General features: G+C 41.7%; 2 protein-coding genes across 4 annotated transcripts; both read right to left on the bottom strand.

Annotated features, from left to right (window-relative positions):
- Positions 1-5,882: 5,882 nt before the first annotated feature.
- Positions 5,883-30,630, bottom strand: PDK1 (pyruvate dehydrogenase kinase 1). 2 transcript variants are annotated; one of them, XM_087819772.1, is made up of 12 exons: positions 30,429-30,630; positions 28,579-28,720; positions 26,564-26,635; positions 24,374-24,558; positions 23,973-24,068; positions 22,857-22,934; positions 21,547-21,623; positions 19,676-19,774; positions 12,866-12,976; positions 8,994-9,110; positions 7,109-7,219; positions 5,883-6,948 (listed from the first exon to the last, which is right to left on the bottom strand). In XM_087819772.1, exons 1-12 carry the CDS (start codon positions 30,628-30,630, stop codon positions 6,790-6,792), a joined length of 1,449 nt encoding a protein of 482 aa, XP_087675898.1. In that variant the 3' UTR covers positions 5,883-6,789. The 2 variants fall into 2 exon arrangements, with proteins under 2 accessions (XP_087675898.1, XP_087675897.1); XM_087819771.1 differs by lacking the exon at positions 7,109-7,219 and having other exon boundaries at positions 5,883-6,930; positions 8,997-9,110.
- Positions 30,631-47,984: 17,354 nt separating this feature from the next.
- Positions 47,985-114,880, bottom strand: ITGA6 (integrin subunit alpha 6). 2 transcript variants are annotated; one of them, XM_087819773.1, is made up of 26 exons: positions 114,640-114,880; positions 85,278-85,402; positions 83,764-83,843; positions 82,434-82,689; positions 80,690-80,821; positions 78,905-79,021; positions 77,578-77,788; positions 76,715-76,908; positions 76,486-76,574; positions 75,647-75,765; positions 73,378-73,476; positions 73,063-73,124; positions 68,477-68,637; positions 68,150-68,293; positions 67,042-67,157; positions 66,736-66,925; positions 66,565-66,648; positions 66,388-66,467; positions 66,159-66,236; positions 65,969-66,071; positions 64,134-64,307; positions 62,283-62,381; positions 62,076-62,186; positions 61,886-61,984; positions 55,639-55,764; positions 47,985-50,244 (listed from the first exon to the last, which is right to left on the bottom strand). In XM_087819773.1, the coding sequence occupies exons 1-26, from the start codon at positions 114,819-114,821 to the stop codon at positions 50,083-50,085; spliced, it is 3,393 nt and encodes a 1,130-aa protein (XP_087675899.1). In that variant the 5' UTR covers positions 114,822-114,880; the 3' UTR covers positions 47,985-50,082. The 2 variants fall into 2 exon arrangements, with proteins under 2 accessions (XP_087675899.1, XP_087675900.1); XM_087819774.1 differs by lacking the exon at positions 78,905-79,021.
- Between the last annotated feature and the right edge of the window lie 29,299 nt (positions 114,881-144,179).

Genomic DNA, 144,179 nt, shown 5'->3' on the forward strand with positions numbered 1-144,179 from the left:
TTCTGTTAAAATCTGGCTCCTTCACAAAATTAGATATGAAAAGCATTGTTGTTATATAGGGGAGGGTCAAGGATGGGAAAAGTTACCTGAGACTGGAGTCAACACTATCAGATCCCAAAGTAGGGACAGACCCCTGGCTATTTTAAATGGGGCTGGATTTTGTCAAATGTTTTTCCTGTGCCAACTGACACTGTCGTAGGATTTTTCATTAGCCTGTTTATATGGTGGATTATATTGATTGATATCTGAATGTTCAACCAGCCTTGCTTAAATTCCACTTGATCATGGTATACACTTCTTTTTATACATTGTCAGATTAAGTTTCTTAATATTTTTTTGAGATTTTGCATCTAAATTCTTGAGAGATATAGGTCTTTTGTTTTGTTTTTGTACTATTTTTGTCTGGTTTTGATATCAGAGTAACACTGGTCTTATAAACTGAACTGGGAAGTGCTTCCTTTACTCATATTCTGGAAGAGATTATGTAAAACTGACATTAATTTCCCAGACATTCCAGGGAAATCCTCTGGGCCTGGATATTCTTTTTTTTTTTTTTTTGGAAAGTTTTAAACTACAAATTTGATTTCTTTGAAGGGCTTATCAGATTATCTAGTTCATTCTGGTTGAGTTTGGCTGTTTTATGGTTTTCTTCCTGTTTTGAAGGAAAAGAGGAAAACATTCAATGAGAGGGTCACATGTAATATGAATATCTTATTAGTAATTTGAGAAGTTTATAGAGTATAAAGTATTTTATACTCAGGATTTAACTATGGACTTGTTCATCAGGAATCTAAACCTTTGCTAAATGCAGTGTTGAGGGGTTTGTTTTTTCCTTTTTTCACCCCAAATCTCTGATTTTGTTGGTTCAATATTCAGATTAAAAGTAAATGATTCACTTTTTATGGTACCAAAACGTCAAGAGCCTAACAAGTGTTTTACTTGAAATCATACGTGGAGTTAAGAAAGTAAAAACCTTCCTCAAAAAAGTACTGAAATAATACTTCAGATATGTGTTTTTTATGTTTATAGCTGTATTGCTCAGGGTTAACACGGAAGACACAAATTAAGTATTTCAAATAGGAGATTTAGTGCAGGGAATTGATTATACAAATAGTAGAAAACTAAATGAGCAAAAATGCAATTGTAAAGTAACCTAAAGGTTAATAATTGCAAGAAAATAATTTCTCAGTTCCATCCAGGGCTGCAGAACAAAAGGGAAACATGTTACAAAAACCTAGGTGTGACAAGGAGCATGTGTGGCTGGCTGGTGTTCAGGGTTTTGAGGCGCATCTGGGGCTGGGGCTGGGAAGCCCAAACACACAGGACACCAATCTGTCAAATGACAACTACAGAACAAGAGGGACAACTAACCAGTGACATAGTAACCCATCTCAGAGAAGACATCAAGAGCCACTTTTGAATAGACATAAACCTGAAATAATATATTACAGAATTTACAACAAAGATATAGATGGACAAGAGGCAATTCAGCTGGAAAGTTACAGATTGAAAGTAAAGCCCATGGCCACTCTCACTCATCATCAGGAGTCTAGGATCCAGCACAGGGCCTAGTCCACTTGTGGGACGGGAAATTTAGGTTACTTTTGGAACAATATTGCAAATAGAAACAGCAGGATAAATCATGCCTTCTGATGATGAGTGTTTAAAAAAATGTGTATACCCATTTGACATACCTAGTATCCAGGAATGTTTCCTTTTATGTCTTTGGGTTGTTGGGAAGAATTTTTGTGTGTGGTCTTTATTTTATAGAGTCCAGTGGATAGCATAGTGCCTGCAGCAATAACACTACAAATTGCACCGAATCAAATTCACTTCACTTAGAATGCTTCTGAGAAAAGTTAGAGAAAAACATAAAATCTTATTTCCTTTATAATAAAATTTCAGATTGTGTTTAATATGATACTTACCAGGAGAAAGGCCAGTTGTTCACACTGAGAAGTAGAATCTTGTTCTTGACCAAAGTACTACAATGTTCCCCCTTCTAAGAAAAACCAGAGACTCTTCCTTTTGACTGTGTTCAGTTTTCACTTGAGAATCATTTTCTGGAAGCTCTGGGTGTACTTGTCATAGCATTACACAGAACACTTCTGTAACCTGCTCTTTGATTTGAAATCAAGCACTGCTCTCTGCTTATTGGAATTAAAAGTGCATTTAGTGTGCTCTCTCAAAAACACCCATTACTAACTTTAGCCCTTTAGAAAACACAGGTCTGAAGCAAAAATTTTTTTAGTTTTGCCTATTGTAATTAAGTCACAATAAACTTCCTTTATTTGGGACTGATGTGTTTTTCATTATAGAAATTCAAAATGTTATCGTTCAATGTGGTTTATGAAAATGTCAACTATCTATGCACTTCCAAATTTTCTAACTAAAAATGGAATCCAATCAACTGAGTGACTCGTAAATGATACGGGGAAAGAAATTTAATTCTATGACCTAGAAAAGCCATCTGAGTATGCTGTTTATCTTTTTGTTTTTTGTCCTGTGGCAAAAATACTGTGGCTTTTAATATTTGAGCTAAACTTAAAAATGCCCTGGCCTCATAAACTGTTTCCTAAAGGAATTTTTCACCATTTTTAATTTATTATAAATAGATACCAACATTTCAACTCAAACTACAAAATTTCTGACAATAATTAATGTAACGACTATGGGAATTATACTTCTAAACTTTAAGAAAGTAACTCCTGAATGAAGACAACACTCATATGGAAGTTTCCCTGGTTTATCTTACTAGAATAAAAATTGTATATTTTTGCTCAAAAATCTCTAACTTAACCATGTAAAAAATAGCTGTCCTATTATGCAACATAAATAACTTTTCTAAGACAAGAAAAAAAAGACTGAAGTCTTGCAGCAAAAACTGGCAATCTTGTCTTTTGCTGTTAAAAGCCCATGGTTAGTGATGGCTAAAGAAATGTGAAGACACTAGACACAGGGGGCAGTATCATGTGTAATTTTTTCCAAACATGTAAGTGGAACAAAAGGTGCAGTTTAAAAATGCCAGAAATAAGCAAACCAGTGGTGTGTTCTTTGTTGACACACATAAAATCCTTCACATCGTATTAAAGTAATTTTTCAAGTGCACTGGGCTACAAGGTAAGAAAGCTAATTATTACGGCCAGAAGTTAATCATCTATGATAAAAAGTTCCTCCAACAAAAGCCATGTTTGCAAATGAGCTATCTCAATCCTGATTACTCATCTGTTAAAACGTCACATTCATGTCACAGTAATTGAAGACATAAACTGAAATTGGGTGACTGATTTCTGGCTTCCTCTCTGATTAGCTTGTCACAAGGCCACAGAGGGGCCATAACACTAAGAGTTTGTGTCACCAGTTCTTTATCTGTAATGTTCTGTTAAGGAACTTGTTGGCTTTAACAAGGAAGGGATGTTGTGGTCTCCTACCCTATCAATCAGAAATAGGATAGGAATCTATTTTTGACTAGAGGAGCTGAGATCTCACTTTCAAATGATACAAGCAGAGGGGGCAATGCTCATTAAATTAAAAACTTTTCTATATTACTTGTATCATGAAAAGTTATTCAAAAAGCACTTAAATATAACCTTTCGAAAATCACACAACAGATCTTCATTCATGCAATAAATCAGACATCTGTGGATGTTGGATAATGAAAATCTAGGATAACTCAGGTCACACCAACTCTCCCTCTGGCTTGCTCCATTAGGATAATACACATTGGAAATCTAGTTCCAAATACTTCCTCTACTGAAGATAGTGAGATTTAGCGCGACCCACCTAGCTACAACTTTTTGAATGTCTACAGAATGTTGATGCTTGATGATGCAAAACTTTTATTTAAAAGACATATTTTCAAAACCTAAATTGTCCCAATTTAATTTTCAAAATGAGAGTTAATCCATGTTTTCAGTTTATTGCCATTCACAAAACATTTTATAAAATAACATGGTAGACTTCCACTTCAACATCTTCACAGTGCAAGAAAATGAATGTTACTGAGTATGAAGACATCCAAAGCTAGCCCATATTTTAAGTATAGGGCAGAATACTTTTGCGATTCTTCCTAAAAAATGTTGGCACATTCGTCAAACGCCCAGGTTATAAAAATCACTTAGTATCAAGTCTTATCCTTCAGTGTATTTTTATATCTACATAGCATCACATTAAATGTTGGTGGGCAAAGGAGTGTAGAAAAATCTAAAAACATTTCAGGTTTTAATGATTTAAAACCAACTAGCAAAAATCTTCCCTCCAAATATTTTGTATGTGATTTTCTGTCCATTACAATAACAAAGTGAACAGCTATTATACTTTACAAAGAAGCTAAAGGAGAAGATTTCACTTTTCCTTTCAAACACGATTTCTTAGATAAAGAAGCAAAACTTTACATTTGGGTTTAAATTGGGGGTTGGGGGTAGAAGCGTCCTAAGTAAGAACATCAAGTTTATGTCAGTTGTACAAATGTCTCATTTAGGAAAGAAAGTAGATCCTTTGATTCAAAGATTCTAAAATAGTTTATCACCACAAGAAAAGAATCATCTTTCTCCTGGGGCCCTGGGGGCGACGCTGGGTCGGTGGCTGGGGCTGCCGAACTACTCTCTCGCGCCCCCAAACAAGGCTCTGGTGGAGGCAGCCGCGGGAGGGCGCCGCCTGGCGGAGGGATCCCGGGGCAGGAGCCAAAAAAGTGGGGGTGGGGGGAGGGGGGCAGCGCGCCGCCGCTGGACGCGGTTCCCACGGCACGGAACCGCGCGCGCCCTGCGATTGCCGCCCCCCCCCCCCCCCCCCCCCGCTAGAGCCCCCAGCGCCCTGCCACAGCCAAGGCCACCTCCCGCGTTAAAGCTAAAAAACTGTAACGTTTTGAACCAGTAAAATCATCTATTAGCATGTCCTATTGTTCTGCACAAAACCCATAATAAAGGAACAATAGGCGAGGCAAAAGAGCTCTTTCCAGCAAAGGGGCCCCAGGCACCCCCCCCACCCCCAGGATCCTCCTCTCTCCAACCAGGGTTCTAGACTAATACCCTTCAACACCCCCCCCCCCCCCGCCAGTTTACAGATTTATACAGAATTGTTAAGCTTATGTAATGCTCTTGAGAATGAGGCGTTTCAACTCCACGTATTTTCCAGATAAGGTGCCCCCACTTAAGTAGTAAAGCTGTTCTTTAAACATTTAAAATCCTACTTTAAAATTTATTTTCAGTGTATTTCCCTGCCACCTTAAAAGAAGATGAGGTACAACGGACTAAACACAGTCTCCCAACTTGCCGGGCGTGCAGACACAGCCGGGCCCTGGCCCCAACTCGGTGCCACTCAGCCTCGCTGTCTCCACTCCCGGTGACACCCGGCTCTGAGTCTGTTTGAAAGCCCAACAGCTACCACCATACACCGAAGTATCCTGTAGAGTACACATTCCCATATAAATGCAAAGGACTGCTGCGGTCAGCCCAAACTGCCTTTTTTCTGATAACAAAGTCTAGGTATTTCTTATAAAATATATGTTCTTTGTCAAGACGTGCATTCATGGTTCTGATCCTTCTGCTACCTACTATTCTGCAGTAGTCATTTTGTCTCCTGCTTCAAATCATGCTTCTAACTGGGAGGTTCAGTTTGTCTGGCCTAGAGATGAAAAATCTGACCTTTGGGTAGGGGAAAACGAAAACCTAAAGATCTGTCACTTCAGTACATGTGGTATCCTCATTACTCACTTTAAAAGAACAGCTGCGCCCTGGCCAGTGGCTCAGTGGTTAGAGCCTCGGCCGGCGCACCAGAGGGTTGCGGGTTCAATCCCGACTGCATCAGGTGCATACCGATCGACCTCTCTCACATCCATGTCACTCTCTCTCCCTCCACTCACCCCATCCCTTCCACTCTCTCTTAAAAAAAAAAGGTAAAAATATCCTCAGGTGAGGATTAACAACAAAAAAGCACGGTTTCCTAAGCAGGTGAAGCATCACTCAGCATTTTAAGGGAGCCTGATCCAGCATGTCTGGAGCAGGACCCAGAGCTCTTTCTCAGAAGCTCCCCCATGTCATCTCAACAATCCATAGTTCAGGTTTTGGGACTCACTGCTTTGCCCACAATTTATTCTCCAGAACGTTAGCAGCTGCTCGTTTGTTTCTGGTATAATCACAAGCACATTCAAAGTAGACTACCAATGATCTAGGCTTACACCCACACAGAACTAATCATTATAATCCTTTGTAATAAAAATTTTAAATGGTAAGTTAACTTCAGAGCTAAGACAATGCGTGTAGAAGCTTTAAGGTAGCTGGTTCTATACTAACAGGACAACTGTTTCTGCTTTAGTTGTAGTTAATCACTGGTAAACATGAAGACCATCGTACTACAGTTTCCACCAAGTAAAGGATGGCAGAACTCCTCCAAATAACAGAAAAATGGTTAACTAGCTAATCAGTATTATTAAGAAAATGTTTCCCACAGACACAAATGAAAAATGAAAAGTATTTGACAAAACCACTCAGCTTCCTGTAGAAACCCAAAGATTTATACTCTTCTGAAGTCTACCATAAAGGGGAAAGTTGATCAAAACTATGATTGTTTAAAAATACGTTCAATTAACTGTGAAAATATAAGTGTCAAACAGGTACAACTTCATCCTTTTAGCAGGTTTAACAGGCATAAACGGAATTTGGTTTCCATTTATTCTACCCAAATAGTTGTGAAAAGGACGTGAAGTATTTGGTATAATGTAGTTCTGCACACCATCCCTTCCAAATTTAATACAAAAGCCACATTTGGATGTTCTAGGGGTCCCAAGTGTATCTAGGCACTGCGGAACGTTGTCATGTCTTTTGGTTCTCTGCTGGGGACACACCAGTCATCAGCCTCATGGTTGCCTTTGTAATGCTTCCAGGCAGCTTTGTTATACACTGGGAGTCTTTCTATTGATTCTGTTGACAGAGCCTGAAAGAAAAGCAGGACCTAAGTTGGGCATGTTTTAGAATCCATATTTAAGAAAACATACAGTGGCAAAAAGGTTACTACAAATTAAACAATACTTTATTGGCTTTGTATTCTATTAATCATAACACTGTCCCCATACATTTTTACATAGTATATGTAATTGAAACGTTCTACTGACTAAGTCTATGGCACTGCCTGGTGTACATGTTGACTGAATTTGTTGTTTAGAGTAACTCCACCAGCCTGAAAGCCACTGGATTGAAATTTGACACAAGTGTAATAGATGCCTCTTATAAAACATGACCCATTAAAGAACAGAAGTTCCTTAATGAAAAAAGTCATATAAGTATAAAAGCACAAAAGTTGACATATGTATCTTAATATATATAATGTTATAATCATTTAATGAACTCTATTTTAATTATTAGAATACTATATTTTTCAGTATAGTCACTGTACTTTTAAAAATTCAACATAATATTCTTATCAGTCAATATAAAACTATGTCTAAGGCATCCTGGCCTTTGCATGAACCATTCTTGGCCCTCAGTTTGATCCTGTCTTTTCCTCCTGCCATTAGAGCCACCAATTTCAGTTACAGCACATGTGTTTCTGCATCATGCATAATTTCATGTTTCCAATATCATTACCGTTAATTCACTATTCTATTGAACTTGAAATAAACTATGTTCCTCATCATCTTCAAGTTGGGATATTTTAGTAGAACTTAAGCCACAGGCATTTCCCAAGATGCAGAAAATATTGAACTATAAATTTCACTCTGATAATGCTAAGGAAGGTACTTGACGTTGATGATTTTAATGATTCTATAAGACTTCCTGTCATCTATTTTTTCCAAAATGGAACTAAAAATCTTTTACCTATATATTCTCTTTAAATATGCCAGAACTGCCCTAGCCAGCTTAGCTCAGTGGTTAGAGCATTGTCCCATGGACTGAAGGGTCCCCGGTTCGATTCTGGCCAAGAGTACATACATGGGTTGGGTCAGGGGGCATATGGGAGGCAACCGACCAATGAGTCTCTCTCACATCAGTGTTTCTCTCTCTCTTTCTCTTCCACTCTCTCTGAAAAGCAATGGGAAAAATATCCTTGGATGAGGGTAAAAATAAATAAGCCAGATAAATTTATTTTTTCCAATACAAAGTTTTCAGCATTTCCTGTAAAATAGGTGCCATCTAGTGGCCAGAACAAGAAACTAGCGTCACTAAATAACTAGGTACCAACAGCTTAACCAATCCAGTGGGTTGCTGGGGTTCAGTGCTCTCCACCCCTGTAAAATATACTGATCTCCGCCTAAACACATGGAACATCCAATGCGAGGAGGCTCAGTGCTTCTGCCCACACCAGGTGAGCTATAGGCTTACCAAGGAGTCACCTATATTTGTTCCCAAATCTGTTTATGCAATTACATCTGTCACTGTAAATATATAATTTAATCAAATGTTACTTAAACAAAGTGCGAAAAAAGATGGGAGGGTTCTTTGAAAACTAAGATGAATACTTTGGGAAAACTCATGAAGGAAAGTCACATAAAAATTGCTGTCAAATCAGAGTCAGAGACATTTGTAAAGGACTGCATACAAGTAAAAAAGGATTGTGTATTTGGTTGTTTCTTTGTTTAAAGAATTCCCCCTCTCCCCCCAAGAAATGTAAGTACAGCTTCTGCAGAGAAGATAACTGAAACTTCAATCTGTAGAACCAAAGAAAAGGCCTGAGCAGAACATCAAAAGATTGGTGGATCAATGTCCATTCATGTGCTTTGTGTTAAAATCAAATTTGTAAGACATAAAACTTTTTATGATTCCCTACTTTAACCCAACTTTTTTTCCATTAACAACCACAGTCCTGATCATTACAGATAAGAGTACTTCTTTCCCAGAGTCAAAAAGGTCAGCTGTCAAAAAAGACAAGGTCCTATGTGAAAAACCATAATACTTCTATTTTACTAGCATGAGGCAGAGGAAAATTTCATTACAGTTAAATATTGGCATCTTTTCTTCTTATCAAGAGACATCTCATTCACTCAAGAAAACTATAATTACTACCTTAATGTAGATCACTGCATCTGTCCCATAGCCCTCGAGGGAATACAGCTTCAGGTCTCCTTGGAAGTACTGTGCATAAAGACGGGAGATGGGCAATCCATAGCCAAAACCAGCCTGTTGTGTGAGGAAAATGGAATTTTATTCAGAAAGCCACACACTGAAATACTTATCTAATAAAAACAAACACTACTGAGTACCCCAGGGCCATGAGAGCCTGTATCTAAGAGACCAACTAATACCTAAGAATTTCTAATGATCAAGCTGTAGCCTAGCTGAGTACTATATTAGATGACTCCCCTCTGGTCATTTAGAAGTCTTCATTCCTTCTACTATAAAACGACTTGGGGGTTCTGAAAAAGCATGTTGCTTTTCTTCATTGGCCTGCTCTAGAGTATCCCAATACTGCTTTGGGCAATATCATACAAAACATGTTCGTTCATTCATTCATTCATTCATTCATTCATTCATTCATTCATTTATTTATTTATAATCTTCACCCAAGGATATTTTTTCCATTGCTTTTCAGAGAGAATGGAGGTGAGGGGAGAGAGAGAAACATCGATGTGAGAGAGATACACTGGTTGCCTCCCACATGAGCCCTGATCGGGCCTGCAACCAAGGTACTTGCCCTTGGCCGAAATCGAACCTGGGACTCTTCAGTCCTAGTGCCAAAGTTCTAACCAGTTAGCCAAACCGGCTAGGACACATGTTCTCTCTTTTAGGAGCAAGAAAAGAAAAAGCCTTTTTGCAACCTAACAGATACAGCTCATGACTTCATACCATGAACTTCTAGCCTGTGTTCTGAACCTGGAGGGATCCATAAAAGCTCTGCTTTCTTAATTCTCACTTACAGGTCACTTCCCTGCTTAAAAATCTTCAAAGCACATCCCCTCACCCACTGGCTTGAAATAAAAATCCAAACTTCTAAAAGAGCTTTCAAGACCCCATAAGATCAAGTCTCTGCCTCCCACTTTCCAGTCCAGCTGAACGAAATCTTCTGCTCTCAAGTTCTTCAAACATATGCAATTTTTTTCTTCTGTGTCTTTGTTCATCCTGTTCCCAATATCTGGAATGACCTTCTTTACCTGAATAAATCTACCAATTATTTAATACAAAGCAAAACATTTAGATAAATGTAAAATCGGTTTTTATCACCAAAAGAGACGTTCAATGACATTTCATACAACACTTTAGTTAAGAGCTTATGTGGATTCAGGAATGAGAGTGCTATTAACAAATCCAGGCTCCAGGTTTATCTATCTCCACCACTTATTACTTGATTTTTCTAGGCAGAGTGTGTGTTCACCCCTCCAAGTCAACTACCTATTCTTCATGTCTCCTCACCCCGGGAGTCTGACCTGAATGGATGATGTCAGTGGATTCCTATGCCCTCTGCCTCCAGTGGGTCCGGCCAATGAGGAACCCAGTAGGAGTTCAGAGGTAGTCAAGTCAGGGTATTCACTCCGTGCTTCCTTCTGCCTGAGCTTGCTTTCCTTGGGCAGATTGGGCCCTTTGTTACTAAGCAGCTACTATGCAACCTTCCCCTTTTCTAGGTTCTGCTAACTTCTCTGCCCTCTTCCTTTGATTCTGGGTGGTGACAGCCCTGGATGTCTACACTATCCCTACTCATAGCTCTGTAATTAGTCTCTTTGTAAATAAGCCTTCCTTAATTATCATTTGAATGAGCTCTCTTTTCTGTTGGGACCATGACTGATACATTAATTAGTTCCAGAAATGGCCCCAAGGAAATTTCACAGGTGGCTCAGGATGCCATGACCTGATCTGCTTCATCACTGCCTCTCCCTCAACCACACCCATGAACTCCTGGGGCTTCCCCTAGAGAAGAAAACCAGCATAGGCCTGGCCCACTGATGGATCTCCACCAGATGCCAGCACCAGCCAGGAGTGGACTGCGCTTGCACTACAACCTCTCCGGGCAGGGGCAAATCCTGCCCGTGGGCAGAACTTGAGGTGCAGCACCTACATGGACTCACGGGTGGCAAACAGGTTGGCTGACTGGCTGGTCAGGGGCTTGGGGAAAATGAAACTGCATAGATGATGAGAAGGAGGTCTGGAAGAGGAAACGCAGATGGTCCTGTCTAAGCAGGCTTCCAGTGTGAGGATATTCTGCCCATGTAGACGTCCGCCAGAAGGCACCCACATGGAGGAAGCTCTCAGTAGTCAAGAACACAGGATGACCACTCCTGAGGCTGGTAGGCAGTCTTCCTCCAGCTGCCCCAGTGCTTGCTTACTGGGTCCGCTTACAAAGTGGTCATAACATTAGGAGGGAGGCTCCAAAAATAGTTTAACAGGCTTCCCCTTGGTAAGGCTGCGTAGACACACTGGGGAGCCTGTGCTATGTCAAACCTCCTGTTTTCTTAAAAATTTGCATAAATTCTGCATCCTGAACAACAAACACTTACATGGCACTGACTTTGTGCCAAGCACTATAAAAGGTATTTTTACATATATAAATGTCAGCCTTTACAATAACTTGATTTTTAAAGATGGAGAAACTGGGATATTAAGGGGTCCACAGTTTTCCCAAAGCTACACAGCTAAAATGTAGTGATGTCAGGAGCAGAATATCAGACAGTGCTGATCCAAAGTCTGGACCAGTATGCTATGCTGCTCTCCACAAAAATTCTACAATATTTGTTTACTACAAAAGCAGCCTATCCCTTCTCTCCTCTTACTTCTAGAGTAAAATCAGACTTTAAGAAGATGCTTGTGTTTATTATTTGACCTCACCTGCCCCTTGGCACATGATTGCCTACCCCGGGCACCATATATCTCCATTTGAGAAGCTCATTACTGTATTAATCATTGTAAAATTTTGTAAGACATGAACCATATCACAGTTGTAGCTACAGAATTTGTGCTGTGTGAAAGGTAAAAATATTATAATGAAGTCCTTCTGGTAACTTCCTAGTGTTACCAGATCCACTTATACTGTGTTTCATCACGTCACAGCATAACTCCAGTGTATATGCCAAAGAAGATTCCAAGCCTAGAACAACAGTTCTTCCAGAATTACAGGTTAGAGAACTGGCAAAGGGCTTTTCTGGGGGTTGGAGAACAATGATGGAGTCAATTCAAAAGCTAATCTTGCCCAACCAGTGTGGCTAAGGGTTGAGTGTTGACCTATGAACCAAGAGGTCCCTGGTTTGATTCCCGGTCAGGGCACATGCCCGGATTGCAGGCTCGATCCCCAGTATGGGGCGTGCAAGTGGCAGCTGATCAGTGACTCCCTCTCATCATTGATGTTTCTATCTCTATATCCCTCTCCCTTCCTCTCCCTCTAAAATCAATAAAAACATTTTTTTTAAAAGCTAATCTTATTAAACCTGAAAACAGATGACTATTAAGATGAATAAAAAATACCAGCAAAACAATTATAATTTGAGCCATTTCCAGGTTGGTGATTAAACTGATCAGATCTCTAGTCTTATTTCTGAGTCTAGAATATGAGATCTTTCTACTGTAAGTACTTGAGGAAAAAAATCAACAATGAAGATCAAATCAGTATTGACCAAATACCAGTAAAACTGCTAATTTAGTCTTCCCATTAGAAACAGTATGTCAAAATGCGGTTTACCACATGAAAACAACTAACATATCACTATCAAGCTTGGCAATGAGACCTCTAAAACAATACTCTGTCTTGTGCTGTCAATCAAAAGAAAAAAATAACCCAAATTTAACGCTGTTTAAATTTAGAGAAAAGTGGGGGTTTTTCCTAATAGCTTCCCTTCCTCCTTGGGATGTACCCTACAGAATGGCTCAGCTGATTTATTTGGTAACCAATTTGTTTGGGTTTCTTTTTGGCAATTCACAGAAACACACTTCATTATTTCTTGATCACATACCAGAGGCACTGCTCGGGACGTCTCGACACGAGGCCGGGGTGCAGTTGAGTACATGTAGTTGAAGAGTCTGTCAATTTTCCTCAAAGGAACACCACCTCCTCGGTCACTCATCTAAGATGAGAAAGGATCATGCACTATGACCAAGTCCCATACACAGCAAAATACAGACACATACTCAGCGTCATAGTTTAACTGCTGGCTGCACAGTACAGCTTTTCAAAATGAGTATCATGCGATCCAAACTGCAAATGTAAACAATTTCCTTACTGCTGGACTTAACACAACTCACCCAACACAAGAAATTCTAATACATAATAAACTCCATCATGATACAAGTTCAATGAGGCGGCTTTGTGTATTACTAAAGTCTCACTAACACTTCAGTATAGCACAAAATGCTGCATAAACTAGGCCTATCTCGGATGTAAACATAAATGTATTATTCCTTTATGGTGGGCAGTCTGACAACCAGATGAAAAATGCATAAACCCTCTGACCCAACAAGGCTTATCCTAAAAAAAAAAATCAGAAAAGTATGCAAAGAACGTGTAAGACTATCCATTACAGCACTATGGAGAAAAGCTAGAACTGGATTACATCCTAAATAGGGGACTATTTGAATAAACTAATGTACATTCTAAAACAGAATATTTAAATGTACAGAATGGTATGTATTGGCATAAGAGATATTCACAAAACCTTGTTAAATAGCAAAAAGTTATGAAGATGCATTTATAATATTCTAATTTTGTAAAAATTAAATTATAAAAAAGGTCTGTAATGATATACTTTTGTCTATGGAATAATGAGTGATCTCCTTTTGGGTTTTTAGTTTCTGAATTTTTTTCACAATTATTTCTATTATGGAAAGCAACAGTATAATTTTCATTTTCAGGAAGGAAAAAGCAGATTCACTTCAATGTGCTGCAGAATCTCATCTACCAACCATTTCACAGCATACACTCTCAGACAACTTTCTGGTGAGTTTATAAGGTGCATAGGTTTTTATATTGTACTTATGTCATTTTCCAACTCAAATCATATGGTAGACTGGGTTTAATAATTTATTACAAATTGTCAGTTTCTTTTCCTTCACAGCTAACATGGACTTACTTCTCTAGTTGTTGTACACCTTCCATTCTAATCTACTAGAACAGCCATTTTCCTTTGTTACAAAATCTAAATTGAGTCTACTATCTATAGTATAACATAGCTGTCACAAACAAATCTGCTTTTAACAGAGGCATATAGATATGCATAGATATAAAAATAGTTCTGAATGCTATGTATGAAGTCAATAAGGTCAGATGGCTTCTAGTTAAGTTTTTCTATAGTCTTTTAAAATTTTTACAGTATGTTTATACATTAAGTCCTCACTTCACATCATCAATAGGTTCTCGAAACTCTGGTGGAATGATATACAAGGAAAACAATTTTACTGCAGGTTAATTGATATAAAAAAGAGATACGTTCCTATGACATCTTATCGATGTTATAACTAAACAATGTTAAATAAATGATGTTATTCGAGGACCTGCTATATATTTCTTTCCCAAAGAAAATCACATAGCTATTTTAATTTTTAAAATAAAAATTCACTTTGAAATACCATTTGAAGACTTGCCTCTGATATATCTACAATTAGATAATTGCAGTATAAAAATATACAAGGACTTTATTAAGAACTTGTCTGTGGCATTATGCTTGAAATTGTTCTTGGCCATGAATTCAAAGCCCTGTGAAAAGATTTATTTTAGTAATATGAATAAAGATGTCTGGGTATTTTCTGAGATCCATCAATTCATTAATTACTCAGTCTTTAATGCTCTCCTGCACATATGCTGGTAACAGAAGTGTGAGGGTTCTATAAATATTAATTTAAGGGAACAACATATTAGAATAGATATTAAGATAAAAAGATAGAATTCCATAAATATTTTCTTGTTTTCCTTAACCTTCTGGCATCCAGCAAGCATAAAACATGAAGTGACTTCTAGCCACTGGCGAGTATGAGAAAAGCAGAAAGCAGAGCAGAAAGGACAGAAGTGACTGAGAAGTATCTTCTTATTAGAGGTGAAGGGGGTAAGCTAAGTCATAGGAATATAGTTAAAAACTGATAAAGGTAAATAAAGGTAACCTCCTGGGAAGTGTCCGGCTATCTAGGTCGGTAGAGCACGAGACTCTTAAAAGTAACCTCCTTTGCTTTGTAGCCAAAAACACAATAAACTGGAACCAATAGATCTTTATTTTTTTATTTCATTTATTTATTTTTTTAAATGTATCTTTACTGATTTCAGAAAGAGGAAAGGAGAGGAGGAGAGAGAGATAGAAACGTCAATGATGAGAGAGTCACTGATCGGCTGCCTCCTGCATGCCCCCAACTGGGGATCGAGTCCGCAACCTGGGCACGTGCCCTGACCAGCAATCGAACCCCAATTGCCTGGATCCTAGGTCAATGCTCAACCACTGAGCCACGCCCGGCTGGGCAGGAACCAGTAGATTTTTAAAGTGGTCAAAAGAGTTTCCAAGAGAGTTGTAAGAGATGATATTATACCAGAAGGTCTGAGTTCTTTGGGAAAAAGGAGGGAGGAAATAATGGGAGAGAGACAGATGTTTGGTCTGTATATATTTAAGACAAGAAGAATGGCACTCTGATAACAAATATACTGAGAAAGAGATGTGAAAATTAAACCAAAAAAAATCTCTGATTAAGATAATTTGGAAAAAAAATCTACACTCACAGATACATAAGCCTATGCTAAGGGAAAGAAAAGAGATTATGAAAGAAATAGGTGGTGGGGAGTAATGTCAACAGGAAGCTGAGGAAGAGGAGTTTGCCAATTATTTGTCAAGCTTTCTCTTCAGTGCATGAAATCATCACTTTTCAATGTTCTCCAACCAAAGAGGTGTCATCCCTAACTTCCTGTTGCCCATAACACTTGGCTCTCTGGGCTAGTTCATGTGAATTTCTGGTCCTAGGGAAATGAACCACAGCTAACTTGATGACAGCTTTGAAGGCAGGAAATTTACTAACCCTGAACTCTCACCCAGAGCTCCTGAAGTCTCTTACTCAACATCTTTTTCAATGTCAAGTTTATAAAGTCACCAACAGTGAATGAACCCAGACATTTACTTTTTTTTTTCTTTTTTTTCTTCAGACATTTACATTTTAATTGAAAAGATATGTGGCTGCAACACTTGCATTACTTAATGAATAGAGATCAAACACAAAATCTGAAGGAGCAGCAAGTGATCTAAAAGAGAAAAACAACTCACAGGATTTTCAGCAGAGGTGAAGAATGTCAAGAATTTGAACAAACTAAAAGAATGGGGGGAAGCCCAGACCTTGATCCTAAAAGCCTAGGGTAAGTGATGGGGATGAATCACTACTGAAGCAAATTAAAATACGCATTTAACAAAAAGATATACCAAGAGTAGATGCAGTCATGTGACCCTGGATGTGAGGAGGCAGAGCCCAATATACAGGTAGGGCTTTTATAAGGGGCTTCTAGAACAGTCTGTTCAAGACCCTTACGAACATTTTTTAACAGCTTTATTGAAATATAATTCACAGACTATATAATTCAACCATTTAAAGTACACAACTCAATGATTTTAAATATAGTCACAGAACTGTGCAACCATCAACAGTCAATTTTAAAATATTTTCATTACCTCAAAAAGAAACCCTGGACACTTTACTGATTACATTCCTAAACGACCACTAGTCCACTTCTTGCCCTTTTATATTTGTCTATTCTGAATATTTCATATGAATAGAATCATATGATACGTGACCTTCTGTGATTGGTTTCTTTCACTTAGCATGTTTTCAGTGTTCCAGGAGCCATGTTGCAGTATGTATCAATGCTTCATTCTTTTTATGGCCAAATAATATTCCATTAGATGGATATATATTACATTTTGTTGATCCATTTACCAGCTGATGGACATTTGGGCTGCTTCTATTTTTCGGCTATTGTGAATAATGCTGCTATAAACATCCATGTGTAAGTTTTTGCTTGAACATCTGTATTTAAACCTTCAGAGTATAGACATACTTAGAAGTCGAAATGCTAGGTCATTGTGAACTTTTCTTTATACCAAACAGACAGGTTCCCTAAGCATGGTCTGTCTGTCCACCAACACAGAATCAGTCTCTGGCTGAGTGCCTAGGAGCTCAGTGAACCTTGATCCGTGTGGTGATAGATAACCACAATAATGGAAAGCATCTGCAGACCAATAGGCTAAAGCACAAAAACAGAAGCAGAGAAAGCTACAAGAATCATGCTGTAGCATAACTGAAGCCCCAAAGCAGAAGTCATATAGGACTTATTTTGAATCAAGTAAACCTTAGTGGGCAAGTAGCTGACACATAACTAACCAAAAAACAGATACACATTAGCATCTGGGCTGGAGAAAACGTGATACATTACTTTTTCAGCAAACAGATGGTACAGCTATGTATTTATTTGTGTCTCACTCTTAAATGAATAGCCCAGAAAGATAAACAGAAAAAAGAAATTCAGAGATAACAGTGCAGACAGCAGAGACAAATTAATTTTTGAAAAAACAGCTATCATTAATATCCTCAGAGTGATAAAAGAAGGTAAAATTAAAAAGTGTATAATAATACAGTGAAACTAAAAAATCAATAGAAGGGCTGGGAATTTAAAGTCAAGGAAATCTCACAGAGTAGAACAAAAAGTTAAACAGATTAAAAAAGAGGAGAAAAAAGATACGAAAAAAGGGGATCATTTCTCGAAGCCCAACATCCTCCAAATATGACTATCAGAAAGCACAACAGTAGGAAAGAAAGTATCAAGGAACCAGGAGAAGTTCTAAATTCTAAAGGGCCCAGCCCAATGAGTAAGGGAAAGGGCCACGCCAACTCACATCATTATGAAATTTTAGAACAGAGATGAAAAATTTTTAAAGCTTCAGTTAAACAAATAATCTTAAAAGCTCAGTGAAACAAAACCTCAAACTAAAACTGGTCACGTACAAAGGAATGGGAATTGGAATAAGCATAAGTCTTCTCAAAAGGAATAGCAAGGATGATGTCAGCAAAAATAGTGGAGAAAGGAGCTCCACTATTTTCTATGACAATAGAAAAGAACTCTTATAACTCAACAATAAAAAGACAAACCGCTTAAAAACTGAGCAAAGGATCTTAATTGATATTTCTTTATAGAAGATAAACAAATGGCCATGAAAAGACGCATCATCAATCGTTAGGGAAATGCAAATGAAAACCACAATGAGATACCACTCACACCCATTAGAATGGCTATCATCAAAAAGAATGACAATAGCGAGTGTCATCAAGGATGTGGAAAATGGGAACCTTCATACATTGTTGGTGGGAATGTAAAATGAGTTACTTTGGAAAACAGTTTGCCAGTTCCTCAAAAGTTAAACACAGAGTTACCTAAAAGCAATTCAATTCCTAGGTTTAAAAAAAGAGAATTGAAAACCCATGTTCACATCAAAATTTCTATATGAATGGCAGCATTATTCATAATAACCAAAAAATGAAAACAACCCAGATATCAATCAACTTGATGATTAGACAAATAAAATGTGTTATACCCACACAGCAGAGTATTATTCATCCATAAAAAGAAATAAAGTACAATACATGCTGTAACATTATCGTAAGCGGAAGAAGTCAGTCACAAACGACCACATACTGTATGACTGCATTTTTATTAAATGTCCTGAATAGGGAAATACATACATGAAAGTCAATTAGTGATTTTCAAGGACTGAGAAGAGGGGAAAACAGGGAGTGACTGCATTGGGTTTTTCTTGGAAGTGATGAAAAAAAGTTCTGAAATTAGACAGTATATGGTTGCACAACCTTGTGAATATACTAAAAACCACTGAATTATATACTTAAAAAAAAAGAGAAACTAGATGCCTTCAAAAGTCTTCAAGATTATTATTTTCAATCCATAATTCCACGTATGACCTTAAATACTGAGAAAATTGCAACTGAAGCTGGGTAAGGGAGAGGAGGTACTAATTCCTCAGCTACCATAACAGAAAGCTAGTATTTGCCATTTAAAATTTTTTAATTTCAGAAACAGCAAAATTGAAATACTACTTAAAAACGTAGCAATAATTCCCAGAAGAAATAACTGAAAGACTGTCTCTGAGTAGTAACTCACAAATGACCAGGAACTGACATATTTGAGTTTTATACTCTCTGTATTTATTACTTTAAGAGATATTTTTAAATGTTTATTTAAAAAAAGAGAAACATCACCATACTCTAAGAAACTGGGCTATCTCAACAATGTAGTGGAAAAAGCCTGGCACTGTGTCATTTTTTCACTGTGTAGGCACAACCTAATCACTGTCATAGTCTGTTATCTGTAAAACTAAGAATAAAATTGCCTGTGCTCCTAACTTAAGAGTCACTATGAGATTCAAATGGAATAATTAAAATGAAAGTAGAATGAAAAGCATTGTTTAAAAATGAAAAATTATGTACTATCTACATAACACTGCAAATACCCAAATATTTTATATTTTATTTATCAAAGTGGGTATCAAAGTATATATTCATGATCACTGCTAAACTCTCTGTCTCAGGATTTACTTTAACTTGAATAACCTGATTTAGGGATCAGAATAGAAATAGACTCAAGGGATAATTCCATAATCTGCCAGATAAATGAAGCAATGAGCTTATTAGCTATTAGGGACAGGATTTCTTTCTCCTAAGAAAAATTATGCCTTCTAGAAATTATGTGCATGCCTGTACATCAATTTTTTTTAAAAAAAACAACAAAAAGCATTTACCCTCACAGTCAAATCCTCATTACCCAGTGTGACGTGGACTTGAATAGGTGGATAAACACCTTTGACAGCATGGTGTTCCATGGTTGCTCTCATTGCATTCTGAAACACATTAGGTTTACATTAAAAATACAACTTTAAAAAAAGAAACTAATTATAATTTTCAACTACATAGGCATCGCTTTAAATTTTAAGTTTTAATTTGATAGAATTAAATATGCCAAAGAATCATAATTCTTATAATCATATTTAAAGAATTACTTTCTTAAAAATATTACTAAGTCAGTTTTGGAGGACTTGTGAGATACTTTGATTTAAAAATTTCAACCAAATTCTGCATATTTTGCAAAACCAGCTGTCTCAACACTTTTAATTAGTTTACATTAAAGCAGACAATTCTATCCAAATGCTTTTATAATTTAATAGATAAGAAACAAATCTTATTTTTGAAAACAGTTTCATTTCTTTTTTTAAGAACCATTTTGTCATACATTGCTTTAAAAAAAATTTTTTTTTCATATACTATTAACAGCAATGGTCTTATTATGATGTAGAAATTAATCCAATTTACCACTTGTTGGAAACTAAGGATATCTACATTGTAAAACTGTTTTGATTCATTTCTAAAGGATACAGGGTACACATGGCCAACATGTCATAAGCACTAAATGATAACATGGCATGTCACATTGGAATAGAAATTGGTAAGACCAGATAAGGTAAAAAGGGCAAAAGATGGACTGAATTTGGAAAAAAGTGTGACCCTGGCACTCCAATCAGGACTGAGTCTATCATCTCTACCAAAGGCCACTTGAGATTAGGTTCCAGATGGAAGCCATTATTACTGACATTACATAAAATCCCTTACATGATAGTATTTCTTTTATTAAGCATCATGGGGAACAAGATCTTTATGTGACTGAAATTTCAAGGAAAAAATTAGTTTTAATCCTTTAAGTGCCAATCAGTTATTTAATCACTCTGATTGAACGATCTGGGGAAGGATTAGGTATTTTCTTGCTGTCTTAGAACAAAAGAGCATTCTTGAACCCTTGCTGTTCTAAGACATTATCGTCAGTTTTTCTCTGTTTAGTATATTTTTCTTTTGCATTATCAGGCTGAAAGCCACTTCTCTCTTCTAGTTTGCTGCTGGCTGAAGACAAGGTAACTAAACTAAGAGAGACTACAGGCTTGGCTTAGAGTGTCATTTTCAGCCACAGGGACCTGCACTACTTATCACCCACTTTCCTGTTTACCAGCAAATGTTATTGTGGGCAAAAATGTATTCTCAACACTACTAGCATAATTTTATTTAGTTTTCAAAATTTGTTGTAAAAAGCAAATATAACAGCAGAAACCCTATTAGTCAATATAAATGACTTTCACACAAAAAAACACAAAAACCACACATCAGGACTCTGGTCATTTCAGGGTAACAGTTAAGAATCATTCTTCTAAATATTTTGTTTTGTAAAATATAACTTTATTGAGCACATATAATGTGCTGACATTGTATTGCATATTTGATACGCTCTCTCCAGTCTTCATCGTAATATGGATAGTATTACCCTTGTTTTCCAGAACGGGAAACTGAGTCTCAGGAAGCTTGAGCAACGTGGCTGACATCACACACATAATTAAGTGGCAGAACTGGAACTCAAGCCCAGGTCTTTCTCACTCCCCAGTCGGAGCTTACCACCACACTGAGAGGCCCGTCAGTGCTGACAAAAGGCTGATCTCCAGGAATGTGACACAACGCTGAACGTGAAATGACACCTTTTAATGAAACTGGGGAAAACCGGGCATTTAACTTTCCGCGCAGACGCCTCGCCCCAGGGAACGGCTGGGAGAGGTATGTAAACTAGTTTACAAACCTTGAAAAGCTCAAACACCATGTGATAGAGGTGGGACGGCACATACACCACTTGTATTGGCTGTCCTGACGACTTTGCTACAGAGCAGAAGAGAGAGATATCAAGTACAGGGAGATGTGCTGAAAGCAGTTTAAAGAATATATTGTGTAGTGATGAAAAGGAAACATTTACTGCGGAGGACAGTATCATCTAGGGGAGGAGTGCCACACCAGTTCTTCACCATATCAGTGTTTGAACCCCACGCTCACCTAGATTTACCTGTCAGTGACGAGTCCTGCATAATTTAACCAACCCACCTTCCTACTCTTCTCTATGATGATGAGTCTTTGTAAAGGACTCTCAACCTTAAAGTCAACCATTTAATAGGCACCCAGGTGGGCCTGGTGGGCAGAAAGTGTGTAAAACAGAACCTTGGAACAAAACATATCCTAGGATTCTAATACAGACAACAAATTGGATTCCCCTCTGAATAAAATACCCCTGGGAAACACGGGTGGGACATCTGGAAACTGCCCACAGTAGTTCAGGTTCCCAGGCTATCGCTTGTGTATTGTGATTCTTATTTACTGAATGTACCGTTATGGACCAAAAGCATTAATATGGCTTTAGAAAAACACCCAGCAATTCTATTTTCAATTGGATAACTTCTACTGCTGTCCAGAATACAACCTAGTAAAAGCCTGTTTAATTTTATTCTCCTTAAAGGAACATGTTAACTTAGGAAATGTTTTTCCCCTTTCTAACTACTCTCCCTCTAGAAAAAACAGCAAGACTCACAAATCCCCTTCCAAGGCACCTAAACCTTTTTTTGTCCCAAAGACACTAAGTCAAGGTGAAAAACAGACCATCAGAGTTAAAAGATTCTCAAACAAATGAGCATCTTTCTTTCCTTTTACACCTCCAGTGTTTTTACTTCCTCAACAGTAAAAATGATTTACAACTCAGGAAGTAAAAATCTTCAAGGGTAAACCTTACATTATTGAAGTGCATATAAAAGTCAAACAGAATTTTCTTGGTTTCATTTTTTTTCTAACCAGAAGACCAAAGATAAGCAAAGAATCAACATTATCAATTTAAAAAAATTTTTTAAATGGGAAAAAGACCAAAATGTCTTTCAGAAAGAATCCAACTACATTAACTATACACACACACATTTTTTCTTAACATGATTGCTCTCTCGAAGCTTTCACAGCCAATGAATAAGTTGATGAAAAGTCCTTTTATATTAAAACAAATCTAAATTATTCTTATCATTCATTTTCAGGTAATCGTAACACTGATCACTGAGGAAAAGACAACGTCAGGCTTACCATTTAGTTCTTCAAGCTGTAGTTCAGGTGAGTTAATATAATACAAATCACATAGACGCCTAGCATTTTCATAGCCATCTAGTGTGAATCAAAACAAACAAAAAAAGCATTAAATAAATTTACATCTGTTTCATGCATTAAGGAGGCAACAATACTGACAAATGAAATTTTAAAAATTTTTATAGAAGAAAACATACATTAATAATCTTACTTTGGGGAAGGTCTTTTTAAATATGACATGACAAAGCCTAATAGCCATAAAGGAAAAATGACAGATACAATGCCAAAACAAAACAAAACACACATCTGTATAGAAAAAGACACCATAAACAAAGTAAAGGAAAACAGCAGGCTGAGGAAATTATTTACAATACATATAACAAACATTTAGAGCTGGTGAGGGTTTAGGAAAGACACTCTCATTCATTGTTTGTTACCTTGGGGGGGGGGGGGGGAGTATCAAAATTTTAAATGCACTTTAAATGTTTTTAATTCTAGGAATCTTCCTTTCTAAAATACTAGCAAAACTCAGCATATATCTAAAGATGTTCACTGCAGTATTGTGGTAATAGAAAAAATGAGAACAAACTGTGCATCAAAAGGAGGATGTCCTAATCTATTCTGCTACATCCATACAGTCATTCAAAAACCTGGGGTGTATCATATGTACTGAACATGGTACAATGTCTGTAAACTTGTAGAAAAATATACATAGACTACCCCATTTTCTAAAAACAACGTAAGACTAGCAATCATGTATGTGTATGAGCATATGCGGTATAAACAGAAAAAAGTATGGGAAGATGTAAACCAAACTATTATAAATTATGGCTCCTAGTACAGGGAGTTAGAAAGGGGGGAAAGGGGCTTAAATTTTCTGAAGTGAAACTGATGCCCTCATAGTATCACCATACTTTGCCTAACAAAGCAATGTATCAGCGAATATTCATCTGTTACATGAGGCACAATTAACATTATAAAGTTATTTGCAAACCCATATATTCATTCCTAACATTTTAATCTCATGATATAAATAGTTGTTTTAATAGCAAGAACTAACACTCAACAATGTTGACTTCTGCATCCTTTCTGAAGTGAGAAATTATTAGTATTTACCTTGAATAACGTCAACTACATTGCAGTTTGGGTTTATGCTTCCGATGTGTTTCCGATGAGATGGGCTTCCTTTGTCTTTCCCACCAAACAATAAAGCTATTAAGAAATAAAATATCAAAGACAAACAAAATAAGCTAAAATATCCAATGCCCTTTCCAGATTTGAAAACTGTTTCTCTAAATGGTGCCAAACAATAGAACAAATATTTTTCTTAAACATAAACACAGTATTTTACATTCATAAAAACACCTCCTTTGTATAGCAGTCTATTTACTTTTAATACACACACACACACACAAAAGTAAAATTAAACATTCTCCTTAAAGGGAAGTTTTCTAAATAAATTTAAAATATACCAACACACTTTACTTAGCTTCTTTTCTTGACTTCCAGACACTTACAGTGCTGATTGAGTAACATTCTAATTGAAATTCGACTCATGAAGAAGCGATCCAAAAAGTACTGAACATTCTGGCTGGTGACAGGGTCCACCCCAAAGCTCTCCTTGTATTCAATCACACCCTGAGCCATGGTAGGAATAACATCATTGTGTCGGTTCCTGATCCGTATCACGGTATCTGTAAAGCTAAACAAACCTGTCTTTCAAAACAGCCAAGTATTTTGACAAGTGAATTTAATGCTAAAATCTAAGTTTAACCAACTACACTAGGCAAGGGATCCCCAATTCAGCAAAAGGAGCCTTGGTGCATGTTTTCCTACACTTGTGTAAATATATTTCAGATCATAAAATATACTGAGTCTGAAGGTGTAAGAACCTCCAAAATAAAACTTCTGAAATTTAATTATTCTCTTGGAAGTCTTAAAAGTAAGGCTGCCACAAAATATGATCCTAAATATGCTGTGGTCTTCTTTAACCACTGTCAACTACGATCATCTCAGCACTCACTATGAGGACGGTTTTCCAGGGACATTCAGCGTAAGACAGAGCACTTGCTTCTAGGGAACACATGCTCTGGAAGGAATGAAGACGAATAAGCCAATAAAGCCTGTCTGCTCTGAAACTATTCCCTGCGGTTCAAAGAAAGAAAGAACCACTTAGAACAGAAAAGTAGGAAAGAATTCTAATTTCACTCATCCTATAAGTTTAAAAATGGGAGAGGAAACGTCAACTGTTGTGTGAAAAGAAAAATTTTCAAATCATCTGGCCTTCCCATTTCTGTCATTTAGAAGACATTCTTGCATGGGTAATTTAAAGAACTAAATAAAACAGAAAAGAGGTCTTAATTATGGAGTAACAAAATCCATTTTGTAACATACCCATCAGAATTTACACTTTCAAAAGAGTGCTTTCCTATTCAAAGTCATCATCTTGAGTACTATTAACTTATTCCAATGATGCTCTCATAGCTCAAATCATTTCTGAAATGTCTAGTTTGTAATTAGCTTCAAAACCAAACTATTAATCCAAAATACAAACAATAAAACTCCTCAAAATAACGAACATCTCATGATTTCTAGTCACCCCTTTATTAGTTTATTTCACCTTTCTTCTTTTAAAACACTAAACAGTATTATTCTGCTTAACTGCTCTGAATGATTGTTTCCAGAAGGTTCAGATAACATAACCCACGTAACATAAAAGTAACATAATGTTTACTTTTAAGATTACTTGTGTCTAAATTCTGGTCCTACCATTTGCTAGCTCTATGACCTTTAAGCTACCTTAAATTACTTAACCCCTTTGTGCACATGTATTCTCTCAACTGAATTGTTCTAAAGATTAAATGACATCATTCATGTACAATGTGCTCCATAAGTAGGCATAGAATAAATCTTGATGTTATTTTCAGACCAAAATCGTGTTTAAAAAATGAAGTGCTATCATCTTTACAGTCAAAAAATGTATAAACGATTGAGGACAACAAAAGAGGTGGTCTCCAACTTTTCAGCAACAGTCATTGGAATAAGTAGGTAACTGCCTGAGGGGACTACTTGGGTTTATCATTTCTGACATGTTAGTTATTAAAGTAGTCATATTACTTACATTATCTTACAGACCACAGATCATACACTAGAGACTCATAGACATGTTTTTGTAGACCTTTAGTATTTTTTTAAATTTTTAATTACTTGCCTATCATTTAGAATTGGGAGATTCTTGTATTAAAAATCTAGACTTGTGGCTTTTTTCTAAACACACCAAAAACTTAGACAATCTGGGCAGCATTTCGGTATGGCCATGATCGGCTGGAGCTGAGGCTGGCTGTCCTTTAGACGCAGGCACTCTCCAGGTTAAAAGTCTTCACTTTCCATCAAGTGGCACTGAGGCCACATCTAGATATCTGTTGTTCATCACATCTGAACTGTGTCTTTTCTTATACTGGAGTTCAGAGGAACATGAAGCATTTCTTGTTCCCAGCACAATTACTAATTTATGTTACTTGCCTTGCCTGTATGGGCTACTTTAGACAAATGCACTGCCACATGTTCTAGAGTAGTGGGAAACTAAAAGTTCATCAATTTCCCTAGTAACCCAACAGCAGATTTAAACACAATACATTTATATGTTTATATGATGTTTAAAGGGTACAAAAATTATGTTCAAAATAAGGTCAAAATAGTGTACTTACTCATAAATAGTTTTAGCATCTTCAGCACTTTTGTCCTTAAAATCAAGAAGCTCCTGAAGACTCTGGATATACCTAAAATACAGTCAACAGGGTAAATTTGTTCTCTCACATTCTGGGAGTTCAATATTGTGAAAATGCTCAAAAGGTATTTTAACATTTCTTAATTTTTAATTTAGAATAGTGCTATAAAATTCTGGTTGAAGTAGGATTTTTATACCCAATCACATGTGAGCAAAGTTCCTGGCACAAACTAGTAGAAAGTGCACATTTTCTCCTAAAAGCATACGTTAATCTTGACTGAAGAACTGCAAGATTTCCTACCTCCTTAATTTTTTTAAACTTTTATACTCTAAAATAGCTTTTAAATTTCCTAAATTTACCACTGTAAATTACAGTATAAATAATGACTGTCATGAGAACTGGATCTATAACCAAAAACTATGTGACCATGGGCAAACTTGTCTTAGTCTCAGGAAAATGGAGAGCCCAGCCTACCTTGGCCCAAGAGTCTAACTTAAAGGTCTATGCTTTAAGCTTTAATTTCAGATGTTTATGTCCAACCAACAAATATTTGTTGAAAGCCTATGATCTACACCAAACTAGTTCTTTTAAACAGAACTGAACAAAAACACAAAAGTCATGAGAATGTAGGTTTTAATTTATCTAACAATTCAAGATAGCAAATCACCTGTTAAGGAAGCAGCCAAATAAAGCAAGCCAAATTACTTTCTCAAGGTCATGGCACCAAGCACAGTGGCAGTGCAAGGCCAGAGCTAAAAACACCTTGCTATCATTCAAGGACCTTCAAGAGTGTAAGGTCTGCTTAACTGCCCTAACTCAGCAGACGTCTGGGGGGCAATAAAAGTGTTTAGAAAATCTGCAAATCCATATGTTGGTTTGGAAAGCTGTTGCTGACAAGCAATTTGCCTCTCTACATTCCAAAGTTAAGTGATTCTGATATATACAGTTTCCCTTTAACCATTAACTTTCTCTTCATTGGCAAGAAAAACTGTGCTCTTTATTCAAGAGAGAGCTGAATACCTACAACATGTTAGCCACAGATCGGATTTTAAAATGCAGCATATGCCATTTTTTAATGAAGAATTAAAAAGAAACAGGAATAAGCTTCCAGAGAAAATTATCTGTTCTTTCGCTTATTATTTAAAATTGATGTTAGATCAGCTTCTTGCACAAACTATAATGCCTACAAAAGGAAAGTGAGGGTCTCAATGAATCATTACTGAGCAATGTCTTGCAGCTAATTTTTTTTCATTTACGACTAAACTCTTAAAGACTCTTTTGTTTGAAATGTTTAGTGATTAAGAGAATAACACTATTAACAACATTAATAAGAAAGGATGTATACAGGTGGCCACATATGATGCACACCCTTCATAACTCTACTGTGATTTTTTGGAAGAGAGATCACAGTTTCTACATGATTCCAATAACTTCTAATTGTTTTAAAATGGTAACAATTTTAACTTATGTGACTTATAAATATATACTTCAATAAAATAAATTCATTTTATATAAAAATATGCACCCTTTAATACACTTCATCTTTCTGACTGCATCATAACATAGTAGAAACAAAAAAATCTGGGTTTGAATCCCAGCTCCAGTACTAGGCAAAAGACTAAGCCTGTTGGAGCCTGTTTCCACATCTGTAAAATGGAGATAATAATGCCTACTGAGCAGAATTAAAGGTACTGTATATAAATCCCTCACTTCAACAAAAGGTAGAAATTATTATAACATAACATCCCTGCACATTTAATAACACAAATCTTAAGTTTAGTGTCTGCATTTCTGTGTAGTTCTGATTGTTCTTCTTAAGACCAAGGAGTGACAGAATCCAGGATTCAGGGGATAAGCCCAGATGCACCCCAAAAAAGGAGGACTGGAATGCTGCTGCTACCTTAAGATTCCACTAAAAAGTAAAAAAAGATTTATTTGCTTTAACTTGAGTTTAGTCCACAACTCCAACGAAATTACAAACACAGGAATCTTACCAGCTTTGTACCAATTGAACTGACGGCGTCCTGAGAAGATTATCTGGAAGAAGACTTATTTCTTTCATTATATTTGCCAATCTAACAGGCAACTCTTGCCGCAGAAACATAAAGGAGGTCTTTTCACAAGCATTCACAGATCCTGAAACCAGACACGGTGGGAACAGTAGTAAGTGAAAGCCAGAGGCAGCAGAAGCCAAGAGGCAGGGAGAAAAACAAAGGGGTAGCATCACCATAATGACAGGGTAAGGAAGGAAGAGAAGGCCGGGATGAGATAACCCAGTCTCTAGGGCATCCTGAATAACCTTCCAATTTCAGACATTCCGATTGCTGTGCAATGAAGCAACTTTCCTGCCTCCATTACTTGCATCCTTACTGGGATCCCCTGTCTCAGATCTAAGGCAACCTGAGCAAGTCTGAGCAAGGTGAGGAGTCTAATTAACAGGACCTGCACAGCCTACCCTATATAAACTGTTGCTGCCATCATTAGAACACGTTTCCTAAGTCTTGGTTTATAAGAAGTGAATACCTGTCTAACAAACAGAGAAATTTTGTCACGTGCATGGGAACCACTATACTAATTACCATAACCAAAGAGTAAACGTAGAGAAGGGCTTTCAGGCAATAAAAAGCACAAAATAACAAAGCCTGTTGAGCAACCATCATGCAGCGTCTCCCCCAGCAGGTCCTATCCAATTGCCTAAGTCCTGGAAAGCAGCCTGCTCATTCCTCCACTTCTATACAGGATGCTAAGCAGAACAGTTATAGAACGTCCTCTGGCAAGTGGTTCTGTGTAAAGTTAAGCTAAAAAGTTAGAGATCATTTCGGCAATGCGTTTTAAAGTCGCTAATTTAATCTCGCTATTTCAGCAAGAGACCACCTTAGCAAAAATTAGACTGTCAACAGCAGGAACTATGGTATTAAAGGAAAACATTTTCTTGTGAAAGTTGAAAGACATACTTGTAAACAAGGCTAAATTCACCCTTTAATCACACCAGAGTCATTTTAAAGTAAAAACAAAAGCCGAGGGCTTGAGCCAAAAAAAAAAATTGCCACTGTAAACCACAATTTTAAGATAAAGTTACCAGCCATGCTGGTATCTTTCAAGCCCACTAGGGATCCGTTCGTGACCTAACAACACTAACAATGCAGAAGATAACTGTTTCTATTTAAGTTTTATGACTTCATTAGAGTGTATTAGAGTTTTCCCTTTTCCTCTCAACACCTCCTATGAGAAGTCAGAGCCTAACTCTGTGATTCCTCTGTTAATTTGTTGCATACTTCCTAGAAAAAAACAACACAGCAGCCATCAGAGGAAGAGGAAAATGGGCAGTCGCTTTTAGGGGGTGAAATGTGGTAAACCTCAGCATCTTGTACTCATGCACTTTACACGTGCTCAACACTTACTTGCTGCTGACGAAATGAATGTGCTATTGGCGGAAACACTCAAGCCCGTGGCAAGAAAAACATTCTATGAAACACTGGGCCGGTTATAACCTGCTTCCCCCACCGTCACGCCAGTTCTACGCAGTCATCACATAGAGCCGGCACCTACCAGCACTTTCCGGGATCCGCGCGCGACCCCCGAGGCCCCGGGCAGCCTCTCCCGCAGCGCGGCCCTCGGGAACGGCCCGCACGCGTGCGCTGCGGGGCGGCCGGAGGTTCCGCCGCGGCCCCTCTGGGATCTCAGCTACACGCAGAGAAAGGCACACGCCCCGCTACGGATCCGACCCGCGGGCGGCGGCCCCGCGCGGACGGCGGCACCTAAGGCGCTGGGGCGGGGCGGCGGGGCGAGGGGGCTCCGAGGCGACCGGGCCGCGCACAAAGGCCGAGGCCCGCGCGGCACTCACCGAAGTCCAGGAACTGCTTCATGGAGAGCGGCGACGGCGAGAAGCGCGCGTAGAAGTCCACTTGGCCCGGAACGCCGCGTTCGGGCGCCGGGCCGGAGGCCGAGGCCGACGTGAGGCTGCGGCCGGCGCTGGAGCGGCGGGCGCGCGGCCCGGGGCCCGGGCGGCCCGAGGCGGCGCCGCGCAGCAGCCGCGCCAGCCTCATGCCGAGCGCCGCCGGAGCAGCCGCAGCCCCGCGCGCCAGGTGCCGCCGCGCTCCGCGCCCGAGCCGTACGTGAGGGACGTGGCGAGCCGCGGGGGCGGGGAATCTGTCAGCAACTGTCACCGCCGCGGCCGCCCGCCCCGCGGGGCTGGGTCAGGGCGAGGGGGGGAGGGAGGGAGGGAGAAGGGGAGGCGAGGAGGGGGAAGGAGGCGGGAGCGCGCGGGGCCGCCCGGGAGCGGAGGTCGGGGCCCGCGCCGCGGGGCGGGACCGGCGAGCGCAGGTCGGGCGGCGGGAGGCCGCGGGGCGAGGGTGGAGGCCAGGCCGCGGGGGCGCCTCCCCGGCTCGGGCGGTCCCGGCCTCCTCCCGGAAAGCCTGCCAGGGCCCGGGCGGCTGAGTCGCGCTGCCGGGGTGGTGCACCCCCTTCCCGCCCCCTTTTGGGACAAAGCCCACCTTCCTGCTGCCTCGGCCAGAAGCCTCGAAACGCCGCGGTGCTGCTGCGAGCGCGGTAGAAACTCTCCTCCGTGATGCCAGCCCCATCTACAGGTGAAGAAACTGAGGCCCCGAGAGCTTCAGGAGCCGCCCCTTGCCCGGCGTGGTACATGAGTAGGAATGGTGAGCGCCGGGAGTGTGGCCCTAGACGATATCGGTGACAGCCGTCCCGAGGGAAGGTCGCTGGCGGGCAACGCGAAGCATTGCCTGCAGGCGCGCTTGGCATAGTCAGCAAATGTGTTTAAGGGGCCCTGCACTCCCGCTGCCTGTCTCTGTACCTGTCGTCTTAGGGTCACAGTTCGGCTGCCCCACCCTTTCCAGATTTCTAAATAGTGAATAGAAGGCTAGACAATTTCTAACATTGGTTTAATCGCATAGACAGAGCGGCAAAGGATACAGTCTACAGTGAAAAAAACTGCTGTTCCTTCTCCCCACTGCTGCTTCCCGGCGTATCCACCCCCAGTGCTTTATAGTATGTCTTAGATGCAACAAATTACTTTTCCGTGGGTATGAAGTTTATCAATTTATATGTCCTTTTTTTTTTTTAACCTTGAAATAAGCCACAGTGAGAGGCAACAAGCGTTTATTTGAGATCACACAAAAAATAAACACTGATTTTATTCCGGAAGCACTGATTCTGACAGCAGCCCAATCAGTGTTTTGATTATGGGGTGAAAGCAAGAGGTTTTTATGAGAAAAAGAAGGGGAAATACATAAATAGAAGGAATTTCTGTTGGTACTAATAAGCTAAGTCATTCTTCAGCATACCCGGCTGTTTACTGATTCTAAAGAGTGTCTTTAATTATCAGTCCTCATAGTCAGGACGCCTGCTTTCCTGTTAGCTTTACAATCAGTTGTTTGGAAAACAGTGCTGCTCTGGCCTAGTTTAAAAGTTGTTTTGCCAGTTCAAACATTCCAAAAATTCGCGGAGTAAGACAAACAATGCAGTTGCTCTGGAATGGCTGCTGTGACATATATATAGTATATATTTATGGTGTAGAATGACAACTCATCTCCATGGTGGTCAGATCTTCGGTTCTATAAAAATGTATGTCTAAAGAATGAGATGAGTCTCTTTTTAGGGTGTATTAGTCCCCCAAGTTTAGCTGAAAGAACATTGACCACCTGGAAACAAGGGTAGGTGGTTGGGGGATGGGAAAGAAGCAGAACTTAACATATTTTCTGAAAGTGGTGCCTCTAACTAGTTTTTCAGGTATCTGTTAACATGGTGGTTAAGACTTTGATAAAAATATCTTAGAGGAAGCAATATGAACATAAGACCATGATATGTAGAGAAAGTAATGGGGGAAGGGGTATCTCATTTATGTTTGCTGCCCCACCAACCATACTCTACCGCCCCAGTCTGGCTGGCTTTCATCCATTCTATGAATATTTGTTGAATGCCTGCTAATGTACTAAGCAATTTCAAAGTAATGTTCTATAGAGTTGAGAATAAAGCTGCATGCAATTCAGATAAGATCCCTTTTGGATATGCCTGCTCTTACAAAGCATATACTGTAGGGTCCAACATGATAGAATTTTATACCATATCTTCCAATATTAGAGAGCCTGCTCTGTGAAAGAGTGGTTAGGCTTGTTCTTAGTGGCTCACAGACAGCAGATGGAGGACTTGTGGGTGGAAACTATGGAGACAGATCTGACTCAGGCGTGAAAAAACTTTCAATGATTATAGCCTTTGGACTGTGAAATGGGTAGGCTTAGAGGAGGGGGCTGTTCTTGTCAATGACCATTAGAGTCTAGACAACAGCTTTCTAAGGACAGTGCGGAGAGGATTATGGGGAAGCAGTAAAAGTATAATGAAGAGAGCTTGGGTTCTGATTTCAAATTTTGGCTCTGCCATGTATCGACTATGTGGCGTTGAGTGAGTTACTTAACCCCTTTGAGCCTCAGTCTCCTTACCTAAAAAGGGAGGATAATTCTGTCTCACTGGGTGACTGTGACCTAGGTGGTGTAGTATCTGTGTTAGCACAATGCCCAGGACAAACTAGAGCTACTCAATAAATGGCATCTATTTTTTATCATTATTGCTATTCATTTTAAATGTGTTTTTATTGATTTTTAGGGAGAGGAAGGGAGATGGAGAAACATCGATCAACTGCCTCCTGTACTCCTCCTACTGGGGATTGAGCCCACATCCCAGGCATATCCCTGACTGGGAATTGAACTGGTGACCTCTTGGTGCATGGGATGAAGCTCAGCCAACTGAGCCACAATGGTCAGGCCACTGTGGTTTTTATGTTTGTTTTAATTATTTCCTTGCTAGGATTTTATCAGAACCACTCACACATGTTTGGCCTAAACCCAACTTTACCAAAGGTCTGGGAGAAAACAACTTGAAATTGAATATTAGACATCCTGAAATTCGTCCGTCAACCATTTCCACAACTCTGTTCCAGCCTTCCTTCTTGTTGCCTTCCTGCTTTTCTTCTCTCCTCCCTTCCAGACCACTCCCTGAGCTCCAAATTCTTCTCACACCATGATGCATAGTATTTATTATTCAGCTCCCTCAACCTCTGTTTACAACTCTGAGCTACCCTATTTGCTTTCAACCTGAGCATGTCAAGGTGCTCAGCTAAACATTAACTTGTGTGGAAGCACAAAGGCCCAGCAGAAACCTGGAGATTTATTTTGGCAAGGTTATTCTCCTAGAAACCAGTCCAACTGTTTTACAACAATGAATTTCCTTTTTGCCAAAGTATATTCACAAACTCCCACCTAATATACAGAGAGTGAGTATATGAGAACACATATAAAATGGCATCAACTTTTTGCTTCTTGATCAAAGCCTTAGGGGCCCAGAAGCTGGAGAAAACAGTAGACTGTTTTCAAATATCTGTTAACATGGAGGTTAAAACTCCTGTAAAAATACTTTAGGAGAAATATGGACATAAGACCATAAGATATGTAAAGAAAGTAATCAAAGGGTGTTATTTCCTTTCTTGAGGTGGTATCTCTTTAGTAAAGCCCTTACATCTATATTCAACTATGTAGATATAACGTATAATGATAAGACAATAAAAATCTTTATATGTAGCATACTTGGGTCAAATCCTCCAAATTCGCTGAGAATTTATGATCCATGTTGGGCTGATTTGACTGAAGAGTGGAAAAAGCAATAGAAAACAAGCTAGACTGTGTCACCCTGACTCCATTACCTCTGGCTTCATGGGTCTCAGAGTAAAACCGAGGGTCCTTATGACTTTGATTAAATTTAGTTTTAAATCATAGCTCTAGAAATTATATATATATATATCTCTCTCCCTCTCTCTCCATATATATCTACCCCTCAGAGACCTAGCCTTTACCTAGGATAATCAGCAACCCCAGAGGCAGCAGAAAACAGTAGCATGGACCTGACTAATGGTCCCCTGTTCCACACCTTTGGCAGGCTAAATATAACATCCTGACCTAAGTTATGTTTCAGTTTCTGAGCCCTAATTGGAATGACCCCCTGGCTATTTTCCCATGAAACCAGAGGGATTCTGGAAAAGACCTTAGAGCTGTCTTCAAGACCTGAAGAAATGATTCATTATCCTTACCTCACCTCTGACAAATCAGCTCCCAGCACAACCCTGAACCCCTAACCCACTGTGTCTTGTGATTTTGCCATATATAATCTGTAACCTACACACCATCAGGGAATTCAGGCTTTTGAGCGTTAGCTTCCCCTTCTCCTGGATAGCACCATTCATAATAAAATGGCCAATATTTCTCCACTGCAATTCTACATTTAGTGTGTGGCTCTGCTAGCGCCAGGTGGTCAGACTCTTTCTGTTCTGTAACTAGAGGACAAGAGGAGAAAAAAGTCATGATATCTATTCCCCCTCCCCTTTTTTGCCAGGCTATGATTTGGGTCCATCTTAAGTGTGCCACAGCTCCCTCCCTCTGACCAGTGAGCCTTAGAGGTGATACCAGTTTCCCTCTGTTGTTTATTGGGCTGCTTACCTCTGCCCACACCTCTGTAAATAGTCCCTTTGATACCACTGTAATTAGTTAGTTACTAATAACAAGAAAGGAGCAAAAGGGAGGCCAGACGTTATAGGTATTGCCATTTGGGCAACTTGACCAGGAAATTGCAATTTCACACTCCCCAGGGAACCACCAGCCCATTCCCGGCAGATTATTGGGGGAAGGAGTCCAACAAAGGGGAGATAGATGCATGTGCAGTAAAGTTGGAATAGCATAGGGAAGATGCCTGTCAATCTAGTCTGGGGAACCATGGATTGGCTAGAGGGGGTAGAGCCACTAGAAGCCCATGAAAATTTGGGGATACATAATCCCCCAAACAAAGGAGTTTACTCTTGGCTCTTGGCATTCTTGTGACTCTCTTGCAGTTGCCCATGTTCTCTCCATAGCCATGTGGCTCTGCAGACCCTACATGCAATGGACTGATCTACTGCAACTGGGAACACAAACTAAGCTAGCTTGATGCTAGACTGGACTGTGCAGACATGAAACAGAAACTCTGGGCAATAGCTTTAATTCTAGCTCTGTTGAAGCCACAGCTACACTTCTTCCATGGTGGGAGAGAGGGAAATGGGACCTTGGAAACTCAGGTGTGTAATTCCACAGAAACAAAGCTTCCTACGATATCTCCTCCTCCCATGGGGGCCTCGGGAAATTTCTTATTCCAGCAGCACCCCTACATGCAATGGACTGATATACTGCAACTGGGAACACAAACTAAGCTAGCTTGATGCTAGACTGGACTGTGCAGACATGAAACAGAAACTCTGGGCAGAACTTCACTCCCACCAGCAACCATTGGGGTCAAGGAACTCTCCCCAGACCAATAACACCTTCACCCTTCAGTTTCCCCCTTGAGTGTGTTATCATTTCCTGTCCCAGAACCCTGGCAGATACATTAGAAATACAGTTTTCAAAAAAGGTAAAATCATGAACTCTCATGGAGCTATAAAATGAACACGTCATCAACATGTTGTAAGCTTAAATATCTTATAATTTTGTCCATTGTATCTCAATACTAAAAAAATAAAATGAACACGCCAAAAATTCATTTAACAAGTTAATTAAATAGGGGGAAACAGAACTGATGTTACAACCTGTTCAAAGAGAAGTAAAAAAAAAACTGGATTACAGAAATGACTTGGCAAAGGGCTGTGTAAAACTGGCATTTTCCCCTTAGGAATCAGGAACCCTTCACCTGACAGTATTTGCATGGATATAGGAGAATTATTTGCATTATCAATTACCTACAGTTTACAGTTATAAATATCTCAGACAATGAATCAGGATCAGATACCCTGGAAAGTTGTGCTCTAAACAATGAATTGTTATTGAACGTCAATGGTAACTGAAAAAGAAAAACAAACACATGAACAAAAACAAGGAGTGCACTGTATCCCACTGAAGCAAGATTTTCCCTGCATGGATTTGCCTTCTTTCTTTAAGGAGCACTGCCATCTGAGTTATTAATTGTGCAAGATGTGGAGGCCATCCTATTCACCAAATTCGTTGTAGGGAAAGCACCGTATTTATCTAGAGTAAATACAGTGCTTCTGATATGGTGCTGGGTTGAGACTGGATCCCCTGGGAAAGTTTAAGGAACAGCTCTGCAGGAAGCCAGGGGAGGAATTCACTTAGCAGAGCAAAAGGGAAGGGGAGGTGGCGGAAGATTGCAAAGGCTGTTTCACAATGAGAGCACTCTCTGTAACCTTCAGTAAAGTTTACTAAGAAAAAGGAAAAGACTAAGACCAGTCTTTTATGCCTTTGTGCAAGTTGGTGAAAAGAATTAATTTTGCATTCTTTTTAGAGAATTGGAGCCCGTGGGGACAGCAATTGCAGCAGAGGGCCTAAGTAGTGAGAGTGCTGAGGTACAGACCCCTCAGAATATGTAGACTGGGACTGGGAGAACACTGACTGAGACAAACGAATCAGAAGGTCGAGAAGTCTCCTGCTGATGTCCGGATTATACATTCCAGCAGCAGAGTTCAAGTTCCCTTTTTAAATGTTTGTTGGGCGGGGAGGTGTAAATGTCTACTTTCACCACAAATTTCCCTTTATTTCTTTCATGTCATTTCTTCTTGGCTTCTTATCTACCACCTCTGGGATTCATTCATTCCTTAAGTGTCTCTTCAGAAATGCTATGTGCTGGACAGACACCATTTTAGGCTTTGGAGATACAGCAAGATTTCCAGGCCCCTGCTCTTGTGGTGCTTCTAAGAGGGAAGAAACAACATAAATAAATATATAGATTATGTCAGAGTGCTAGGGCTTTAAAGTTAATAAAGCAGAGCAATAGCTTGTGTGTGTGTGCGCGCACGCACGCGCTTACCGAGGAGGTCAGCAAAGGCCCCTCAGCTTAGCACCTTCAGAGGCCCTAAGAGAAAAGGTGTTAATGTGACCCTTCCCACCATGATCCTCAAAAAACCAACCTTCCCTCTTCCAAAGAACAAAACAAAAAAATCCCTAAACTTGGTCTTCAACCACTCATAATTCAGCATGTTAAAGAACAAACTTCAACTGAGTAAATTTGAAGATCTAATTAGTTTAGTTAAGTGATTCATGAATGAGGCAACATTCCCACCTAGCAACTACAAGGGTGCTCCAAGGGATTACAAATGAAGGTTTTCATAGGCAGAAGAGTGTGTGATGGGAGTTAGGAAAAGAAAGGATTACAGTCTTGCACTGCATAAGGCTGTTTCAGTCAACAGCCAGTATTATATGGAGCTGAAAAAGTCCTAGTACCTAGTACCTAGTAATGTCATAGAACACACTCCTCACGTGCTTCTGTGACACTGGTGTAAACAAACCTGTGCTTCCATCATATGAAAGTATAACACATACAATTATGGACAGTACCTAATACTCAATAATAATAAACGACTATGTAACTGGTTTATGAATTTATTGTACTACACTTTTTATCATTAGAGTGCACTCTTCCACTTATGAAAAGAAGTTTGCTGTAAAACAGTATGCCATGTTATACCTGCAGCAACCTCATATATCTCATGTTTATTGCATCTCTTGATGGCATCATTTTCTCTTGTGCTTGATTTAATATCATGTTGTTTTGTACAGTAACGTGCTGTGCAGGTTCTTAGCCTAAAAGCAATAGGCTATACCATTTCGGTTTGTGTCAGTACATTCTATGATGTTTGCACAGTGATGAAATCACCGAATGACCCATTTCTCAGAATTATCTCCTTAAGCTGACTACTTTTAGACCAGACATCTTCTATTAGGGGAAGGGAATAACAAAGGTTTTTATCGTGCAGATTGACTCTTTTTTCTAAAGGGAATAGAGATGGTTCACATGACAGATTATCTCATTGGTGTTGACCAGAAAATCCCAGACTGGTTGATTAAGATTACATTTCTGATTAAGGTTGAAACTGCAGTTAAGTCAAGTATTAAATCTAGATTTGGTATCATGAGCTCTAGCACAAAGTAGTTCCACTTTGGGATTGTTTTTCTTTAACAAGAGTAATCAATATGCCATTGTGGGATGTTTTGGAGGGACTCTCTTGGGCCCCAACAATAAGCACAAGGAATAGTATGATTAAAATCTGTCTATATCTATGAGCTCTCAATAAAATAAAATTCTAAGGAATAAGAAAGTATTGACATTGGACATCCTTATTTCTTACTAGTTCATAAAAAATAGTGCATCTTAGAACTGATACTGTGTTAGATGTAATGAAATATGGCTTCACTGTTTCTGTTTGGACTAGAGAGGCTCCATGGCTTTTTTAGCTCTATAAGATCCACATTAGGTTGCTGGGTTAAGATTTTAGGCAGCTGGGTTAAGATTTTCAGAGCTGTATTCCCTTCCATCCTTGCCTCAGAATGGACTCCTCCTGCCTGAGAGCATCACTTTCACAGGACTATGCTAAAAGCAGTAAGAAGCAGTCAACATACATCAACACTGAGTCTTTTTTCTACCCTTTCTCCTTGGCTGGGGTAAAACCTGCCTTCCACAGTATCACAGATGATGTTATTAAATGTTTTGCGTAGCATAACAAGGAACACAGCATTCCAGCCTGTGACATCTGACTTCTCTTTGTCTGTATCCAACTATTTCCATGGAACTAATGCCACATGGGCATGCCTAGGTGAAACAAAAGTAGAAAGACAGGTTTTATTCTGAGTAGTGTATCTGTCCAGCTAATATCTGTACTATCATGATAAAAAGAGAATGGACATTGGGAGGCAGCTCACTGTCTCTAATGCAAATCATAATTGGAGCTGAGAACATCTGTGGAGGGTATGAAGCTAGAGACAAAACCCCATAGCAACAATATTTAATGAATGACCAATAATAGAAGCCAAGGGAAGAATGCTTTAAAAAATGAGGGGGTATTTGATGCTGTTAAATATTCTCCAGCAGTCAAATAAAATGAATCCCAAAAAGAAAGCTTTAGACTTAATAACCAGAAGGTTGTTGGTAGCTTTGGAATAAGTGATTTCATGAGTACAGTGATGAGGAAGTAGAGATGGTAACTGTAAATAATCATTGGGAAGGACCACGGAGTTGAATGGGTTTATTTATGGATTTTACAATGAAGTCTTGAGTGGTCTAAATGCTCAAGTGAGGGAAGTGAGGGATCCATGAAGCAAACTGGATGTAAAGAAAAGGGAGAGGTTAAATGCCTGAGGAGAGTCTTGAAGGACTGGAAGGGTTGCCTTAGATGGGAGGAGGGACATGTGTCTGATTAGGAGACAGTATCAGTGTGTCTAAGAAATGAGTGGAACTGATGTGGGCAGAGTTGGGCTGGAATCAAGGCTACTCCACTTTCTAACTATGTAATCTTCACTAAGTCGCTCGCTCTCTCCAGTGATTAGGACTGTTTCTCTTATTGAGCACCTTCTGTGGGACAGGCACTAACCAGTGGAATCGTTTTTTTTGTAGAGGAGAATGCTGAGGCTGTGTACCTCGTGGAGAGAACATGCATGTTAAAGTAAATTCAACCAGGGCCCAAATCTAGGCAGGAAATTGGGAAAATCCTTACATAATTTGCATTTTTTGTTTAGCAGGAAGCAGCATACAGCTGAAGCTAAGGGGGAAAGGTGGGAGAAACCCATTAGGTAAACCATCTAAGAAAAGGAAATTCATAACAACAAAATACGTATCTTCTTTTGGTAATCTTTTCAGATATGTGATGGGGTTGATAGATTTTATTTTATATTAGGCAGGACTCTTGCAGACTCAAGTACAAAAAAACCATTTCAAATTTTTTTTTTTTAAATATATCTTTATTGATTTCAGAGAGAGGAAAGGAGAGGGAGAGAGAGAGACAGAAACATCAATGATGAGTCATTGATCTGCTGCAGCCCACAACCCGGGCATATGCCCTGACCGGGAATCGAACCCTGATCTCCTGGATCCTAGGTTGACACTTAACCTCTGAGTCACGCCCGGCCGGGCTCAAATTTCCTTAAATAAAAAGAGACTATTTTGTCTCGTGTCCCTGAAAATTTTTTCAGGTACAGTGTGAATACAAAGCATCAGAGTGTGTCCAGGCCACCTCCTCCTCTCTCTTCCTTCCTACATTTCAGCTCTGCTGTTCGTGGTGTTGGCTTCACAAGGGTGACTCTCTCTCCTCAAAATGACAGAGATAGGCAGACAAGCAGCAGACTTCAGTAGTCCTAGATGGACAAAATCTCAAGAATGAGGACCTTTCTCCCTAATCATTCTAGAAAAGCACCAAGATTGACTCTAATTGGCCAGACTTGAGTCATATTTATACTCCTGGAAACTGCCAGTATGTAAGGAGACACAAACACACACACTCATGGACTGAGTTAGGAAGGGATCCCCAAAGTATACAGCAGATCCCTTCACCCAAAGAAGGGATGCTGGGCAGGGAAAAACAACACACATTCATTACCTATTTCTATGTTCTGCAGACTGTTAATATGTTTTCTTATTTTGTATTTATAGTTACAAATTTCTAATGGATTATTTTTTTCATTTTTGCTAGACTTTATTACTGGGATTTAATGAACATATTCAGTCCATGAAATAAGACATTTTCTCAAACTTAAAGAATGATGATTTTTCACATTTTTCTCTATTTTTATTTACTAATTGTTTCTTTTCTTTTAATGTATCTTTATTGATTTCAGAGAGAGGGAGAGGGAAAGACAGAGATAGAAACATCAATGATGGGAGAGTCACTGATCAGATGCCTCCTGCATGCCCCACACTGGGGATCGAGCCCGAAACCCAGGCATGTGTCCTGACTGGGAATCGAACCCCTGAGCCATGCCAGCCAGGCTAATTGTTTTGTTTCTTTTTTTAAGTCAGGTAATGCACTTACACATTTTCACCCTCTCTTGGAGATTTAGGGGAAAAAAAGAAACAAGGTTCACCTTTATGTGAATTTTTTGGACATATATCTTAGAGAATCAAGTTGGTCTTAAAAGCAGTAGAAGTGTTCTGAATCCAGTAGTAGCTGGAAGAAGGCAGCTACCTCCTCTCTACCTGTTTTCTCTTTTAATTTCCTAGATCTTTTAGCATTTTCTTTGGGTAAGTGGCTGTATGGTCAGGATTCAATGCTTAAAATAGAAACCACTCTAGATATTATTGCCATGAAGGGATTTAATTCAGGGGATTACATGTATACAAAATAGACTAAAGTGTGTTCTAATTCCTAGAATAATGACCCACCCAGGGAACTCTGGGGCAGTCACTGGAAACTGAGGTGAAACTAAAGTGTCAGCTTCAATCCAAAGGAATCAAGAGGCCACCACCAGTTAACTCTTCTCTGATAATCAGAAGACACGCTACACATAAAAGAAGTAAAAAATAATGACAAGAACATGAATGTGGAGGGGGTGAGTTAAAATGGTAGTGATTTTAGAATGTATTCAAACTTAAGCAAGCATCAACTTAAAATAGAATGCTATAAACATAGCTTGGTATATATGAAGCACATGGTAACCACAAACCAAAAACCTACAAGAGATGTATAAGAAATAGAGAAAGAAATCCAAACATACAGAAAGTCAACAACATAGAAGAGAGCAAGAGAATAAGCAAGAGAGTAGAACTACAAAAACAATCATAAAATAATTAATGGCAATAACTACATACCTATCAATTATTTTTAATGTAAATGGATTAAATATTCCAATCAAAAGATTAATGGATAAAGATGTAGTACATATATACAATGGAATATTACTCAGCCATAAAAAAGAATGAAATCTTACCATTTGTGACAATATGAATGGACCTAAAGAGTATTATGCTAAGTGAAATAAACCAGACAGAGACACATACCATATGACTTCACTTATATGTAGAATGTAAAAAACAAAATAATGAACAAACAAAACAAAAACAAACAGATAGAGAACAAACTGATGCTTGCCAAATGGGAGCAGGGTTGGATGAAAAAGGTGAAGGGATTAAGAAGTACAAATTGGCAGTGACAAAATAGTCATGGGGATGTAAGGTACAGGTTAGGTAAAATAGTCAATAATATTGTAATAACCATGTATGGTGTCAAGTGGATGCAAGACTTATGAGGGGAATCACTTCATAAGTTATATAAATGTCTAACCACTATACTGTACACTTGAAACTAATATAATATTGAATGTCAACTGTAATTGAAAAGAAAAAGACACTCAACACTGAACCTTAAGTCTACACAGCCATACTTACTAAAGAAACACCCACCATGAGTCCACCTTTCAGATCTCAAATGAAGGTATGTATTTCATGGAATCTAATTCACATGCAAAACCCTAGCTGCATGGGAGTCTGGAAAAGTAATTTTAGCTTTTCAGTCCTTCCGACTAGAAGGGTGGAACAGAAGTTGAGCAAACCAATGGCTTAGGAGTTTTATTCATTTATTTTTGTTTTTCTGGGAGGAGTAGTTGGGTTGTTTGTGGTGGGAACAGGCAAAGAAAAACTGAAGAATAGTTGATGCCTGAGAAATGTCAGATTGCCAACACTTAACTCTTAGAGTAAGCCTGAACCTTTTCTCAATCTTTTTGCTTTGTTACTTATTTAGAGAAGTGACTATGACCAGACCAAAATATCACTGCTTCTGTGAGTCGATTACTAGAATTGGCATATTGTTCCCCATTCAGTTGTAATAGTGTTTGCTGTAATGGACTTTTGTTTCTAGTAGGGCTGTATCTTGAAGGTATGGCCCACAACAGTAGCCTGCAACTAAGGTCACCTATCCTGTCAAGATAGTGAAAACTATATACTCAGATATTAAAAAAGACTAAGATGTGCCCTAATAGCTCTTTATTATGTTTGGGGCTGCTGGGGGGTTGGAAATTGTATAGAAGCGACAGGATGGTGTCTATTCACTAGAAACCTTGGTTATAATCCTAGTGATTCCCTATACCACTTCACAGAGGAGGAAGTTCAACCATTAGGGGTTAGTAAACTTGCCTAAGGTCACACAAGTTGAAAGGCGGCAGTGACTTGAATGAAGACTAACTCAAGACATCCTTGCTGCCCAGGGTGGTTTGCTCAGTGGTTAGAGCGCTGGCTTGAGGACTGAAGGGTCACAGGTTAGATTCTGGACAAGGGCATGACCTCCATTGCAGGCTCGATCCCAGGCCCTGGCCCGGGCTCATGCAGGAAGCAACCAGTTGATGTGTTTCTCTCACATCAATGTTTCTGTCTGTCTCCCCCCCCCCGCCCCCCCGCCGACTCTCTCTTAAAAGCAATGGAAAAAATGTCCCGAGATGAGAATTTGAAAAAGTGAGATCCTTGCTACCTGAAATGTAATCCATGGACCAGCAACACTGCAGCACCTGAATTTGTTGGAAATGTACTCTCTGGCTGTATCCCAGACTATTTGAATCAGAAACTGCATCTTAACAAGATCCCCAGTGATCCTTAGGCATGTTAAAGTGTTGGGAGGACTGCTCTCAACCACTCTGATTATGACTTCCTATCCAGAGGTGGCTTCCTCAGTTAGGTAAATGCCTTAGAACTTCAGCTCCATCTGCTTTTTGATGACTCCTGGAATCACACAGCTCTCCAGTCTTCTGGAGAATTTTTTTTTTTTAATATATCTTTATTGATTTCAGAGAGAGGAAGGGAGAGAGAAGCATGAATGATGAGAGAGCCATCATTGATGGGCTGCCTCCTGCACGTCGCCAACGGGTTCAAGCCCACAACCAGGACATGTGCCCTGACCAGGAATCAAACTGTGATCTCCTGGATCCTAGGTTGATGCTCAGTGGCTGAGCCACATCCAGCCAGGCTTTCTTTCTTTTTTTTTTTTTTTTTGCCTTTAACAGACATGGGAAAAAGAAATGGGAGTTTTTTAACTGTTATTCCAGTGACAAACTTTGGTCTCACATACATGTTGTAATTCAACCACAAGATGGGCTCTGTTTCCTCTTCTGAATAACAATAAAGGTAATAAGCAACAAAACTGCAGGCTGCCTTCCCACTAAAGGAAACCAAAGACTTAAGATTGTGTGTGTAACTGAGAAAGGGTTCAAAAAAAGATCTGCTTTTTAAAGATGTTACATTTCATAAATAAAAATTTTTTTAAATCAAGAAAGCAACCTCAAGATGCCCACACACTAACTTTGTGTGTGCCTGACCCCATCCCAAACCTGCAGATGGTCCCTGTAGTAAGGGCTGAGTTTAACATAGAAAAAAAAATCAATCTTGTACAAAGTGACCTATATTGATAAGAAGTTTAAATTTAAGAGTTAGGTTCCTTTTTTTTTTTTTAGTTAAGGGTACTTAGTCTTGCAGATTGTAGCTCTTATACCCACTGGTAAATCATGATGGACTCTAAAGAGTGAGGAGACACAGGTTCCAGTGACAGCTTAAACTGTGTTTCCCCATCTGTGAAATGAGGAAGTAAAACTAGACTTCCATGCGTTCTTCCTATTTTAACATTTAAATAATAAACAGTGTAATCATAAAAATAGCTAACATTTAGTAAACATTTCCAGATCTCATTTATTCCTATGATATGGGTACTGTTATCAATCCTATTTTACAGATGAAGAAATTGGGGTACGATGCGTCAGTCACTCACTGGGATTATATTCTAAGAGGTGAAGCTAAATCACATCCGGGGAGTCTGACTCAAGCCTCCCACTTACAGCAAATACCTCTAGCTTCTCAGTTCATTGCTGGTGCAGAGGCACCGAAGCAGAAATGGGGCATTCCCAGTGTGCGGAGCCCTTTCGAAAAATATTCAGGCCATCTGACGACCTCTAAAGCAGTTCTCAATCTTGGCCGTACTTTAAGAGTCACTTGGGGAACCTTAAACAGCACTGATGCCTGGGTCCCACTCTCAGAGATCCTGACAGTCTGGCATGTAGTCTGGAAACCGAGATTTTTAAAATGTTCTTTAGGTATTCAAAGGTGCAGCCCAGGTTCAGAATTGACTACTTCCATTTTTCTGGGAATGGTGTAGGTTCCAAAGACAACTTCCACCCACATAAGATCAGGTCCTGACCTTGTACGTCACCAATTGACATCATAGTGCAAGATTTTGAATTCTCTACTTACATAAACTGAATTCACCTGCGGGTCAGTTTCAATTGTTGTTTTAAATATAAGCTTCCTCTAGAAGGTCAGAGCCAGTGTCTTATTTGCATGTGTATCCCCAGAGTCTTAGAACATTCTTGGGACATATGCGTGGGGGGGAGGGGTGTGTGACTAAGCCCATGTCTATCTCCTCACAGTGACACAATCTTAACAGAAAACTCGTAGCTACTGGTTGTTCAGTGAATTAAATATTTATCTGCTGGGCCGCGAGAAAATGAAAGCCGCACACTCTGTCCCTGTAATTTGAGGTTTTCTGTGGGTGTACTAGAGTCTAGAAGAAGAAACTGTGTATGAGGAACGTTAGCCGACCCCTAGCAGGCCTGCCTGCCCATTTCAGTGACCCGGCACAGCAGCCTGACTGCGGAATGGCTCCAGGGCAATGGCAAAGAGGAGGCTGAGGCATCTGAACTGTGCTGACTGCTGCAAAAATTGCACTCGCCGCCTTCACTCCAGTGTGATCAACCATTACCTGGTTAGCTCTGCCCTTTGTGGGCGCCTGTCCAGCCCTGCACTGTGATGGCCCAGTTTTCTTACCCGGGTTTGTGTTTTACAGTTCACTTATCCTTAGTCAGAGGATTTAACCATGAATTCCCTTTATAACTTTCCTCCTAAATGGGTCTGTTGGCAACACCTCTGCAGACCTGGCTCCGGCCACTAGTACACAGCACTCCCACATCCTATCACTCGGACAGGATGCCTTTCTGCTTCAGCAAAACCTGTTTTTTGAGGTGCAGGAAAGAAGATACTTGCCATTTGACCATAATCAGTAACTCCTAGAACAGACGCCCACTAGCTTCTTTGCAGTAGCCTCCTTTGAGATCTTTCTCAAGTTCACTTTCTTCATTTTGAACCTTGTCTTCTCCTCAGTGGTTGGACTAGAGTGGTGGACCCCTATCCTTTGGTCTCAAGGAGCTGCCTTTAATCATTTACTTTATGTTGCCCAAGTTAATCAAATAAGTTCCACATTCAGTTTTCTCAGCCCTGAGGATGTACTTATGTGGAACCCAGCCACCTACCGCATTCTACCCTTTTCCTCCTTTCAAACAAAACACCCTATCAACCCATCTGTCTTCCCACATTGTCTTTTTGTGGGTTAGCGTACTAGAGATCAGTTTCTCATTAAGATGTTTCCATTTAGGGTAGAATGCTCAGTTTATGCTACTTCCCAGGTCTGGACAATTTAAAACATTCCCCACCTACAGCTACCCTACATTCTAGAATATTCTCAACCACAAGGACACAACATAAGCCATGACTGTGCACAACTCACATGAGATTGTAGCAAGTGCTCTGCAACCAACAAAGTGTTGATGTTTGGAAATGGATCCAAGGATAGCCCCATACTAATAACACCATTATCACTGCTGGGCATTCCTGTGTAATTTTAGAGAGGGAGAGAAAGAGGTGGAATCACAGGAGTCATATAAAGCACTGCCATGACCTCCAGCCCAGGTCATTTATGCCACAGCCCTAGCCAAACCGCAGCTACTGACATCCTAATGGTTATGGTGATTATATTACATTACCACAGAGATTTAATCTGGGCCTATCCATGGGACTGTGGCTAAAAATGGTTCACAGCCTTCATTAAAAAGTACAAATCATACATTTCTTTAGGCAGTAACACCTGTCTGATCTTCAAAGAATTAAAAAGGCTAAAACTTAATATATAATACCAAGTATAGTGGAAATCTATTACCTAGTTATACTGGACATAATACATTTCAGATTGGAAATGTATTCAGGATAAGTAGGGCATGCTATATTATCTGGGTACTATGTACATGCTTTATTTTTATTTATTAAATTGTGATAACCCAGCTAGAGAAGTCTCACAAAATCACTTCAATCTAAATAAAATCATTTCGTAAAAGAAAAAAAAAATTCTGGCCAGTCAACTCTGTTAAATCAGTCCTTGTGGTCAATATACTGACACATGTCATAGCTGGACTGCTCTCACATCCAAAATGTGTTCTAAGAAGAAAGCAACTTAGTCATAAGAACTTTTGTTTTTCATGCCATGGTCTCACTGCTAAATAATAACCTATCCTTCACAGGCAGAAGCCTTTGAAGCAGATGAATCCATGCAAACAGGCATCTCCCAACTTGTAGATATTTTGAATAAACCATGTTTAAGATCATTTTCTTTTGACCATCAACTGAACAGTAGTCAAAGGGGACAACCTTCAGTCTTTTTTATATTGCACTGGCTGGGACGTGGGGGGCAGACACTAATACCTTTTGCTGATCTGAGAGTATATGGGACACTAAGGATAAATAAAAACATCAAAAACTTTAGTTTGGCTTAATGAAATAAAAAGAAAAGCAATTCAGGTTACTTATAATTTTAGAGTTTGTTTCACATATACAATGCTGTGTTACTAAGTAATGAACACTTTCATAAAAAAATTTATTTCACACTTTTATACAAATATCCACAGGTATTTTCTAATCATGAAATAAATTTTACAATGCTAGTTAGTATAAAAATGTATCAAATGCAAACAGACCAGTGACTAGACTCAGATGACACTTTTCACAACTTTAAACACCACTACATTCTTGTTTCTTTGTTGTTGAACCGTCCTTTCACCCACCTCCCCACCCTTTTTCAAGGACATTCGTCTTTATAACAGAGGTCTATAAACATGTTCGAAATATCAGCTTCTTAGCAACCTACAAAGCCAGTGCATTAGGTCCCATATTACCTAAGCAAGAAACTGAGATTTTAAACACTGTTATAACCACCTGTTCTCAAGAAATTTTTGTAAACAAAATATCATTTCTAAAACAATTTTTGTGAATGAAAATTCCAAAGTACAACTAGAATAATGTTCTTAGTATCTTAAGGGTATAAGATTTCCAAAAAGAAAAAAAAATTAAAACACCAAAGCAACAATGGCACATAGCTGTATTTTGTTTTTAAAAGAATGAGACGTGGCTTACATTACATCCAAACAAATTAGCACCTGTTTGCTGTTGCTCCCCATATAACTTAACATTTTAAAGCACAGTAATTTTTAAAAATCTGGCTTTCATATCTATTCAATCTCTATTGAATGTATAGAATAATGTCTTCCTCCCCTCCTCCATTTTTACAATTGAAAAACAATTTAAAGTTCTTTTTAGAATAGTCCTAAAGTAATTTGGGAATGTAGATGGGGAGGAAACACAGCAAAATATAGAACACTGACTCACATTAAGCAAGTCCAATAATATTTAAAGCTTGAAAGCCATGATGTTCTCATATGACTTCTGGTATCAGGTATTCAGTAGTCTTCCACTGGATCGGATTGGATCCACCATAGGCACTCACCATTTCTTTCAAGTCCTATATATACAGCAGTGACGAAAGGTCAAGAAACAAACCCATTATTTCCAAGAGTTCCTGAAAGTCATAGCACGAAATTCAGAATTATCACACAGGGCTCTAAAGTCCAAAATAAAATATCTGGTGTCTGTTAAAAATTAAACATCTAACAGTTAATCCTATTTCTTAAACAACCCTTTTGGGTTTGGAGGGAGAGGGTAAGGGATAAGGGTTATCACAAAGGAAGATGTTTTAATAACTTAGATTTATCTGTAAATTATAACAACTCTCTGGAACATTTATAAAGAATTACTTTCTTTTTTGCAGTAAATACTTTAGGTCAAACCGATGACCTCCCATGTTTGAATTCTGATTGCTCAATCCAACCTGGATAAACTGGAGAATCTTTGGCCTGTTAGTCAATGACAGAATGGTCTGTAAAAAAGAAAAAATAAATACCATATACAAATAAGGGTAACTAGCATTCAAGTCAGCTGCACCTCTGTGTGTTTTAGTGAAAAACGGAGAATGAAACCTCGACGCCTCTGGTGTGAACAAGCGTTCACGCATCTAGGACATGGAAAAAGATGGCAGGATGGCAACATCACCTTCTATTGCACATTTAATTTAAGACAGCACTTTAAATATTGAAACACAACTGCCCCACGGCATCGTCTTGTGATGGGGACAGTCAGCTTGCAGGTTCTCCAGTCCTAGGGGAAGAATGCTCGGGGGCAGTGCCGACGGTGGCCCGCCGCACGGTGCCTGCGGGGCCGCACGGTGCCTGCGGGCGCCTCCGTCCAGGCGCAGCGGGCCCGCCGGGGGAGCGCAGCCGGCAGGCCCTTCGCCAGCCGCCGAGCCAGCCGCGCCGGACAGAGGCAACCCAGAAAGTTAAATAAGGCAGTGAAAGAAAACTCCATTCCAACGGTCTTACATTAGGCCGTGCAAAACGGGAGCCTTAGGCTACCTAACAACGTCCACAGCCGTTGAAACTGTAGGTTCGTCCTATGGTGGGGTCTGTCTGAACCGAATATTCAGGAGTCAGGCTCCGAAACCACTGGGGTTTCTGAGCCGGGGCATGAAAAAGCAGGTTGGGCCCGGGGCCGCTCCTGGGCCCCTAGGAGTAGCTTTCATTTTCGTTCCACCTCGTGACCCACTGCTTTTTCTCCGGGTTGTCGCTGTGTTTTTCGTCGTTGATCTCCCGCTCTTCCTTGGGGATCTTTACGGCCTGGTATCGGGGGATGCTATCGTCGTACCTAGAGCGTCTGAAGAATCCACACTGGAGAAGGGGGACACAAACAGGAGCAAATGAAGCGATCGCAAGGAAAGCACGTGCACCACCCGGGGATACTTAGGCTTTCTGCTAGGACGCCTACCTGGGGACTAAAGAAAAAGACATGGCTTTCCTTGAAGGAGCTAATGGTTGAAAAGAAATGTTAACAGCCAGTGGGGATAAATGGAAGAGAAAAACAGCTGTAAAACTGGAAAAGTCTGTTTTCCCATCTTGTCTTTACATTTGGAAACAATGTAAGTTATCTCCTTACTAAAATTTAAGTTTATGAAACAGTGCTCCCATTTTTTTTAATCATCACAATACTATATGTAAAAGAGCTAATTTTCAGATTACTAGAACATCATTTTGAAGAATAATTTTTAAGGCCATAAACCAAAGGTTATTCATGCCCCTCTCCCACTAACAGAATGAAACTCAGGTCACAGATATTTTACAAATTACAGTTTGAACATGCCAGCGTTCAAATGGGTCAATTTAGGAATCTTCTCCCTTCCGAGGCTCCAGGACACAGCTCTAGCTAGAAGGCAATTTACAACACCTGGACTTGCTGTTGTGCTTCCAAATTAAGCTCTTTCGTTAATAAATCATGTAGTAACTCTGTCCTGTAAAAAAAATCAATCCTGTACAACAAAGAACTTGAGGAAAGTATCATCAGACTGAATTTCAGAGCACTGCCTAATTTCTCTTTTTTTAAATGAATATTTTATTCATTTTTTAAAAAATATTCAATATGATTCAAAGTAGATTTTTACTGATAACATATCTGGGTATTTAAATATCAGATTGAATATTTTAAATGAATAAAATATATATGCCTTTTAAAAGAAAAAATGTTTCCAATTCAAAAATGCAGATAGAGGCATGAGGAGGATACTTAGAATGGCTGATTAATGTGTTTATTCCGTGAACTCAACAGGAACAACATTAATATTGAATGAATTTATGTTATAAGAATGTCAGGGGCAAAATAAAATCACATATATAGTTATCACTGAATCAAAAGGAATAATGGGCCAAGAAATTTTGTTCTAAGGCCATTTCAACATGGACTCCTTTATTATTCTGTGCAAAAAAAGCCAAAATACCTATCTACTACAAAATGTGGCTCTCGCCCCACTGAAATAAAGAAGGAAATCAAGGGTGATATGCAACAATTAAATGGAGATGTTGGGATTCACCGTGACAGTGCCATGGAAAGGGACTGGAAAGGGAGGGTAGGAGCAATTCTACCCACTTGTGCCCACAGAAATGGAAAAAGGAATCATGGTCAATTCCTGTTTCCATAGATTTACAAACGAGAGAAGCAAACATGAACTTAAATCAACTGAGACCCAAGGTGGAATCAAATCTCAAGGAATATGAAACAAGGTCAAAGTCCATCACAACACGCTGAAATAGGAACTGTCCAGAGCATTTTTGTGCTAGAATTTTTTGTACTGAAGATCACAATTTGGTAAAGAGCTATCTTTTGCAATTGGCCGTAATGTCCATCATGCCAATAGTCATAGGTGGTTGTAATGGTCTCTGACCTGAAGTAGATATGCAGAAAAGGAAGATGCATGCTTAGCTTGCATAAAACCACTTCTGAGCAACAATAAAAGCATTCCTAGCCTTCCCCCATCACTTTATAGCAAGGAGATCAAACGATGGCAGTGAGAAAGCCTTCTCATCAAGAGGATCACCGTGTTCCCAACATGCACAGGTTAATTAGGCGGTCAACACAAGCGTCTATCTGTAGGAAATTCCAAAATGGACAAGAAATCGGGAGTGATTTCTCATGCATCTTTGAAATTCCAAGTGGGATGCCGCATACTAAATTAACAACATGTGGCAAACTGGGCTACTAAGCCTCCTTTTGTGTGTATATAGATTGCAGTTTTCTTCATTGCTGTGGGTGATGTTTAACAATAATAACAACACAAAATAACTCACCTGTAACGAATGATTCTTTGTGCATTAAAAAAAACTAAGCTTTCAAGTGAAATAAAAATAATTCCAAGCAAGGCAAGCCAGTGTGGACATTTGGAAACATCTGTTAATGGGACACACACAGCAAGCTGTTGCTCTTAAAGTTAGCCACCACAACCATAGCAGGTCCCACAGCTAGCAATTAAAAAACATTGATCAATTACCAATTACAGAAGTAGATCACTACTATGCATCAGAAGTAAGCCTTTCTTTATCAGACGGCTGAGCATGGATCTCAGCCTTGTGATATGTGGCATCATAATGATCTTTCTTATTTCTCTTGAAGAAACCACACTACAAGGAAGCAAGGTATTTAGTCAGTTTTACAGTTTTGTGAAGAGCTAAACAAAAGAAAATCTCAGATTTTAATCTGTTTTCTAGTCATAGCTTGTTTACAAAGAAACCACTATGGATCAACCAAAAGTGAACAGCCACTGCACTGTTACTTTTGGACAGCAATCAGCCCAACTCTATTACCACAGGTCTCTGATCAAATGTTTGCATGGGTGACATTAGTCAGTTAATTGATTTTTCTATTTGTAACAGAAATCACGAGGACAAAAATCATCCTAAATGGGAAAATATATACACATCTTATTATAGCTTTGGGTGGTTTCTTCTTACAGAAAAATATGGACCCTAAAATAGGTCTAATGTTGCCTTCTGCAGTTTACTGAGACAAAAGTTAAAGAATAAATACTCTAAGATTTAGCACAAATCCAAATAAAACAGAGATACTGTATTTTTCTGCTTTTCACAATAAATTTTAGGGAACAAATGCCATCTACTTGAGGCCTTTGAATCTGTGGGGTGAGTCACAATATAAATCAAATATACCATCATGAAAGAATGATTACAGTCATTTTCTCACATTCTGAGCCACTTTGTAACTCTGAAGTGGTAGGAACCTACGCTCCTCAGGTTAGGTACTCTAAATGGGTATCAAAATATAATTCCGCTTTCTACTATAATTTCTTTCATTCGACAATGGAGAACTTTCTCTATTTACTTTTATCTAGTTCCTAAGACCATGGAATTGCCCTTTGAAATATAACCTGGTTGAATAAATCTCTGTCCTCTGGAAAAATTCTGCTTCCAAGTCTGGCAACTCATGAAGGTAAAAATCCAAATCTGCTTTGTACAATATGGTAGCTACCGACTACATGTGGCTGTTCAAATTTACATTTAAAATTTACATTTAAAATTTCATTTAATTCAATACCTCAGTTGCACTAGCCATATTCCAAGAGCTCAAAGGCATTATGTGACTAGTGACTACCATATTGGATAGTACAGCCTCAGAACGTTACATTATTACAGAAAGTTTTATTGGGCAGTGTTGATCTAGACAATTTTCTTGATATTTACTTGTGACTCTCAATTTTTAAATATATTTTACTGATTTTGGCTAAGATCAAGTGACTCTCAATTTAATTTACAGTGAAAACTCCCATCCAACTTTCAATAACACGTGCTAGTAAATAGGGTGGGAAAAGAAATAAACCAGGAATCAAGAGCCCTCGTCCTGCCTCCAACTTGGCAACCTTCTTAATATCCATGGGCATGAGCATTTATTTCTGTTTGCGAAATGCAGGTGATTGGACCAGCCTGGAGTACTTTTCTCTCTTACTGCCAAACAAAATCCTATGCAGAATCCCAATATTAAAGCAGATAAAATCAGACTGGTCTGGTTGAAATGGGGATGTTGGCCTTAGCCTCACCTGCTTAGTCTTGACACCTTATGTGGATGTGCAAAATCCAATTAAAAGGACACTGAACTAGAGTCCTTTCTGGCCCTAGTGGCCCTAAAATTCTATGATGTTTAGAATTCACTTGTGAGTTGGAATACCTTAGAACTTACAAAAAAAGAACCAATGAGATCATCTAGTCCAACCCACTTATTAAACAGCTAAGGCAAACCAGTATCCTAGGGAGGTGAAATGATTTGCCCAAGATTATACAGCTTGGATTTCTTAACCCTCAATGCACTGCTATGTCTCACCCTCATTAAGAACTGCTAGTAAGACATGCTCCCCAAGAAGACTATCCTGTTGACCTCTTCCAGAGAGCATAAGGAGGCCATCCTCAAATATCAAATCTCAAATTCAGTTTTGATATCAAAATAATTTCCTATACTGGTTGGCTGTACTTAACCAGAGAAACCTAGTGCCTGAAAAACATGAGGGGTAGGACTGGACATGCAAGAACTAATCTTGGCACAAGCAGATACCAACCTTCAATCATACATTTGGAGGACACAAGTAAATTATCTCAGATTGGCAAAAGGAAGTTACTTGGAGAAATAAAGCAAAAAAGAAATGACCAATATCTGCAAGTAAGAATATCCTGAACCCTCGGTCCATTATACTCTTGTACCCAACCAAGGAAAGGATAGTTTGATCCTAGAGATTGTTGGTTGAGGTTAATAATTCTGTATCCAAAACCCTCTGGACCAGTAATGTTTGGAAATCTAGAGATTTTGGCATTTTAGAAAAGCAATATGCTGCATACATAATGCCACTGTAACCTAAACATCAATATATCTGCAGTAAAATTAATGAATAAATGATAAAGACTATAAATAGCCTCTCTTCACATTATGTCGAGTTTTGCTGCCAAATAAGTCATTACAAACTTTCAGTTTTTAGAGGTTTTTTTGCAATTTGTAATTGTTGATAAGAGACTATGGACCTCCATTTTTGAGACTAAATCCAAAATCTACAGGTCATAATCTCTGGCAACAAAATTTGCATCCATTGCACACACACTTTTTGGTAATGTAAACTACTTACTAGTAGGAAGCAGGGGGAAGATACAATGTTTTATTTGCAGGACCAATACAAATGAAGAATATCATAATGGACCCAAGTCTTCCTCATGTTTGATATAGGCTATGATGACCCCTTTGAGATGGAGTTATTCATTAATTTCATAATTTTATACTCCTAATCTAGCTGCAACAATAACAAACCCCTACTGCTGCCATGAACATTTCTTTAAAGAAGCTGAAGTTAACAGGGATGGATTCAGATTAATGTGATGCCCAACAATTTAGCTTGGATTTAGAAAATGATTTGAACTTAGATGAAGACAATGAGAAAGTATAAAATTTTTAAAAATTCTTACTTGCCAAACATGCTAAATTATATGTGAAAAACACCAAAATTTATACATTTAAGAAACTTCTTATACTGTATAAATAAAATACCTTTAAACACAGCTTATTAGGTAGATATGCAGGTGTTTATTGTAAAATTCTCAAGTTTGTTGTATGTTGGAAAAGTTTCATAATAAAATGTTGGGAAGAAGTAATCAATGAAAGAAATGTATATATATTATTAGTGTTAATTCACTTAAAAAACATGAAATAAAGTTCATAATCATGAAAGTCAAGTGCCAGATATAACTTACCTTCCATAATAAAAGAACTAATAGAGCAAGCATCAAAATTCCAGCAAGAATAGCCACTAAGATGATCCACCAAGGTACTCCTGAATGTAGAGCTGCAGTCTTCGAGGGAAACACAGTCACACGAACCTATGAGCCACACAAGAGAGCAGCATGATTATAAAATAGAAAGATAGTCAATACCAGGAATTTATATTTCTAATTGTGCTTCCAGACACATTTTGGACAATGCAGCCTGTGGAAGGATGAGATGCCTTTCTGATGCAAGATTCTCTCCCTTAATTACGCAATATTGCTTCAACAGGCATTCCTTGGAGATCTTTTCCTAGAACTTGAAAAATACTGGATTATGTTTCAACAAAGTGATTATTTCTTTGCCAACTTAGTTCTTAAAATTTTGTTATGAACAAAAGTAGATAAAATTGTATAATAAATCATCATTCAACATCAAGTTACAACAGTTATCAGTACTTAGCCAAATTTGTTTCATTTATATAACCTGGTATGTTTTTGGGAATGATCACACTTTTTTCAAATTAGTTTTCAGCAATGAAAATAACAGGGCCAGTTTATGCACAATTAGCCTACATTCCTCACTCAGATTTTAAAGATGTTGTGAAATATAAAAACAGGGGTAGTGTAAGGACAGGAAAAAGGCCTCCCTTTTTAAAGTTTGAGGGTTAAATTTTCCTAATTACTCAAGAGGCAAATCCTGTGATTTTCTATTTGAAAGAGAATAGAGGAGATTACAGGAGAGACTGGTGCCATAGTTAAGAGAGGGAGCTGCTCTCCTGGGCCAGACCTCCTGGTTATTTGATTACTGTGGCCAAGCTGTAATACAAACACTTGGGTTTGAGATCAGTAAGTCCCAAAGCCTTCTGGTTTGGAAGCACTGCTTAGGGACAATAGCATGCCGAGGGATAGGGCTGAAAAGCAGTGAAAGACTGGGAAAAGCACCCTAACCCAGATGATCTAGATCTGGGGCTAGTTCTGGGTGTCCCCCGAGTCTTGGGCCACAATGAACCAAGATCTGAACTCAAATCAAGCGTCCTTGAATCGGAGAGTGGACCAAACCAGATCCAATTCAGATATAAGCATCCTTACTGGAGATCTGATCGAAATGGAAATAGCTGAATGCGTCCTTTGCAGCCGAATGCCTAAGTGACAGATCTGGTAGTGGAGTTTCTGTCCCACCGAGGACCACGACTTGCAGGGGGAAATGACTGCCATTTCGAACCTCGAGGCTGCTAACATCTCCAGAATCAGCGTGACTTACCAATTGCTGACCAAGGAGGAGGGGCGCCAGGAGAGCATCTATGAAGTTAAGGAGGACAGAGAGGGGGACTGAACTTCTGGAGACAGCGAAGTTAGAGGAGAAAGAACTATAGCCTGTCCCAGTACAGGTCACCAAAATGTTAGGGATTTGGCCCGTGACTCGAGCTGTGAAAGAATTCACAACTGAGAGAAGAGACAGATGCAGAGAGGGTGTTTATTTTACTTTCCTCGAAGGGAAAGGGCAGGTGTGTGTAGCTAATCAATACAGGGCAAGAAATAAAGGGCAGCCTGCTCTTTTAAGCAGGTACTGTTGCTGGGCGACAAGGAAGGGAGAGGTTTGTGTTGTTTGCTAAAGTTGAGCAAATAACAGGGCGGTCTTGAAAAGTTACACTTTGCTTTCCAGGAGACAGTCTGGCAGATGTCCTAGGGAGGTGTCTTATCAGTATTTTCCCCCAAGCCTGTAAAACATGCTTAGAGCAAAAGTTATGAAGAGTTCCAAAGAGGCTTGTTTTAAGGGGAGGGGGAAGGGAGCTTTTTGCTAACTAGAGACTCCTAGGTGCAAATTAATCTCTGAGTTGTAAAAACAGCAGGGGGGGCGGATGCAGGAATGTAGCCTTGAGAGTAGGTTATCTTGTCCACAGTTTGAACAGAGAAGCCAACAGTCTTGGGATTTAATTACCAGGTGCTTCTCATAAATCGTGGAAGGACACAGCAAAGAAAGAGGCCTTTTCCTGTCCTTACAGATGGAGCTGTATGATTGATACCATTTTAACTTTTCCTTAGGAGAGCAAACTAAGGACCCTGTTGAACAATAAACTCTCCTGAAACAGCTTGGTGTTGTCTTCTACAGCAATGTGGATGGACAGTTTAGACCGTGGATTCACTCAGAGGCAGCTCAGAGTAGCCAATGGGAAGCTCAATGCCTAAACATGTGATAGTTGGTAAATACCAAGTAAATTGAAATAGTGTTCATTCAGAAATCTAAAATCTAATGTAGGTTTAGAATTCAAGTGAATTTTTATGATGCCGGGAGATTTTTCAAAGCGCATGAATGACCTGGAGATTGCTACGGATATGATTTTGTAAACTATACTGACTGGAAATCGATCACTTTTGTAGTTCCTGCTATTTCTGAGTTAACAGAATAAAGAGCAAATAAAACTTAGTGGGAGCATTTAACTTCCGAGAAGTATTTCAGTCAAGTATTCTATGAGTACTGAACACTGGGTGCCACTTAAAAATGTGTCTGTCTACGCTATGCTTCTATACTTCTTTCAATACTTCTAAATTATAATTATTTTTTAAAATCTCTTCATTTAAAGTACTTCCCTTTCTACTTATGCTAGAAAACATGTATCAACCCCATCTGACTCAGAAAATACTTAAAAAGAGAACTGCTTTTATTTGAACATTTAGTAGGAAGGACTTCACATTCAGAGTTTTCATTATGGACCGTAACAGGCAGGTATAAACACCTTATCAGCTACCCAGTTTCCTGTTTTGCTCTCAATGAGGTTTCACTCTGGCTCCCAGCCCCAGAGGGGCCCTCGGAGCTCACTTCCCCCCACCTCCCTTCCCCCAACAGGTGTCCCAGCTGTAAGGAAAAAACACCTTAAGATTATTGGTTCTAACACAGAGGTCTCCGTAAAGTAGGGAAGAAAGAATGATGAGAGACCAGTGAAGAAATATATAGGATGTCCCCCAAAAATGTATACACTTTGGCTGCATTAATTCCAGTGGGTTAAATCTAAAAAGAAACATCAACTGAGCTGTTAAAGTGTGTATACACTTTTTGGGGACACCCTGTAGTTGATGTGACTGGTAAACTGACTAGTCTAAAAGAAAACAAAAAGTTAATTTCAACTATCCTGTATTGAATTTCATTGAACCTTGCTTCCCTAGTATCTAGCATAGTGAAGGTACACAGTGTGTCCTTGGGGGCAAGGTAACAACTTGGAAGGGCCACTCTCATTTGTAAGAATAAATTCTGATAAAAGTGGGTGTGGAGAGTGGAGACTGGTCCATGCCAAGGGGAATCAACCTTATTATAATCACCCCGTATACCAAGGCCTTTTAAATAGCTGCTAACAGAGGAAAATCACTCCCACAAAAGGCAACAGCATCCTGGCAGAACAAGGTAACTTTTGATTTTGCAGCCTATGGTGGCAGGGTGGGTAGGTGGGAATCCAGCTGAGAGCTCTAAGCCCCGGGTCTGGCTACCATTCTAACCAGAACTTGGAGCCTTATAGAAACTGCAAAACAACTCACTGGACAAAGACTGAGAGGACCAAAGGCAGGGGCTGGGCCACCCGTTTAAAGAGCAGGTGTGCTCTGCAAATCGAGTCTGCAAGGCCGCACCGGGGACCAGGGAGGTGTGAGGCCAGTGAGCAAGACTTTGTTTACTTCAACTGTCAACTGAAGGGTTTTTGATTTTTGCATGAGGACAGTCATTCTCCAGCTGGGATTAGGAAGAAGGAAGAGCCGGCCTTAGAATCGGGTAAGACAGCAACTTGGAGCAGCAATTCCCAGAACTCTGGGAAGCCTTTTCTCATCTTGCCACAGCAGCTGTTACTGCTAGACGGTAACAGTGGAAGGTAAGCAGAAGTTACTCCAACTCCAAAAGCAGTATTTTTTTCAGTTTCATTAAAATCGAGGCATTTCTGGAGGGATGACCTCATCCATCATGTGCCTGTAAGGGGAAAAGGGCTCCAGCTCTGCTGATGCATTAAATTACATCACCAGTGAGCAGTGCCCAGGCAACAGCAGCTTGCCCACTGCTGAAATGCCTCCCTAAATCATCTGTAATGGAATGCCCTCCACTCCTGCTGAGGATTAGTATAAATCACCCGATGAAGGGATTTTCTATCTTTTCTAAAGCTCTCTATTAAAGACACGTTCCCCTTAGTGAATGTTCCTCATATCAGAAATCCATCTTACAAAAGGATCCACCTCAAGTTTTTCTCTGAATTTAGAGCAGAAAAAAAACCCAAAAAACTCAGTTCCCCTGAAAAATGTGCCTACTTCTTCACCTTTCACATTTCTTTTATTGCTGGCAGCTCAGATACTCTCTACCTACTTCCTTTGGAATGAAGTGGGGGACATAAGTACAACCAGTAAACAACCTCCTCCCCTTTCAACAATGCCTGCCTGCCGCACCTCCCAGACCACAGAATTCTCAACAGTTGGCCCTGTATCCTACTCAATAACGTTGCTTCTCTAGCATTTGTGTAGCAAAGGCACATAGTTCTTAATAGGTGCTTGTTTACTGGATGGGTTTCATTTAGTTAATGCTAAAATATAACCACCTAATCTGGTTCAATTAGGTGACCAACAGCTTTCTCTGACTTTGTTATAACAATGTCTTAAAAGGGTTTCATTGACAAGGGAACATAAAACTCTTAAAATTGGTTTGGTCATAAGGAAACAAGTAGGGTTTTTCTTTTTCTTTCTTTTTAAAGCCAGGATTAGAGTAAAAGCAATGGGAAGAGTTTCCAATATTAAGACTAAAAAACAAGACTCAATAACTCAATGTCCTTCTCTTCTATCTCCAAAAAAAAAATAACCTTCAGACTGGAAAAAGATAGATGAAGCAAGATAAAGATGAAATTAAAACCCATGATAGGTGAGGGAATAAAAAGGGAAAGCATCCTGTCACTTGAAATAAGTTAAAAGTTTTAGGCCCCAGAAAACTCCTTAAAATACTAAAGAAAGGTATAGATGTGATATATGAGCTATTATATCTCAGAAATCACAATTAATAGAAGTATCATAAAACCAGAGATAAGACAATGTTTTGGTTTTCAAAAGAATGGAGTTCTAGATATGAGACCAGTAATCCATACACAAATCTACCAATTATTAAATAAAATAGGATCACAGCAAAGTTTCCAATTCCCATTAGCAAGCATGAGTTGTCTAAGTCCTAAGAACATAAAATGCCCAAAAGAACCTCCTCTTCATTTGTGACCGAGTCCAGTAGCTGCTAGAAATGCAAACACAACACTCAGCAAACTTTTTTCTCTTTAAATCCTTACTGAGGATATTTTTTCCATTGCTTTTCATTCAGAGACTGGAAGGGAAAGAAAGAAAAACATCGATGTAAAAGAGACACATCGATTGGTTGTCCTTGACTGGAATTGAACCTGAGACTCTTCAGTCTATGGGCTGACGCTCTAACCACTAAGGAAACCAGTTAGGGCCTCAGCAAACATTTGAAACCAAGTTTTAGGCTGAGATGCTGGGAGGTAATGGCCCTAAGTAAGCTGAACCAGGCTGACCACATGTCAGCTACTCTGCCCATCCCTGGCCACGTGGGAGTCACACTGCCCGACTAGGGCCGACATGGGAGAGGAAAGACCTGGAACCTGTTCACCCGCGCCAAGCATGAGGGGCAACTGAGGAACTGGATGCTTAGCTCTGAAGAGAGTGACATGTGCAAGGAATCGTGACAATTTCTTTCAATGATTTCAAAGGCTCTCTTGGCTACATGGCCAAGAGAGAAAACTTATTTTGGACTTATTCCAAGGGGGATCAGCAGTTCTGAGTTTACAATATTCAATTCTGGATTCATCCATATAGAGATCTTTTCTAACAACTGCAGCTGGCCACACACAGCACAAGCTGTACCGCAAAGCAGTGAAGTTACCCTCACTGGGGGTCCTCACTGATGGCCACAGCATTAGGGACGGCCTAAGACATGGGTTTCTATAGAGCTGGGAGGTGCACCGGTTCTTCCGTTGAGTCAACAGCTCTTGAGTCTACCACGTGCACTGCAGAACCAGGGGACCCAGAGTCGCTTCTCTTTTCAATAATTCTATTAAAATACAGAGTGTGGTGGCAGCCCCTTAAGACAGTACCAGATTTCTCCTGAATAAGGGTAACAGTGCCGGGAAATGAGGGCGAAAGCAGCTCGGCCTCCGGCCGCGGCGCTCAAGGAAAGGGGGTTGCTCTGAATGAGGACTGGGGAGCGTCTCACCTGAGTGCCTGCGTTTGACAACTTGATATTCTCCGTGGCAGCAGTTACGTCAATGGAAGCCCGCACGAGAATGTCCAAGTAGTTCATTTTAGAATATTCCTGTGTGGAGACAGCGAATGCATTAGGGAGGTGAGAAATGTCCCGGGAGGTGGCAGATGACTTTGGGGGACAGCCTCTCCGCGGGCCACACCTCTAGAAATGTGCTGTTCCACAACCTCGAGCGCAAAATAACAGAGGCCTTGCTGTCCAGGCCGCGCAGCGGGCACCTGAGGTTCACGCAGTTCACGTTGACGCTGCAGTTCTGGGCGGGAGAGGAAGGCAGGGGTTAAAACGCGAGGGGCTGGGGAAGGCCCTCCCCCATCCTCCCTGGGAGTTGCAGCTCTTAAAAAATACTTACAAGGGTCTGGTATTTTCTTTCAGCAAACAAAGTAAATTTTCTTCTATCCTCAATCTGTTTCTCGGCAATTTCCCGTTTCCTTCTTGAGTTGTGTGACTCCTGAAAAGAATTATATCCCAAATCATTCCACCTCACGTAACTGTGTGTCACAACTGTACAAACCTCTCGAGCACACCCTCCCAAATGATGCCCAACTCACAGAATCCACAATATGTGCCCTTCTCCTGGCACCAAAGGCGCAGAAATAATTTAAGTGTAAAATCTGCAAGTGTTATTACCTCATTTGAAGTTTACTGATGAAGGGAATTTAGTCTCTGACCTTATAACCCAGGGACAGAAAGAGGCTTTCTTTGTCCTGTCTCCCCACCAAGCTGCGAGCACCCTAAGACAGGGATCGAATCTCATTCCTGCGTCCCGAGCACCAGCTCGGTACCTAACACAGCACATGGCAAAGTCAGCACATCTTGAATGAGTAAGCGATGCTGAAGAACAGGGAAGGAAGCAAAGAGAACTAGCATATGACTTATTCAAAGTGGAGTACTGAAAACTAACCCTTGTAAGAAGTTTTAAAATTGCGTTTTCCTTAAAATAAGGATTCAGAATAATAGGCCATCTTGTTTTTCAGTCTATGAATAGAAGGTCATTCTATAAGCCACCAGCTATGAACAGTGACCATACTCAGTCACCTTAGAATTTAAGATAGAAGAAAAAGACATTCGATAACAAAAGCAAATCTGCATCGAACTGGAGTGTAAATGATCAGCCAGTTACAGAAGCGTGGGGCAGGAGTGAGGTGGGCTGCGAGTGAAGGCTCTGAAGGCAAGCAGGGCTGAGCCTGAATGTTAAATCTGACTCCCAACTGCTGAGTGACTGAGAAAGTTATTGCCTCTGAATTTCAATTTCCTCGTCTATGAAATGGTGAAGAAAAATACCTCATAGGACTATCAAGACAACGAAACTAGCAAATGCAAACAAAATGCTTAGCACAATGCCCAAGACACAATAAGTACTCAATAAATATTTACTGTTTTAAAAAATGAGAATGAAAGGCTTTGGAGGTCACTTGCTAAGGTGCCAATATACAGGGTGTCCCAAAAGCATGTATACACACTTTAACAGCTGATAACTAACTTAACTTTCACTTCTTTTCAGGTTTAATTGATTTGAAATAATGAGTGAAGCCAGACTAAGCTTTGAACAAAGAAAATTTATCCACTAGACTTTTTTATGGGGATACATAAAAGATAAAGGTTATGGTACAAAACCGGCAACAGTTGGAGAATTGAGGGCACACAAATACTGAACAAAATGATTCTTGATGTTTGTGATTCCATTGCTTCACATTATCAGCATTGCCTGGACCAGAATGGTCATAAGTTTGAAAACAGGTACTGACAAAAACATTTATTCATTTCTGTAGATCCTTTTAAATTTTAAAATGAACAATATGTTAATAAATACTGACTTTATAATCATTCAAAGTGTGTATACATTTTTGGGGGACACCCTATATTTTGGAATGAGTTTGGCTCTATTGGGAATTAACACTGGCTGGCCTGCTCTCCCCCACCCCCAGAGGCCTGTCCCAGTTCCATTATACATCATACTGGCTCATAAAACTTCAGAAAATGTAATTTGATTCAACAAGCAATGAATGACCCTTCCTTAGGAGTCATAACCACCTCTAATCCACAGAAACCCTCAGCCTGGCTATAGAAGAGAAACTGTGATACTAAAGAAAAAGTGGACATGCTGGCAGATCAGTTTCCCAAGGAAAGTAATGGGTTTCCCCTCAAAGTCAGCTTCTCCCATTTATATCTATGGAATCATGAGATAAATCCACCAACATACCTTTAGGTTCAGAAAGTTTATTTCATTTTGCGGCTCACAAGCTATCTTTTCCAATCCTTTGGATTCTACTTTCACCAAATAAAGCAACCATTTGCCGTTGCTAATTTCTTTTGGCCACTGGATATTCAAGGTTGCTGTGCCAAGGTTTTTAAGAGGCTTGCCCAAGTTAATAACCTTTTAGAAAACAATACGACATGTTATCTCAGTATAATTTGTCGTTGACGTAGAATTAAGTAGCAACTCCTATTACCAAGAGAAAAAAGCCAAAATACCTGGCATAATCGTAATCAAAAGCAAAGGCTCCAAAACTGGACTATAGATAGGTATTCAAAATAGAGATTTGTATTTAAAGATTCTTGTCAATAAAAATAGAAAGAAAATTGCCCCGGCTGGGTGGCTCAGTTGATTGAAGCGTCATCCCGTACACCAAAAGGTTGTGGGTTCGAGTCCCAGTCAAGGCACATAACTAGGTTGCTGGTTTGATCCCCGGTTGGGGCAAGTATGGGAGGCAACTGATGGATGTTTCTCTCTCACAGCGATGCTTCTCCTTCCCTCCCTCTCTCTTTCTCTCTCTCCCCTGCTCTCTCTAAAATCAATAAAAAAAATATCCTCAGGCTAGAATGAAAATAAAAATTAAAAAATAGAAAGAAAAAACGGTCAAAGAGAAAAGATGGTACATTCAATCCAGGAACAACAGCGTTGTGCGACAGATTATGTGCTACACATACGCCCAGCTCTCAGCGTGCCAGGGGCAAGTCAAGCAAGTTTGTGAACAGCTCTGTGACCACCCTGCTTGGCAGGTGACAAGGCCCGTGCTGTGGCAGAGCGCCAACAACCTGCTTCTAGGAAGCCCCACCTACAGCGACAAGGACAAGGACGCTGCCTCTGTCCTGGACTACCCTGGGGGGGCTTGGGGTAACAACTGAGAGACTGAGCAAAGCCATCATGGCAGCCGCAAGCCTATGAGGCCCGGCTGGGGGCAGAGCAACTTCCTGCCGCAGAAGCGAGCAGAGGTCGGAGCCTCTGTGTCTGCGTGGGGGGCTGCTCCAGGACCCCCAGGCTCGCTCCCACCACCTGTCACCGTTGTGTCTGTCAGGTTAAGGGCCACACAGAGGAGGGGTCAGCCTCTTCTTCACCCTGCTGGAGACGGGTGGGCTCACTCTTGCCTTTTCATACGTTCGCCTCAGCAATGGTCACTACGCTTTCAGGAACGTGATTTTCAGCCACCCCCCGACCCCACGAGCTATGAGCCAACTCTGTACCATGCACGTACGCTCCTTCAGCTGGGCCGAGAGTCACTGCGCTTGCCCACTTTGCGATGGTTCAGAGCAATCATTAGTTTTCCCTGCTGGCATATGCCAAGTCCACATCCCCCAGCACAAAGCGGCTTGGGAAAGGTGGGTGGACATTAACCAGAAGCTCTGAGAGAGATGGCCTTAAAACAGAGGAGTAAATCATAACATATTCTAAAGCCAAATATAAATCACTGTGAGCTTTTCCTGTGTTTTACACACAGACTCGGGGGTAAGAGGGGAATCAAGAGTCCCTTTGTCTCTATATCACAGACGCGTTAAAACTCTCTAATCAGAAAACCAAACTGAACTGGATTCTGAACAAAGTCCCATGTTGAAGGAGAGCTGCTGTTCTCTGTTCTGAAGGACAAAACTTTTACTGTAAGCCAGTGCATTGATTAAAAACCGGCAAACTCACTCTTATCTGAGCATTTATCAGGCTTCTTTATTAACCTTATTTATTAAAATTACATATTTGAGACCATATTTAGTATGAGTTAGCTTCCAGTATCTATAATAAGAGGACCAACTGCTATGACTTACCCTGAACTCATACTCTATCAAACTTCCCACTTCATCTTCAGATTTCATAGCCTGCTCACCAAGGACTGTCCCTCCAAAATACACCTGGGAAGGTTTAGCAACTCTGTTAAATTAAAAAACACCAGTTTTAGTGAGGATTGTAAGTGGTTCTTTCAAACACTGATTTGTTATACTAAACACAAACACTTACCCAGAGACCGATAAAAGCAGTTCAATAACCACTTTTGCAGAAGCTGTAATTGAAGCCAAATTATCCTGATTGCTTGTTCTGAAAATGAAAAGGAAACAATAGGGTTTTATTTTAGCAGTCAGTTTTCTTATTACAATTACACTTCTTTTATGAGTTAGATCAGGGCCAATTCACTGACTGGCTGTGTTTTCATGAAATAATTCTAAAAGGGAAGGTTGAAGTGACTTACGTTTCCAACTTCAGATTAATATCCAGATCTGTGGTGTCAAAGGTGACCTCGGTTGTACTTAAAATCAAATAAAAAGTAACCTAAAAAAGTAAAAATAGCCATTAACACGGACCAACCATATCGACATTGTAATGGTGTTTAAAACAGTAAAATTCAATACGTGAACGTGTCACCTACACTGGAATTTCTTTTAAAAGGATTTCCGAGCTCACAGTCTGCTTGTGAGCCATTCTGGTTGGCAACACAACTCAACTGCTTCTCCTACAACAGAAAAACACACTAGATCACAACAGGTTCACTTGCCAGAGTGTTGGTGTTTTCCCCCAGCTGCTCTCTAACTATACTCACAGGGAAAGCCTTCAGCTCTCTGTATGCAGAGTAAGTCAGAGTGTCTGGAAAAGTTGCAATGAGTTTAGCTTCGTGTGCATCATCCCCATCTTTGGTGGGATTCTTTGGGTCAGAAGGGCCGTTTGTCACTGTTATTTCTAAAGCAATGTCCTTCTGGTCCTTCAGGACTAGTTCTGGAAGCCCTTTTTGACTATTAAAGAAAAGAAAAATGACAAAGTCCTCAGTATTTTTTCAGTAAGCCCATTTTTAACAAAAGCCACAGCAAAGCCAGAGCCATCCTGGCTAGTGCTACAAAGCAAGTCTTACATTGGTAAGTAAGAAAACTTGTCCTGACTTCCTTCTCGGGAGCAAAATTTGTATTCTAGTTTAAGGTTGCTGTTACATACGTTGTCGTCTCCACATCCCTCTTTTAAGAAGTGCACCTGGAGGAAAACAGAACCATGGTCATTTCTGCCATTTAGGACTCACAGAGGCATCTAAATACGTAAATAGCTGCGTCCACACAGTTCGTTTCCCCATGTGACAATTACCAGAGCAGAAGTCAACCTTCAAACATACTTTGGCATGCAGGTAATGCCCACTTAGTCTAACAAAACTGTGTCTTAAGACACTTTGACCAGGGAAATGAGGTCGTGTGGTGCAGTAGGGTGTGAGTCCCACAGCCACCAGGTCTATGTTTCAACTTCGCTGTGTGGCTTCGTCACAGGTAATATGGGGACACCACCACCCGACTTTATAGGGCTACTGTAATAATGACCATGATGCTAACAGACCTATGAGGAAGATACCATTATGAGCTCCATTCTACAGATGAGGAAACAGAGTTTAAGGTCAGGGAAATAAACGGCACAGAGTATCTAGCACAGTGCTAATGGTGCTCAATAATCACATTGATAAATGATAATCCTGCATCTCGACCAGCTTAAACCCTAACAAACACACTCTACCTCATAGGTATATAGCAAGCCATATAACATAAATTTTTCTAAGATTTCAGGCTACGCTTAGCACTGAAATGACTATTTCACTGCTACTACTTTTTGACTTGCTGAATTTTTATATCCCTTGATTTTAATGTTCAGACTAACAACAGTTTGTTTTCTACACCTTAGTGTTCTCAGTGGTATTTTTATGTGAGAGTAAGAAGTTCTGGCAATTATGGTCTCCGTAAGTTGCAGTGGCCAAAAAAAATCAAGGAAAATACTTTCTGGCTCCAAATTGTATTCTGTATGCTTCTATATTCATTGCTAATTGGATAAACAGATCTTCAAAGTTTGCATTATTTTTAAAAGCTTATTTAATACAAAGGAATGACCTTTAAAGCAAATCTCTAGTTCTAGTGCCTTTAAAGACCTTTGATTTAGCAAAATAATATGGCAAAAACTTTGGCAAAACAGAAGTCAGAAAGACTTACGTCTTTATGAGCTGTCTTAGGCTCATTTGAATTCAGAATTGGAAAAATCTCTGGAAGTGAATTCACTCGCCTCCGAGTGGTTGGCTCTTGGATCTCTACTGAAGCAGTTATGGGGATGGGACGCAGTTTATCTCTGATATTTTCCTGAAAAGCACACACAGATAAAGGTAAGCATGGGATAAATGCTATTGGCGAGCTCCAAAACAATGCTTTATTTTGTGCTGAATAATGGATTGCTAGTATAAATTTCAAAATCCTATATATGCCACCATAAAACCCATCCTCTGTCCCCTTTTAAAAACTGTTTTGACTGCCTGCAGGCCTCACCTGTAGCCAGAGGGTTTCCTCCATGCACACCTTCTGCTTCTGCTTGTTCAGAGTTATCTCTTTAGTATACTTGGGCTCAGAACCTTGGTTTCGAAACTGAACTCTTGATGACAGCCCAGATTTTCTTCTCTCTTTTTCAGCCTCAAGTGTGCCTATAACGGCTGGATAAAATGAACACAAATCCTATGATCTTAGAGAGCATGCATATACATTCAGCTATAAGTATAGCTCCTTTTAAAAATTTTTATTCCTTTTAGAAGAACACTTTTCCCACTGCCATTGTTTCTATTTATATTTCTCGATAATGTACATTTTGACTTATTTATGGTGTTTAAAACTGAGCTGTCCTTTTCCTGCCTATTGCTGTTGTTTTAAAGTTAGATTTTCATGGGCCACCAGGGGGTGCTCAAGAATAAGTCAAAACCTCTGCACAGGGTCTAAGAATCCGTTTCCGACGGAATCTCAGCCACAAAGAGCCCTCAAGATAACCGGAGAGGACCCAACCCTCCCTAAGGGCCCAAGCTGACTCTCCCTTCAACAGGCCAGGGCTTAAGTGACCTAGCACTTTGGTATTCAAAACGGGATTAAGAAGTACAAACTGCCAGCTGTAATACAATCACGGGAATGTAAAGTACCACATAGGAAACGGGGTAAATAATACTGCAATAACTATGTATGGTGGCAGATGGGTACTTGACTTATTGGGGTGATCACTTCACAAGGTATATAAATGTCTAATCACTATGTTGTACACCTGAAACTAATATATCAACTGTGATTGGAAAATAAATTGATTAAAAATAAGTAAATAAGTAAATAAAATTTCCCCAGAAAGGGTCTCTAGACCAGCAGCAGCATCTCCTGAGATCTGCTAGGGATGCAGACCACAGACCCCAGCCAGACCTACTGAGCCAGAATCTGCATTGCAACAGGGTCACCAGGCGGTTCTTTACACACCGAAGTTTAATAAGTACTGGTAAAGGACAGTTGTCTGGAGACAGAAAAGTCTTTTGACAATAAGATAAGACTTTTCAAGTTAAAAAAAAAAAGGGGTAAAACATATTCCTTTAAGTGGCTAGAAGGCCTGTTTGTCAGCCAATAGAGCTTCAACAAGCCAAGTTTCCAACCTGCAGAGCTAGATCTAGAAGGCACACCCTGCCCTGACTCCCTGGTCTAATGGAGCTTAGAGGCCAGCAAGGATCAGGATGATCAAAATCTCGATCCTTGACTTCAGAATGCATTCTCTGCCAATTCTCTGGATACAACTGCAGTTTCTTTATGGGAGAATACCGAAATTACTTCCATTGGTTAATCACTCACTAGCCATCAGAAGAGAAGAAACCAAAGGGTATACTGTGCCAGAGAAGGCAGCCTCAAGGAAAAAAACCTGCTCCAGAAAATGCAGAAAATGGAATCAATGACCCATGTTCTATCATTCATGGTAGAGTTTGGAAGAGGCATTTTGAAAGCATCTATTTTAATACCCTCTTCCTGCAGATGAAGGAATGGAGGCCCACAGAGGTAGGACTGGTCCAAAGCCATACAATGAAGGACAGAGGCAGTGCCAGCTTCTAAGTCTCTGTCACAAACCCCAAAGATAGTGGCTTGATTTTAAAGCTTCTTAGATGCCCGGGTTCCCACTTGCCTGTAGACCTCTGCATGAGTCACTCTCCCTCTGCCAGCCTAACCCTCTCCTTCCCTCCACCTTCCCGACTGCCCAGCTAACCCTACTCCTTCAGATCTCAGCACGCACATCCCTTCCTCCAGGAAGCCTCCCGGGGTACCTGACAGTATTCTACACTCAGCCTGCTGCGCTATAACTGCCTGACCATCTTCCCTGGGGCAGAACTGTGGACAGGGACCATCTCTGTCTGTTCTGCCCAGCAGCAGCACAACACCTGATACAAATACCATTTGTAGAACAGATGAACGGAAGTAGGAGTAACTGGCCCCACATCAGCATACACACCAGTGCACGTCTGCACACACACAAAATGGGACGTTTTTCTTATGCTAAAATGATGCACTTCAGATGTGTAGGGCCAAAATTTAGAAACACGATAAATGACAGTTTCAACAGTAATTTCTGTGTCCATCTAAAGAATTTTTAAATGTCACGACTGCCAAATGGAACGCGCCTCCGTTTTAGGCCCTCGGCAGCCTTGACATCATCCATCTATTAGTGACCCGCTAACTTCACAATGAACCAGAGGAGGGCTCAGTGCCGAGTGCCCCTCGCAGCAAAAGGAGGGGAGGGCGTGGGTGCATTAAAACCGCTTATCGACCAAACCACTCTAACCTTCCCTAACCCTCCAGACAGTTCACATCATCTTCAAAATCCCTGCAGGCCACCTTCGCCGACCTTTTGAGGGGCAAGCCAAGTAGAATACTCATTAAGGCGCAATTATAAATATCTGTATGTACAGAACGCCGCCGCCGCTGAGCACTGCTGAGTGAAAACAGCCTGGCCGAACAGTGAGCGCGTGTCCTCAGACGCTGGGAACACACTGCGGGTCTACTAACTCACGCAGCTAAGTGCCAGTTCTGTTTTATTTGATTCAGAATTGCCCAATACTGTGGAAATACAGGCAATGAAAAGAGGTTTTCTCTAAGTGTCCTCAGAGAAAAAAGTTCTATCCATAATAGGCCATCAATAAACACTTGGTTAATGGAGCAGTTATATAATATAAAATTAATATTGATTCGGAGGGAGACGAGGAATGTGCCCTGATAAGATTTCACATCTATCGTCAAACTGAGAGTGGCTTGAGAAAATGACAGCCTGATAGAAATGTTTCCAGTGGCCTCTCCTTGCCTACTCAAAGAACCCCCCTCCTCCTTGCCCAACACGAGGGTAACGGGCGGTGATGGGAGCAGGGAGGTGTAAGGTACTTCATTTGGGTAAAAATAACACAAATGATTCCGAAAGGACGACAGAGAGTGAGAAGTCATAGAAGACGCTTTGTCATTAGAAGCCACACAGAGGTTTTTCTCTCCACTCAATGAAATGCCAGCTGCATCAAAAGCGAAGCGAAAGGTCACGTTCCGCCTGCGCACAAAGCCATAATCCACGGGCGCCAGCGTGCTCCAGGCCCCGGTCACAGAGCCCAGGGAGACACACGGCAGGACCCGCCCGGCACATCAGGGCGCGAGGAAACCACCTGAGGCTCAAATCCAGGCAGATGAAGGCTTAGCGGCTTACGACAGTGCGGGCTGGGCCAAAGCCGGCGCGCTGCCAAATGCTGCGATAGTCAATGGGACATCCTTTTAATAAAGAGAACTCATTAGGAGAACTCATTATCTCAAGGTGGAGAAAAAACAGAAAAACATGAAAAGAACAGAACTACCTGTCCTCCTAGAAGCTTCCCTTGGTGGCCTGCTACACCACAAAACACAGCAGCTGGGAGCCTGGCCGGACCCAGGAGGGAGGTCACCCTCACTCTTTGTACTTCTTCTTTGGGGAAAAGATTTTCTTTCTTTATTACTATCATTATTATTATTTTTGTTAATCCTCACACGAGGATATTTTTCCATTGATTTTAGACAGAGTAGAAGTGAGGGAGGGAGAGGGGGAGAGAGAGAGTAAAACATCAATGTGAGAGAGACACATCGATTGGGGCTGGGGTGGAACCTGCAACCCAGGTACGTGCCCTTGACCAGGAAACAAAACCAAAACCCTTCGGTGCACGGCTGATGCTCTAACCACTGAACGACACTGGCCAGGGCAGAAAAGGTTTTCTTTAAATCTCCACACTCCCATCTTCACTCTGGAGCTGGAGCAGGTGGCTTGCACCTGAAGAGGTATGGCTGCTACTAAAACATACCAGAGAAGGCTCAGTGATTGATAATCACTCTTGTTGAGTATGGCTAGCCCTGTCAAAATTCGGGGGAAAATCCTGTTTGGATTATCAAGAAAGGAGCAAAATGAGACCTCAGAAATGACAAATTGCTTTCACCACATTATCTCATTTGATCTCCACACAATATTACATAGTAATTCCTATTAGATGCATTTTTTCTAACTAATGGGAAAATGGAAACTAAAATGTTAAGAGACTTGCTCTGAGTTGTAGGGTCTGTCAGCATCAAAGCTAGAACCCAGAGCAGAGCCCAAGTCTCTGAATTGCCGAAGCCAGCCTTGGGGACACAGCTTGGGTGTTTTGGGCCCTGTGGGAAGGGGTCAGGAGCAAAAAGTATAGACTGGCAGTTACTATGCAGTACCCGGTCCTGCATTCACTCTTCCACAACCACCACCCACCACCTCACAACCACAAAACCAATTTTCCACACTGCTGTTCAAAGACAGAGATGGAGGAAACAGTTGTGGTAGCAAATGAATACTTTTCCAAGACATTCTGCCCCAAACCATCTGCTCTGGAAAATTCAAATGGGGACCAAATGGAGAGTGTTTCCCTCCTGTGCTGCACCCTCCTGATTAAAGGGAAGACAACAGATAGACTTGATTCTGTAAACAAGAATTTATGGGCCCATTTTGGCCACCGCAGTTTTATTTTTCTGTTCTTTATGCAGAATTTTCAACCTGACAGACAGAAAATATACAATTTTTAAATGTACTAGGTACTTACATATTGAAGGATTGTAACCAGTGGGTTTGGCCGTATATTCAAAGCAGGCCTTAACCTTGAGGCTGTATAAAATTAAACACATATTTCTTATAAGATGCATTATTGCAGCAGGAAAAAAAACAACATGTTCCCCAGCTCTCAAGTGTCCCCCCTCCCCCTGCTCACTGATGAGTAAATTGTTATATATTCGCTTGGCAGATTCCTCTTCCCTCTGCCTATTTCTCAATCTTCCCCGTAGCTCCTCAAGGAAGTAGGGTCATCATGGAGCAGACATGTGAAACCAAGGGGACTAGTGGACACAGTGGAAACTCTCACCAGATCCCGCTGGGGGCCCCACAGGCCGTTTTCTGGCGGAGGTCAATCGTGCTGGGTGTTACTGTGATGGTTTTCTGGATATTAATCACAGGGCGGGACCTGAAGACAGACGAGTGAGAAACAAGCTCAGCCTCTTGCTACCCTGAAGGGAAGGTGAATCCATCACCTCCACTGCCTGACACACCTTAAAAACCACAGGGAAAAATGTTCCCCCGTGTAAGTTATTTCCTGTGTCACTGAAGGAAGTAACTGTTAAAATAGAATTTAAAACCTGACTATACAATATTCATGTAAGAACTTTAACATTTAAAGTTATAAAATGTTCTTGTTTAAAAATTTTAAAACTACCAATCTTGAGTCTCTGTCCTCCTGCTGCCAGAACTGGCTTCAACTTTTCTACCCCACGAGCTCTGTAGGCAAAGGCCCGAGTCCCTTAACACTTCCCATCCCTGCTCTACCTAAGCCCAGCCTCACACACACTCAACAAGCGGGAATCCCACACCTTTAGTTCCTCTCACCCTATAAAAACATCTTCTCTCTCCCTTACATATCCGCCTCTACTCCACACAGCCAAAGGGGTCACCGCTGGCCTAGGACCTGACCTCTGCCACAGGCAGTCATGCGAGCGTATGGTGGCTGCGGGTGCGAGAGGGCTGGGGAGATCCCTCCCACCTCCATCACTCCAGCAAGAACTCAGAACGGGTTCCACGGCTTCACTACCACACAGATTCTGTTAGGCTGACTTTAGTGGGCTTGTGTAAATCCAACCATACTGGAGAAGTGTTTTGATAGGAAAACGCATTCCAATTCCAAATAACTAGACTGAACTTCTGGCATTGATCAGTAGGCGAGCGAGGGAATGAGTACATTCATGGGGAAGGCGGGAGCCCTAAGAGGCAAATGCTGCCCAATGTCTACATCTTCCTTTCCCTTTATCGTAAATGTTTAACTTTTTGTTGTTATTTTACATTCAGGAAGCTGTTGAGTTCCTAAGATACTAATTAGGCACACTCAAAGTTTTGAGAGCATATTTAAAAGGCAAAAATTCACAGCTCTTTTAAAACCAGTTGCTACAGATGCTAAAGTATTTTGAATATCATAGTATTAAAGCTTCGGTGTGGCATAAATTTCAAAAGGAAATATTTTAACACAGATTTTGGCCAAATCCTATTTGTAGCTGTTTTTTAAACACACAACATCCACACACAATTCCGAGTGTACATTATATACGAATCATGAAAATTTTGTCTTTTAACACATAAAGCTAATCTTATTGCCCCAGCTGCCTTGTGTTTAACTGGCATCTATGTATTAACTACCCTGAAGCTCTAGAATGATTTAGTGGGAAAATGCCCGGGGAGAGAGGTTGGGAAGATCTAAGTGCTGTGCCCTGTTCCTGCAGAGTCCAGCCTTAAAGGCTCAAGCAAGTCCTGGGCCTCCATTGCCTTGTGTGTAAAATAAGGGAGTTGGTTTTCCTTTCGTTATCAAAGGATTTTGAAATTTACTTTCATACTATCTATGAGGAAAAAAGGAGTAAGTTTACAGGGTTCACAGTCAACCAAGTTATGAGGACAGGAAAGTAAGAATACTAAAATATCAATGACAGACAGGAGCAAGTATTGAATTATCTGCTAGGAAAGACTTGTTACCAAATTTTGGTGCAGGAAGTCAAGTCTTCTTGATACCTGAGGGCTAGAATCCAAACTAGAACTAGAAGTTCAAATCGCTTTTTGATGGAAACTTTGCTGAAATGGTTGAATGTTATATACTCTTCTACCTTTAAAAGACATTGACTGTTTTAAGGTTAGTCCTCATATGAACAGAGAAAGCCAGGTATAAAGGTAGTGTCAGAGAGCACCAGGCAAAACACAGGGTGGATGCTTTAACCTAAGAGGGTGAGAGGGGGCACAGTACCACCCCACTCCCCACTGTGCCAGCTCGGAAGGTCAAGGTGTGGCAGGGCTGATGTACATCACCATGAACACAAACCACTACTGACAGGACTTTTCCCCCCAAATTCTCTCTCTTCCCAATCACATAACACACATTCATTTAGTCACCAACTCTGACCGTTTTTTTCTCAGTTCAAAATTAGCAAGATTTTACAAGATAGGTTTTTATTACATTGTCACATGACTCGCAAAAGAAACATTTTCAAAATTCATACCAGCTTTTGTCTTCCGAGGTATAGGCACTATAAATTTCAATTCAAAAAGTCAAAATTTTACTGTAACCCAACTATTGAACATGCTTAATATGCTTAACACACCTGAAAACAGTTACTGAGTCTGACAGGGAGCCAACAGCAACATCAGGGTAGGAATTTCTATCAAGGTCCATATTTCCAGCAATTGAATATCCAAAAAAGCGTGAATTACCTTCAAGAACCTGAAAAGAACAGGTCATCAGAATGGACACTGGGCCACCAAAATGAGTCTCTTACCCATACTTTGAAAAAGACACCATTTTCTTTTGAACTGAAGTTTAAGAGCTCACTTATAAATAATGTTCAATTATAAATAAATCAGAAATAAGTATACATATGATACAATACTTCACACATTTCATAAGTCACCTGATTTACACTGTATCTCAAAGAATTAAAGGGCCCATTTTTTATTAACTTGTTTACCGTATTATATTAAGTCAATCAGGGTATTTCAAACCAAACCTCTCTAACTGCCCTCCAAATGTCTTATTTTTCTCAAAAGCAATTTTTAATTTTTGGTTTCTGAATTCTTCACGCAATTACAATCACCTCTTTCATTTGTCTGGTTTCATCTCTATGTAGTATATATAGTATGCTACTAAAGGAAACACATCACATTTCCACCTACTTATGCTGCCAGTGGAGAGGAGTCTTTTCCTTTGGATTGTTTTGATTTCTAACTTATCAAAGACATTTTACATTAAAACAAGCAAGTCACTGCATTTATATCAATTTCCAATCTATCTTCAAATAATACATTTTAAAAAACATAAAATTCATACTATTATAGATTCGTAAGATAAAACATGAATAGTGGAAAATTCATTTAAACCTAAATATTCTAACATTAGGCAAAAAGCTAAGACCATCTACTGTAGAAATCCAGGTTATCTGGTTACCTGTGTTGGTTTGGTATTTATTCCGTTCGCAGACCCGTGATAGATAAAAACCTTTCCATTATCATCATAGGGAGCTCCAACTGCAATATCTATTGACAACATCACATTTTAACAAACATTACATTTTTAAAACATTTCAATACAATGTTTTAAAGTAAGATGCCATAAGTACTCATCCATCAAATATTCTATCTACAAATCATAACCATTTCACAATCTATTATTCTACCTGGGTAACCATCTTGATTAATGTCACCAATATTTTTGACGGCAATGCCAAACATGGAGTCTTTGGTTCCATTAAGACGAATTGGCTTCACATTTTTCCACCGGCCCTGCTGGTTCATGTAGACATACACTGCGCCTCCAATTTCTCCATCTCTATCAAAATACTGTGGGGCTCCAATAACTATATCTTGCCACCTAAAAACATAAAGAGGGGAAGAACTGTGAACCGTCCGCTACAATAGTGAGCTTGAGGAGAATACCACCAGCCCAGGTACTACGCACACGAAAAAGATATGATAAAAAGGGCCTCAAATCTGGAATTTGTATCTCTATTTTTTTAAACTGAAGAAAATTTATGGAGGGTAAGAACTTGAAGCCAGTTCCCCAAGTTAGATCTAAGTGCAGAGAGGCTCCCAGTAAAGATTTCACTCCCCCCACCTTCCGCTCCAGACCCAAACTGGCACCACCAGCCATATACCTGTGTACTGAGTTTGTCACCAATCCCTACTTCCAACAGGACATTCTCAATGTCCCAACAGCCCCTTCAGAAACCACAGAACAGAACCATGTAGGGGTCATTTTTCGAGTTAATTTGCCCCCAAATTCTAATTCTCACGTACCCATTCCCAAGACATGAGTAAAAACCAAAAAACTGAAGAAGCTGTCATCCTACATCCCAGGGAGGGTAATGATTGCCTACAGCCAAAATGTAGTGGTGAAGACATGAAAGGATGGTAAAAAAACTGGCAGCAAAAATATTCTTTGAATCAACTAACCTGAAAGGTTGGCTCTTCTCAAGACCTGCAGAAGCCAAAGAAGCAACGATTTTTTTTGTAAATGTAAAATAACCTAAGCCACTCTCACCCGTCTTTGTTAAGGTCCACCACCGCCACATCATAGCCAAATGAAGACGCCAGACCTTCTCCTTCAAATATGTGCTCGGGGAGAAGGTGTGCGGACTTCATGTCTCTTTTCAGCAAAACCACAGCTCCACTGTGATTGGCTCTCGGAGCACCAGATACAAAAGTGATGTCATCTTTAGAAACAATCCCTTTTCCTGAGTCCAAAGAAAAGCCTAGAAAAACAAAATACAGTTCACATCAACTCTGTTTTTCAGGAGGTATCAAACTCTGGCGACTCCCTCGCTGCTTTGGCGTACCGCTTCCCACCTGGCTCCTTCCGACCCTCCCCACCAGCTATCACATTGATGATATGAAAGAGTCACAGGGCTAAGTACAGGTATGTCACATGTGCAAAGCAGCAGGCTATTTCACTTTCTATGGAATATATTCAGACTTGAAAAGAACCTATGCCGTTGAGCATCTGTGTAACTTGAATCATGAAGCATGCATTCATTGTAAGAATCAGTTCGAGCCTTATTTTAATACTAGAACTGCTATAAAAGGAGATCAAGCTAGATACTGAATTATCATAGGAAACTGACATCATATACACTGAGATACAATCTGACGTAGCATAATTGGGTGCATGTTGTGGGGTTCTGCTATAATAAATGATTTAAATAACCTCCAAGCTCACCAATCTCCTTGGTAATCAGGCAAGCACAAATGCTAACGTCATCGATAGGCCACACACAGCATTTCATTATTTTGAACCCACTTAGTTCTCAGACACAAACATGCAAACGAAACTATGACTGATGAGGTATAATATTTGAGAACCTAAGTAAACAATAGAGGTGAGCAGGCTGTCATCTGTATCAATTTGTTAGGAGGGGGCGAAACACATTAGAACACCTAATAGTAAGGTGTCAGGGAGGATGTCAGGTTAGAAATACAAGATTTAATCGGGAGCAAATATAAATGCCCACATCAAGACCATTCAAATTAAGGAAGTATTTCTGGAGAAAGGCAAGGCAGATGCAGAATAGTGTAAGCCCACTCTTTTTATTGGGTTTTATTTATGAAAATTTTCACCACTACTGTTGCAGTTCTCAAACTGTGAAGTGAGTCAAAAAATAGGATGAGCCACAAGTTTAGAATAGGGCGATATAATCGAACCCAGCTCTGAAAACCATCTGGCGGCAGAGTCTCCACCACGGCATGCTTTTCATGCGTGCTTCACTTGAAATGAAATGGAAAATAAAAAGATTTATGCTCTGTATGGATCAAAAAAATTTTTAAACGACCATGACCAAGACAATTGATTTGTCATCTCAGAGGTCACAAACCTAGGTAGCTATTCATCATCACGTTAGGGGACGTGTCGGGCTGCTCCCTGGGAGGCTGTGTTTTATAAACAAACTGATCGGGATCTGTATAGGAAACGCTGGTCAAAAACAGCAGGCCTGTGCACCGGCGAGGGACGGAAAACAAGGGAGGAAGAGCAATTATGCTGGGGAAGAGGCTCTGCGGCGGCCACCGTTCTTGCGGGATGCCGAGGCCACCGCTGCATCTGCCAGCTTCCGAAAACTCAGGCAGATCATTTCACTCCTAAATCCCGCTGATTTTTTGAACTGACAGATGTAACAATACAAACTTGATTTTTTCCCCCCAGGCATCCACTTTTGAGGAAAGCAACAAATGCATTTCAAATCCAACTGTTCCAATAGCAGCTAAGTTTATAAAATCCATGGGCCTCTATCCTAAAGACCAAAGTGTAAGTTTCTTGCCTGAAGCCACTAAAATTAAATGTTTCTCACCGTAAGCTTATCCCTAAATAATGCATTTGAAGATATTGGTTTGTTGTTAATATTTAGCTTGAAAAACATTTAATAATTGAGACTGAAAACTGCTTGGCCCTGTGTCCCCTTCATGTCTGCAAAGTCATTCACAAACCCAGCAAGAGGGACAATACTTATTTTATAATATTGTTGGGAAGATCAAATGAGACCTGTAAAGCATTAAGTAGGTGTTTGACAAGTGGTAAGTATAACTTTTCTCCTCCCTTGTCTATGCCTTCACACCAAGTTTTTACTTGTGGGGGGGGGGGGGGGAGTATCTGAAAGTTTTTTTTAAGTTAAGAGTACCTGTTCATACGTATGTATATGATTAGAACAATTTATTTTTCTAATTTTATTTTTCAGTTACAGCTGACATTTAGGACAATTTTTAAAGAATATGTTTAACATATTATTTAGAATTATTCTTATATCTATACCTATTTTTTCCTTTTCATTGTTCCAGTAATATCTTTAGCACATGGGTACTTTTCTTTTTTTAAAAAAAAAATAGGTTACTATTTGAGTTTAGGAGATTTTTTACATTTTTTTCCAAGAAATGCACAGTAATTATTCTTTATGTCACCTCATACCAAGAATTAAAGCTTTTAAAAGCCTTTGTGTAATTACCATAATGCACATGAATAATTTAGGACACACATTAGTAATGCAAACAAGTCTTAGGAGTTAAGGAGTGGGCACTTAGGACATAATCTGGGTGTCCTCAAGCTGCTTCAGTAGCCCCGCTCAGCTTCAGCTGGAAAGCCCTGTGCCAACCCGCCGGGGGCCCTGTGACATGAGGCCCCAAACTGGAAGCAGGGCCAACCCCTGGAGAAAGGCAATCACAGCGGAAGAGTCTGGGGGTCCTGACCTGCCACTTAAGAGTAACTTCATAAATGTAGCTCTTAGGAGTAGCTCTAGAGAGAGGCAGTGAAGGGAGAGGGGAGGCAGCTCGGATTATACATCTACGCGTTTTTTTCACAGCTGCATGAACAGTCTGTTTGTAGTTCCAGAGGCCAACATTCGCTCAGGGAACAGACTTCCATGCAGAGACAGACAATTTTAGGAGACAGTAGGTTTCCTTCCCACTCGAGGGAGCCCAGGTCAGAAGGGAAGGATTCCGAGCATCAGTCAGATTACCTCAGAATCACCAAGGCCTAAATCAAATTCCAGTAAGTGCAGCCACAGGCCCCTGGCTCCACCTGACCTGCCCTCAGCCCAGAAGATGAGGTCCTGAGAGGGCAGTGCCCCCACAGGCGGCTGCAAAGGCAGGCATGCGGCTAGGCTCGCTCCTACCTAAGTAACTGTTAGCAGGAACAGGAACTAGACTTTCATCATGGTCAGTCTCTCCACCAACTTCGTAAGGCCCATCTTCAAAGATGTTCATGTCAAAAAAAGTGTTATTCTTTTGTTCTACGCGAACAATCCCTAAAGGAATGAAATGGCAAAAACAAAACAAAACAATGAAGATGAAATAAAACAAAACAGGTGGTTCCTAATAAAACATTCCTCATGTTATCATTAAGTTCAGCAAGGAAAATTTTGAGGAAGAAAAGGCAGAAAAAAAAAGATGAGTTTTGAGATTATTAAAGTTAAAAAATCATGTTCATGTAAATTTGTATGTCAAAGAAAGTTGTTCTGGTAATAAAAAAAAAAAAATGCCCCATGCATTTTCATGAATTACCTTTATCATGCCATGAAACTAGATGGAAATGGAAAGTTACCTAAATCTACAGAAAACAATTTTTAAAAAAATCATATAAACCTGATGATACTTTACTTTTTCTATCATCCAAAATCAATTTACCTTCTTTACTTCACTGTAAAAATGAAATTAACATTTTGACCTGTTCTTCACTTTAACCAAGATTTCATCTTTTAAGTTTTTTCATTACAGAGATTTTATACACTAAGCCCACTATGTGACTTTTTAAAAATGGTAGCCTTTTAAGTCAGGGTTTATAAAGCAGATAAGACATGTTCCCATAAATTAAAACATACATAATTGGTGGGTATTTTTACTGTTTTGTTTTACTACGTATGACATCTATTCTTGATAAAATAAAACTATTTCTAAATTCATTGTGTTATTTTGATTAGGTCGAAATAACCTGACAAATACTGTTACATGAAAGATTTGACTGGGGAGGAGGGGCAAAGGATACTGCCACCAAAGGTCACTATGGATCACATACAGAGAAAAGTGTTCTCAAGGATTGTATCTAATAGGAATTTTAAAAACTTGGAAATTTTTTTAATGGAAAAGGAAAATTTTACCTAAGTTTTTCTTGACTAGTGAAAATGTCCTAACAGGATTTATTTTCATAAATTTCTCAAAAAAAAAAAAAAAAGTCTTATTTCCAAATCAGATATATTTCTCTTCATCATGGATTAGTGTTAGGTTAACTGTTCTTTATAACACAGTGTTTTTCTACAGAGAAGTTCATCCAGTCAAAAAATGTGGGCCATTCTCCCCCTTCCCTCCCTCCCAATGTCTCATTTTACTACATCACAATGATAATAAAACACCTTTTCTGCAAGTTATCTGAAATTATCATCTCAAAATTCCCTACTCTGTCATCTACCCTTCTAACCTATTAGCAAAACACAGCATTTTAAGATAAGTATATATAATGAAAGAAATGTCTGTATTAAGAAACTGTTATTTGTACATGACAGCACTCAATTCTTATCAGTTTTCAGATCACTACCTTAAAATTGAAAATTTCAGCTTCATGAAACAGGCAAATAGAAAACAGCAAAACTGCCAGTGTTAATTATTATACTCTTACAGAAAAAAGTTCATTTGTATTAATGAAAATTACTGGTGGGGGGAAAAAACCTTTTAAAACATACGCTCCCACCATTATTTGTTTTTAAAAATCATATAATTTAGCGATTTTAATATCCTACTCTTCTATAACGTACAAGTACCTTATAACACATTATGTTTTAATTTAAAATATACCGAATCACGGTGCATATAATAGAAATTCTGTAGTCATTCTAATCTCCATTTCTATAAATACATACATCATACCTTTCCAGTTATAAGTGCCCGGGGCTCCAAATACAATGTAATGGAAGTCTTTAGTAAAAGTAGCTGCTACACCTTGCTGGCAAGAACCAAACTTTTCATGGCCTCTCAATCGGCCATCACAAAAACTCCAGTCTCCTCCATCCATCTCATCTTCAATCCTGAGGTTCTGACTCAGGACGTAACACCTTCCAAAGATGTCCCGGGATTCCTGCTTTGTATTAACGTGTTGCCTTTTTTCATATCGATGAGCACATGTCTGCAAACAGATGGAATAAAGTAGCCCATGCCTGCCTACAAACCCTATGTTTTTTTTATTACAAATTGATACAACTGTCAATAATAAAAAGGACGTTAAATGTGTCCCCATCCTGGGATTGGATCCGAAGCCGGCAAATCTTCCCCAAAGTGTCATTAAGAAGACCGTTACCCAGCCTATAGAAACTATAGGACTTCTGTCTTATTTTCACCCAGAGAATAATGCTCCGATCTGAATATTGAATGCCAATCTGTAACACACAGGCAATTTACCTGCCACATAAACAATGGAAATACCTTATTTCATTTTCTTAATTTAACCAGCTTAGTGGCTGTACAAACCTTCACATCACTATGTTTGTGAAAATAACATGGCCCAGAAGAGAGAAATCATGGGCATATTTTCATAGGAATCAGGCAAACACAGCAAAAACAGACATTTTCCTTTTACCCACTGTTATTTCCTTATAATCCTAAATTCTAATTTATACTCTAAGCTCTCAGATCAAATTTATAACAAGGCAGAGAGAATTACACTGCTGGGAGAGATGAAATAATCTCTATAGTTTTACAGGGTATTAAAGGTTGCACTCCATGTAACACAGGCTGAAAATACTTGACAATATCCAAGTCAATTTCCCATAATATAGCCCCTTAAATATCAAAATTCAACATTCAATAAAATTCTCATTTTCCTCCAAATTCTATACACACTTGTTACAGCGACCAGATTTCAAAGGAGGCATGGAAAGAGCATCTAGCATAATCCACCTAACAGACCCTCTCCTTTTCGCTATCGCTTCTATTTGCAGAAGCTCAGAATCAATCATGAGAGTTTAAAATGATCGGATCTTACTTTCCATGACCATTCCCATTTTTTTGTATCTCATCTATAAAAGCTACTTAGTTCCTGGGATGCTTTTTTTGTTTTAAGACCATCTAGGGTTTAGGATGTTCAAAAGAGGTTTTTTAGGAAGTTCTTTGAATTGAATGTTCTAAAGAAAATGCTGTTGTGTTCACTGCGATAAGCCCGGTGCTCGGACATCATGGAATGAACACGCTTCTCTACACTCACCACAACTTTGCCGCCGGGACCCTGGCTCTGGACGGTGACCCCCATCCACTGATCTTCCTTGCTTTCCGATGAAGGATCAGCTGTGGAAAGCAGCACAGGTTACATATGCTTAGTTAGGACTGAAACAGGCAATGAACCAACAGATGAACAAAAATGCAAGAAATGGTCTCTAACCAGCTCGATTCCAAGTGTAACTACTCAATAAATTCAGTTCCTCAATCCAGAAAAATTACTTCCTAAGAAAACAGATGGGTGATGGTGGGTAAGAATCTTTCATAAAATTTTTTACATAAAATACTTAGCTTTACCAAGTGGCCCTTCACCCTCTCTGACACCCAGAGTCCTGAGTACAGAGAGGTATTTGAAAATTTAAGACTAAGGGGGGGAGAGGCTCCAACATATGTCCCTTAAAGCAACAATGTCAAAACTGAACTTCCAAAGTCCAAGTGACATCCAAACTAAGAAAAAGTGGGCACTTCTCTACATACTCCCAAAATGATTACATTACAGCATGAATTGTTCTTCTCTTTGCTGGAGATAGGAAGATAAGACCTCAGATTCATTTGATAGCTTTCTACCAATGCCAAACAAGAAAGGGAGGTATTTCTTCTCATCCTTTCTCCCCAAACAAAAGAGAAACCACAAATACCACCACGTGTTCATTTCAGTATCAATTTGAACCTACTGTATTACCTTAAACCCAAATTTTTGCCCTTCCTCAATGAGAAGCATGGCAAGCACAGTTTTCAATCTTAAATCATTATGAAACTATGGAAACTAAACTTCAAGTAGACAGAAGGGAAATGCCAAAATGTTAAATAAAGAGCGGTTATGTCTAGATTACCAGTGGGTTTTTCTTAATAGGTCACTGCCATTTACAAGTTTCCCACAAATGACGTGTATTATTTTCTAATCATTTAAAAAAATCATTTCTATAACATGATAAAGCAAGAGAACATAAAAATAAAACATGAATCTGCAAATCTACTTAGTCCAAGTATGTCAAATTAGGTTTGGTTGGAGCTTCCCAGTACCCTAATTGCTCTGCCCAACATACAGCCCTCACCAAACAAGCCTCTATCTGAGACAGTAGGGCAAAGTTTATCCATGTTGGTCAGCTCTCATTTTAGAGGGATCTGAAATTTAAAATGGGCTTTCTCCCAAATATTTTAATAGCAAGTGAGATCTTTTGGCTGTGTACAAGGTATGCATTCAGTTTTCTTCTCTCCTCTGAATTCAGTGACTTCAACACGTCACTAGGTGGCAGCATCGATACACCCTACCAGTTTATGAACCAGGTTAGGAGGGGCAGCGGCAGGGTGAGTGCATCTGAACATGATTTACAAAGTAGTAAATGCTTTCGGGGCAAACAAGAAACAGTTAAGGTTGATGCAATTAAAAGAGGCTCTGTCTCTAAGAATGAATGCTTGTACGCCCTTTCCTTTCTCATGGAAAAGGCAAGTGGTACAGAAGAGCTGGCCAAGTGAACACGGAGTGAGTGCAGAAGAACCCACCGTCGTTATCAAATTCAATCCGTGTGCAAGGGTTCCGAGAGGTGATGTCGCAGCTGTACAAGCCTCCTGTTCTGTTGGCCCTCTGCAGCGGAAGGGCCACTGCCCGAGGGGCCCCCACGAGCAACCTGTGGACGAAACAGAGAATTTGGAGATGTGAGTTTAATACGTATTTAACATTTCAATTAGTCAGTACCAAGAGATACCGGGATCATTCTTTGTCAAGGAGTCCACTAATTCTCTGCCAGCTTAGGCAGTGAGAGGGAGCAAAGGCAGAGTCCTGTGACTTCAACACACACACACACACACATACAACTACTATGTAAGTCAAGCACAAGGAGAGGGGTGGTTAAAACCAGGAGAAAAATATGCTCATCTCTCATAGTATCAGCAGCTCTCTCCCAAGTATGATTCTGATGTTTAAAAAGACACATTTCATAGAACATGACCCCTACACCCAAGCCAAGGACATCACATGGAACTGAACAGACAAAACCAAGAGTCCCACACTGGAAGGGGGAAAATGGTCACGTTAAACTTAACAAGTGATACTTTGCCAATTTCTAATATGTACTGTGCCGTCCTGAGGTATTTTTCAAAGATAATTTTGACTATACCCTAGATTTCAGTTTCTATATTGTTAAGTTAAACAAGGAGGCTATTATACTGACATGGCTCTAATGTCATGGTGGCCTACGTGAGAAAAAAAAAAAATGTAAGCTTATAAATATCTCAAGGTTACAAAATCAAACCCTAAGGACAACCAATCACAAGCAGCCAATGAGGCTTTAACCGATAGCTGATCAAATAATTTCCTTTCTTTGCTTCCCTGCTTTGTCTATGTAAGTCTTTCAGAAACTCCTGTTGGTGGAGCACTCCCAACCACTTCTAGTTTGGCAATTTGAATCAATTTTTGTTGAAATAAACTTGTAAAAATTTTAATATGCATCAGTTTATCTTCTAACAATACTGAATACTGATTTAGAACCTAACCTTTGCCCAAGATAAAACTCAAGAAATTACTCTCTTTTGTAGTCTTGGCCACTTTCCCCATCAATTCTTACTTCTTGGTACTCTTGCAATAGCCGACAAACTCCTCCACTGTCACCCCATCAGTCCTGCACAAAGGATTCAGGGAGGGTCTGGGTAGTGCCATTTATGTACTAGGCATGATATTCCTTCTTTCTCCCACCCCAGTGCTCTTGTTATCTCCTATACGAGGGGTCCCTAACCCAAACATACAATCCTCAAAATCTCACTGTTCCACAGCCAGGATGGATCTTTGGAGACCCACTACCCTTCTTTTTGCTAATGCTCTTTACCCACCATCAGTTTTACAATCTTTGGGATCTGGCTGACTGGTGGAACAAATGCAAAAAGAAACAAAGAAAGAACACACACCTGACTGGACAGAGAGAAATGAGGCTGGAGCTGGGGAAAAGAGCTGAGAAAACAACTATGAGCAAACAAACAAACTCCCTCAAACAGAAAACAAGCCACGCCTGGCCTTTAGGAAATCCACAAATCTCAGATGCAGAAGAAAAAACAAACAAACAAAAAAACAAACCAAAAAAAACCCCCCAAAAACCAAACAGTCCCTACCACATCTGTCCCTGCTGTGATCCCAAGAAAGGATTTACTGTATTTTTCTTAACCAATGCAATGCAGTTGGTGCAACAGGAGGAAAATGCACTCAGAACACAGAGGGGGGACCAGGCTCTATCCAGGGAGAGCCTGTGAAGCAAGGTCTTGCAGACTTAGTAAGGCTTGGCTCAGGGGGAACACGTTCCCCTACGGCTCCATCCTTCCTCCCAGACTCCTGGATGGTGGCACGGGGGTCTCCACTGAGCCGCCCCATACCTATCCCATTAATGTCCATGACCCCACAAGCTCCGACAAATAGCTGAGAGGTGAACTGGCCTAGGCCGGAAAGAATAAGCTCAATCACCCAGCAGATGTGGGGATGGAACCCTGTCCCAGGTCCCGGGAGGGCTAAGCAAGTGCGGGAGTGAGAATCAGTCACAGGGTGTGAGCACCCGCAGCACCAGCGAGCACGTCCGGCCCTCCAACTTACAGACGGGAGCGCAGAGGGCGATGGAAGGAGGGTAGTGGCTCTGCCCCAAGATCTCACAGCTAGCTGGCAACCAGGACAAAAATTACTTTGGAGCAATGTTTTCTCCATTCTTTTAAAATGCTTCCTAGGAAATAAAACTCAAGAGTGTAAGGCATTTTCAACCTAGCTGAAAGGGCAACTCCTACACGGATGAAGCGCTGACGTAAAAGCTGCACTGTAAGACTGGAAAAGGTGGCGCGAAGGCAGTCAAGGCCGGATTGCCGGTGGTGGGCTGAAGACCCGCGAAGAGGTTTCCCGCAAAGGTAACAGCCTCCAACGCGAAGGCTACAAGGAGCAGCCGGAGTCCAAGGTTATTCCTCTGTCTTCTCTGACCACCTCCTCGCCCCCTCGGCCATGCCCAAGGAGGCTGGCAAGCTACCCGAGGCAGGTAACGGGCTGCTTGTTTCCTGTTGACTGCAGTTGCTCATTCCTTCACTTATTCATTCCACAAACACTCAAGAGCCTCCCGGGGTGCATGGGGACTCCTCCTCTCCCTCTCTCTCCCTCTCCCTCTCCCTCTCCCGGCCAAGCTGTTCCTCGTGAAGCCACATCCTTAAGCTGCTCGTTAAACCCCAGGGAGGTAGAGGGAGGTAGAGGAAAGGCGAGGGCGCACCGGAGCGCTGCGCGCGGTCCAGAGGGGGCGCCAAACCCTGCGGGCTGCGGGGGGCCAGGGGAGGGCTGGGGGGGGCCCAGGGGAGGGCGCCAAGGCCTGCGGGCTGCGGGGGGCCAGGGGAGGGCTGGGGGGGGCCCAGGGGAGGGCGCCAAACCCTGCGGGCTGCGGGGGGCCAGGGGAGGGGTGGGGGGGGCCAGGGGAGGGCGCCAAGGCCTGCGGGCTGCGGGGGGCCAGGGGAGGGCTGGGGGGGGCCCAGGGGAGGGCTGGGGGGGGCCCAGGGGAGGGCGCCAAGGCCTGCGGGCTGTGGCGGGGCCGGGGGAGGGCTGCGGGGGGGGGGGGCGCGCCAGGGGAGGGCGCCAAGGCCTGCGGGCTGCAGCGGGGCGCAGCCAAGTGCGGGGGACCAGAGGAATCGGAGGCGTGGGAATGGGTGCTGGGTGCCCAGCGGGAGACAGGTGCTGCCGCGAACCGTGCTGTTGAAAAAGCTGCCGAGACTGTTCCATTTCCAGAGCAGCGCTTCCTCCAGCCCCTTTTCTCCTCGCTGCGCCCTAGAGTTTCTCCTTCCACTCGGCCCCCTTCCTCTCGGGCCTTTAACACGCGTGACAAAGACCAGGCATTGAAATCCACTTTGCTGGCGCAGTGGGTGCCCTGCCTCGGAATCCGTCCCACCCGGGGTGGAGGAAGACAGGGGTGCTCTGTGGCCTCAGGCCCCAGGCGGCCAGAGGAGGAAAAGCAGGCACTGGTGGGGGAAGGGGCTGTCCCTGGGACCCCATATACGGGGAAATCAGGAAAACCGTGATGGGAGGTGACGGAATTAAGTCAGATAAAATGGGAGTCACGGGAAATGTAAGGAAGCACCCGATGGGAGAACAGTCACCCCAACCAAACTCAACCACGGGCAGCAGTCTTAATCCTCAAGGGAAAGCTGCCCTCTGCTTTAGGAAATAAGCAAACTCTTAATTCTGCTTAGAACCAGCCTAATCACAGGAGGGCACGGCCCATTAGCTGAGGCTGGGTCTGGCAAGGACAAATCAAAAATAGAGCCCTGTCCAGTCAATGACACCGTCCCTGGTGCAGCCCATCTACTTCCTAATCTAAGTCCTTCAGGACCTTGGTGTAAGCCGTGGGAACACAGCCAGCTCCTGAGCTAGCAGGGAGGGCCGGGTGCAGCTCCAGGAGGGACCCGCTGCAGGGGATCCCTCAGGCCATGAAAAAACCCAGTTTCTGCTCCAATCCCAGCTTTCTTCCCTTTGCCTGCAATGTCCTTTGATGGCTTTGGTGTGAGCAGCAGGCACTCTCTGGGCACCACCAGGATACCCACAGCAGCTCCTAGGACCCTGGCAGCAGCTGCCAGTCTGTTCAGTTCATTTTCTCTTAAGGAGCAGCAACAGCAGCTGCTCTCAGTAGTGACCCACCCAGTATGTACGGAGGAATTCAGAACTACAGGAACACTCACTTTCAGAGTGACAGAGACTAAGGGATATAAATTATGGCCTCCAAAGGGAAGTGGTGGGAATTAACAGAACAGTGGCTAAGAAGCCTGTTTCCACATCAGGTCCAAAGGAAAACTGCATCAAGGAAGGTTAAGAATTGGGGTTTGAACTGAGATCGTTTTAGAACCAAAAGGAACAAGAAAAATTACTTCCCAAATTGCTTTCCACGCAGCCAGTGGACAATGGCCTCCACTGTTTCAACGCCATACAGACATAAAAACTGCCTGGGGATGCCAACATATTGAAAACCCACATTTAGAATGCAAGACAAAGCCGATGAGTAAAATCTGAAACAGTAAAATGCAATGTGAAAGGCTAACTACAAACTACACAAGTGAGACAGTAACTGAGAATATGATATAAATTCGAGTCTTTGAGTCTAGATCAGAATTCTTGGCACAAAGATTCAGGACCCACTATCATGCTGTTCACCACAAGGTTATTTCTTCAAATAAGCCACACTCCTGTTTCACATAGTCAAGTTCTCGCCCAATTAGCATGCTTTTACATAATGACTTCAACCAAAAGTCTTAAATACTGGGGCACTTTCCAAACTCTGGGGACAATAGCAGCTTTGCTTCATTGTCTTTGGCAATAATTCATTTCCTCAAGGATTAAAGATTCTGCCTCCAGCCATGCAACTTTGTCTCAGGAAATGTGAAATATTGCTTCATCGGAACAAGGACACTATTATTGCTTAATTTAAAACACAGCCTTCTTGGTTTGTCCAAATTAGGCCTTAAAAAGTTAGGAGATGGCAATTACCATTTCAACTGTTACCTCTACATTTAACCCATCTTCAAACTCAGTTTTTAATTTTTGTTAAAGTAATAAGTACAAATCAAAAAGAAAGAACTTAAAGTGGGAAGCAATAGATGCCAAACACATCCCCAGTCCCACTCTCTGGGCAAAGCTTTTTTAAAATCTCTCGAGTTACTTCTCTATAACTCTAGATATTATGTTTATACATTCATTTATTGATGTATCAGCTTTGAGCAATAATGGTTGAGCCCAAGATATGAAAAGAACTTAAACTACTTGCTACTTTGCCTATGCTTAATAACTATATTACTTTAGTTCTTCTATTTGCTACCCTTTAAGTTTTAAATAATGCACTTTAACCTCTATTTTCCCTTCATCAACTTCTAATATAATCTCTCCATTCCCCAGTTGGTGAGATGGCGCTGTGAGCATTCTGACCCTTTCTCTCAAAACTTTCATCTTGGCTTCTCCAAGACCAACCGTCCGTTAGCTATATTTTTACATTATCAGAGCCATCACCACTTATATTTTGTCTTGTAACCACAATTCGATCATCTGTTCTCCTATGCAACCAAGTAAATATTATTCAGTGCTGAACCAAACTGCACTGAAATTACCCTCTTTCTATCTGAGACCAGTATCAGAAGCCCTTGACCTCAAAGGAAACTGTTCTTAGTATCAAGGTCGGACTTATCTTACATTCTATCAATTGCCTGGTGTGCTTCGCATTTGGACCATGACTTTTGCTTTTCTTGGCATTTCTCATTGCCCTTCCTTCTCCTTACATTGTTTACTCTAGCCTCAATCTTTTCTACGCTCCCAATCATACCTGCATAGAATCAGGATCTCTTCTTTGTCCAGGTTTCCTTCTCTGAGGCTTTGGACCTTCCGCTACCGTAGCCTGATTGCTCCTCTAGGCCTTCTGTACACGGTCCCCCTGGGACTTCTCTCCTGTCCTCCTGGATTGATCTACTTTGACCTGGGATCCCACATTCTCCTCTTATTTGAATTATTTTCTTAAATATCACGCTAAGGAACACTACCTGAAAGGTAAACTGAGTCCCTGCATAGACAAAAATGTTATTCCACTCTCACTAGCCTGATAGTTTGGGTGTAAGACACTAGGTTGAAAAACACTTTCTTTGATGTTAATGCTCTGATTTATTCTATCATCCAGTGTTGCCAATAAAAATTCTGATGTAAGTCCAATTTTCATTTCTTTGAGGGCAGGCAGCTTTGAGGCTCTCCACTTTACCCTGGGTGCTGTGAACAGCAATAGAGCGTCTGTGTGAGCCTTTATCCACTCACTGAGCACCATGGGGCTCTCTCAATCTATAGACTCAGTACATTAACTTCCAGGAAATGCGTACCCTGCATTGATCACTTCCCTCATTCCATTTTCACTCGACCTCCTGGATGAATCTACCTTCTCTCTCATTTTCCTTCCCTCTATGAGGTTCTGAGGTTTTTCAACTTTATTTTCCAATACTTCTATTCTAAATTTCAATTAAACTTAAATTCAATGAAATTTTAAAATTTAGCACTTATAACCTCCAGAAGCTTTTCGTTCTGATCGTGCCTTTTGCATAATACATCCTATTCTCATTCTGTGAATTTAGTATGTTCTCAATATTCTGAGTGTTTTACCTAGGAGTCCCCCCGCCCCCAACCTTAGCTCTCTTTCTGTCCCTGGATTGTCTGTTTCTTCCAGTTTTTCTGTTGGTTTGGTTACTTTAGTCGTCCCCTTTTATGCTGCTAACTCTCATTACACACCTGATAATCCTTGGTTCTTCTGTTCGGCTGCTGTATGAAAAGGCCCATTTCTGGCTGGGTCTCCCTCTGAGCATGAATTCTGAAAGGGAGTCCTGGGTGGGGCCCGCTGACGGCAGTTTTCACTTTAGGCTCAGTGGGTAGGGAGCTGCTGTCAGACTGCAAACTGCTCCTCAAATGCTGGAGGAGGAAGGCTTCGTTCTTGGGGTGCCAGTCTAGAATCCCTAGAATTCACACTAGAATCCCTAGCCTTTTTTTCCCTAAACTATGTCACTGCCTTCCTTGCCTATTTCTACAAGAATCCATTCTTCTTTTATTTTTAATTGAGTTATAATCAACTTAAGCTTCATAAAACATACACATGTCAACATTTCCATCCCTCTCTCTGCCAAAAAGTGTTATGGGGTTTTGTTTTGTTTTTGGCCAGAGTATTAAATGCTAGCAGCCTATACTCTGTAGCAAGTTGGTGGGTGATGGTGTCACGTGGTGTCTATGGTCCTGCATACAGACCTAAGTTCCAGAGCCACGCCTCATTCCCAGTCCCAGCCTTCCTTACTGGCCATCCCTAACTAGTCAGACGCCCCCTTCCTTTCTCAGTCCCCACCCAATTGTGGCTCCTTCCCTATTAAGGTCACAAACCAGATCCCATCTGCTCTCTGCATTTTGGTAATCTCTCAGTCACTATGGGGCAGAGGAGCCTGGAGGGAAGTACACCTAGAGAACCATCTGGAACCAGGAGTCAAAATCCAATCACTTCTTGGAGAAATCGATTTTCATCGCATCCTAGCTCCCCTACAGTTGAAGGTAAATTGTCTTTCTCCCAGCTGTTCCCACATCTCTTCAGCATTACTACCACCCCACATACACCAGGTGCAGTCCTACACACAAGGCTCCTTGCATGGAAAAAAATCCAAAAAAAGGTATTTTGTTTTGCCAGTTTGTATATTTAGACTTTTATGATGTAAATGAAATCACTGATTGACAACATTTGATCATTTCTATAAAAATTTAAAATAACATTATATTAAACATTCATTTAAAATAGTTTTATTTGTATTTCATGATGTAATTTTATTCAAACTTTATATGTTTCTTGGACATTACTTTCTAAAATCAACATCTACGCCAGCTTTCCAAAGTACTTCTAGGGCATTTTAAAGTTTATAACAGTATCCAAGACTTGCAATTAGGATGTCAAATCCTGAAGGAGCATTACTAAATGGAGGCAAAGAAATTTAACTCACTTCTTTAAATCAATTTATTTTATTTAAAATATTTTAAAACCAAATTTAACCTCTATCTGCATCCACAATTACAACTGATTAAGGCCCTTTTAGGCTAATGTGTTTATAACAAACAGAACTTTGTGGTTCAAAATAATCAAGAGGGCAGCTGTCACAGGAGAATGATTTTATAAAGGCTCAGATATAAGGTAGAATAATTTGGGGGTGAAAAGAAATCTTGCTTTATACTCAAGGGTGTACAGAGAACAGCTTTTCAAACCCCCAAGTCAGAGAATTTAGTGCTTTGGACAGACGTCTTAGGAAAAGCCCCTGGACCACACCTTCTCTCCTGGAAGGTCTAGGCCCTTCTACACAAAGGCCACGTTGTACTGAGTCATTTTTGGTCATAGGACTATCCACAAAGCACAAAGTAGTTATAGCTTCCAGTCCTTAGCCAGGCTGACCATACATGCAGACTTTCCCCCAGGTCAGTCAGGTTCACATCTGTTGTCCTGGGCCCCCTTCCATTCTCAAAAAATGCCCTAGTTTGGAAGACAAATTATACCATCAGCCCAGCCTCAGACATAAAGCTAGCAATGGAACTTGCCGAGGCAGCAGCTGGCATTTAATAATGCCCTGCTTAAAATTCCAACTGGGTGGTGGGCCTTGGCCGTGGTTTTATAGGCACTGGTGAGTTGTTTTGGCCTCGGAGGCCCTGTGATCACTGTCCACGTGAGCAGGCTACCTGAGGGTGTCTGGTCACCAAGCTCCACGGGCTTTGAGAGCCCCTTCTCCCCCAACCAGGCGGCTCTCCAGTTGTCCACCGACAGAAGCAATGTCCCTCCCGCTTTCCAAGGGACAGTGGTCAACAGACAATGCCCATCCCCTGGCCACCAGCAGCAAACCTGGTGGCCTGGCTAGATTGCTGAGGAGTTTTGTCTTTTCCTTCCCTCCCTGCTCCACCTGATGAAGAGAAAGCAAGGAGGCATTAAAGCTTGTTTGTGCTTTTATCCAAACTGCACCTCTGCCTGTGTCAAGTTCCTCTCAGGGGAGAGAGGGCCTGCTTCTCTTTCCTCTGGAGCTAAAAAATCAGTCAACCATCAGATTAACACCCATGCTAGGCTTTACACTCCCCCCTTACACACACACACATATATATATATATATACACACACACACACACACACTTCAAAACTTTAAACACACATATATATGTATATGTATTTATGTATATGTAAACACATGTTTATATATGTAAAAACACACACATGTATGTGTGTGTGTGTGTGTGTTTAAAGTTTTGAAGTGACTGTTTCCCTTATTTTGGTGATTGGTTATTGGAGACTGAAACATACATCTGAGAACTCTGCACTCACCAATATTTATACCTAGCAGTACTGAGCTGAGCAAATATTATCGTACCCTGGTATCCCTTTGGACAGATCTGCTGCCCATTGACCCCCACTTGTCCCTGGTGTCTTGGAGGAGCTCAAGGAGCCCAGCTTGATCTCATCTGAGCCACTGATTTTAGGGAAACAAGGATGAAGGTTTATAAAGGATCTGCCCAGGTCATAGTGAATCACACAGCCTGCATATATGACCTTAAACAATTAACTACCTGCAAAGAAGAGCTAGAAGGTGGAGGGAAGATGGACAAGGAAACTGACTATATTCCACCTCTTTCTGAATCAAACTCTAAAATCATATTTTATTGTATCATTTGAGAGGACTCCCCAGAATGTCAAATTCTTTCAGTCTTAGCTGTAAGATTAAGCACCAGGACTCCTCATTATAACCCTAGGTAGATACTCACTCCTCAGGCAGCTCAATATTCTTTTTCACAAGAAAGGCAGCAAACCTGAGTAGTGTGCAAACGACGACACTCTGTAATTACAAAGCCGTTCACATATACTTTTATTCAGATATGCCTCAGCAATTTAGAGATGAAGGAACCAAGACATAGACATTACCTGGCACGAGTAGGACTTCAAGCCCAATACCCTCTCACACAACATACCCTCTCTACAACTGGAGCCATCCCTCCGCCACCTGGCCACGTCCTAGCCGTCTACCATGAGTTGCCCCAACTCCCCCCACTCCCAAGCACACAAAGGCCTTGCTTGGTGCCTTTGCTCACTGTGTTTCCTGCCATCCTGCCCCCACCTCACAAGAGCTCTCTTCACCAATAATTTCCAAACTCCAGCACCAGGCTTTACATATGCATTTGCCTTCAAGAGCCCGAGCTCAGCTTTCACTTTTTCCAAAGTGAACTTGTCGGGACAAGGATTTCTCCCAACTCCACTTTATTGGGCTTTTAAACTCCTTGAGGGCAGGAAACTGGTCCTATATTTTTGTAACCTCAGGGGTGTTTGGCCAAGAGAATGCAAAGCCCTATTTAACTATAGGAACTGGCTGATCCAGTTGGGCAAGTCAGAGTTACAATTCACAGTGGGACGAATCTGTTTGCCTCCTAGGCTTTTTTCACATATACACAGAAATCAGGTTAGAAAGAAGGCTGAGGCTCCCTTTTCTCTATGAACTATAAATCTCACTTTCAAAAGCTACATTTCTGATAACCTTCCAAGAAATCACATAATAAAAAATATATACCCTACCTGCAAACAACCTATTATTGTGGGCAATATACTGGCAGCTATCATCTCCCACACTCTGCTATACTTTTATTAGGAAGTAGATACTATTACCACCACCCATTTCACCAATGTGGATACAGGTTCAGAGAGGACAGGCAACGTTGTTGCCCAAGGCCACAAAGATGGTAAAGTGACAAAACAGGAGCTGTGCCCTGCACTCTCTGATCTTGCTCTAAACCACAAAACCCACAATCTCTTTTCTGCTTGATTGGATAAAAACATCACATAAGCGCTTTGATCTACCCACCTTTTTTTAAAAAAGAGTATTTTTATGCCCTGGCCAGTGTGGCTCAGTTGGTTGGAGCACTGTCCCATGCATGGAAGGGTCACCAGTTTGATTCCCGGACAGGGCACATACGCCGGTTGTGGGTTTGATCTCAGGTCGGGGCGTGTCGGGGAGGCAACCGACTGATGTCTCTCTCTCACATTGATGTTTCTCTCTCTCTGCCCTTTCTCTCTCTCTCTGAAATCAGAGAAAACATCCGGGGTGAGATTAAAAAAGGAAGAAGAGTGTGGCTGGCTATAATAAAGGTCTATGAAGTAGTTTGAGATGCATGCCACAAGCCCAAAAAATACCTGTTGCCTTTATCTGTATCAAAAACAAGTAAATTTTGTCCTGGCCTTTCCAGAATTTCACAAAAAAACTTTTTTCCTGTCTCCGTGGAGAAACATGCTAGAACTGAATCCAGTTTCCAGTGACTTTGAAACTCCTCTATGACGCTGGAACCTGAGGGTTCCAGTTCTTACCTGACTCGGTACATTTTACGATAGGTGTGTCTCTGACCACGAACAAGGGAACTCGTGCAATAAAGGAACGCCCAAAGTAGATCATGTTTAATTATCTACAACATTCAACTCCTCCTCCAGTTCAGAAATCTCTATCATCAACCAGAAAAGAAAAAAAACAGATGTGAAATCAAGGCATCCAACTCAACCATTCAAATGGAACACCAACAAGGGTGGTCAGATCAGCCAAACAGAGAAGGCAGTAGAGAAGAAATTCTGGTTCTTTCTGCTCCTGGCATCACTTTTTGGAGTGACCTCACCCCAGTTCAACACTTGCTTCTAATTTCCCAACAATAAGAACTTCAATAATCTCAAGGAATGAATACCATTAGCATCCAACAAGGTAAAATTACAACAGACCCTGGCTTACGCTTAAAAGGCCAAGAAATGCACTTCAATTCCACACAAATTTATAAAGTATAGGTATAAATCTATAACAAGCTCATTTTAAGAATAAAGTTATTAGCTGAAAAGGGCTGACCAAGCAACTCATACCAGTAAGACATCACTCAGCTATAATAAAAATGCTGTTATCTACGGCAGTAAGTAAAGGAAAAACGAAAGTCTCTAAGCAATCCTGGTCTTTCAGTTTCACAAAGCAGCTGCCAGACCTTGTTAAATGTGGCATGTAGTCACTTCCTGTGCTTTGAATGATTGGATACCTGACTTTTCAGGTGCTGAATTACATTTGTCCTTCTAGTGAACTATCCTTTCAAGGAATCAAGTCTAAGAATCTACGTGATCTGGACCATGAGCCCATACTCCCATCCCTGACCTTCACATAGTGCCTGACACAGCAGATGCTTAGTAAATTTCTGTTAAATAAAGTTTATTTTATAATCTATTGCCACATTTAACAATTTTAAATTCAAGTATGTTGTTCTTAAGCAGGCTTCTACAGGCCAAGTGTACCAAGCATTAATATTACCAATGCTAACTCTTTTTTAGAAAGAATTATTTCTTAAAAGCCACTATTAAATAGCTCATTTATAAAAGTGACTTTTGAATTTCCATCACTTTTCAGTAAAATATTTTAACAAAAATCAGGAAGAAAAATGGTATCGTTAAAAGTCACCATATCCATTTTACTACTCCAGTAACTTAAGAAATCCAAAATTTTCAATGTTTTCAACAGGAAATTAATATGATCACATGGTTTATTTTTTAAACAAGATAACTGAAGCAACAGGCTTAGTAGCTGTGCCAGCGACTGCTGGCTGCTGCCCAGTATCAGTTCTCCCCTTTTGCCATAAGGAAAGAATTTTTTGCTGGGCATAAGGCCCCGTGAATAAAGATCCCAGCCTCCCTTTCCAGCTGGACCTGCCACAGAACTCAATCCTGATGAATGGGACACCTGACAAAGTGTCACTATGCTGCATCCAGGAACCTTCTGTGAAAGATGGTGCTCATGAGCCTTTGACTCTATTCCTCTTTGTCCCTTTGGTCATCCTGCCCAGAATGTAGATGCTGCCACCGCAGATTACAAGGCTGAGGCTACGCATGGTACAGCGACAAGGAGGACGAGTTCTGGCTCCTGACACCTCAGACCAGCCGCCCAGGCTCTCATGTAACAGAAAAGCAAAAACAGTAAGATCTTTCATGGTTTACAAAAAGAAAGATTTAGAAATAGGATACTGTGAACAAAAAAAGAAAACAGTTTAAAAAGTGTACCTATATATTTACAGAAGTCAAGTTACATTGCTAAACATTTACATTGTTTACTACTCCACTCCTACATTTAAAGATGATATTTAAAAACAATTAGCAACCAGTATGGCCTGGAAAGCAATTAATTGACACAGATGGTGATGTAGCATTGGCACTGTGCCCCAGAGGCCTCTGTTGTATTAGGACATTTCCCCCTTAACAGCTGGATTATGGGAGGAAGGATGGGGAGAGGGGAATATCCTACGGGAAGAGCGGCCAGGGTAGTGTTGAGGGACAATCAGGGAGGTTGGGGAAAAGCTATTTAAATACCATCCAGAAGTATTTAAACAGCTTAACAACTAGCGCGACTTCACTGGTATATATGTGCTGAACATCAGTCCTACTTGGGCCTGTCATTATCTGGATAATAGGGTGCGTGCTTATAGCAGGTACTGTCTCCAGATAGCACACACCTTCTTACCTGCCCCGTAACAGACTGGCAAGCCAAAACCATAATCAAATACTGAGGGAGCTACAAGACCCGGTGGGTTCCAGTACCAGCTGTACTGCTGATCAGCTGGGTGTCACCTGTATGGTTTACCTGTGAAACGGTTCTATCTAAATTTTCTCATAGGGTGTTACCAGGATCGGATGAAACACTATCAAGTAACCTTGTAAATGGTAACTCGGTGATCAGCATTCCACATGCTGTTATTAGTATTCAGATAGCACATATTCCAACAGGCCATTCTAATTTTAACAAGAACTCTTTAACAAGTGCAAGTGCAGGTGAGGCGCAAACACCTAGGCCATCACCTTGGGCCTAACGCTGTCCACTCCAGTTGTTGAAAAGATTCCAGCAATCCCACTGGTAGAATATCCTGTGACATCAGATGGTAGGATGAGTTTGTGACAGAAAGTCATGAGGAGCAGCCAGCCCCTCCTCCAGAATCAGCCATGATTGAAACAGCGCTGGGCTGGCCGCTGCACTGGGAACCAACGGCCCTCTCCCTAAAGGGAGGGGAGGAAGGTAGAAGGTTCTTCACTGCAGCACTACTTTCAACAGCAAAGGATTAGAAATTACCTGGATATCCACGCTCGTTAAATAAATCGTAATTCATCCTTAAAACCGAACACTACGCAGACATTAAAAATACTAAGGAAGCTCTGAATTTACAACATCAAACAAGCACCAAAACATGCCAAGAGAAAAAGAGCAAGGTGCAGAACAACACATACGGCATGCGACCACACATGTAAAAAATGTGGATGTATGTGTTTGCTCACAAATGGGTAGGTACCTGTGAGAAGTCAGAGCAAACTGGTAAAACAGTGGTTGCCTCCAAAAGAACAGGGTGACTAGAAAACCAGGGGGTAAGAGGGGCACCTTCATTCCACATCTTTTTGTACTGTTTATATTTGTACCGTGTGATTATTACTGAATCAAAAAGGTATAATTTTTAAAATGATGTCAGTCGGTGGACAATGGGTCATTGAAAGTCTCGCAGGGAAAATGACAGACATCGTCACGGAGGTTAAAAGCCGTGCCCAGAAGTCATGAAGAAAGTAAACCTCGTAACTGCATAAGACAAGCTCACGCATGCTACCTTTGTGGGCCGCTGCAGGCAGGCGAAAGTCAGAGACTTATTTTTACAGCCGCTCGAGAGGTATGACACACGTCAATAGCGAGGCGGGTAAGCCCATCCCTTCCGCGCACCAGGCACTGTGCTGGCCGTCTGGGCACGACAATAAAGTGCAAACGCAGGACAGAGGCTGGAAAATACTGAGGAAAGGAAATCCAGACTGAAAAGGCAGACAAGCCTTTGCACTGTGGTCAAGCGAGGTTCAGAATGAAATGGAACGGCATCAGAGAGAACTGTCATTTCCACTGTGAACGTTCAAGGCACTGACAGCATTCGGGGACAGCTCAGCTAGGGAGAACCAGCCACATAAAACGCTCGCCCTCCTACCCACCTTTAGGAGGGAGTGAACCTGTCCAGTTCAGAGGCATCTCAGTGTGCAGAGCTAAAGCATGGGAAGTACTGTTTATAAATAGTTGCGGAGTTCAAATGCCTTAGTCTTAGATGCTGTGGGCACTGCCCAGACCCTCTGCAGCAGCCACTTGCTAAGGGAGGAGCTGCAGTGAGTCATGGCCTGAGTCAGGCACCTGACCTCACCTTTCGTCTACTCTAAAACATGAATGAGTGGTGTGGAGGGAACCAGGAACACAGCAGGGTGCGGATCCTTATGGGAATGCACAACTGCTCCTGGACATGCGGTCAAAGGCAAATCCAGGCCCGTTCCTCACTGACAAATGCTTATCTCAGGAACTCAGATGGCCAACTCTATGATAAGAAAAGATTTTCAGACAAGTTTGGTGGGGCTTAAATGGATCTGCTTAAGCTTCTGGTGACGTTTATAAAAACAGACGCATTGGCCAGATAGACCCCTGGGGGTGAGCAGTAAGGGTGGAGGCCAGGGGCTCAGGTGGGAAACCAGAAAGACGTCTAGACATGGGGGGGGGGGGTAGGTGCAGCTCTGTCAGAAGTCGGCTGTGTGACCCAAAACAAGTCCTAGGCCACCGATTCATGTCCTATTATATGAGGAATACAGATGGTCTACCTTTCTAGATCAGTTCCTCAGTTCTTTCCTAACATCTGCAGGTGGTTTAAAAGAAATCCACAAAAGCATCATCAGGTAATACTAGACTACTCCCACCTTTGTACAGATGAAAACACCTCTAGCTGGGCGTGGGGCTTAGATTTCTTTTACAGCCCATTTTTGTTTTACTTTGAGGAAATCATGCATGTTCAAGCTCTGGGCGAAATAGATACTCAGACCCAACTCCTGCCTTCAGAAGGCCCACAATTCAGAACCGTCAGGAAGCTTTTTATTCGGACAGCTCCCAAATGGCTTATTAGGAATTTCATAATGAAAACATAAGAAAGAATAAAGAGAGTGTTAAACTAAGACTCAACAGGACCTGACAATACAGTCATTAGAAAAATCAAAGAGGCAAGGAACAGAGGAAGAAAATAAAGCTGCTCGTAGGTAATAGATTAACTGGGCTCTAAAGGAAGCTGGGGTGAGCTGGAAGAGGTGGTATAGTGTGAAAGAGGAAAGTATTTGCAAGACAAGCTAAAGATGGCCTGACTACCAGGGGCAGCTGTTAGTCTGATCTGGCGTTCCCTGAACACACACTTCCTTTCGAACTTCAACCCATAAATATCATATCAAACCTGTCTCAACCTGAACACACTGTGCCACTGAAATCCCTCTGTTTCATTTTAAAGCTACTGAGAGAGGTAGGTAGGAGGAGTAGCAAGGTGTAAGAAATAAATGAATATGCCAGGCCTTTTATCTGTTGCAATTTTCTTTTTAACTCCGTTAAAAGTTTAAGGCAAATTACAGCATGTCATTTTGTTATAATGCCATGGGAACTTAACTCTTGTTTGTATCCATTAGCCTATGGTAAAATCTGGTTTCACTGTATGTTGTTTCACTGCAGTTCCAGGAACCTACACTGACAACGTTAAGTGAGGACTTACAGTTGCTCTGGTTTCTCAAAAAGATGTGCATGAGGAACCCTGGAGGCCCACAGACAGAGCCAGGCACACAGGAAGTCCTTTACCAACTGGAAAACACATACTAAGCTATGAGATGGAATTTTAAATTTCTGCCATAAAATTTCTACTTTTAATTACACTGCCAGTAATCTACTTTAGACTATCACATCAGATGATATTGGCACAATTCCATATTCCGTTATTTTACATTTAGTTTATCAATAATTTTATGGCCTCATAATATGGGGCCATATTAAGTGTCTGATATCTGCGCACTTTAGAACAAGTTTAAGAAGTACCAGGGCATTCACAACCATGTGACTATATTTAATACTACTGAACTGTACACTCAGAAATGGGTAAGACAATAAATTTTATGCTATGTGTATTTTACCAAAATGGGAGGAGGCGGAGGAAGACCACCACCACCATGGCACAGAGGCTCATTCTGAAGAAGCTGTCACACCACTTCCTGTTCTCTGGCGGGCTTGACTGCATCGGGGAAGTTGAATCAACTCAAAGAGCTCGACAAATACTAGGTACCCATTTCTGTCTATTAGATTTGAACCGGAAATGGACAAATCAGCCTTGCTCTTAAGAAACTCACAAACTAGCAGGGAAAATATCCATCAGGCAGACATTTCTAGAGCGCCTTCCACATGCAGGGGTTGGCCAGGCCAAGAGGGCCAACAGGTGTCATCTTATGTGCCAACAGCCACATATCAGCAGGGGCTAACTAATGCTGACCTGCGGAATCCTGAGACAGCTGAAGAAAGCGTTATGGTCATCTGAAGTGCCCCCAATTAGCAGGATTTCAAAGAGCAGCCGTGGCTGTGTATTTGCTATCACTATTTCAGGCCATTATATGGGCAGACGTTAAAAAATATAACATACTGTTCTATTAAGGGCAAGATTATACAGCACAGGTTTAATTCCAAGAATAGGCTACTTCACGTGTATGGCACAACATTAGGTGAACCAGGCAATCAGGCAGCTGGGTCTCAGGGCCCACACTGCCATGACCTAGCTGTCACTGGGCTTCTCTGGGTTTCAGTTATCCCCCCACAGAGAAAAGGTTGGGCTGGTCAGTGCTTCTCAACTATTTTCACAGAAGCATGGAGGAAGGTGAGTGAGTATGGATCATAGCCCAAATAAAAGCTTGAAATGTCTTTAAAGCCTCCTGTTTTATATTAAAAATTTACGCATTCCAATCTGCACTACAATGAGAGAACTTTAAAAAACAACTCACCACCATGCTATCTCCGGGAGACATTGAATATTTAAATTTGTGGCACACCCCAGGGAAATAGATGCTAAAGTCCTGATTATTCACACTATTGCATAATTTCAGAGGTACTCGGTTTCCTTTCAGATTCTGATTTACCGCAGGCTACCTCTTCAGCCTGCACTTATTGTGAAAGAAGAGATTAAAAACCAGAAGTGCGTTAGAACCCACAGTGCCCTTAGGTACATTCCTGACAACTCAACAAGGCCTTGAGTCATTTCTTTTCAATGCAAGAAGTAAGACGTTGGACATGTTGACCAGGATCACAAAGATGATACTCGCTGAGGCCAGCAGGAGCAGGAGGCAAGCTGCTGGGGCCCTGCCCTGTTGCCAGCTCACTTCCACCCTGCACAGCACATGCCCACCTGTCGACACCCTCGTGTCTACATGGCCTGCAGGACACATGGACACCATGCCATCCAAGGCAGTACCAGATGCTGGAACTGAAGATATTCCCACATGGGAAATGTTCACTCATTACCCAAAGTGAGCCTAAGAATTTATCAAAATAAAAGGTAGGGGTTCTCTGTAGCTCACTTATCGCATAAGGAAACAGATTCTTAGAGGGTTTTGATGTGTTGCCATTTTCTCTTCCTTCTTCCAAGTCCCACATTTCCCCTTCCTCTCTTCAAGGCAATGTTACAGTTCCCACAGGCTGTGAACTGCTCCAACTCTGGTTGTAGCCCCACCCATGGAGCAACCTCACCTCTGGCCTGACCCCCAAAGACCTTCTGTCCCCCAGACTGTAAAGATTACTACAAAAGTTCCCCTATGTGAGGGAACTATATTCCTGTTTTACATTAAGGCACCCACCACAGTAAAGGCTGATGTTCACTGGACGTGCCAGGCACTGTGCTGAGTGCTTTATACTCCCACACTTAATCTGCACAACCCTGTGGGGTTGGTACTGTTAGTATCTCCATTTTACTGATGAGGACAAGTAATTCGCCCAAGGTCAAATCCATAGAATGTGAAGAAGCTGGGATTCAATCCCCACGTCCCTCTAATTCTAGAATGGAGTTCTTGCTCCTACAAGGCAACCTTCTACACTAGTTTTAAGTAGCTTAATGATCTGTTGTTATTCACTGAGAAATTAGAAGCAACCAGGAAAAAAACCCTCACAATCTCCCACCTACCTGCATCGGTGCCCCTCTGTGATGTGGTAACCAGGCCCACCCCTCCGCTGGTGTATCCCTCTCACCTACTTGCAGACATCACACCAGCTCCCTACTCTTCTGCATTCACTTTTCCTTTCCTACTGAGTCAGAATCAACCAACCAGCTCACTATAATTTTCTCCCATCTTAAAAAAAAAAGACGAGCCCTGGTTGGTGTGGCTCAGTTGGTTAGAGCGTCATCCTGTACACAAAAGGTTGCCAGTTCGATTCCTGGTCAGGGCACATACCAAAGGTTGCGGGTTCAATCTCCAGTCAGGATACATACGGGAGGCAACTGATCAATGTTTCTCTCTCACATCGACATTTCTCTCTCTCTTTGAAAAATCAACAACATAGCCTGGGGTCAGGATTGGGGGAAAAAGACGAAATTCCCTCTCAACCCCAACTCCCCCTTAGCACTTGTTGTCCTCTCTGCAGCAAAACTCTGAGTTTCTATTCTTTGTCTCCAATCCCTCTTCTGTTCTCTCACCAACCTACTCCATCCAGGCATTGCTCCCAGTCCTTCTCCGCCAGCACTCTGGCAGGGTCACTGGTGGGTGGCCTCCACACTGCCATGGCAGGGATCAGCTCTCAGTGTCATATGACACAACGATGGATCCCTCCTAAAACACTCCCAGGACAGCACACCTCCAAGCTCTCCTGCCTCACCGGCTACTCCCCTCAGTCTCCGAGGCTGGCTCCCCTCATCTCCCTCACCTCTCTACCTCCAATTCAAACCTTTCCACCTGAACTTCAGACTCTTCTTCAACCGCGTACTCGACAACTCCGCCTGGATGCCTAGACATCTCAAACCCGATCCATCTCAAATCAAACCGCTGACCTTTCCCCAGTATCGATTCCTCTCATTGGTCCTCCCTAAATCTGTAACTCACACCTTCACATCCTTCCAGCTGCTCAAGTAAAACACCTTGCATACTTTTTTCCCTACTCTCTTTCACTTAATATCTAGTCCACAGGAAGTCCTCTTGACCCTACCTTCAAAACAGGTCCAGAATCCAGCCGCTTCTATCTCCACTGCTACCATGTTGGCCCCACCCACCATCATCTCTTATCTACCATCATAGGAGCCTCCTAATTAATATCACTACGTCTACCCTTGTCCTCATACAGTCTATTCTCAATCTAGTAGCTAGAGTAATCCATTTAAAACCTAAGTCAAATCATGTCGTACCCTTCTCAAAACACTCCAATGGCTTCCCATCTCATTCATGAGTAAAAGACAGTCTTTCAATCACCATAAGGCCCTACACAATTTGCCTCCCAGGAGACTCTTGGTCTCCTTGTTGTTCCCGAACATGTCACGCATGCTTCTGTCTCAGGGCCTTTGCACTTGCTGTTTTCTTTGTCAGGAATGCTCTTTCCCCCAATATTGACATAACCATCACCTTCACCTTCCCAGTGAAGTCTTCCCTGACTGACCTATTGCCAATCACTTCTCACCCCCGCCCCACTCCCTATTCCATTTCTCCACTTTATTTTCCTCTGCATCACTTATTACGATTTAATATAATATAATATAATGTCCTATTTATTTTGTCTGTTTCCCTCACCAGAACCTAAGCAGGGATTTTTATCTGTTTTGTTTGCTGCTGTATCTCCAGCACTAGAACAGTGCCTAATACATAGTAAATGATCAACAAATATCTATTGAACTAACAACTTCTATAAGAAACCCCAAAAAAGCTGGTTATGGTTTCTCTAGCAGGTCCAGAGCACACCCCCTCCAAGCTTGTACTTGTTCCTCATGTTCAAATAAGGATAAAAATCCCTATTTCTTTTAGGTTGAAATATAAAATATATATTTATACATATACACACACAGAAATAAATGAGTTGACAGAAGACCAATTTCTTATCTGCTGATAATGAAAAACCTCCGATGGCTTCTGGCTGGTAGTGCTGCTAAGCTGGGGGATCATTGTCTCTCAGCTTTCACCTCCTCCGATCATGATGAGTGAGGGTCCCCAGGATGCCTCTTCCACACTCCCATACCTTTCTCAGCTAATCTCTATAGCAGACTTGGGCACTTTCTAAATATAGTACAAGGCTTAAAAAGCATTTTTCTAACTGGTTGATCGGATACGGTATCTGAAATGGCTTTACCGTGTTCTGAGCCTTCAAACACTTCTCCAGCTGGCCCCAAAAGTCCTCCCTTGAGCTTTTGACCATTCTATTTGGCAGGCCCCTCCCTCAGTCTTCGAGCCTCTAGAAGGCCCATCAGTGTCCAGATCCACCTCTTTTTGCACTTGTGAGTTCATAAGAGACCTTTCCATCACCCAGAACTTAAAACCAGCTCAATTTTTCCTGAGTATTGTCCTAAGTTAGCATGTATGCCAGTCTCACTAGCAGCCCTGGCAAACACCGTGGCAAATGCCATTTCTCTAGAATCATGTCTCTGCACATCCACCTGATCACATCTGTGCCTCTTTAAGCCTTTCCTTATTTGTGTCACAGCAAAGCTGGATTCCTGGAACCATAATCAATACATTCACACCAGCTATTTCAAACACCTTTTCCTATATATCTCCAGTCTCTCCAGAGCCTTACAGATTTCTAAACATTGCCATTTCACAACTTTAAAACACCTTTTGCTCTCAAAGGATAAAGACAACTACCCTGGGGGCGGAGGGGGGGTTCAGGCCATCATCTGACCCAGGCAGGACTTCTCACTCTCCTCAGCAAGAAAAACAAAACTCTAAACTCCCAGTGCTGCCAAAGGGGCCGCCCACACTAGGACAACCATTCCACACCTCTGGCTGTGACACACCTTGATGAGGACCCTCTAGTTAACTTTATGCCATGTTGCTTTGTTGGGTCCACAGAAGACTGACCACTTGAGCAATGGCCAAATGTCCTGAAGAGAAGGACTCTGATTCTGCCAGGAGAAAACGGTCCACTGGCTCTGAAGACTTATGCTTCGGTGACGTCCTACCCTCTGGGCCTGAAATGTTTATTTTCATTTGTATCACACACACACAATTAAAATAACCTCAGTACAAATGAATGTCCTTTGCAAAGTGAAGAAACTGTGGTGACATTGATATCGCCATGCAAAGCCAAGCATGGACCCCGGGTAAACAGGCATGACCCTGTGCTTCGCTTACTCTTCCTATCGCCAACCAACGTGCCTCTTTCAAATTATTCCAAAGTTTATTTTCATTTCTACACACCCAGGCTTAGAAAGCCTATTTCTCTAAAAGGTTTTTCTGATACTATATCTGAAATGGGGTTCCAAAAAAAGTAATCTTTGGATTGTATGACATGCAAAATACATCTAGCCAGTTGGCAAATAAACATGCGAGCAGACATCCATGGCTCCATGTCACATGTCTTTGTCTCCTACAGTTGCTTTGGTGGCACCTTCCCCATTCCCCCTAATTCAGAACAGTCTTCTTTACCACTTAATTGGTTTTAGAGACTTAAAAGTTTTCTGAAGTCTTTTTGCCAATTTGGGAATAGATGAAATGATTAGCAGCATCCAACATTGCAGTCCAGGATGTGTGTGTGCATGTGTGTACGTAGTAGGGAAGGTCTGCTGCTATACTGTGGCCTGTGAGAAGTGTCATTCTGCAAACATGCTAATCTTGGAAGAGCTAAACTGAGTTAGAATTGTCTTGCCTTGTTTATCTAAACAGAAAAAACAGAGTAGTAGATCAAATGACCATCAAGCTAACAGGGACCAACACAGGAAAAGAGCTGATTTACCTGAACCAGTTCAGGCCTCATTAACAATTAGCCTCTTAATTTAGTTCCTAGAGATCATGGTTTGTTATTCTAGGTGCCAATTTAACAAACAAAAATCTGCACACTGCACAGGACAGGAAGCATGGAATATGTGGATTTACAGCCTTGCTTTCCACATTTATTTAACAAACACAAAATGCTTACTCTGGGCCAGGACTAGTCTAAGGTACAATTATCCTCACTTTACAGCTGAGGAAAGAGAAGCCTAGAGAGGTTAGGTATTGACTTATAAACATATACAGATATTATGATTTATAATAAATATATATTTGGTCTTTATCCCTGTTTATGTCACAGGACTCCTAAAACCCTTGGAATTTCTTAAGTGATAAAAATTGTCTTTTGTTATGTCAATGAGATGACTTTAGGAAAGCACCTAACTAAGAATGGGGGCTGGTTGCCAGGAGAACCAAACACTTCATTAGAGGGTTGGAACTTTCAGTCCCACACCCCTGACCTCCTGGGAGGGGAGAGGGGCTAGAGGTTGAGTTCAAACACCACTAGCCAATGATTTAATCAATTGTGCCTATGCAAAGAAGCCTCCATAAAAATGAAGTGTGGAGTGTGGAGAACTTCCAGGTTGGTGAGCACATGGAGGTCTGGAGAGAGCAGTGTGCTCAGAGATAACATGGAAGTTCTGTGCCCTTTCCCCATACTCTGCCCTATGCATCTCCTCCATCTGGCCGTTCCTGAGTTAATATCTTTTAATGATAAACCAGTAATCTAATAAGTAAGATGTTTTTCTGAGTTCTGTGAGCCACTCTAGCAAGTTAATTAAACCCAAGGAGGGGGTCGTAGTAACCTCCAATCTGTGGCTGGTCCATTAGACATCCCTGACTTATGATTGGTGGCTGTAGTTGGGGGAAAAGGCGGTCTTGTAGGACAGAGCCTTTAACCTGTGGGATCTGATGCGATCTCCAGGTATAGTGTCGGAATTGAGTTAAATTGTAGGATACCCAGCTGGTGTCTGAGAATTGTTTGGTGGTGTGTGGGAAAAGTCCCCCACACTGGAACTGGGTGAAGAGCTGTAGGAATCCTGCACCAAGTCACAGCTAGTAAATGCCGAGGAGGATTTGATCCCAGCTAGCTTTACAGCTGGGATCTTGACTCTAGCTCTATAGTCCACTCATATCCACTAAGTTATGCTGCCTCCTGTACATAAAAAGGAAAGCTAATTTAGCTCAAACCTAGAAAACTGTAAGAATAGATTCTTGGAGATTACAGCTATGGAAACTGATCACATCTAGTGCAACAGATCTGGGCTGAGCCTAGAATTTTATTTTTTGCAGAAAGTCCCTAAGTCGCCCTGATGATCAGCCAGCTTTGATTCTAAAATTTTACCCAAACACAGAAGAGTAAGACAAGCAGCAGGGGCTGGCCTTGTCCCGGGTGCCCATTACTGCAGAGCTCAATCTTGACCACCCTCCAAAGAGGCTGTAGGAACTCTGGTTCCAACACATGGTCCACCCAGGTCACCATTCTATAGCTCTCACTGGAGGAGGTCAGCAGCTTCCCCACCATTCTACCTAAAGACTTACTTATATGTATCCAAGATTCCCTTACTGTCCTTAACTGAAGCTTTAGTCGTCAATTCACAAGTGCCCTCACACACTTACCCCCACCTGATCCCCAAACCCTTGTCAAATTGTTTTCAGGATCTATTCTACAGACATCATTTTCTATCTAGTCTCATTGTAACAACCTGCAAATCCTGAGAACCCTCTACACTGCAGGTCAGCCTGTATTTCTGGGGTTAAGTTCCTAAGCCAGCCTTTAAGGCAGAGGGCAAGTGTAATTAAAAATCACTCATGAAAATCCCTTAGCTGGGACCTGGGCCGTTGAAAATTCAAAAACCAAGAATTACCATCTAGCATGTCTCTCTGCATTATGGCTATAGCTTCCCTTCCCCTGGGCTAGCAGAAAGCAAAGGGTTAAATAAAAGGATTTCTTCCTCTCTTTAACCTGAGCTAGAAGAGTTGACTTCACAAGTTAAATTGAGTGTATGATATGACCCATTGTATTTGCAAGGCATATGCAGGGTGCTACTAGGCAAAGAAATAAACCTAAGACCCCTGCCCTCACATAACCTATAATCTGGTTGGGAGAGATTGGATCATCCTCTGAAAATGGTAGGTAACAGTTAAACAGAAAACCATCAGAACTGTCAGATACTAAGCGCCACAGACATTCAAAGGAAGAAGAAACTGCTGGAGTGTAAGTTGGGCTAAAAAAGACTTTCAATGAGAAATTTAAACTGCTTCTTCAGATACGATGATGTTCTTTAAGATGGGCTGACTTGGAGTCAATCAGTGTTCAAGGTAAAACTGACCCTGCCATCTAAGCATACAACAGTATTTTCTATTATGTCTCCACTGTCCCTCTTGAAAGTACCACATAATTCACTGCCAGCTATGCCCACTGAAATATGTTGAGCCAAGGTCCTAAGGGTGCCATGTGCCATAGTTCCGGTACTATTTGGTTACAAAAGCTTAAATTAAATCAATATTGTTATGCTCAAACAGAGACTTATGTAGCTAAAAACAGAGTAATAGCTTCTTTACAAGAGTAGAGAATACTATATGAGCATGTAACCTGACTTTCCCAACAAATTATTCATACCATATGAATACACTAACCCTTTTCTCAACCCTAAGTCATTAGGTGGATAAATTTAAATTACTTGGGTAAAAATTAAATTTCTGCTTTCTTGCAAAGTCCTACGATCTCTAAGTGTCCCTGCCCATGTCAGCTTTCTCCACTCTTGAGACTCAAGGTGACTGAGAACAGTCCCTAGATGATGGCCACAGGCCACATGGCTCTCTGAATGAATTCAAGGAAGCAAGTGCTTAGGTGCACATCCTGAAAACAGCTCTGATCCCTAGCTGGCAAGTCACTTACTCACCGGGCTTTTTCAGAAGGAAGGGGGGTGACAGGCAAAGAAGGAGGGACACAGAAGCTGATCAAGGCCAGTTGGAATGAGGGCCAAGAGGAAGACAGTCCAAGCAGATATTTAAATAGATAGCCCTGACCCATGTGGGAAATAGTTTAATAAATCAACCAAACACAGTGCATTTCCAAACCTCAGATGCTAGCCAATTCCTCTAGGTCTGAAGGGCATTTCTGAATTTTCCTTTTAAAGATGGCATGAGCACAAGTTCAAATCCAGGTCCTGTTAAGATTCTGCTTAAGCAGTTGTGAGACTTTAGATATTTCTTAACTTTTAGTTTCTTCATTGACAAAGAGAGCCAGTAGGACTAGATGATCCCTAGTTCAGTAAACATGATTTTTAAACTGGAGCCTGACAACTCCAAGAAACATCAAGAACAAACCCCACAGAGTCAGCACAGAATGACAGTGGGCCTGGAGAGCCTCTGGGAGATAGTGGTCATCAGAAAGTTCCCAAAAAGAAAATTGAGATAAATCCAGAATTATTGCTCAAGAATATTACTTATAGCTCTCCCCCTTCTGGGTTCTGCCCTACAGTCGTACACAGATCCATGTCTTCCCAGAAGAGCTAAGAGTGATGATTCACCACAGCATGGCATACCCACAGATACCATCCCATGCTTTCTACATGGAGGTAGAAAGATGGGAGTGGTGCTGTGTGACTCAACTTTTAACTACCTAAGATAAATGAAAGATTCCAAGAAGTTCAGACCCTGACCTCAGTAACTCGGCCAACTATCTAAATATTCTGGAGTCTGAAACTTCTTTAATACACAGCCGAAAAACCTGAGTGAAGTTTTAAAGTCTTTTACAGTCTCTGGTTCAGTTTTAGAGTCCTGAAAGTTTTAGCAACACACAGTACGTTTTAAGGCTCTCGGATACAATATTATTCTATTATAAAATTATAACTGGAGCTTAAGATGTAATTAAATAGTTAAATAGCATTATAGAAAATTTAACCCAGAAAAATCTATGGTGGTTTCTAGAACAGTGCATTCATCTGATATTCCCACACATCTTGATATTTTACTTCTCCTAACTCAAAGTTCCTTGTTCACTAAATTTTCTTTTGTTATAAATCTAATTAAAGACAGATTAAAGTTAAATTGCTTTGAAAATGGTTTTCATAAATGTGACTGAGAATTTAAAATATCAATTACCCAAACTACAATAACTTTTGGTTTTACTCTTTGGTAGTTTTAGAATCACAGAATGTTTAACATCTGTACAGTAGCTGGCACACAGTAGGAATTCAATTACTGCTTCTAAATTTATTACCATTAACAGCCACCATTTAATCAGCAAGTACCCAGGCCAAACTGGAATTAAGCACTTTGCATGGTATCTCTTAATCCTCACATCCCTATTAAGCAGTAATACCTCCATTTTACAGATAAAGAAACTAAGGCTCAAAATAAAACAACAGTTACTAAATGGCTAAGTATGACTTTGAGCTCAGGTCTCTCACCAGAAATACTCCCAACTGAGCTTGTCCAAAGAGTGCAAAGTTTAGGAAGCCGGACCAGTGGGGTCTAGACCTCACTGGCTGTTATTTACACCCACATCCTTTACTGACAAAGATGACAATGGATGTGGGTATGGCGTGTGTGCGGGTTACCCTGAGAGGACAATGCTGCTCCTGAAGCTGGAATACTTGACCAAAAGCAGTAGGATAGGGGGTGGCATTTGACATAAACCACAGCCCCCTAGAGTGCGGTTACTGCCATACTCTAAGCTCCAGGGAAAGATCCAGTCCCCTTAAAGTGGGCCTGCCCCTATCTGAGGGTCTGATCAGTCCCTGTCAACCCCTAAGAAGAGCGTTTCTAGAAGACATCACAACCCAAACACTGGCTTATTCTTACCCTTGGGAGGACTTGAAGCAGCTCTAATAGCAGAGAAGCCCACCAGCGGTAACAAGTTGTAGCAAGCATGCTGCTAACCTCGGTGACAAGAGGGATTCCTGGCTAAAATCGTATTTTGCACATCTCCATCCCAAGGATGTGTTCTTGCCCCAGTACTTCCCCTTCACAATGTTTGCTTGAATAAGTATTTCAAGGAAGCCACCAGCTCCAGCATCTAGTGCGGAAAGAAAACGCCAAGGAGAGTGTATTCCCTCTGCTAGCCCAGTGATTTCTGCACTGACAAGTTCAAATTCTCCATATGGGTAGACGCACATCGAGGCACTCCTAAGTATTCAGAGACACTAACCGTCCTCCATTAACTGCGTTAGCAGAAACCACCTTTCATTTCTGATTTACAGCTTAACAATTCTTTCCAAAGCAGGGTATAAGCAGCTGGCCTGGCCGTCAGACCACCCGCCAGCCAGCGGCCTCCCCACCCCCAACTAATTCCTTTGCTTAAATAGCAGGTGTTATTAAAAAAACACAACACTAAGATCCTGGGGCCCACAATATTCACCTATTCTAAAGTTCCTAATTGCTGAAACCAAGCTCTGAAATCCCATTCGCCTCTCATAAACACAAAGTCCTCTCTTAACTGTGGCTGCACTTTGCTTTCTCAGCTCTGTTGGTCCTGGAAGAACCTCAATTCAAAGAGAGACCATGGGGTGGGGGTGGGGGATTTGGTGAGTTTATTTTTCGGTAGCACAGAACAAGAATGCAGCCCCACTGTGATCAAGTCGACTAAGCTCCCAAATACCCCTCTCCAACCTAAATAGTTTGATCATGTGGGAACCTAACACAATCTAAGAAAGAAAATGGGAGGCTAAGAGTGCCGGTCTCCACTTTCTCCCGGGAGGAGCCCCACTATGCTATGGTGGAAGGGGGTGTCACTTCCAAACCAGGCTTGCAAAGCGCCAGCCCAGATCGGACATGTTGCTTTCACCCCCTCGGCTGGGCCTGCCCACTGCAGGCTCCCAGAGGGTCGCGGGTGTCGCCGGCCGCTTTGCGGCCTCGGTGGGGGGCGGGGGGCGCACACCATTCACAGCTTGTTTTCTCTGCGGATCTAGTCCCTCGAGCAGGTGCTTGGTTAGTGCCATCTTTTTTTTTTTTTTTTTCTTTAAGGGAGGGAGTGTGAAAGTATCTCGTACAAGGGCGCCGGCCCTGCGGGGGAAGCCACGCAGGACACGATGAAAAGTGACTTTCCAACTTCTGCGGGGCGCGCGGGTCTGCGGGGTGAAGGGGTGTTGCGTGCATTTCGAAAAGGCCTGGATCTTCCTGGAGCAACACTCCCAGTAACCCCACCGCAGCAATACAGCGACCCTACAGCACATGTCACCCCCGCCCCAAACACACGCGTGAAGCTCAGCGAAGCATGCCACCTGCTGGGTTCCCAGCAAACATGCCCCGAGGGAAGGACCGCCCGAAAGTACTTTGTTTAAAATTTTTTACAAAAGTAAACTCTCTCGGGGCGAAGGACAGACCCGCCTGACCCCGCGGCCGTGGTCCGGGGGTCGGCGCGCTGACTCTCCTCCGGCCGGGGCTGAACGCGGGGAGGCTCCGCACAAGGCGGAGCCGGGGCCGAGCGCGCGGCCCGCGGAGTCCCGGGCGGGGCGGCGGAGGGGCAGGGCGGCCGGCGGGAACGGGAGGGCCGGCGCCCGGGTGGGGGCGGGAAGAGCCGGGGAACTCACAGCCGCTTGTCCTCGGGCTGCAGCTGCCGGTGCATGGCCAGCGAGAAGCCGAAGAGGCTCCCGGGGTCCCCAGTTTTCCGGATCACATTGTCCTCTCGGGTGTCCAAGTTGAAGGCAGCGCCGAGCCGGGGCAGGAGCCCCGCCGACAGGTAGAGCAGCCACAGCTGCCCGGCAGCCGCCATGGGAGGGTCTGCGCGCCGGGCAGGGAGCCGGGCGCTGCGAGCTGCTGCGGGCCGGGCTCGAGGCTGCGGCGCGGCTGCTCCCGCGGCTCCCTCCGTCGGCCTCGCCGCCGCGTCCGGCCCCACCCCCGGGCGAGTCGCGCTCTCCGCCTGGCCGCTCCCCCTCGCGGGCAGCTCCCCACTGCTCAATGAGCCCGTTGTTCTCTGGAGACTCGCAAGCGTTTTATCAAGTGACTAGGGCGCCGGCCCCGCCCCTGGCCCCTCCTCGCGCGCCAGCCGCGGCCTGCCGCCCGCACCTTCCCCGCGGGCCCGGCTGCGGTACCCTCCCGGCCCGCCCTCCCCCGCCCACCCCCGGCCGCTCCGAACCTGGCCCGGGAGCAGCGGCGCGAGGTACGAGCCGACGAGCTCCCGGCCCAGCAGCCCCGCCCCGGGGGTCCTCCTGGAAATAAGCACGTGAATTGTGGTTGCCATTGGGCGCAGAGCCTGAAAGGCGTTTACTATCTGTTAGTTAGCAAAGGGAAGTGTCGGTGAGGCGCCCGCCCTAGTCGCCTTGAGCTGCGTGTTTTTGCGCACCGAGGCCCACGTGCAAATCCAGACTTCATTCATTCATTCATTCCACAAGTGTTTGTTTATGCACAAATGTTCATGGAGCGCTTAACGCATGTCCCCAGATACTTGGGAAATAGAGCTGCACAGATTGTTCCCGGCCCTCAAAAATGATAATGGCATAAACTTTGATAGTGCTGTACAACTTACAGCTCACAGCTATTATCTCGTTTACTCCTAATAATCCTTTGAGATGGGTATTTTCTTTTTGCAGATGAGAAAGCGAAAGCTCAACCATGGCCCAGAGCACCCAGGGATCTGTGCAGAGAGCTTGTGGGAGAAGTCACACTGGTGTTGGCAATTTAACACTTAGTCTCCAGATGTGCTGAGGCTGAGAAGCCCCTTAACAGTAAAGGATGGGTTGTTTAAATTGTACCCACGAAGCTCAGGAATCCTTCTTCCCAGCCCCCAAATTCCCAGGACTAGCTGGAAGAACTTCCCGCCAAGAGGCAGTTCTGAGGTCTGTGTGGGTGGCCTAAAGGCTCTTGCCTCCAGGACAGGGGGTGAGGCCTCCATTGAGGTCTTGACTCCTTGGGTGACTTTATCCTGTAGTGGTTCTTAACCAGGGGAGAGAAAATTCAAGGTTACTGTGAATTTGGATGACAAAAAAATTTACATTTTTATTTTCATTAACCTCTGACATTTAGCATTTCCTTTCATTATGAATGAAGAATATCCCACAGTGACAGTGGGATAAGTATCTATGACTTAGTCTCCAGCAGAACCCAGGGGTTCTTTACATCACATCATAGTTGTTGCAAATAGCTTAAATTACAGCAGTTACTAGGTAGACCCTGAGCTAGGTCTTATGTCATATGTCAATTAAAAACTATGTGGATTGCCCTAGCTGGTTTTGCTCAATGGTTAGAGTGCAGGCCTATAGACTGTAAGGATCCCTGGTTTGATTCCAGCCAGGGCACGTGCAATGTTTCTATCCCTCTCTCCCTTCCACTCTCTCTGAAAAGCAATGGAAAAAATATCCTTGGACCTGGAAAAAAAAGTATACTATAGTACAAATTTTTAAACATTGTGTTAACTGTATTTCTATAAATTGGTTTTCATATCTCTTAGGCATTTAAAAACATTGTTCTGAAAAAGTGTCTGTGGTCTTCAGCAGCCTGTCAAAGGGGGCCCATGAAATAAAGTTAAATACTAGGCTGAAGGCTCCCAGTAACCCTGCATTGGAAATAGAAGCAGAGAGCAGTTCCAGGGAAGAGCTGGAGCTCTGTGTGTGCACGTGGGGGTACCCTCACCGGGTATTTGTACCAAGGGAACAGCTGGTGCTACAGAGAAAAGCCACTCAAACATCATCAATGGTCCATAGGTGGTAAAAGCTGCCATAGTCCCTTCAGCATAGTCGGGGCAACTTATCTGCCAATCAATAACTCCAGTCAAATGTAACCAAAAGTGGGGTGCAGCGGGTTCAAATTCACTAGACAGTCTTGGAGGTCACACTGTTTTAACAAATGTGTGATAACCTTGATAAGGTTGAGAAACTGTTGAAGACTATAAACTAGTAAACTAGGAAATATCTGCAATAAGATTTTTCATGCAAGTTGGTTGCAAGTTACCCTTTCCTCTTAATGTTAAAAACAATATTCAAGAGAGACAGGTCCAAGCTATTACAGAGCACAACGAACCTCACTGCAGGATAGTACTCAGCAGGGGGAACAGATATAACTGTAATGGCTGATGAAGTACTTCTGAGCTGGTTAATAAAAGCCTTGCCCTGAGCTCCCTAAGTTCAACTATACCTCCCTACCCCCTCCACTTCCCTAGAACACACCAACTTCCTCACAATCCAGCAACTAAAGGGCTAAGCCCTTAAGCCCTGGAACTGCAAGGGCTTCTTCTGATTAGGTGTCTTCCTGTCATACCAGCTGTTAACTGTACTGAATATCACCCCTTGCTTCCAACAGTAACTCTGCACCATTCATCACTTTCTGCCCCAGATGTTTAGTAGATGATGTTTGGGTAGCCCAGAGTTACCTACTTGATCCCAAAGATTGATTGTGCTCAAGTTGAAATCTTTAATAATGTTAAATTTAATATAGCAATAAAATATAGAGTGCTACTAAATAAAATGCCATGTAGGAGAAGGAAGGAATGAAGAAATCAAGGGTGAAAGGCTTGTTCTAGAGAGTGCCGAGTGCCCATCACAGATGAAAAACCTAACCACACTGCTACCTTCTGCCCAGTTCCTGACTAGGGTGCCAAACATGAAGTTGAACGTAACTCAAGAGCTCAACAATAATCTCATTGAAGATTGTCAGCTCTTCCTGACTGATTAACTGTAACAATCAAGTTTTTGTGAATCAGTTGTCACTTCCATGGTATAGTTAGGTTGACATAAGGGAGAAGTCTTACAAAAGGGAGATCTTTCAGAATTACTAGGGCAATGTCAGTCTCTGGGGCCAAAGGAATGAAACGAATCAGAACACCTAAAAAATATGAATTAAACTAAAGACCTGGGAAGGGAAGTATATAGTTTAAATGAAAAAAAAAAAAATCTGGGACAAGAAGACACTTGTCTGGAACCAAAGGAAGAGAGAGAGTTTGATAATAAAGATGTGCTGACTATATAGGGCATGGTGTGTGTGTGTGTGTGTGTGTGCAGGAGTGCACCATGGGCGCATGCACACATATGCATAAAAAAACAACTGTGTCATGTTTCCAGGAACGCCGATTAGAAAACAAACTAAACAAACTACTTAAAAACATGATTATCACATCATAGAAGAGACTTTTACAAACTGGACATTTTAAATAAAAATGCAGTGAAAGCTATGAGGAGAGGTATTTGCTCAGGTGAGAGCTTTCAAATTTTTATATCTTATCAATGCACTTTTCAAAAGGAAACTATTTCTATCCCCCACCTTTGGTAGGGGAGCTTTCAAATGATTTTAAACTATCGGTCACCTGTGGAGAAGTCTGAGGAGCTCCTGTCATGCCTGATGTCTTTTCCATTTCCCAGGACCTGCTTTAGTCATGCTGCTGTGGGGTTCACTGTTACGCTGACTTCATCATCACCAACAGTAGCGAATGTCATATTTACTGCTTTTAGGCAACACAGAAATGATCTATTGGAAACATCTCTTTAGCATCTTTCTGCAGTTGCTCTTACCACCCGTTTTACACGTTCCCTGGAGCCTTTTAAGAAAGATCAAGTATCAGAATGGTGAGGAACCCTGCTTCAGACCCTGCCTCTGAGGCAGCGTCCACCCCACACAGCCAACTTGCCCTAGGATTAATAAAGTGAATGTGCTCTGAAGCATGCTGAATGTTGTGTTAAAACCAAAACCCGCACCTGTGTGCAGGCTTTCAAAAACTGGCTTTTATGAGTGAGGCACTGACCCTGATAGACCCATATATCCTGTGAACTGGATATATAAACTGTTTCAGATAAGAATCCTACTATTCAATGGCAGGTTTTTTGTTTTTGTCTCTTTATATAACTATTCAGGGGTTTTCCTTCCACACTGAACCTTAATGCTTTTGTTTTGACATTTCGTTTGCTCTAAGTTACAGCATATCTTTTAGGGCAAATTTGCCTTTGGTTGGGATCAGGAGAATCCAAATTGCCAGCTATACCTTATTTTCACACCCAGATCTATTTTATTTCTTTAATTTCCAGTGTTATTAAAACAATCAATATATAGCATTGTAGAAGTTTAAGGTATACAATAAAATGATTTGATATTTGTATATATAGCACAATGATCACTGCAATATGTTTAGTTAACATCCATCACCTCACATAGTATAATTTTTTTCTTGTGATAAGAACTTTACAGATATACTCTTTTAGCAGATTTCAAATGTACGATATAGTATAGTTAACAGTAGTCACCATGCTGTACATTACATCCCAGGACTTATTCATCTTACTAACTGGAAGTTTGAACCTTTTTACCACCTTCATCCCATTTCCCACCCCCACCTCCAGTAATCACCAATCCGTTTTCTGTTACTATGAGCGATTTTTTCTAGATTCCACATATAAGTGAGATCATATTTTTCTTTCTCTGTCTTATTTTATGTAGCTTAATACCCTCAAGGTTTATCCAGGGTGTCACCAATGACAGGATTTCCTTCTTTTTTACGGCTGATAATTTTCCATTGTAGATATATCACATTACCTTTATCCATTCATCCATCAGTGGACACTTAGGTTGTTCACCCATATCTATTTTAAAGTAAATTCACGTAACTGTTTCTAATTCACTGACAATGAGCTCATTAAAATGCTGTAGAATTTACAGAACACCTAAGCAACTAGGATACAACAAAATTACATTTTATAATTTTTACAACTTTTTGTTTTTTAAACCTTTTTATTTTAATAAAGATGAAAACAAATTCTTGTTTGTAATTACTTTTATAAATAAATAAAATAAAATGCTGTAGAGTATTTCACATTGCTATCTTAGGTGGGATTCTTTTTTTCGAGTTTGTTTACTATGAGCGAATTTTTCTAAGGGAATTTTTCTAAGCCAGGAAGCCACATTTTGCCAGCAAGTCAGAAATAAACTCAAACTTTAAATGAATCAAGTTAAATTTAAAATTGAGCTCCCAAGGCTGAGGTGAAACCCTGACTTAGAACATTTGGCTTTCTGTCCCCACCGTCATCAGAAACAAACATGAGGCTATCTATATCTCATGCCACACACAGTGCAGTCTTGGAAGGCCAAACGTGGAGATGTTTTAAAAATTAATTTCTTTAATTTAAAGAAACATTTTACTTGCTTTCTATAAAAATGTTGTCGGGGGGGGGGATGACAAGCTGATTCTGAGTTAGAACTTAAACCAGTGGTCTCTGGAGTTTATCAGTTCAGGTCAAGGCAAGCACTCGAGGAAGGCTGCTGAGCTTCACCTACTTCCCATCTCACTGACGCAAGTTCCTCTACTTTTCTAGGACTCAGTTTTCTAATCTGTAAAACGACCAGAATTCTTACCTTATCAGGTTGTTATAAGTAAGGATTAAGTGAGATCATATATTGGATGTATATAGCACAAGATCTACTGTTAAATGTGTGCTGAATAAAGTGATAGCTGTAAAAACAAAGTAGAAGAAAAAATACTAGAAAATGAAATAAGAGAGGACTTCAGGTAATGGGCATTAAACACAGGGAGACAGAATATGCAGATGAAGTTACCTGAACCCCACATTTGCTTCGTGTAAAATAGTCAGGGTAAACCATTCCTTCCCATGATAGCTTGGCAGAAAATCCCTGGTATATCATAGTTTCTCAGTGCCTGAGGTTTGGGTAGAAGCAAGCTTGTGCTTCACACTGGCTCTGGACCACTTCCATCTCTTACCAGTGTTTGGAGAAGCAACAATTATGCCCCAAACTCGGCACCACAAGTTCAGAAGAGAGAAACAGTTCAGAGGACTAGACAGCTAGGAGGCCTGGTGGGAGACAGAGGCGAAAGGCGGAGGACATTCCCAGACACATCCTTCTCATCATCATCTCACAATCTGCTCAGCCAAGGGGACAGTTAGTGCTAAGGGTTATCCAAAATTATGGCCAACTTAAAAATCATCGTTATTTTGTTTGAAGCTTTATCTTATTGAATACATCTTACAGCATATTTTAAAGCAGCTTATATTACTTTAAATAAATTGGCACAGTAGTTAGGAGAACATACTCTTGTTGTTGTTAATCCTCGCCTGAAGATATTTTTTCCATTGATTTTTTTTTTTTTTTAGAGAGTGTAAGGTGGGGGAGAGACAGAAGCATAGATGTGGGAGAGACACATCAATTGGGCCTCTCCCACTCACCCAGACCAGAGCAGGGATCAAACCTGCAGCCCAGGAATGTGCCCTGGACCGAAATCAAACCCGAGACCCTTCCCTGCTCAGATCGACTCTCCAACCACTGAGCCACACCGGCCAGGATGAGAACATATTTGATAGGGTGATTAGACCTTTAACTTCAAAAATCTCTTCAAAAGTTTTGAACCTAGAAAGCAAAGCATTTGCACATGAATAATGAAATACTCACTGATTTAGCAAGTTGCTGCTACTGGCATATTAACCAGACATTTGAAGGCAATGGAATAAATTCTGCCCTGTGCAGATACCACTATATAGAACAAGCAAGAAAGAAAGGGAAACAAGAACACAGAGCTCTGGACCACCTAAGAGCTAAGAATGCTCCTGAAACAATGGCTTTGCTGTCCCACGTCACATGATCAGAAAAGTGAGGGGCCCAATGGTTCTGCATTATGTAATGTATTTGTGGACATTCCCTGGTGGAAAAAGAGAAAAATGGGCTTACTGATACTTATACCACATTTCCCTTCCAAAACCTTTAGAAAGTCAGTGCAACCCCACCAGACAAAAGCCATTGTCGTAACTTAGTATCTGGAGACATGAAGCAGGAACTTTTTGTAAGAGAAGATGTCAGTGTGCCTCTGACCAAATGAAGAATCAGGATTTCCCCGCTTCTGATTTCATAAAGGAGGCCACACCTTCATACCTCTCTTCAGCCTTGGCCGACGAACAGTCCACCGAGACCAGATTTCCTGCCTCCCAAACAAGGAAATGTAGCAGTTCACAAAGTGTGATCCTGATGGAAAAGTGTTCTCTGGCAGAAAAGAACATAGTAACGTTTTATCACTTAGGTTGAGGTGTTCCTGCATCCACAGGCTGCTGGGTCTGCTGACCCGAGGATGGAAAGCGCGGAAAGGCTGCCGGGGGATCCCTGCCCTACCCAACCAACTGGCCAGGATGAGTCTTTTCAGCCTTGGACCCACTAGAAAAGAGTCTCCACCCCATTGCTCCAGAAGAAGTTTACTTTCCCCAAGGAGCCAACCCACCCCCGGTTGCTGTTGGTTACAAGTAACAGTTGGGTAAATGCCACATTGGTTGAAAAGGAGGCAAGAGAGTATTAGAGACAGTCAGCTCTTTGATTTTGAAGGGCTATTAGAATTTCCTAATTTACACTCTGTAAATAACCAAAATACATCTATTTCTCTGAGACTTTCTTTATGTACTGACTAGTCAGCAGGCGATGTCTTTAGTGGTTATAAACAGTTTCAATTTGTATTTTTGAAAAGAATTCAAATTCGGAAAAAATAATTATGTGTATTTTTAAAATATATTCCAAAGTTGAAATATTTTCAAATGTTAATTAAAAGGGTGTGTGTGTGTGTGTGTGTGTGTGTGTGTGTGTGTGTGTAGTATATATATATAGCATATGTATTATAGCCATCAGCCACTTAGGATAAATACAGGGTGTCCTAAAAAATGTATACACACTGTGAATGATTATAAAGCCAGTGTTTATTAACATACAGTTTGTTTTCAAAAGTTAAAAGAATCTACAGAAATGAATAATTTTGTTAGAGTGTGTATACTTTTTGGGGACACCCTATATTCAGAGGAGAGTAGCATTAAGTAGACTTTCTATCCCTCTGCCCAGGCGCTCCCTTCTCAGACTCTGTCAACACTCTGCAAACAACTCTCTCCTACTTCCTATTGAGCGATACTGTGATTTATCTGCTTACATGACTGTCTGCTGCTAAACTGTTAGTTCTTTCAAAGTAGGGACCATGCTTAATTCATCTCTGTATCCCTCATATCAATAACTAGACTGGGAACTTGGAAGCTACTAAACAGTGGCTGACTTTGGTACCTAAGGGTGTTCACCAGTCATCACCTTTAAGCCAGTAGCCTTCTTTGAAGTTGGAGTTTTTTAAAGAAAATGTGTCACCCTATATTACGTGCTTAAAATGGAGCATACCCAAAACCCCTGCATCCAGTCAGCCAGTGAACAAGGAACCATTTTGAACTCAAGGTCTTTGAAGCTAGAATCCTGCCAACAATTCAAAGACAGCTAGGAATAAGTGAAGTAAATTGTCTAATCTGGAGCGGAAATTCCTAGCACAGGATTTTTGGGGAGGTTGAAGGGAGAGTGCAGAGGAGAAAGATGGGTTGGGGGGGGCATGATCGTTGCAAATCCAGAAGTCTTTTGAACAAAGAAAGCAGCAGCCTTCTAGGAGGGCTAAATTCCCTAAATTGGAAAATATATTTGTTTCACTCTGGTCTAATGTCCCCATGTGCTCACAATGCTACCACCTTCAATGTGTCTCATCCTTTAGTCACCAAACAAAGAGAAGACTTGGTAACATGACGCAGGAAGGGTCAGGTGATAGACTTTCCTTATATTCTACCCCGGTCCACCCAACAGTAAATAACCGGGTCAGTCTGCCCTCTCCCCATCCCAACTGCTCATGTCTACATGGGAGGGAGCTCGATGCCTGCTAGGCCTTCTCAGGAAAAGATTTCTGGGGGAAAGTATGCATTGACTACCACAGCAAACATGGCTGAAACTTGTGAGCTTAAAGCTCACTGCATCTGCAGTACTACAGGTGTGAATTTTTATTGCAATAAAAATTTAAAAGCTGAAGGAAATAGGGTTCTTCTGTTTGCATCTGCAAGCATGATATGATGTGGTTCAAAGCCACAACTATAGTTTACTGAAAATTCTGGAGACATGGGTAATATGTGAAAGGATATGGTTATAGCAGTAAGATGACAGGCCATGAGGTAAACAACGGGAAAAGGCATCCAATGTGTGAGTCTCAGAGTTTAATGCTTATAGACTACATTGTTTTATATACACATCAATTTCCTCAGTGATTTATTCAAAGTTGATAATAAAATTGTCATCCAAGAGATATCCATTTGAAATCTGTGCAATTACTCTCAATCATGTATTCCATTTAATAGATCTCCCAATTGTTACCAAATATTAAGCACTCAGTGCACACACAGGGTTTCTTTAGCGTTTTCTTCTCCCTTTTTTTTTTTTTTTTTTGCATTATTGGGTAAGGGATTTGAGAAATGTCTTGACATAATACTTTTTTGACCAATAAAAATGAGCACATGTGACATTCTGAGGCTTTTCAGGCTAAAGCATAAGGAACCTTACAGCTCACCCTGGGACTCTTGGAACACTCATTCTTGGCCCCTGTGCCTCCATATAAGAAGTTCACCTTCCATGGTGGAGCAACCATGAGAGCACATGGAGAGGGAGAGGTCTACTGATCCCAGCCTTCCAGCTGTTCATGCCCAAGTGCTAGGTATAGAACTGAAGCCATCTGAGACCTACAAACCTACCCAGCCACCAGCTGAATACCACCAAGTAATCCCTGCTCACACTATGTGGAACAAAAGAATCACCCAGCCAAGCCCTGCCTGGATTTCAGACCCACAGAGTTGTGAAATATTAATACACTAAGTATTATTACACTTAGTGTTTCAGCCACTAAGGGTTAGGGTGGCTTGCGATGAAGCAACTGACAAGCAAAACATGTGACATAACGTTTCCATGTGGGACCCTCTGATGGTGGGCATCAGCTTCTGCTCAGCTGGCCTGTCCTCTACATATTTCTCAGTGGGAGCAAGTCTCCAGTGCCAGGCCGTGGTTGGCCAAGCTACTGAGTCATGGTTTTGCAGAAATGAGATCAGTTTTAGTTGCTTAAAGATGACTAGAAAGAGTTTAATGGATGATGATTTCATGGCTCTGTGACGAATTCCCAATCATTCAATAATAGGTCTAAAACATGTGCAAATAAGATAGGTTCTGTAGCTTCTCCCAGAGTCTGGCATGGGGGGGAGGGGAAGAACAAAAAGCAGTTTGTCTGGCATTGTGTGGCTGGTGATAGTGTCCATGGATCCACATGGGGCTCCCTGACCCACTTCATCTTTAAGAGTCTTTTATGGCCTCTAGTTGCCATTAGCGTTACACATACCCATTTCACAACAAATTTTAAAAATGGCACCGCAGAGTGTCTGGGAAGCAGGAGGGCAAATCCCAAAGTATCATTCTGACACAGAGCATAAGAATCCCAGCCTCGGGGAGGCTTTCTAAACACTTAAAGACTCCCCTACTGAAGTTTCTCAGCCACCCTCTTCATTAAAGGCTTTGGTTGGTTTTTTTTCCTCTCTAGCTCTAGTTTCATTTTGTGAAAAGGTTCACTGCCTTATGTGCCATGAGCAGACAAGCTTATCGAATGAACTGTAAATCTAATCAGTTTGGCACTGGGGTTTCATGGGAGCCACGTAAACAATAGCTGGAGTTGTGTTAAGCTTCAGTGACTCCAACTGATTCTCAGTTTGGTTCATTTGTGCAGAACAGTTGGAAATACAAAGCCAGGCCCATTAATTTCCAGAGAGCGATTCTAACAGAAGAAGGAGCTGTCGATCCCCAGGAGATTTTCCATCTAAGCTCTAATGACAGAGTTTTATTTATGACGTAAGGTTGTGTTATGTAACTGTCAAAGGAGTTACTCAGTCTCCATTTCTTCAATACTCTGGATTTCTAAGGAGATCCTGGCAATTCCTGTTGAAACTGGAATCCAGTGGGGAAAGGAGCAGAGAACATCTATCTCCAAGTTCTTCTGGCCCCTCATAATAATGATCCAAGTGTGGTGCTGAATCCCCACCCATGAAGTGTTTGTGGGTGTGTTTTTTTAATGTAGTTGTGCCACAGTTTACCTCTAGAAAAAAATGGACTTAATTAATTTCAGCAACTAATTTAGTTCTATTTCTCATTTATATACTTTTACAGCAAGACATCCACTTTCTTTTTTTAAAATATATTTTTATTGACTTTTAGAGAGAGAGAGGAAGAGGGAGACAGAGAAACATCTATGTGAGAGCAAAACATCGATCCTTTGCCGCCTGCACGCTCACCCCGGGGAATCCAGGCCGCAACCCTGGCACGTGCCGGGACTGGGACTCTAACCCGCAATCCTTTGGTGCACCGGAGGGTACCCACCCAACTCAGCCACACCAGCCGGGGTGCAACACACCCATTTGCAATGTGAATTACTCTTGAAAGATGGTGAGGTTCATGTAGATACGGTGCTGAAGCCATTCCGGTGTTCAGTCTCCTTAGCTGCACGTGCCTGGTTTCCAGATGGAAATGTGCGGATTCACCGCAGCTCCATTAGCAACGCCAGTTCCCATCGCTCCCAGCATTGGCCAGCGCAGCTATAATGCTGCGTTCATTTAAGGCATTTTCTGGTCCTCCAGGCCTTGTGTTTACGTACTAGCGGAAACTGCAAGTGGAAATGAATGGGGATGATGAAATTTGCCTTACTCCAGTTTTTCTGTGAAAAGGAGAAAAGCACTTATGCTTGAAATAAGCAGATGTGAAAATACTTGTCACTAATCAAAATGTTTCCCGCTAGGTGAGGAGAGGCTGCCTCTTTACAGGCAGTGGATCCGATATGTGCACTTAGCAAGACAAGGGCATCGAGTGTGTCAGGACCTTGGAGCAGAACTTTTGCAGCTTAGTTCAAGATAACCGCTAGCAACTCCACATTTCTTTGTCTGTTAGGCTTTTCACAGTCATAAACTTGGCTTCAAGAGAACCTCTTGTGTCTATTTTAAGTACAGATTCTCACACTAATATACTCACAGCTTCAAGTCACTATACCCGGAGATAATACCAGGGAAAAGGCAAAGAACAATGTGACTATAGGATTTAAACATTAAGGTTTATAAAATAGTTCATATTAAGTTAAGGAAACTTTCACTGGAATAAATTAAATTTCTAATATTCTGAAAATCATGCAATTCCTCTCTATTTGATTCCAGGCACTTGAAAATATTTATAACAAGAAATTCATGAAATAATGTACATGAAGATGATAGAAAATTACCAGTGTGATCCTGTAAATGTAATGCCCATCCATGAGTGCCATAGAAGCCATGAGTCAGGTGAGAAGAAAGAAATAGAAAAAGTATAGAAGAAAAAGCGAAGAAACAAAATATGGAAGTATGTTAGAAGAAGTGGTCAAGTTAGGATTCACCTTTCAGATGATCTTCAAAGGTCACTCTGAGCTCTCTTATTTTGTACAATATAGCATGTAACAGGGCGGTCAACATCAAATACATACTGGTTTAGAAGAGATCCAAACTGAGCATGACAAATAGTGGCCAAGAGTTTAGGCACTTCACGCAGTCTCCCTTCCCCACTCTCCACAAGACCTCCTTGGGGATAGCTTAAAACACCCAAAGGAGTCAGGCCAAGCTGATTTCTCTGCTCATTTCAGGAACCCACCCAAAAGTGGCCCCTGCCAGAGTGGGAAGACCTTGGCCAGAAGAATATCAGGTGCAGTGCCACCCTGCACTGCCCAGGCTATGCACAGCTCTGCCTCTGGGCTAAGGTGTAATTGGGAGGAAAATGGGTGATGTGATCCTTATTTCTAAGGTATTGTGCAGGTGAAGAGACTTGACACCATGTTGGAGCATGGACACTAAATCCTGTTCCCAAATCCATACTTATTTCATGAGAAAACTTGAGCATACCACTTTTCTCAGTTCTACCACTTCCATCCCTATAAAGCAGGTTAGGCTGACTTTGCTCTGACTGATAAATACAATCACATATGACATACCACACAGACATATCTGCCCAAGTTGCTGTGTTTAATTAAAGTTGGGATTTTTAAAAAGGAATGAAAGAGCAACTGTATGGTACTTACTACACAGGATTCTTGGTTTAGGGGCCACTTTAGAGGTTGTAAAGTTTTTGTGATAAAAGAGACCTTAGAGATCACATAGAACTCAGTCTTTTCATGTATATAGATGTGAGGAAACTGAGACCCATAAAGGATTAGGAGCAGAATAGGGTCAGATTCTGAGTCTCCCTCAGCTCACCAAGTATTCTCCCCAGGGGATCAGATCAGCAGAGAAATAACATGTTCTTTTTCTCAATCTCCACCGACACAGTAGAATTCCCAGGCCCTGTGGTAGAACACAACGTGGAAGTTATATTGGTCCAGAAATCCTAAGGTTGTAGAGCAAACACTGAACAGAGGCTGAGGTGGTTCCGTGACTGTGTCCTGGCATCACACCCCACCGAGGCTGGATCCTGTCTGCTTTAATAGGACAGGATGGTCACCAGTCACAGCCACCCAGGCTCCACTCCAGGACTTGCAGTCTTCCTGGTTTCATGCTACTTCTAATCTGGGAGTTTGGATGAGAAGAAACAGAAAGTATATACCTCCTGCTGGAAGGGAGAAGCTCTACCCTGGAGCTCTGTCTCCATGAGCTCCTCCCACAGTCAATCAGTTTAAATCAACTTATTCTAATGTCTTGCATCACACTTGCTCCTGGTGTGAGTGTGAACCCAGTTCCATTTTTCATAAGTAAACTAAATGATTCTAAATAAAAACAATGTTTTTAAATAGTTAAAATATGAGTCACACGATCCTTATTGAACAAAGAAACTTAGACAATAGAAGTCTACAAAACAGAAAGTGACATTTTCCACCCGTCCAGTACCACTTCCCTGAGATAATCATTGTTAACAGTTTGGTTTACACCCTCCCTTTTACGCATGTAGGGACATGTTATAAATATTTGGCTTTTGAACCTTGACTAATGTTAAGAAGCTCCTTATTGAAGATCATAGTTCAAACTCCCTCTGAATAATCTATTAAGCCTTACTTTGGGGATCCTAAAACCAACCAAACAAAATAATGTAAGTACAGAAGAGGCCAGCCTGGCTTGCTGTGACTAGTCTTGGTAGGTGACCCCAAATATGCAAATAAGTCAAATCTGGTCATTTTAAAACAGGACTCCAGCTCTCACTAGAGTTAATAATAAGAACCATGAGACTGAAATCATTTTCCATTGCTATTCTGCTGAGTTGCAGAAAGGTTGCAAGCACAGGAAAGCTCTATTTAATACTAAATGGTATCTAATTAGGACTCTACTTGGCATAATCTCTTTGGTGTTCTACATTCTCTGGTGATTTCTTCCAGTTACAACAGTAACTATGGCTAGGATGATGTTCCCCTGATATTTGGGGAGGTGGTTATAACTTGGTCTGATTTGAAGACATTCTCTCCAGTTTCGTTATGACTAAGTCAAGTTGACGCCCAAATACCTGAGGGTTGTGCCTACACTTGCCACAGTTGAGGCAATGCAGCCTCAGGTGCTTATTTATCTGAAGGGCTCCCAAGCTGCTGAGCACCTGGCAGCTGCTCAAGAAGAAGGGACACCTGTACTCGGGGAAGAATAGTAGCTCCCCATGGAAAGCACTCACCTTTCCTGGGTCTATAATTAGAAGCGGATAACTCCTTGCAAGCTGACTGCTGGCTCTCTTGGTCTCAGACAAGTTATTAGCTTTCATCTAGTTCCTTGTAGCTGAACAGGACCCCTGGAGGGAGGTACAGGGACTGTGTATTTATTTGTACAAGTGCTCAGCGAGGCTCTGCGCATGTGGTCTGAGATACCAATGAGTCCAGTTTAGCCAGAAGAACAAAAAAGGGAAAGCCTAAATGATTGTCAGAGCAAACCAAAGGCTGAGAAACTCGTGTGATTACCTCTCACTTTTCCTCTCAATTTGGCATAACTTTGACCTCTGACCTAAACTTTACCACAACTTTCCCTGTGCCCCTGGAGTGCTGTTCACTGTCTCAGTTTCTTCATCTTCAGAATAGGGTCAGCAGTGCCTATCTCCCAAGGAGGATCAGTTGGCTCTTGCCTGAGATGGGTGTTGAAAATATAGATCAATGATCACAAAATCTCACAACAATGGCAAAAGATTGCCCAATTTCTTCTGTTATCCTGAATTCAAAAAGAAACAAAAAACCAAAACACCCACCACATTTACTACTTGAAATTAGCTAGGGCAATGTTTCTCAAACTGAGCTTGATAAGTTCTGAAAGAATTTTTAAATTTGTGGTTTTCTTTTGGATTCTGAGCTAAGAAAAGTAATATGAGAGTGTTCTGGGCCATTGGATGACAACCTTGCAAGCCCTGTCTTAAGTTCAGCATCTGCATTTGTGTTTCCAAGAGACCACTGCTAAACCTTCAGTGTTGTATATAGCACTCTAGACACACTGCATACAAGGCAATGTATAAATTGATTGGACGACCAATATAATGGATCCATGGATAAAAACCCAACATAAAAACTAACAATAACTGCGGTGACAACAAATAATGGTCCATCATATTCGAGACTGAAAGAATCAAGTCAACTAGTGAAATATAAACAACTAAACACATCTTCCTGTTATTAAACCCAACACCAGCAATTTAGTTTACGTAAATATCACCTGTTGCTCATTTGAATTTTACTGATTTTATAATTACGGATGTTTAACTGATAAATATATTTTGGTGTTATGCTTTTTTAAGGGTCATAAACCTAAGAAGTACGTACTTAGTTTTGTGTGTGTGTATAGTTAAATAATCTTACTTTAAAAAGTAATAATTTGAGTCATCGCTTGGTCTAACAAGAATTTTTTTCCAAGAAAAACAGTCTATTAATTAATATAATTTGAAAATCACTCAAGGCATTAGCTGGGGTTTGGTTTATTAAATAGAAAATCTCATTCTAATGTTAGCTATTATAAAGGGATTTTGTCAGTAACTTTCAAGCAGAGATTTAAAGTTGGTGGATCTTCTTGATATTATTCAAAGTTTTCTTTTTCCATGAAGGGTATAATAGTAGTTTTACTATCGAAGTTCACAGCATAGTTGATCAACTAAAGAAATGCCCAGTAGAAATATATTTACCTGAGAGGTAAGAAGCCTCTTTGGGGAGAAAAACCCAAACTACACGTGTTCACCTCTGAGCATGTCTGCCCAATTGGTGGGGTGACCAATACTGTATGTTATTTATTCCTGTCTTATTTATCTGCCCTTGTGATAGTGCCATACTCTTTTAATCAAAGAGCTTTATAGTACATTTTTAAACCTGGGCAAGTCCTACATCATTATTCTACTTTTTCAGAATTTTCCTAGACACTCTTACATGGATTTTTTTTTCTTCAAACAAGCATTAGAACATTTCTGTCAAGTTTTCCTTAAAATTCCATTGGCATTTGCATTATGGAATGTGTTGAAACATTAGAGATTAATTTGAGGGGATTGACTTATTACTAATATTGTGTCTTTACTAGTAGAAATATAGAACTCCTTTTTCCATGTACTCAAACCTCTTTTTTAAATCCTCACCTGAGGATATGTTTTTATTGATTTCAGAGAGAGAGAAAGGGAAAGAGAGAGAATCATCGATGTGAGAGAAACTTGATTGATTGCCTCCTGTATGCACCCCAACCAGAGATTGAACCCCCAACCTAGGTATGTGCCCTGACTGGGAATCAAACCTGCAACCTTTTGGTGTATGGGACAATGCTCCAACCAACTGAGCCACTCAGCCAGGACTCAAATCCTCTCTTATATGTGTAAAAAAAAAAAGGTTTTTTTTCTACACATAGGTGTAGCATATTTCTATTCCTGTGTATTTTATGCTTTGTGTGTGTTTATGTCTTATTGTGAATGAGATCTGTATTTTTAGTATATTTTCCATTTATTATTTCCATGTAGGGACAGTATTAATCTGCATAATTATTTTGTAAATAATCCCCCTAAATGAGTACTTCTAATGATTGAGTACTTCCAAGCCTTTTCACCTGATTGCCCCGAATGACAGATGCCATTTTAACTGATGTTAACTCCCAATTTCTTTAAATCTCTTAATTTGCCAATATTTGCATTTGCTTCCTAAATATGGTATTTGTTGTAATGTAAGTAAATTCAGAGATACAATTTTGTTAAGAAAATTGATTCTCTAGAATGATGTGTAATACATATTTCCCAGTATGTTCATTCCAATTGGACAAACAGTTTTTCAGTTGCTTCCTTTGGTGTAGGCAATCTTCTAATAGTCTTGTAATTTTAAAATGAAAATTATTTTATTCCCTTTTAAATATGTATCTCATAAAATATTTTTTTATAAAACAGCAATGTAACAGGTTTATAACCTTTACACTACATTTTATTCAGTCAGATGCCTTATATTAACTTTTAATTTAGTGATAACACTGAATAATAACACACTGTTTTATATTTCCAAACAGTGACAGGTCAGAAGCAAAAATCTGGTCACTAATCTGTTGTGCTTGTGCCATGTCAAACTCTAGCTTGTGAGCAGAATTTTGGCATTTTTGTTCTGCTTGCTCACTGCTTTGGCCCAAGGAAATGAGCTGGATGAGTGCCCTTCTTTTTTATTCAGAGATGCCATAGATTAATTTTAAAGACTTCCTTTCATCTACATAACAGAATGGGTTCAGATAGCCTTTTAAGCTATTATCTGCTGCTTGGAACTTTGCACTGGAAAGTCACAACGCTTACACAAAAGGGGTCTGTTAGGAACACTGAACAATGAGAGTTTGACATTTTTCTCCTTCTGCCTCCAGAAAAGAACCAAAGCAACTATTTTATTGCATTTATGTATTTCATAAAAGAATGTGGGGTTATATTTATAGGCCAGCAAGCTTCATGGAAATGACAAAACTGTGCAGCTTGTTTAAGGGGACACTCATGAATGCCTCATTCCCATCAGGTTGGAGGAAAGTGGCAGCAAACTATTGTGTGTTCTGCGAGGCACTCAAACTGTGCACTTGTTTAAATGTAAGAAAAATAAGAAGCAATGCCTTATCAAGGACGAAATGCAGCCTTATTTTGTAGGGGGAGGGCAGCAAGGAAGGGAGAGAAGAGTAAATAGTTGCAACACATTCTGAATTTTGGCTAAAATGAGGCTATGTATACGAGCATTTTAAACAGAAATGATATGCAAAAAATTTCTTTTTGCCCTTCAATGTAAGCGCTTCTTGGTTACATTAGGTTTTTTCCCTGTTTCCTCTCTTGACTTCATTGATTTTGTGTGAGCCTGCATGTGCGCACATTCTTTGAATATAAATTGCTTTAATGAAGAGCCACCTGAGCCGGAGAGCTCACCCGGGCTCAGGAATTCAGTTCCCAGCTTAACAAGGTGAAGGTCTGGCACAAAGGATTTCATGCCCCTGCTGCTCTTCCAAAGGAGCTCTGATTTTCCAGGACAATCTCTTCTTTGAATCCAACATGAAAACACATTAGAGCTCTTTTTGGAACAAAGAAACATGCATAGGATATAAAGACATTGTTTTATCAAACCCTCACCGTCTACTCTGACGTAAACTGGCTAGGAAAGAAAGAGTCTCCTTCCGAGAGGAAAGTGAGACCAGTCTGTTTTCTTCATACTTAATCCTGCTAAACTTGGTTGGTATTATTTTTTAAAAAGTAGAAGCAAGTTTTCCCGTTTTCTCTTCCCAGGAGTTTGGTCCCAGTTTTCCCCCACTTACCCTGCACAGGTTGCGAGCCCCCTGCCATTCAGCGGGTGCGAGTCACTGACTGGGTACCAGGGCCCAGCCTGATCTCTTTTATTTCACTGCTTCTGATACAAGAATCATATTTATTTAAAGCTGATTCTGCCTCCTTCTGGGATGAGGAGGAGCTTTTGCTGTCTGAACCTGGGCCTCTCAGTCCACAGGAGAGGGTGACACCCCTGTCTTGCAGCCTGTTTTTCCATGTGTGACTTCCACCACATTGGGCCCCAAAGGCGGCCTGACTGAGACAGCTCAGGGTATGCTTGTTTAGAGAGTTCCGTCTACACCATGTCCTCTGACACACCTGGGGTGTTTGTGGTGACCTTCAAGCCACTGCACATGACCAAGAGGCCAGCTTCCTCCTTCCTCTCTCAGAGGTCACCCGTTGCCCCAAACAGTCCCTCTCTACCCACAGCCCCCCTCACAAGTCTGCAGTGACCAGGCCCATGCTGCCTCCCGGTGCCTCTGGAAGTCTTTCCAGGACCTCCTTTCAGTGTTTCTCTAGCTTCTTCTTCCTTCTGGATTCTCCACTTGAAATCCAGTTCTTGCTCTCCACCTGCCAGTGTGGACTTACTGCCAGCCCTCCGCCTACTCTTGTTTTTGGACAAAAACTCCAGCTCCATTCCCTTCCATGACCAGTCTGAGGTTTTAGAATCCCAGCCCGGTGAAAGGTTTGGGCCCCCTCTGCAAGGTGCCCAATAAAGACACACTCCAGGACATAATAATACCGTGGAGTGCCCAGAATGCCCAGATTATGCGCATTGACTCTCAGGGCTTATTCCCATCCTGATATCAAAAGTAGCAGAAGTCTAGTCATGGCCAGTGTGGCTCAGTTGGTTGAGCATTGTCCCACGCATTGAAAGGTCGGCGGTTCGATTCCCAGTCAGGGCACATGCCTGGGTTGGGGGCTTGATCCCCGGTGGAGGGGTGGGGGGGTCGTGTAGGAGTCAGCCTGATGGTTCTCTCTCATCTTTGTTTCTCTCTCTTTCTCCCTTCCCCTCTTTCTCTAAAATAATTTTTGAAAATTATTTAAAACATTATTAAAACATTTTTAAACATTTTTTAAAAAAGTAACAGAAGTCTAGTCATGCTACTTAACAGTCTGGTATCTAAGGACACTTAAGAACATACAAACCAAGTGTTGGCAAAAGTCACATGGCTTAGTTCATATTAAACTTGCCAAGCACTTCCGCAGATACAAACAAAAGGGTATATAATAATCTGCCACTTGGAAACTATTTAATTAAAGAGATATAAGCTTAAAATATTTTCCTATACTTATTTAGCACCTACCATATATGGCAGGCGTGGACCAGGCATCGGATAAACAGAAATGAGTAAAGACAATTGGTTACCACAGGGACTTTGCAGTGTAATAGGGGGAAGTGAGAAACATAAGCAGCAATGGGGCTCTAACAGATACGAGCATTGGGAACAGCAGGGACCTGCAGCACAGTTTAAGAGACTCTGAGTGGAGGGGATGGGTCGTTCTCCAAACATTGATCAAAGGCCTACAGTGTTCCTGACAATAGTTAAAAGACAGTCCTTGTTTTCATGGAGCTCACCACCTACTAGGAGATGAATATGAAACAGTGTGACACAGGGCACACTAGGGACATATATGGGATGCAGTGGAACTCAGAGAAGGGGCTCTCCCCATAGGTACTCAAGATATGTGACCGACCAATCAGATGTGACTCCAGCCTTGAACAACTGGCTCCATAAATGGCTATCCCAGCTGATTATGAAAGAATCCTGTTCCTAGCCCAGTCTGGATGGTCAGGGAGCTTCCTGGAGGAAGTGATGCCTGATTAGACACTTGGAGAACAAGAAGAAATTGGCCGGGGAAGGGCATTTCAGACCGAGATAACAGCACACGCACATACTCGGCGGAGTGAGAGCATAGTGCATACCCGGGAGAACTGGGGCGCCTTCCCCAACACCCCCAGGGAGCACCCAGGCCACATGCTCTGGTGGGCTTATCAGAAACAGGCCCTGTGAAATGAGGCAGCCTGCTTGTTGAAAGCATCTAGAAGCCATCAGAAGTGACACTTGAAGATAGTTAGGACTGGAAATAACACACACACATACACACGCCATTGCTGTTAGTAACCAGAAGTTAAGATACACCCTAGATGCTGAAGACCAACTCCTGAACCGAGGACAAAAAGGGAGAGGCTGGTAAAAAAAAGAAAGCTGACTAACCATACGAAATGGGAAACGAGAACAGGCTGCCTGGAAAAAAAAAAGTAAAGATGAAACCATAAAATTCTTCCAATAATAATCTAATTTGTGACTTAAGCAAAGATAAGTTAGCAAGACTGAATGAAAAAATGAAAATTGAATGGGAAATGAGGAAATCTACTGTAACAAGTGCAGTGGGTATCTATTGTTTCTGCCTGCTCAGACCCACCCCATTCCTGTGTACCGAAGCCCCCTTTCCTGTAAGGGCCCCAGGCCTGTGGTTCAGGTGACCCTCCTGGCCCCTCCTCCGCCATAGGTCCTATCCTCCTGGGAATAAGACCCAGGTGTCTCCCAGGTAGCTCTTTCCCTCTGGCCCAGTGAAGGGCTGGTTCACAGGCAAGTTTGTGGTCTTTGCCAGGCCCCTCCTGGTGGAGTTCAGCAAGGAAGCTCTTCCCCACTGGGACTTGGAAGCAGGTTTCACATGAGCCTTGGGATCCTGGAAACCGTCTGCACCAGTGGCGAGAGACGAGGTCTTGGTTACATCCTTTCAGTCCCCGGAGCTGACATTTGTTCTTGGGCTTCTCTGTTATTTGAGCTAATTCCCATATTTGCTTGAGTAATTTAAGTTAGAGTCTATTGCTTATAACCAAAGAGGTCCCTGGAGGAAGCGACCCTATACTTGTTGAATCTCCATCCTGCACTTGCGTGACTCATCTTCATTTGCCCACCTACTTCCCGCCTTGCTCCTTAGTGGCTCTTTGAACCTTGTAAGATGTGTCACTTCCCGCCTGTGTTCCTGCCCTAAGTAGCAAAACAATTAAAATGGGTGTGACTCCAGTGTTCATCTCTAGGGACAACCGGATAAAGTGAAGCCAGAAACTACCTAAAAACTGTGCCTCCTCCCTGTAGAGGGAGGGAGGGAGGAAGGGAGATGCACCCTGCACCCAGTCTAGGATAGGAGGGGGGAGGACAGCTAGAGTGGGTGAGGGAACTCTGTCTTCACTACCAGATAGCGAGAGGGGTTGCGTAGAGGGCGAGGGGACTGTCTGCCGGAAGGCCTTCCTCACCAGTGTCATTAAAAGCATCACACCCTGTCTAATGGCCCTCTCTAGTTCCCTGATGGAATTAGCCAAATCCCCTAAGGAGTCTTGAAGAAACTAGTGAGTAATGAAATGCACACTGTTTTCCCTATTTCTTCTCTCTTCTCAGTTCTTTCATCCAGCCGCTTTTTTCTAGGAGCCTGTGGGGCTATATCCCAGTTATAGAACTGTCCACATCAGGCTCTGTGCAAAGCACAGGGAATGAGGCAGAAGTAAAAAGAACGAATGGGCTACCACCTCAGAATGAGATCACTGAAGAGAGATTTGGGACCTGAGATCTAGCCAAATTCTGTTACTAAACCATCAATTTTTTCCATCTGTAAATTGAAGATAATATTAAGTGCCTCTCTATATCAAGGTGTTCCTAAAAAATAAAGACTACAAAATAAGAAGGGCTTCAGATAAAAAAAATTATTCTGTATATTTAGCTAGAAAACTTTTCAAGTGTTATTTTTTATTGGCTTTCAATTTAACAAAAGGGTGGGGGAGTTCTTGGCATTATCTATAACTTGCACTGAATGAGAAAGCATGCCAACTTCATTATTTCCATAAAAATAATCAAAATGGCTAACACTTATGTGCCACACACCATAGTAGGCTTGTATATATTATCTCATTTAAAGGTAGAGTGTTTTTAAAATAATAAAATTCAAAGAAAGTTAAAGGCGATTTATGTCTTCTGTTTATTAAGAGACTCATTTTCATTCATTTACTCATCTGACAAATACTTTACATATGAATAAATAAGCATACAGACTTTTTATTTCTACATGTTTAAGGCCTCATAGGATTACTTCATGTTATCTTAGAAGACTTTGGAGTTTGTTTATAAGAAAGAAAGCCAGTTTAACCATAATTTGATTATACTAACACCAAAAGTTAACTCAGGCTCTGAACTCACAGGCAAATGTATCCCCCCTACTAAAACCACACAATTTTCTATATTTTGATTTGTGGTGGTCTCACTTTTCCTGGAAAACCACCAAAATGCCCTGATGTAGTTCACGCAAAGCAGTCATTCAAATAACATTCAGTTAACACCTACTATGTGCTAAGAACTGTGCTGCCAGTTGCTGATTCTATAGAAATAAATAAGGGACAGCTCTCACCCTTGCAATCACTGTTAAGTGATAAAAAAAAAAAATACACAAGTAATTACAGTACATGATTTGTGGCAACAGAGAGAAATGCAGAAAGTACTGTGGGCACATGAAGGATAAAAACCATGGCTTCTGGATCCTTCCTGTTCCAGGAACAAAAAAGTACAAAACTCACATCACAACACTGAGGGGTATTATCAGACTCAAGAGAAAGATCTGCAACCAGGTGAGAAAAACAAACAAACAACAACAACAACAAAAACACTAGGAAGAGTGGTGTTTGGAAACCTTCTCAGGAACGTGGATTATCACACTCTTGAGAGATGTCCTTTTTACCCCAGGGCGCAAGTCCTCCGGAGTCAGATCTCAGTTTTCTGAGCCAGCTGAGAACTGGCTGGACTCCGCCTGTAGGGAACGGCCAGGGAGGGGCAGGTCCCTGGTGGCACCTTTAGGCCCGTGCTGTGAGCAGCAGCCGCCTGTACTAGGACACCCTCTATCCCCGTGCCTTTCCCGGGTGTTCTGGTAAAAACTGCCCCTGGAAGTCACTGAGTCCGGGGAAAGGAGAAGGGAGAGACTAACAAAGCACAACCGAAATTCTCAAATGAGTTAGAAAAATGAATTCTCTTTTCCACTAAGCCAAAGAGGATCCATTTACTGTACCAAGAAGGCTCTTTTATTTTGGCCACATCTCGACAAAATAATTGACACCGTGTGGATTCAAGTTACTTGGAAACAGCCCCCTACCATTCCTGCCAACCACTGTAATTATTTCCCCACATGTTATTTGAAGGCTATTGATGGTTGACACCTTATCTAACGAATAATTTGCCGAATTGTAAAAATGTTTTTGCTAGAACAGGTAACTATCCAGCCAAGAGAAATCTGGGGCCCAGACAAATGAAGTGGAGTCAGTGGTAGAATCAAGTCTGGAAGACACAGCTGAGCTCTTGACCACCAAGGGCTTTGGTCAGAGGGGTCCTGCACACGCTATGGCTCTCACTCACACAAAAACACCAAAGGAGAGAGAAAGATAGTGTCTACATTTGTGAGAGATTTTTTTATGTATGAACAAATTTTAATGCACTTTTTTTTTTTTCTTCTTGGCAAGGCTGGTGTCTCTTCCTAGCTATCAGCTCAGTCCCTTATCATGCTTCAGATTCTCAGATTCAGAGAGAACAGCCGTAAGGCTCAGCCTGAGAGCTGAACACACACAGCTCCCTGGTCTCTTCGAATTCACTGTGGAAGGTCCAACTGGAAGCTTCCCAGAGCAAGTCCTCCTGAGGGGCGGGGGGAGGATACCACCCAAAGAGCTCTGTGAGCTCGCCACCTCCAGTGTGCATGTGTTCCCAGCCCTAGCAGAGGCCATCCCTGGAATTTAGCAAGAAGCCTGCAGAATAATTACTATTGCTGTGGGGCTGACAGCTGTTAAGGACTCGTTAGGGAGTGTCAGTTTTCCACAAGCAACTGCATTTCTCAGAAAAGGGCCTGACCTTGGAGGAACCCCCTACCCTCCCAAAGAACTAGCAGCTATTTCTATTTCAAGAGAACAAGTTCTTGAACCTGAAATGGCAAGAGAGTTCACAGCCTCCTTGATCTCCCAGTTCGGGCACGTTCCATCCACTCTGGACTAAGACATGGATCTGGACTATAAAATAAGCCCTTGATGAATCCTCCGCTCCCCTCCTCCCAAACACATGCTGAGAATACAGTGAACAGCCTTAGGGTTTGAAAAATGAGGCCAACCAGTTATGGCGCATACTTGGATATTCATTAATCACCTCATATTTGGGAGTGCCAGCAAGCTCATGTACAGTGGCTGGGGCTTTAAAAGAAATGAAAGAGGTATAGATACCATCCCTACCCTGAAGGAGCATATGACCCGAAATGAGAGCTAACCCCTGGGAACAATTAAAGACCAAAACAAGACTGAGCACTACTCATAATTCAGAGATGGGAGCAGAGAGGTCACTGAAGGCTGGAGCGGGGTCCTCGGCCTCCGTTCCTCAGGCCCTCTGTTAGATGCTGTCCTCTCAGGAGTCTGTCCAGCCTTCTTGCTCAGTCTGACTCTTCCAGTTTGGTGGTTCCCAAGAACCCGCTTTAGGACTCTCAGTTACACCCAGCTTGAATGAGTGTAACTCGGCGGTCTCCACTCTGGAGCCCATTAGAATTCCCTGGGAAGCTTTGTAACTACCTATGCCCAAGCCTATCTCAGGCCGATGGAATCTGAGTCCCCAGGTGAGGGGCCCCAGCATCCGACTGTAATGGGCAGCCAGGTTGGGAACCACTGGATTAAGCAATAGAGGGTAGTTTGCGGACTCACAGAGGAAAGCCGTAGGGAGGGCGGTAGAGCTGCCCTTAGGGACGACTGAACCAGGATCCTCTCTGCTCCCTGCTCACTTCTCTCATGTACCTGCTGCGTCTTCTCAGACCAATTCCTCCGTGACGTGGAAATCATTGCTGGTAGCAGCTCTGGCTAACACTTAGCAACTAGAGAGGAGAGGGTTTCCTTCTCTTGGTTTCATACTAAATTCCTCAAACCCCCAATTTTAAAAAGGGAAAAAACTCTGATTGGCCAAACAGGGGTCATGTGCCACCCCCCAACCTGTGTTCCGATATTATCATTGGTCCAGCTTGATTTGTGTTCATGTTCCTACCCTCGAGGAGGGTGCTGGGGGCACTGAGACAAAGCCCGGCAGTGTAGGCATCATTGTAGGTGCTTGTTAGAAATGAAAATTCTCAGACCCCATCTCAGACCCGCTGACTCAGAACCTGCATCCTAACAAGGTCCCCAGATGATCTGTGCGCACCTGAAAGCTTGAGAAGGACTATTCTACACTCTGGTATCATTTTCTCAGGTTGGCAAGCGAATAGGTATCCCTTTCTCTTGGTTTCATGTCAAAACCTCAGGATAGTGATGCCACCGCCCAACCTCTGTTGTTTCTAACAGCAGCAGCACCAACAGCAGGTCTTTCCTAGTTGGCAAGAAAGCCAGGCAAGCTCCCTGCACTTTCCTTTTCTCTTTCTTCAGAGCTGGCTCTGATCAGGCTCCTGGGACAGAGGCTGTGGTCTTGCTGCAGAGGCCGATGCGGAAGAGGGCGTGGAGCTCTGGGCCAAGTAGGGTCCCCCAGCTGCTGTCTGTCAGCCGCACCCTGCGACACACACAAATGTGCCCATGCTGACCTTCCTGTGAGGACACGTGGGAACTCAGAGCTTCCCATGGGAATGAACGACAGGGCAAGGGACTGAAAAGGCTGATGTAGGTGTGATGGCCTCCTGCCAAGTGCCCCAGTGACTCTGCTAGTCGGCGAGGTGGATTGGCCTCTGAAACCTGGAAGCCTAAACATAGAGTCTAGGCGTCTGGTCACCCTGTTTGCTTAGTGACGCTCTAGGTCCTCCCTGCAGGATACCATCTGAATGTTCAGTGGACTGCCTAGGCCCCAAGCCCACCTTCTGTGTCCAGACAGCCAACCAGTTTTTTCCCCTTACCTTTTCCTTCCTGTGTCTGTTTCCTTTCCCACTCCAAGAGGAAAGGGTGAAAATTAGTGGGCACTCAATAAATATTAGTTGAAGAAATAAATAGATGAATAAATAAATAAATGAAATTTTTCATATTTTTGGAAGAGAGTGGAGCTTGGCTTTCATCTACTGTAGGATAAATACCTTCACTTCTGGGAAATTAAGTTGAATGACCACATAAAAATCATCACTTCATTTTTGTTTATTTCTTTCCTGCCTCTCCACCCTCCACAAACAAGAAGTCCTCTATATATTTGTATTCCAGAGCCTCAATTATTTATTCTCTCTAATATGAGCTAGAGGAAAAGCCTGCCTTAGGTCTCAATGAACTCTTACCAGCAGTGCCCCTAAAACATGAAAATAATTCCCCCTCCCTACAATTACTGGAGTACTTTAATCCCAAAGAGAGAGATTCCTATTCCCTTATTCCAGAGCAGAACTAGAACTGAGAGCTGGCCTAGCTGCTTCATTCTCTTAGAGGAGGCAACTGAACTCCAGGGAAGGGACTAGATCTGCCAACTTACAACTCGTAAGAAGAGGCAGGTGAAAAGTTTCCTGAGTTCTGATCCAGTCCTTTCTCATTTCATACAACAGTGAGCCCATTGACTGCCCTGCTATTAGCCCTCAACTTAGGGCCATGGCACTATCACTTTCCTATGACTAGAAGGCGGCCTATAAAAGGTCCCCCATGTGTTCAGTGCAGCAGCCCCACCTCTAACTGGAGGGCTGTGGAGAATGGACCAAGTAGGATTCCAGTGGCCAGCTCAACACCAACTCCAAAGTTACAGACCTGATTTTCCAAAAGCCCATTTTCTTCTCTCTCCCTTACTCAGCCCAAGAAGCAATGGAGAAGATTTTGCTCAAACTTTCCAAAATAACTTCCCTTTGGGTTGAGACCAAGCATGTGTAGCTTCAGGCCAAAGGAATATTGAGAAGTTTATGAGCCACTAAAAATAGACAGTAACAACAGAAACTCCCTCCTAATTCTGCCATTTTCCCCCTATTGGCTACACAAATATGAAGGCGGCCTCCAACCAAGAAGGGTGGAAAAAAGCAGCACATGCTCCAGCTATGGTGCATTTAGATGGGAAATAAGAAAGAACAGTGCTGTTTCAGCAATAGGTCTGACCCAAATATCGTACCTGGAAAACAGAGGGCCCACTGGCACATCCCCAGGCCTTGATTTCTTCCGTAGCCAAGGAGAGGCAGAGGCAGGAGTAACGACCGGACTAAGCCACAGATAGAGTGGCAAACTCGCTGCAGGCCTCTGCTCATTTGCAGGCTCCCATCTCCTTTGGGAAGGGAAGTCAGATTTAATCATGGTACAGGTTCAAGAACATTCCAGAACAATTCCAACAGGGCAAAGGGCTCCTCTGAAGTATGTTTGGGCTGGTTGTGCAGACTGTCCCTTGCCTTCTGCCTGCACTAGGTCTGTACCTGGCTGCTTTAAAGATTTCATTTCACTTTATTCACCTTACGGAGCCTGGGAGATAACCAAGTTAACTATGGTTTAGGTCCCAGTGTACCTGGTTTCCTGCTAGCCACATACCAGGAATCCCTGAAATACATTCCACTGGGGCGAGGGCTTAACTTAGAGAGACCTGAGTTAGTCCAGCGTCTGCAGGGCCTGGATGACACTGTACATAGCACTGGGGTGAAATGACAGAATCCCACTGAGAATCAGGAGCAACCCAAGTACGTAAGAGAAAGCAGCCGTGTGCTTGGCTGGTCCTGAAGCAAATGGCTTTTATGGCCCTCAGGCTGTTGTAGGTATGTCATGAAATCTATGAAGTTATACAAAGTAAGAAAAAGAGTAACAGGTCTGCAGAAGAGAAGCCTTATCTTTTCTGTCTACTTTGCCCGGAGGGTGAGTGGGGCTCCAGATTCCGGTTCTCCCCCCAGGCAATAATCTCCAGTTGTGCTTATTCCAAGCGCCACCTGAGCACTTCTTGTACTTGAACTCTGGTCGTATACCCTGCCCTGAACAGTGACCCACTGTCGTTAAGATGACTCTATTGTATTTGTATTTTTTATTTATCTTTATTTTTCTTATTCTTTCTTTAGGTGAAGTCTACTTTGATTAAGTGACTGGTCTGTGTAATTGCCAAGGCCACTATGTACACAGGTGAGAGAGGCGAAGCTTTATTTCTTGGCCTGTCCCCCCTTGGACAGTCCGATGACTCCCTCCCTGGCCTGGAGCGCTCTTCCTGGGCTCCGGGGCCTCCTTGGTCTTAGGCCTGCGGCCTCGGCCTGGTCAGCCAGAAGCTTCTGGAGAGCCTCGTCTGCCTTCAGCTGTGGGTGTGTTCCGTGAGCATCCGCTTGTTCCTAACCACGTTACCCTTACTTTGGGTACAGCTGTGGAACATGGGGCGGTCAGTCTTCTGAGTGGCGGGCGAGGAATTCTCATGCCCCTCGCCCAGGTTACTTTCTCAGGCGCGGGGCACTGGCGGCGCCCTTGCGCTCACCTCTCCCACCCGCCTGCCCTTCCTGCGGGCCACCGAGCCCGGGAACAGAGTCACAGGCTTCCGGATGATCAGCCCATCTTGGATCGGCTTCCGAATCTGCTGATGGGAGCTGGCGTTGGCCATTTCAGGGGTCTCCTTGGGGCGCCACCAGACCCTCTTTCCACCTCAGCGGGGAACCCTGGAGCCAAGCCTCTTTGGAAGCC

This window comes from Miniopterus natalensis, chromosome 8 (genome assembly GCF_054644295.1).
Source record: "Miniopterus natalensis isolate mMinNat1 chromosome 8, mMinNat1.hap1, whole genome shotgun sequence".
NCBI classification, from domain to species: domain Eukaryota; kingdom Metazoa; phylum Chordata; class Mammalia; order Chiroptera; family Miniopteridae; genus Miniopterus; species Miniopterus natalensis.

Bases quoted from the DNA above. Each gene is read 5' to 3' on its own strand.
- ITGA6 (XM_087819773.1), bottom strand. From the start codon at position 114,821: ATGGCGGCTGCCGGGCAGCTGTGGCTGCTCTACCTGTCGGCGGGGCTC. The intron at 76,909-77,577 runs GTGAGAGTGGCT...TTATGTTTTTAG, and splicing joins GTGGACCTTAACAAAGACGG to GTGGCAAGATATAGTTATTG. The intron at 73,125-73,377 runs GTGAGAGTTTCC...AATTTTATACAG, and splicing joins GGGGCCCCCAGCGGGATCTG to CCTCAAGGTTAAGGCCTGCT.
- PDK1 (XM_087819772.1), bottom strand. From the start codon at position 30,630: ATGAGGCTGGCGCGGCTGCTGCGCGGCGCCGCCTCGGGCCGCCCGGGC. The intron at 28,721-30,428 runs GTGAGTGCCGCG...GTCTGGTTTCAG, and splicing joins GAAGCAGTTCCTGGACTTCG to GATCTGTGAATGCTTGTGAA. The intron at 22,935-23,972 runs GTAAATACTAAT...GATTCACACTAG, and splicing joins TGTAGTTGACGTTATTCAAG to ATGGCTATGAAAATGCTAGG.